This window comes from Bos indicus, chromosome 5 (genome assembly GCF_029378745.1).
Source record: "Bos indicus isolate NIAB-ARS_2022 breed Sahiwal x Tharparkar chromosome 5, NIAB-ARS_B.indTharparkar_mat_pri_1.0, whole genome shotgun sequence".
Taxonomy (NCBI): Eukaryota; Metazoa; Chordata; class Mammalia; order Artiodactyla; family Bovidae; genus Bos; species Bos indicus.
The window spans coordinates 116,228,196-116,364,687 of record NC_091764.1 but is presented as its reverse complement, the minus strand read 5'-3'; the positions used below and the strand labels follow the sequence as shown (position 1 = coordinate 116,364,687).

Sequence of the window (136,492 nt, the reverse complement as noted above, 5' to 3'; positions counted from 1 at the left end):
TATTGGCGCTTCAGTTTCAGTCCTTCCAATGAATATTCAGGGTTGATTTCTTTTATAATTGACTGTTTTGATCTCCTTGCTGTCCAAGGGACTCTCAGCTCAGCTCAGTACTGCCTGGTTTTGAGCAAATCCCTTCACCTCTCTGGGCCTTGGTTTGTTCATCTCATCAGCAAAATGGGTGCAATACAAGGGTTCTTCATCTGGGTCCACAGATTCCTGAGAGACCCTTGGAAAGGATAGAGGGGTCCCATAAAAGAGGATGGGAAAAGTTACCTCTTTATTTCCACCAACCTATAACTGAGGTGTAGCAGTTCCTCCACCAACACCTCCAGAGGCACCAGACTGACTCCCAGGAGAAGTCACAGTCCTGCAAAGGCCTGGGTGGTCAATGCCAAGCCCGCTCCCCCCTCCCCTCCCCTCCCCCACTCTGCTCCAGCCTCCTGGACCCCTCGAGCAGCCTCCCTCCTCAGGACCCACGCACTTGCTGTTTCCTCTGCCTGGGAAGGTTTTGGTCCTCAGGCCTCCAGATTATGTCAGCATCTTCTCGCTGAAGTCTTCCTGCAGTCGTGGACGCTGTGAGGCCTTGTCCAGACCCCTCTGCAGGAGTGGAGGACAGTCGTGGAGGCTGTGAGGCCTTGTCCAGACCCCTCTGCAGGGGTGGAGGACAGTCGTGGACGCTGTGAGGCCTTGTCCAGACCCCTCTGCAGGGGTGGAGGACAGTCGTGGACGCTGTGAGGCCTTGTCCAGACCCCTCTGCAGGAGTGGAGGACTGGTCCCCTGACTGCTGAGAGGCAGCCTTGGCTCTCAGCCCTTTGGAGGATTGTCTCTGCATCCCAGGTGGCTCAGTTGGTAAAGAATCTGCCTGCAATGCAGAAGATCCTGGTTCAATCCCTAGGTCGGGAAGATCCCCTGGAGAAGAAAATGGGAGCCCACTCTAGTACCGTTGTCGTGGTACATCTCATCGACAGAGGAGCCTGGCAAGCTACAGTCCGTGGGGTCACAAAGAGTCAGACATGTCTGAGCGACTAAACCACCTCCAGCACCATCTTCTGAAGAAAACCTCCTGTTTGAGGACGTGTGTCCTTCCAAGGCAGCCTCATCCAATGACCGATCAACACAGGGTACGAAAGTCAGATCTGAGACAATTCTGAAGGCTCATCTGTGTCCTCAGCTCCCTGGGGGTTGGCTGAGGCTTTTGGCCTGAATCTCAGTTCAACTTCTCCCAATGCCCAATCCTGCTTCTCCTCCTCCTCCTCCACTTGGGGATCCCAACTGCACTCCCCAGTAAATACCCGCACCCTAATCTCCAAATTGAACGTCCCAGGTGGCACGGGAGGTAAAGAACCTGCCTACCAATGCAGAAGACATAAGAGTAATGGATTCGATCCCTGGGTTGGGAAGATCCCCTGGAGGAAGGCATGGCAACCCACTCCAGTGTTCTTGCCTGGAGAATCCCCACAGACAGAGGAGCCTGGTGGGCTACAGTCCATGGAGTTGCAAAGAATGGCCCACAACTGAAGTGACTTAGCACACACACACAGCATCTACAAATCCGAGCCTGCTCCCCTGAGAGCTGAGTGACCCTGGTCACCCCACCTAAGATTGCAGACCCTCTCCACACTCACTGATGAGCCCTCCTTCCCGGGTTGCTGGCACCCATCACCATCCACAGGCCCAGATTCACTTGTCTGTTGTCTGTCCTCCCACCAGAATGCAGGCTCCATAAGCACAGGGTCTTATTTTGCCATTTCACCGCCCAGAACAGTGTCAGGCGCCATAACATCCACTCAGAATTCGTGGAATGAACGGTAGTGAGTAGCCACACCGTCCTTGACTTGTGGTCAACAAAATCCTCCACATCCTCTCTCTCTCCACGCTCTGTCGACTCTGACCTTCCAAGCTTGTATAATTGACCTCGGGGCCTGACTCCAGATCTGGACAATGTATCACGGCTAAATCCCATCCTGCTGATTCTCTGGGTCCTGGGTCTGGCTCTAATATGCTGAAGACCTGAGAAGCAATTATTTTTTAAAATTTTTATTGGAGTATAATCGCTTTATGCTGCTGTGCGAGTTTCTACTGTACAGCAAAGTACACCAGCCATACATGTACACATATCTCTCCCTCTTGGACTTCCTTCCCAATCAGGTCACCACAGTGCGTTAAGCAGAGCTCGCTACGCTCTCAAATTGGGATTTGGGTGTTGGAGAAGACCCTTGAGAGTCCCCTGGACTGCAAGGAGATCACATCAGTCCATCCTAAAGGAGATCAGCCCTGAGTATTCACTGGAAGGACTGATGCTGAACCTGAAGCTCCAATCCTTTGGCCACGTGATGCAAAGAACTGACTCATTGGAAAAGACCCTGATGCTGGGAAAGACTGAAGGCAAAAGGAGAAGTGGGCAGCAGAGGATGAGATGGATAAATAGCATCACTGACTCAATGGACATGAATTTGAGCAAACTCTGGGAGATAGTGAAGGGCAGCCTGACATGCTGCATCATGGGGTCACAAAGAGTCGGACGTGACTTAGCAAATGAACAGCAACAACAACCTGTGCTCTACAGTATGCTGAGAAGCATGCATTTTAGAACTTCATCCAGGTCATCATTAAAAATGCTGGTATAAAAAATAAAATGCTGCACAGAACAAAATAGCTCTCCTAGTCATCTTCTTGGTAACGTTCATGTCTGCTTGTGTTGATCTCGTCGTGTATTTATTTGCTGGTTTATTTCCGTCCCCGACGAGCCTGCACGTCTTGTTAACAGCTGTAGCCCGGGGCTTGGCACAGTGCCTGGCATGCTGTGGGCTTTTGAAAAACACGCATCAAATGAATGAACCGTGCTCCCCTTTACAGAATGCAAGCCGCTTGGGGCAGAAGTCACATCCCACCACCTTTGAATCTGCCAGGAAGAGGTCTTTCGGCCTTAATACATCAGTTGTGGGGCTGGAAGAGGAGCACAAGCGTGGCTGTGACTCGGGCGGTGTTGTGCTGGCCTCTTGGCCCCATCACCCCCAGAGGCGGGTGTCACGTTCGCACGCACAGGCCTGGCTGGCCAGGCTCTCTGACCCCAAGGGGGCACCTCTCAGGGAGCACTACAGGGACAGGCTGCCTGGTACTCCCTGCGGCTCCCAGAAATGCTGGTCCTTGGACTTCCAGTGCCATCCCCTGGATCTCTAAGGGAGCCCCGTGGAGTCAGCCACAGCTGTCTCTGTCGTCAACCAAGTCACTATGATCAGGAAGCACCGTGTGCCTGGACTGTCATTTTCCCCCTCGTGAGCTTTTCCCCAGCAGCTCTTCAGTTATCACACACACAAGACCTCAGTGGGTTCACCCACTTGCTCTCTCGATGTGCCCTGAGTATGTCTGAACACTGGGTGGACCAGCTCAGCTTATGAAACTCACGCCCCCTCCTTTATCAATCTCATGCAACAAATACCTGTCACATACTGTTTAGGGCTCCAGGAACAGAGCCAAAGAAAGCCAAGTCCCTGACTTTAAGGAACATACATTCTAGTGGCAGGGGATAAATATATGCATCAGGCAATATGTGCTGTGGGAAAAAAATAAAGCAGGAGAGGAGGGAGCAGGAACCATGGAGGAGGGGTGTTCCATTTTATTTAGGGGGCAGAAAGGGCCTTGTCTCAAAAGAAGGTAGCTTTTGAGATGAGTCCCTAAGGAGTTGACAGAGCTGGCCACGGTGATATTCAGAGAAAGAATGACTTAAGCTGAGGGAACAGCTGGTGCAAAGGCCCTGAGGCAGGAGTGTGCTTGGCACGCTCAGTGGATAGCAGGGAAGGGAGCAGGGTTGGAGTGGAATGAGAGGGGGTGGTGGGGGATCAGAAGGTAGAAGAGGAGATCAGAGGGACAGACAACAGGCCATGAGTTCAGCCGGGCCTCGGAAGACAAGCAGCTTCACTCTACTTGAGCTGGAAACCATTGGAGGGTTTGAAGGACAGTCTGACTTGCACTTGAACTTGGTTTCCGGGGCTGCGGTGTTGAGAATACGTGGGCGAGGACAAGGGGAGAAGCAGGGGTGTATCAGTGAGAAGGCTAATGCAGTTATCTACGCAGGAGATAGGGCTTAGCCAAGAAGATGGTAAGAAGGGGTCAGATTTTTTATATATGTTGAAGTCCAGCCAACAGGATTTGCTGATGGAATTGGATGTGGGATGAGAGAGAGAGAAAGTCTAAGGATGAAGCCACACGATTTGGCCTGAGCAGCTGGAAGGATGGGTCTGCCGTCGACAGAGTTGGAAAGGAGTTCAGAGGAACAAGTCTGGGATAGAGCTGTCTGGACATAGGCTTTCTGGACACAGGCTTTCTAACCATCTGTTAGCCGTCCAAGCGGAGCTATCAAGTCAGCATTTGAAGCCGAGCCTGGGGCTCAGGGCAGAGGTCAGGCTAGAGAGCTATATTAGAGATCTGTCCCCCACGTCCACTCTCTGAGGTTCTGCTAACCAGCCCTCTGGGCACTCTGTTGGGGGTCCGCCTGTGGGACTTGGGGGTCAACGCCTGGTTCCAGACCTTGAGAAAATCACTCCTATGCCCTAAGTCTCAGTTCCACAACCGGGAAATACAACTAGCAGTACTGCTGTTTAGTCACTGAGTTATGTCTGACTCTTTTGCAACCCCATGGACTGTAGCCCACCAGGCTCCTCTGTCCATGGGATTCTGCAGGCAAGAATACTGGAGTGAGTTGCCGTTCCCTTCTCCAGGGGTCAAACCGGTGTGTCCTATATTGGGAGGTGGATTCTTTACTACTGAGCCACCAGAGAAACCCCAAACTAGCAATAATACACTACAGATTCGTGAAAGTTTTAATCACTGAATATGCCTTGTCAGTACTGCTCTGGCCTCAACGAGCACAGCACATACAGATGCTATTTTGCTGGGTGTTTTTGTTGTTGCTGCAAGGCCACCACTCTTTGGACCAATGGTTAACTCTGGGCCATATCCCCCTGGCTACATCGAAAGGGACCAGGGTTGGGGCTGTGACCTCTGGACTGCCATTTGAAAGGATGACCTGGTTTAGTCAGACTCCCTGGGTGTGAATTTGAGTTGGGAATGAGGAAACTGGGGCCATCGGTGGTGGATCTGGAGCCAAAAGGCCCTTCTGGGTCACTTTCCACATGAGCAAGCCGAGGACAGCATGACCTTGAGTATGAGACTTCATGGGGGCTGGCTGGACTCTGCTTCCATCCCAGGGAGGCCTGGAAGGCCGTCAAGCCTATCCCCAATCCCCTGAGTTCCGACTGGACATCGGGTCAACAAAGGCGTATTTGTTGAGCCCAAGAGCCTCAGTGGGAACCTTACGGGGTGAGGAGTTCTCGGTCAGCTTGCTGTGGAGGGGATGGCTCCAGCTGCTTCTGTCTCCAGCGGGCTCTGGAATGTTCCGCCCCCAGCAATTGTGGACAATAGGGTTGAAGTCTTTTCGAGCCCTGTTAGAACAAGTGGGTTCGGAAGCTCTCTAGAACTTCTGGTAAAAAAGAGAAGACCCACTACATCACAGGCCTCCCATTCTCCCACCTCCCTACGCACGTCCACACACTGGGGCCACAGCCAGCACTAGCACTGACCCCGGAGGCGCCGGTCTCATCTTCCATCTGGCAGAAGAAACCAGGGAGGCAGACATCCCACCCACAGGATGAGCGAAACCAGCTTTGCTGGCTCTGGGCAGAGGGGTAACCAGTTTCCAGGATGCAGCAGTATCAACCTGGGGCTGACCCCTGGGCCCCGCGAGGTGGGGGTAAGCACAGAGGGGTAAGCCCCACCCTGAAACTACTTCCTCCTCAGAGCTCGGTCTTGCTCCCAACCAGGCTTATTCCACATTCTTTTCATCCATGTGTTAACATCATGCACACACTCTGGACGTGATCAAGAAGGTGCCTTGTTCGGAAAGTGTACCTAAAAGGCGCCTGCTTCATATCCCACTCCACCCTGCAGACCACCACCCGCCCACATGACCAGGCAAGAAGCAAGGGGACCTGTCATTGCCTCACTGTGCCAACACTGCAGACTGGCTGTCACAGCCTGTTATGCCCACAGCCTCCACGGCAGCCCCGTCTATGTGCCTGGAGAGACCAGAGACGCACGGGGAAGGAGCTGGTGCAGGCCATGCAGAAACGCCCCCTGCTGGTGGACATTGGTGTGGGCAGCCAGCACCCTCACTTCCCGCTGCCTCGTAGCAGGTGTGTTGAGGCCCCTCCTTTGGCCGTCTTGATGGGGCTTGGGTTGGGGGGGGCAGGTCATTGTGTTTCCTCCTGGACATTTCCATCTTTCCAAACAACCGCCCCACACCCTTTGCAGTCAACCTCCGTCCCCTGACCTCAGTAAACATATACTTCTGTTCATTCTAGAGTTTCACACATAGATATTGTATTTCTGTACTTTTGGGGGGTCTGGCATGTTTCTGACCATGGTTTCTGATTTATTCACTTTGTTGGGTATATCAGTGATTTGTTTCTTTTACTCAGAGAGTGGTACAGGTGTAATATTTGTTTATCTGATCGCCTGGTGATGACAGTTTTACTGACTGCTGCTGCTGCTGCTGCTAAGTCGCTTCAGTCGTGTCCAACTCTGTGCGACCCCATAGATGGCAGCCCACCAGGCTCCCCCGTCCCTGGGATTGTCCAGGCAATAATACTGGAGTGGGTTGCCATTTCCTTCTCCAATGCATGAAAGTGAAAATTCAAAGTGAAGTCGCTCAGTCGTGTCCGACTCTTCGAGACCCCATGGACTGCAGCCTACCAGGCTCCTCTGCCCACGGGATTTTCCAGGCAAGAGTACTAGAGTGGGGTGCCATTGCCTTCTCCGTGACTGACTGCAGTTTTTCGCTATTATGAATCATGATGCTATGAGCCCTACTGTAAAAGTCTTTTTGTGGACATGATTTTATTTCTCTTGCAATAGTTGGTCATAGGCTAAATGTATGGTTACTTTGTTAAATGTTGAATATGTGGTTAAATGTATTGTTAAATGTACATCAACTACGTGAAAACTGCCTCTTTTCCACCATTAACGAATTACAGTTCCAGTTGCTCTGCATCTTGACAATCACTTGGTATAATTTTTTAAATAATTTTAGCCATTCTAGTGCATATAGTGATGGTAACTCATGGGCTTTTGAAACATTGAGATACAGTTTACATACCATAATATTCACCCTTTTAAAGTATACAATTCAATGGTTTTTAATATATCCACAGAGTCATGCAACCTTCACAACTATCTAATTTCAGAACATTTTCATCACTCCAAAATCCTTTAGTTCCTGGAAGAATGCTAACCTGCTTTCTGTCTCCGTGGATTGCCTATTCTGAACGTTTCCTGTGGACCGAATGATAAAATGTGGCATTCTGTGTCTAGATTCTCTCAGTACACTGTCTTCAGTGTGGGTCTGCACGGTGGCAGTCAGGCTTCATTCCTCTTTATGGCCAAATAATACTCTGCTGTGTGTATACACGGACACATTTTGTTTACACATTCCTCGTCAATGGACATTTGTTTTTTTTTTTTCACTTTTTGGCTACTGTGAATAAAGCTGCTCTCAATATTCATGTACAAGGTTTTGTTTTTATTTTTATTCTATTTAATAGTTTTTGGCAATGCCTTGCAGCATGTGGGATCTTAGTTCCCTGACCTGGGGTCAAACCCACATCCCCTGCCCTGGGAGCACGGAGTGTTGGTCACTGGACTGCTGGGGAAGTACAGGTGTTTGATGGGGATGTTTTTACTTCTACTGGGCATACACCTAGGAGTGGGGCTGGTGGGTCACGCTGTAACTCTGCTCCACAAACTCAGCTTCCCTGACCCTGAGCTCTGCCTCCTCAGCTCAGCTCAGCTCAGTGAGTGCGCTCTGCTCGGTGGGGTTGGGAGGGTGTCGCCTCCCCCTGCGGGGTACGGCCACGCCTCTAGGAGGAAGTCCTGAGTGATTGTACAGCTCACTTTGTTCCCTTCCCTTGGCGATCTCAGTCTTGTGCAGTCTGTTGTCCAGCGTCTGAAAGCTGTGGTTTTATTTTGTCCAATTTTCTGTTGTCTGTTTGTCCAAATTTCTGTTTATAGCAGAAGAGATAGTCAATTACTCCATTGAGTCTGGAAGCAGAAGACCCATATTTAACATACCTCTATCTGATACCTTCAACATCTAGTTCTAAGAGGACTTCCCTGGTAATCTAGTGGTTAAGAATCCACCTTCTAATGCAGGGGATTTGAGTTCGATCCCTGGTCGGGGAAATAAGATCCCACATTGCCAAGGAGCCACGGAGGCCCCGTGCTGCAACTAGACAGAAGCCCCTGAGCCACGGGAGGAGCCCGCCTGCCGCAACTAAGACCCAACTCAGCCGGAAATAATTAAATATTTTAAAAAAATAATAAAGTTCTAGGGAGACTTAAATATGGGTGGTTGTTTCGGCTGACACTCACGGCACTCTGTTTAATTGTACGTTTTTTTCTGTTTGTGTGAGCTTGTCTTTGGTCAAGTTTAATCTGGGAAGGAATCAGAAGTCTAAACTGGGATTGCTTCTTCCAGAGCTTACTTGTCTTTGCTTCTACTAGGTACCATGGATGCAAAATTAATCCGAGAACACTTAAATTTTTTCTGCTGGGGATTTTTCTAACCTGTTAGAAAAATTAAAACTCTGGGGCTCTGTAAGAGTGAGCATATTGGGTGTGAATTCTCAAGAACCACCATCACCACCACCATCACCATCAAAACCACCACCATGGTCACTCTCTCAGCCACAGTGAAGACTCATTGCTTTCCAGTATTTTCTCCAAGGGTGTAGCCACCTTCCAAAGTCTCAGAGGTCTCAATTGTGATGCTCTGCCTTAATGAGAGTCTCTTTAATGAAACCATTAATCCCCAAAGCTCTAGGTTCCTGTTACCAGCCTTTGTCACCAGAGCAGCTCTAACTTCCATTTCTTGTTACTGGCCACTGTTCTGCTTTCAGTCTGCTGTTCCTTATTGTGTGTGAGCACATTTTTCATGGTTTCATTTACCCTCTTGTGAGCGCAGCAATGCATATAAAATGCTTGGTATAATTTATCGAGGATCTAGTTGAGTTGTAGTGGGTGGATTTTTTAGGATATTCAATCTGACATATTCATCATTCTTTGGAGGCAGAAATCCTCCACATCAGTGACTTCATCTGCAAAGAATGGAGACAATCTGATTTCTGAGGATTGTTGCAAGGAATGGAAATATGCGAAAGGAATGTATACTCAACACAGCACTTGGCACAGATGGAGACTGCCCGCGGCACCCGTTCTGGGGGTTTGTTGCTTGAACTGGGGCTCTCTCCGAGGACAGACGGCCTGACCACTGAAGCAGGGGTCTGCAGGAGCCAGGTTTGAATCCCCACCCTGCTCTTCTTATGCTCCGATATTATTTACCGCTCTAAACCTCAGTCTCTGTAAACTCAGGTAATAGACAGCTGCTTATCTCACAAGTCTGTTACAAAGCTCCAGTGACATCATGTCAGTCGACTGTGGTCTACAATGCTGCCTGGAGACGCCAGCGGTTATTAGCTGGTAGGACTGGAGGGAGAGCGATGGCTTTTGAAGGCGCAGTGCTCTGTGTCCATGAAACGGGACTGGCTGGCAATGTTACTGAGTCCCAGCTTGTACTGCTGGCTGCTCTATGGGCCAGTAAATCAAGAGACGAGTTGCTGGGGCAAGAAGTAGGGACTCGACTTGAAAAGCCAGTAGGCTGAGATCATGGTGGACTCCTGTCCCAAAGATCCAACTTGCCTGAGTTAGAAGTCAGGCAAAGAGTCAGATACGACCGAGCGACTGAACTGAACTGAACTGAACTTCTTTTCTACTAAAAGGGGAGGGGAGTAAAGTCAAACACTTGCTGGTTCTCATCAGCTTCCGGGGAGGTGGGGGGGGGGGGGAGTGTGAATTTCTTCCTCCTGCTATCATTTACAGGCCTGAGACAGGCCTGGGACCTGGGACTCTTTGCTGCCTTGCTTGCGTCTGGACACACCCCTCCTCTAGCAACAAAACGCAAAGAAAATACATAGACTAAAAATAACTGCGTGCTATGCAATTAAGGCAAATTCTGGACAAAAGAATACAAAGAGACCAAAAACCCAAGCGCTACTTTGAAAAGTCCAGAGCAAAAGCAAAGGGGTAGCAGAAAACAAGGTCTTGTGCGTACTCCCTGCACTAAACGTCAGCTAAGGGGGTAGACCCCCTGAGCCGCCCCTCCCGCCTCTCCCCTGGGCACACCCTGCGCCACCCTTCAGGGAGCGAGTCAGCAAGGGAACTGTTGTTTGTTCTTACCCCCCGCTGCTGCAGCAGGGCCCCCAATAAAGTCCCGCCTGAATTTCCTGTCTGGCCTCTGATCAAGTTCTATTGATTATAGAGGGCAACAAGAGCTTGGGTCGCTCGGTGGCAAAGACTCTGCCTGCCAGTGCAGGAGACTTCAGACACACGGGTTCGATCCCTGGGTTGGGAAGATCTCTGGAGTAGGAAATGGCAACCTGCTCCAGTATTCTTGCCTGGGAAATCCCACGGACAGAGGAGCCTGGTGGGCTACAATCATTGGGGTCGCAGAGTCAGACACAGCTGAGCAATTGAGCAGAGCACGGCAGCAAGGGGGCCAAGAACCCCCGCCAGTAACAGCTGGGCCTGGTCAGGAGGGTTTCTGTGAGCTAAACAAAGGTATTTTAGTTTCATGCTCCTTCCCTGGGAGGCAGGATTCCCAGAGATGGGCCATTATGTGTAATTTAAGCTCGTAGGCAGCATCCCTTTAGTGATTAACTTGGATAGAACACAAAGCTTCTTCCCTAGTTCAGTAGCAAAGAGTGGTAGGGAACACTCAGGGTAAGGAGAGGGATGGTGAACTAGTCTATCTGGGTCTCAAACCAGCTCCGCCCACAGCTAGCTGCTTGACCTCCGCCCTTCGGCTTCCTCATCTGTAAAAGGAGGGTAAATAGCGACCATGCGGTTGTTGTGATGAGCTGACGATCCATGGAACACACTTCCCTGAGTTCCTGCCCAGGCGCATAGTAGGTATTGGGTTCGCAGGAACAGCTCCCATATTGGGGGACATTTGGAAGCCAAAGGAACGTGGCCCACGCATGACTGGGCTGTCAGAGATGATGGAGGAGCATTTTACACTTCAGCTATGTGAACCAAGTGTGAACTTGGCCATGAGAGCTGCAATTTTCATATTTGGAAAACAGACAAAAGCAAGAGAAAAACACTCAGCAGAGGCAAGAAGATTCGCCAAAAGTTTTAAAAATAATTGCGTCGAATGATTTCACACCAGCCTCTCATGCTGAGGATATATGTTTTCCTGTAGAAAATGCTTATTAAAAACTGGATGAGAATCTTGGAAGAGCAGATGATACAAAAGGGCCAAGTTCTGCAGGCAATGGTGTGGGCAAGAACCAATGAAAACTCTTTCCATTTGGAACACAGTTTTTAGAGGGTACGAACCGATGGACAAGTTATACATATAACATCTGAGCAGGTAAGGAGGTACCGACATAAAAACATGCCTCCAAATTATTTCTTTGGTCAATCTATCCTTTAGCAAAGTCAGAAGTGGTGAGCCCTGAGTGGTGACAAGTAACAGCAACATAATTTTACTAGGTTTTCCTAAAGGAGGGCAGGCCAGAAGAAATAGGCTGGGGAAGACACTAGTAAAAACACCGAGAAGTAAAATAACAAGTTTCTGATGTGTGTTTGTGCAAAGACAGAAATTATTGAACACACTAACTGTGTGTGTGCAACTTCTGTTTCTGTTACCTCATTAGTGTGTGTACGCGTGCTAAGACACTTCAGTTGTGTCCGGCTTTTGCGACTCCATGGACTGTACCCTGCCAGGCTCCTCTGTCCATGGGATTTTCCAGGCAAGAATACTAGAGTGGGTTCCCAGGCCCTTCTCTAGGGGATCTTTCCGATCCAGGGATTGAACCTGCGTCTCTTATGTCTCCTGCATTGGCAGGCGGGTTCTTTACCTCATCAGTAAATGTGTTCTATTGGTGAAGTCTCTATTTGCCATTAAGATACTACACAGTGTTTAGGTAAAAAATAAAATGACACTAAGCTTGAAAAAAAAAACAGATACTGTGCAGTGTTTAGGGTCTTGATTGTTCAAAGATTCTTGCTATTACATCACCCCACAAATTGATTCTGGGACAAAGCAGGATCAGGGCAAGAGGACCCAGACAGGAGTAAAGGTGCAAGGACCTCCCTGACCACCCGTGGCTGAGATTCCATGCTTCCAAGGCAGGGGGCGCAGGTTCAATCCCTGGTCGGGGAACTGAGATTTCACACGTCCCAAAGCGTGGCCAATAAATAACAGTTCACGTCTATATTACTCAATCATGAAGCGCTGCATGTGCTTTTTCTCCATTGGGCCATCTGTAAAATAGGGATAGGAGGACAGACAAGGGAATTTGGCTCTGGGATTATATACCCTGTGCTCAGTCATATCCACCACTAGAGCATCATATAAAATAGCTCTACTGCCCTAAAAAGTCTCTGTGCTCCCCTTCCAGCCCCACCCCAAAATCCCTGGCATCCATTGAATATTATTATTATTATTATTGACTGTGTTGGGTCTTTGTTGCTGCGCCGAGCGTGGGCTACCTCTAGTTACAGCAAGTGGGGGCTACTCTTTGCTGCGGTGTGCAGGCTTCTCATCGCGGGGCTTCTCTTGTTGCAGAGCTCGGGCTCCAGGTGTGGGGGCTTTACTCATTGGCTTAGTTGTCCCACGGCATGTGGGATTTCAGCTTCCCAAGCAGGGATCAAACCTGCGTCCCCTGCATTGGCAGGTGGATTCTTAACCACTGAACCATCAGAGAAGCCTTCAGAGTCTGGTCTCTTCAGATTGGCCTCTTTCGCTCTGTGATAAGCATCTAAGGCTCCTTCATGTCTTCTTGGGGCTTCCCTTGTAGCTCAGTCAGTAAAGAATCTGCCTGCAATGCAGGAGACATGGGTTTGATCCGTTGGTCAGGAAGATCCTCTGGAGAGGGGAATGGTAACCCACTCCAGTGTTCTTGCCTGGAAAATCCCATGGACAGAGGAGCCTGGTGGGCTACAGTCCATGGGGTTGCAAGAGTTGGATACGACTGAGCAACTAGACCACCATCACCACTTTTCATGTCTTCTTACGGCTTGATAACTTAAGCAAAGAATAGTATCCCACTGTTTGGCTATACCACTGTCTTTCTGAATATTTGAAAATTTTCACAATAAGTTTTGGGAAAAAAATGAAAAAGCAAAAACACAAACCTCTTGAGTGTGTATGTCTATAGAATCGTAATGGGGCCACTCAGAGGAGCCATGGTGAGGGTCCCACCACGCCTGGACCCTGGCTGTGCTTTCGAAGGAGAGTCAGATTATTCCACCTCTCTTGTTTTCTCTCAGCAGGATGGCAATCGCAACACCCAGTGATGCGCGGGTGTTGCACGAACCTGCCCACCACCGGTGTGCAGTAGCCAATCAGTCACGGAGTTCATTCGCTTTCCTGTCTGGGGATGTACCGTACTGCTGATCACCAGCAGAGGGCGCACTTGAAGCAGGCAAGTGTCCAGTTTTCAAGCTTTGTCTTTGCGGAATACCTTCCGGAAGGATGTGAAATTCAGAGTCAAAACAAGCCTCTCCACTTCCGGCTCGTGATTCCACGAACGTAACTAGTATCACTGCGTGATCCCGAGGCCATAACTAGTATTACTGATGGCTGCAGCGTCCTCCTGGTGCTGTCTCCCTCCTAGCCTGTGCCCATCCCCCACCCCCCACTTCTGGGCCAGGACCTACTTCCATATCTGGGTCTCCCACTAACCTGTAAGAGATCCTAGCTTAGGGCCTGGCCCAGCATCCAGAACGTGAAGAACACGCAGTGTGCACTGAATGAACGGACATCACCTTCCATCACTATCTCCCTGCCCCAAAGCAGGAAGATGAACAATCCACAGAGGCTGTCACTCAACCAGTATTCTCCTTGAAGCATGGCTTGTTCAACCCGGACTACAACATTCTTAATAGGATTATCTTGGGAACCACTGGGGCCAGGGGGCCCTCTGTATTCCCCCTGTTAAAGGTTGAATTGTGTCCCTCCCTCGAAAGTTACGTTAGAGTCCTAACCTTTAGTACCTCAGAACATGACCTTATTTGGAAATAAGGTCATTGTAGATATAATTAGTTTGATGGTGGTTTAGTCGCTAAGTTGTGTCCCACTCTTTTGGCCCTATGGACTATAGCCTGCCAGGCTCCTCTGTCCATGGGATTTCCCAGGTAAGAATAACGCAGTGGGTTGCCATTTCCTTCTCTAATAATGTTTAGGCAAACTTATTATGATGGACCCTAATCAAATATGACTAGTGTCCTTATAACTGGGCTTTCCAGGTGGCTCAGTGGTAAAAGAACCCACCTGCCAATACAAGAGACACCAGATACTTGAGTTCGATGAGATGCCAGATACTTAAGTTCGATCCCTGCGACGGGGAGATCCCCTGGAGGAGGAAATGGCAACTCACTCCAGTATTCATGCCTGGGAAATCTCATGGACAGAGAAGCCTGGCAGGCTACAGTCCATGGGGTCACAAGAGTCCGACATGACTTTGCAACCAAGCACAACCATAACCTTAAAAATGAGGAGAATTTTAAAAAAAAAAAAAAATGAGAATTTGGACGCAGACTCAGCAGAATGAGAACGCCATGTGATGAGGAAGGCATGGATGTGGGTGATGCATCTACAAGCCAGGGATCACCAAAGACCGCTGGCAAACCCCCAAAGCTGGGAGAGAGGTCAGGAGCAGGTTCTCCTGCTGACCCGCAGAAGGAAGCAGCTCTGCCGACACCTTCCTCTTGGACTTCACACATTTCTGCTGTTTAAGGCGCCCCCTCCCCTAGTGTGTTGGGACTTTGTTACTGGCGGCCCCAGGAAACTATGCACCCTCAACCCGCTTCCCTAAAGGGGGTCCAGCTCCAACTGATCCATGTGGGAAAACCTAACAAACCTCAGCCAGTGAAGGTTTTTGGGCGTGGGAAGAACGAAGCTGTGTTTAGACACCGAGGGAACACGAGCTGAGCTGCTTGCACGGGTGTATCCGGCTCCATCTCAGCTAATGATGACGTGCCACCAAGCTCTGCCCTGATGGTTCAGATGGTAAATAATCTGCCTGCAACACGGGAGATCCAGTTTCGATCCCTGGATCAGCAAGATCCCCTGGAGAAGGAAATGGCAACCCACTCCAGTATTCTTGCCTGGAGAATCCCACGGACAGAGGATTCTGGCGGGCTATAGTCCATGGGGGTCACAAAGAGTTGGACATGACTGAAGTGTATAGAACAACAGCTGCCCCTTGTCACTGGCCATGAGTGTATCAAGAAGTGTCCACGGAGGAGGAGCTGTAATTGGGTGTGACCCAGTGATCCTGACCCCATTACTGATGGACAAACTCCCTTCTTAACCCACCCTCCCCCATGTAACTTGCCTCCCTTCACCTCCCCTCTGGCAAATTCCAAATCAGCATTCGAGTCTCCCTTTGGCAGACAGCTAGCTGTCCCCCAGTAGGTCTTCTTCCATCTTTTACACCGTTAGGGAATTACTGCCTGTCACGTGGTTAGGCAGCTCAGCTTCCCAACCTCCACTGCAGCCAGGCATGGTCACATGACCGCAATCTGACCAATAAGGTGTGAGCAGAGGTGAACCGTCCAGTTCTCGAGAGCCGTGGCCCAGAGGGTGTGCTGCAAGCGACCGCATATCCTCTTCCTTCCCGATTTCTCCTCCCGGCCACAGTGTGACGACGTCACGGGAGGTGGCAGGGCAGTGAGGCAGCACCAGTCAACTAGGGCTCTGACAAGAGGAGGAAATAAACTTCTGCCTTTTTGGCCATTCTGGTTTTGGGTCTCCTTATGGGAGCCAGGGGGCTTCCCAGGGGACTCGGTGGGTAAAGGATCCTCCTGCAGTGCAGGAGACACAGGTTCCATCCCTGGGTCGGGAAGATCCCCTGGAGGAGTGCATGGCAGCCGGCTCCAGTATCCTGGCCTGGAGAATCTCATGGACAGAGGAGCCTGGTGGCTACAGTCCACGGGGTTGCAATGAGTCAGATGCGACTGAAGTGACTGAGCACACACGCACGGGAGCCAGGAGACAGAAGTGCTTGAGAGCCAGATTCTGCGAGTTCGACCCCAGGTCCACCAATTTCCATCAGCGTGACCTCAGGGAAGTCATTTAAAGTGTCTGTAGCTCCGGCTCTTCACCTGTGAGTAATGAAAACACCCGCCCCTGGCTGTTGTGAGGGAGCAATTCGTTCATTCCACGTGAAGCAGGTAAAGTGATTCCCGTGGGGACTTCCTGGGCAGTCCAGGGGTGAAGACTCTGTGGGCCCAGTGCATGGGGCCGGGTTCCGACCCTGGCCAGGGAACTAGATGAGAGTTTGCACGCCGAAACTAAAGGCTCCTGTGTGCTGCAACAAAGCATCCCACGTGCTGCAGCTAAGGCCCGGTGCAGTCAAATAAAATAAAACATGACACTCTTAAATAAACAAAATGACACCTGTGAGTGTGGGAGATGCACCCCTTGAACCGAGAGTCTAACTCGCAGGCCTTCATCCCTGGGTCCACAGCACTCAGAGGTGCTCTGGAGCCAGTCGGAGCGGAGCTGAGTGGACACGAATCCTCCTCATAGAAATACAGGAAGAGGTTTAATCAAGCTTTGTCTACAATGGAAAAATTCAGTTCAAACGGTACTTCTGGACCAAAGGGTGCATTTTTTTTTTTAAACAGATATGACTCTTCAAGGTAACTGCGCTTTACACATAAACGGTTCAGAGGAAAGGAAGGTGAATTTTTCCTTATCGACTTCCTGTATTAAACTGTGTGAAATAGTCTTCAGTGGCATGATTGGTACAGAGTTCCTTCATATGTTTTTTCCTGATAATAAAACAAGGAGAAAAAGAAATCAGCAAATGCCTGACTTCCTAAATGTTTTACGTTTTATTGGTGTCTTATCCCCAGGAGACACAATTCATCCCAGCACTACCGCTCGAGGGGAAGAAGGGGCATTTCGTCACTGCTGATTGGTTAGCCTGGCGTTCTGCAGTCCATGGGGTCGCTAAGAGTTGGACACGACTGAGCAACTGAACTGAACTGGCTGGTTAGCCTAGGGACCTGTGTGTGTGAGATGTGGGGACATCTTAGAATTCCATGATTGTAAAGACACTTGCTCCTCCCATTTGACTTCTGTGAGATGATCTCTTAATTCTCCCCATTTAGGCCTCCAAAGATGGAACCATCAGTCAACAGACATCTGATTGGAAAAAATACTGGTGGGTCCCCTCTGAATTCAAGTCAGAGCTTGAAGAATAGAGAGATTAAAAAGTTAAATAATGTGTTTTTAGTGACAGGTTCACCTACTGATCTGCATTTGACACTTTCTGTAGTTGGAAGTCTGAACTACTCCGGGGGCCTGTCCTTGGGGAAGAAGAGACTGCTGCTTCTCGGCAGCTCAGGAACCCCTCCCTCTGCCTGGCGGGCCCTCCCTGTGGTGGGCAGCTGGCACTGTCGTCCCCTGTGTCTGGGCCACACGCCTCCTCCCGGAAGCCCACCCGGAGTCCTCCCCTGCGGCTCCCGGGCCCTCTGTGAACTCTGTCACCAGCGCCTGTGTCCGGGCCCGCTGGGCTTTGCCAGCGCCCAGGTGAGGACTGTCCAGGGACGGGTGTTTATGGAATGTGGGCACAGGGGAGCCTCAGTCCCTCCCTGGCCTGCGTGGGGACAGCTGGCTTCCTAGCTCTGAGCCCTTTCCCTGCTCCTCTTTACCGGGTGGCTGTGCCAGAGCTCCACTCACTGCTGCTACAGGGGTGGGGGGCGGCCTCTGGTAAAAGATACCCCTAGGTCCTGAGCCTGTGGGCGGGAAAGCTTCAGGGAAGGTGAGCCAGGGGTCCAGGAAAGGTCGGTGGTTGCTCCATGGGCCCTGCAGGACAGCAGCTCTCACCTCCCCTTTCCCCAGGCCTGGTGCCCTCGATGGTGCTCCCAGTTCCCAGCGCCCCCGCTCCCCCGCCCAGCACTCACTGCAGGAGCTGCTCCCTGGCCAGGCTGAGGTTGCTGCAGTCCAGGGCCCTGCGCAGGCCACGCTGCAGGCGCTGCTGCTGCTGCTCAAACAGCAAGGTGGCTCGAGCCTTCTGAATCCTCCGCCGGTCCCAGTCCATGTCTCGCTGGCGCTCTTCCTCCTGGAGCCTCTACGGAGAGGAGAGGGACTCACCACCGCCTGTCCCCCAGCAGGAGAGCCCCAGAGGGGACTTCCCTGGTGGTCCGGTGGCCAAGGCTCTGAGCCCCCAATGCAGGGGGCCCGGCTCCGATCCCTGGGCGGGGAATTAAGGTCCCATGTGCCGCACTGAGTTCACATGGTGTAATAAAGACCCTGCATGCCATGGCTAAGACCCAACGTAGCCAAATAAATAATATATATATTTTTAAAAATCCCTGGCTGTGCTCTAATTAAAAAAAAAAAAAAGAAGAAGAATTGGGAACGATAGGGGGGCATAGAAGCCCACACTAAGAAACAGAGTATTCTTAGCGTGATCTCAAGTTTCCAAATTATATCCTTGTATACAAGAGGAGCCCAGGGGACGGGACACCAGAAGGCACGTGGGGGGATGGGAGAGGGGTCTTCTGAGTGTGAGATTTCACGTGGGATGTTTTCTTCTGTTTGTGTTTCTCTAGCTTCTTATTTGGCACCCCACTCTAGTACTCTTGCCTGGAAAATCCCATGGATGGAGGAGCCTGGTAGGCTGCAGTCCATGGGGTCATGAAGAGTTGGACACAACTGAGTGACTTCCCTTTCACTTTTCACTTTCATGCATTGGAGAAAGAAATGGCAACCCACTCCAGTGTTCTTGCCTGGAGAATCCCAGGGACGGGGGAGCCTGGTGGGCTGCCGTCTATGGGATCACACAGAGTTGGACACGACTGAAGCGACTTAGCAGCAGCAGCAGTAGCAGCTTCTTAATTTTCTACAGAGACTGAAATCAGACCAAAAATGCTGCTTTCGGGACAGATGGCCGACCTTCCTTGCCAGGCAGTCGGGCTGAACTACCGTTGTGAAGGGCAGAGCCGGGCTTGGCGAAGGTGGCCATGTCCCATGCATCCTGATGCCAGCCTCAGGCTCCTCCCACTTTGGGCTAACTCCCCTGCCTCACCCCCTGGCTGCCGTCTGTTTCCCCTCTCAAGGTGAGGTGCCCAACCTGCTCCCCATCTCCTGGTCCAGGCCACTGTCCCTCCCTCTCCCCGTGCCCGTCTGCTGGGAAGCTCACACCAACCACAGCATCACATGGAGCGTGGCTGTCATCTGCAGACCCCGTGGGAGCCTCACCCATCCTCTGCAGGTCTGAGAACGTCTCCAAATCTCTTTCCTGTCGTGATTTCACGTCATTTCAACATACTCAGAGATGACCCTTTTCCTGATTCCCAGTGATTCTGCCTCTTCTCCAAAGATCCCCTTCCAATCTCTCAGCCATCCCCCCCAGGGGGCAAATGATGCCCATGGTTCTCGAACTCTGGCGGGTATCAGAAGCCCTGGCGGGGAGGGGGCACTTGCTGAGTGTTTCGGTTCAGTAGGCCTGGCGAGGGCCTGAGAATCTCCATCGCTCTCGAGTTACTAGGTGCGGCTGGTCCAGACGGCCTGCTTTGGGAACCCCTGCTCTCACCCTGTCGTTGCCAATACCATCCCCGTCCGGAGTCTCATCTTGGAGTCCCATCCACCGCAGTGAGGACCTGGCCCTCTTTCTCCACACCCTCGTTCCCACGAGGTTCCCCCACACTGTGACTGCCAGTCTGCAGACTCGACACCTCTCAATGGCCCCTTGAACTCCATGTGTCTTCCTCCTCGTTCAGCCCAGCGTCCACAGCTGACACCCCTTGGCAGACACCTGGGCACCCTGAGCCTCCCACCTGGTCCCATTTGCCAGGCAAGCTCTGACCATCATTGAGTTCCAGCTCTCCCATGATAGGCAAGCATGGCCCTACTCAAGGGTTGCTTCAAGTTCATGACCAGGACTCAAAGTGGGGGAGGGGGGGCTGGGGCTGCCCGGCCACTCGCCCCTTCCCCTTTCCAGATGACCTTGGAGCACTTTTGTTCCTGCAAAACTCCTACCCCTCACCCTCAGCTGCTGACCACTCTCCTATTTCGCCAGGAAATAGAGGCTCCAGAGAAGCCCCTCAAGGCAATACAGCCCTACCCACCCCTCACCCTGTGGCTGCAGTCAAGGCCGTGGTCCGTGCAGTTTCTGCCCCCACAGAGAGAATCCTCTCCCCAGGTGACTCCCTCCACCTTCAGACCTTTGTTTCAAGGTCATGAGTCCCATGATGACCCTCCTCACTCCCAGCCTTCTCAGCCCCCCTACCCCAGCCTCCTCCCCTGCCCAGCACCCAGCACCTGTGGGATCACTCCACTCTTGTCCTCCCCCACAAATGGAACATAGACTCCTTGAGGGCAGCTTCTGGGGCCCAGTGTGACAGCGGCTGTAACTAGATGCTCCAGGAAGGCGGGAGGGAGCACAGAGCCATGTCTGAGGGCTGGGGCGGGTGGAGAGGGGTGGTGGTGGAGAGAACGGTGGGAGGCTGAGGGCTTGGGGAGGGGGGCGGGGACAGGCACCAGCTTCTCCTGGACTTGCTGTCTCTGCACCAGGCGGATCTCCTCCAGCTGCTCCTGGCTCATGCCCTTCCAGCGGTCGGGCACCACGCGATGCGGCCCGAAGGAGCTGGCTGCCTGCTGCGGGTTCTCCGAGAGCAGGTCCCCACGCAGCATGTTGGAGATCTCGGCTAGGTTGTCCTCCTGTTCTTGTTTTCTCTCTTGAATTTTCTTTTCCGCTGACTCCAGGGCCTGCGCAGGGGAAGATATTAAGGATGATGCCCTGAAGGGGCTTCCCTGGTGGCTCAGACAGTAAAGAACCTACCTGCCATGCGGGAGACCAGGGTTCCATTCCTGGGTCAGGAAGATCCCCTGGAGGAGGGCATGGCAACCCACTCCAGGACTCTTGCCTGGAGAATCCCATGGACAGAAGAGCCTGGCGGGCTACAGTCCCTGGGGTTGCAAAGAGCCAGACACGATTGAGCAACTCAACACGTTGTCTGAGTCAGTCTGGTGGGACTGAGGCGCAGGCTGGGAAACCTTGCAGGGGCCCTTGAAGGAAGAATGTGCTAAACAGGGCTCCTGGGCGGGTGGGGGGAGACTTATCAGGTATGGACGTGGGAGGTCCCTGGACCCCTGGCTGCCTGGGCAATGCTGGGCGAGTGGGCTGGGCTCAGAGGATCACTACCAGTTGGTCACGTGCACAATCCTGGCAGGTCTGTCTGCAGCGATTTGCCAAAGCAGGGAGCGGCCGCCCCCCATTAGGCAGCCATCTCCCCTCGGCTTGGCCTCACCCACCCCCAGGACAGGGCTGTGAACCCTTCCCTGTGGTCCTGGTCACCCTGGGCTAGCGGCAGGCCACAAAGAACCGCCAAGCAAGTGATTTGCGGAAGTGGTGATTTCTAAAAGGTGTTCCTACTGCCCGGCAACCTCAGCCCCCGAGACAAATAAATTCCTGGTCAAATCCCTGCTTACATGAAGGCGATGGGTAGAAGGGACAGGCCCTGGCTGTGTGACCTTTAGCTAGACAGCTTGCCTCTCGGCTACAGTTATTCCTCCATCAAGTCAAGTCAAGGATGAAACCAGTTCTCTCTAATATTGGACAGATGGGGCACTTTGCTAGCCCTCACATAGCAGGGACTAACAAGGAGGCCAGCCTGACTATATTACATAAGTGCATGCTTTGTGATTGGACAGGTCTGGTTTGAATACCGGACTTCTAATATTTGGAAGTCCAGTGTTTACATCTGCCAAAGCAAATCAGATTAGTACTCAGCTGTCTCTAAGAAAGTCAATTCCTCCCTCTGAGCCTGTTTCTTGATCAATTGAGTTCATGGTGCCTCTCTGACAGGGCCGTTGAACACAGTGACTAATAAGATCAGATGATTGTTGCAGAGATTAAAAAAAAAACATATTCTGGGAGTCCACCAGTGGTGTAGTGGTGAGGATTCCTGGGCTTTCACTGCCATTGTCTGGGTTCAGTCAGGGAACTGAGATCCTGCAAGCCATGTGACATGGCCAAAAAAAAAAAATAACCATGGCTATCACTGATGCGCTGAGAATGCTGGGACACCCAGGGAGGTGGCTGTGTGTCTTCCCTCCCCTCCAGACAGGCCTGGGGTATACACCTGGTTCTTGTTGAATTCTTTCACAGTTGCACAAACCGCCTTCCTGGTGGCGGTTTCCAGATTCTGTAAGTGCTTGGCTGTCTCGTCAAACTGCAGCCTTGTCTTCAAGTAGACATCCTCTGAAAGGAAGAAAAATACAGTCAAAGTGTGTGTGCCTGCCCAGGGCTCCTTCCCAGATGTGCAGAGCGCCCTGTGCAGCGTTGTTTCTGGGTCCGCTTCTCATCACTCGCCCATCAGAAGAAGGGGGGTGCAATGGAAGGCTCATGGGAGACACAGATGAGTTAACTCAAGCCAAGCTCTTAGACAAGTGCCTGGCAGTGCTGGCAATCATCACTGTAGCCTGGTAATGTCTACAGACACGACTGAGCACACTTATCTGGGTACCAAAGGAGAAGGGCTTAGGGGGCAGCGTAGTAGGAGATAAGGTCAGACTGTGAAGGCCTTGCTGGTACTTGAAATAAATTTGGTTTTTATTGAGTAAGTGTGTTAGTCGCTCAGTCGAGTCTCTGTGACCCTATGGACTATAGCCCATCAGGCTCCTCTGTCCATGGAGTTCTCCAGGCAAGAATACTGGAGTGGGTTGCCATGCCTTCTCCAGGGGATCTTCCTGACCCAAGGATCAAACCTGGGTCTCCCAGATTGCAGGTGTATTCTTTACCAACTGAGACAATCATTAATGAGTAAAGTAAGAAGCTATTGGTTTTGAACAAAGGATCCCACTGAATTTTTTATTTTTGGCCATGCTGAGTCATATGGGATCTTAGTTCCCCGACCAGGGATTTAAGCCATGTCCTCTGCATTGGGAACATGGAATCGAAACCACTGGACCACCAGGGAAGTAGCAGCTTTATGTGTATATATATATATATATATTTGCCTTGGCACGTGGGATCTTCGCTGTGGCAAGCAGGCTCTAGAGCTCACAGGCTCAGCAGTTGCCACGCAGGCTTAGTTGTGCCATGGCATGCGGGATCTTAGTTTCCCTGCCAAGGATCAAACCTGCATCCCCTGCACTGGATGTCAGATTCTCAACCAGTGGACTACCAGGGGAGTCCCTCAGCAGTTTAACTTTTTAACAGGATCATTCTGGCTATTGGGCTGAGAAGAGAGTGTAGGGAGGCAAGGGCAGAAGCTGGGGGGCCAGTTAGAGGTTATTTCGGTGATCCGGTTGGGATGTGCTGGCCTTTGAGTCTACTGGTAGTGGTGGAGGTAGTGATGGTGGTCGGAACTCGGGATGACTTGCTGCAGGAGTGCGTGCGGCATCGGAGAGAAAGGAAGGAGTCAGGAGGGCTTGCTTTGGGCTGGAGCAACGGGAAGAACAGAGCTCCCATCGATGGAGGTGGACGGTCAGGTTCAGGGGATGATCCAAGTGTCTTACTGGACATGAACTGACCCAGGCTAGACCTATGTCTTTCCCACTGTCTTCCCAGCAGGCTGTGAGCACACTGAGGGTCAGACCAGTGCTGAGTTACCCTGGGCGCCAGGACCCCACGGGCGCCCTGACACACCACAAGCTCAGAAAGTGTTTCCTGCGTGATGGACGTGTGACTAAAGACGTCCAAATCCTGAAACACAGGTTCTGATGTCTCTTTGTTTGGCCATGTGGCTAAAGTAGCCTATTAGTGAGGCTTAAGAGACAAAAATGAAACAAGAAAAAAACAAAACTGGGGTTGATTTGTTACAGTACTGAGACCCACTTGTCTTCTGCTGTTACCTGCACATTTTTGGTTCTCCCGGCCAATCATCCGTTCCTTTTGCTGTTGCAGGGACCATTCCCTGTTTTGTTCCTCTTGGAATTTCTTCCTCAGATGGAAGTTTAAATCCTCCCCCATGAATTTCTGCATTCCTGATATTGTATTCCGAGCATCATAATCTGACTGCCGGGCCGGACGATCCTTCTTAAGGGCCAGGGGGTCAGAGAGGTCAAATTCACGGCGCGTTTCCGGCCTCTGAAAGCTCTGCTGGAAATCATTGATAGCTTTACAGAGATTTTTCCTATCTCTCCTTTCCCGGTTTTCTGATATGCATGCGATCTTGTCATTTTGTCTCATTTCAGCAGCTAAAAAAGATACAGCATACTCATTAGCAAAAGATTCAGAGGAAAGAAAGAAATTCGAATCTCCCCCCAAAAATAATTTTTAGTGATTCTAAGAGTCATCCAACTCTCCCAAAGGTTAACACAACCATTAAGGGTTAGAATTCTGAATATAAAAAAGCACCTACAAATCAACTTTAAAACAAACAACCTAACCACAAAGGGGCAAAGGAAGGGAAAAGGCACATCACTACAGAGCAACCTGAGTGATCAATAAGCGTGCGAAAAGAGCATCAACCATTCGAGATGGGAAACATCCAATGAATTGAAGAAACATTTTAAAACGCTGAAAATAGCAGGTATTAGGAAGGATGTGGAGAAACGTAGAGGTTTCTCATTTACTGCTTGTGAGAGTGTAACTTGGTACTTTTATAACCATGGAAAGCAACTTGCCAACATCCCCTGAAACTGAAAATGCGCACATCCTAGGACCTGTCAATGCCAGGTCCAGGTCCACCAGGAACATGAGCATTGAGACACAGTGCAGGAGAGTCACTAACATTGTTTGCAATTATTTAAAAAACAAAAAAATCTAAATCAGCCACCAGCAGAGGAATAAAGAAACTGTGGTTAAAATTCATAGAAGAAAATATCATAAAGCAATTAAAATGAATATTCTGTATGGAGATCACCTGTACGTTCCCAAAATAGGTTGTTGAATTTCTTAAATGTTGCAAAAGGATACATTCAATATATCTTTTATGTAAAAATGTAAAACACACACACAAATTTTATATTGTCATGGATAAACCTACATGAGGTGTACAAGCGCAGAAACACACATGGGAATGATCACACCTCCGAGGAGGGGAGAAGAGGAAAATGGGAAGATGGAGGAGAGCTTTAACTACTTCTGTGTAATATTTAATTCTCAAAAATCATTCTTAATATAAGATATCTAAAGCCAGGTTGGCAAAATGTTCACATCTGGTCTGGTGGTGGGTATATGTATGTCTGTCGCATCATTTCTGTAAGTTTGAATTACTTTTGTAAAAAATTTTATTGAAGTATAATTGATTTACATTGCTGTGTTAGTTTCTGCTGTACAGCAAAGTGATTCAGTTATACATATATATATATATTCTTTTTCATATTCTTTTCCATTATGGTTTATCACAGGTTTCAATTACTTTTACACTACAATTTTAAAAGAAAATATGAAAAGAAAATATGAAACACTATAAAGAAGAAAAGACCCTGATGCTGGGAAAGATTGAGAGCAGAAAGAGAGTGGGGTGGCAGAGGATGAGATGGTCGGATGGCATCATTGACTCAATGGACATGAATTTGAGCAGACTCTGGGAGATAGTGAAGGATGGGGAGGCCTAGCACATTGCAGTCCGGGGGTCACAGAGTCAGACACGACTGAGCGACTGAAACGAGCTGATGAAGAAGAAAGTAAACTTCATTCCTCATGCCATCTCTCCAAATTTACCACTGCTCACATTTTGGTATAGTTCCTTTGTGTCTTTTTCTAAACATATTTTTATATATTTTTAACTTATGTATATTTATATATTTAAACTTAATTGATGACCCATTGTACATATAATTTTGTATCCTTTTTTTCTATTAAAAAAATCCTTATGGTGCTTTAAAAGACATTGTTGGACATAACTGACATTTCTTAGTCAGTAGGTCCTCATCCTCAGAACACTACTTAATTTTCATAACTATTTGAGAATCTGACCCACAAGCCAGAACACTTTTACTTGAACCATGGCTGGTTCTGAGTCAGCTCTGGGCTGTGGGCTCAAGAGTGTGTGTTGTCTACTGTTACCAACTGTCCCTGGTAGAAGGTCTTGAGCTTTTGGCAGAGAATATGTGTATGTATGAGGTTTTTCATACCTAGTTTTTAAAGAAAACAGAGAAAAATATACATGTCCGCTCACAATATATATCCTACTCATAGAATTCAATAGCTAATTTTCAAGTGTGGAAGAATTGGTGCATTAAGTTAACTGAGCACAAGAAACTAGAGTGTGAAAACGACAAGGCTTTACATACATGAGGAATGTGACGTGGGTCTAAAGCCCTGAACCACTCAATGGCCACTCAGAGAATGCTCACCAAAGGCTTCATCTCTCGCTTTTTCAGTTGCTGCTTTTATGTTCTGGTCACAAACCTGAGCATCCCAGGCCGCGGTGTCACCCTGGGAAAGGAAAACAATGGGAGAGAATAAGAGCCAGACAATTTTATTCAGTTGATAACAATCGTACTTATCTTTTTATAAACCAAATCGTCTCATACCCGAATGCCCTTGTGTGCCTCTGTTGGTTCTTCAGCCTGTCTTAACTTTCCCTAGAGCTTCCTTCTCCCTTTGTTAGTCAGTAGGTCCTCATCCTCAGAACACTACTTAAGCATCACCTCCTCCAGGAAGCCCTCTCTGCTTTCCTCTCCCAGCCCTAGTTGCGTTGACTTCCCTGCATTATAATGTGACCATTTTAACGCCTGCCTTGTCCATTGGGCTATCAACTTCACAAGGTCAAGGATCGTCTTATCCCTCATCTCCAAGGCCTGGCTCAGGTTTGCCACAAAATAAGAACTCTCTCTACTGTCATTTGTCTGTTAAATGGACTGGAGGAAGTCCCTGGCAATGTAGAAAGTCTGGCTCAGAGAGAGGAGAACCGCATTCCAGTCTCTGGCCACTAACTCCAGGTAAGCTCGCTCCCCGCTGCAAGACTCAATTTGCCTGTCTGGCAAGTGACAGGGAGCAATTTTCGGTCTTGTTATGAGGCCTCCCTCATTCTCTGAAAACTCAATACGTGGAACAGTTCTTCCCGGCAAAGCTTGGAGCCGTCCGCAGCTGTGCCTGGATCAAAAGTTTCATTCCAACAGTTCATCATCTCTTGTTGCTCGCTGCTCGCCTCTCTTGTTTCCCCCGCCCCCTTGTCCCCCTCCCCTCCCCCACCATTCCCTCCTGGCTCCTCTCCCTTCCGATCCGGAGGGTCTCACCCCAATGATCCTGTTCCTGGCGTTGAAAATTCGTTTCTGCCTGACCAGCTCCGCATGTCTTCTTTTGGCCAGGACAAAGTCCTCCTTCAGGTCCTTGGGCTGTGCTACCTCCATGACTGCGAATTGCTAAGAAATTCTAAAAGGTTTCAAAAACATGCGAGATTAAAAGAAAATACAACAAAAATAAAACAAGCTTTAGCCCAGCGCGGCTGGCTCCCCAGGAGTCCGGGCAGGTGGGAAAGCCTGCCCAAGAGGCTTTCAATCGGCCTTCTCTCACTGCCCCAGAGGCATGGAGTCTCGGTTTCCTCGGAAACGTAAACAACTCCGGTTGCTAAGAAACAGCACAGCGCTCGTGTTCTCGCTTTCTTCTCGCGAGACCGCACGAGGCGCTTCCCGCGCTTTTCCCGCCAGCGTGTGAGAACGCAGCTGAGGCTCGGAGAGCGCAGCCATGAGTCGTTTGGAAGTGCTGTTTGTGGAGAACTTTAAGTCGTGGCGGGGCCGCCAGGTCATAGGCCCCTTCAAGAGGTTCACCTGCATCATCGGCCCCAACGGCTCCGGTAACTCGGGACCTAGAATGTCTTCTCCCGCCGCAGTCGGCCAAGCCGCTTCTTGCCTGAGGAAACATGAGGGAGGCCTCAAGGCCTGGACTCAGGCTCGACCCTCGCCACCCACCTCAGGGACGGGGTGGGATGCAGGATGGGGTGGGAAGCGACCCTCAGACTCCGTCCAGGGCGGGTTGGAAGTGGCAGGAGCCTCCTCTCGCCGTCCACCTGGCCAACCGTCACCCTCTGCCCCGGCTCCCCGACCGCACCCGCAGGGGCCTGACCCTCGCCCGCTGCCCGGCCCCCCGACACTCAGACCCACTGCCCCAGCTCCCCGACCCTCAGACCGCACCCCCAGGGGTCTGACCCTCGCCTCAGCTCCACGGCCCTCAGATGCACCCCCAGGAGCCTGACCCTCGCCCGCTTCCCCAGCTCCCTGACCCTTAGACCGCACCTCCAGGGGCCTCACCCTCACCCTCGCCCCAGCTCCCTGGCCCTCAGACAGTACCCCCGGGAGCCTGGTCCTCACCCGCTGCCCCAACTCCATGATCCTCAGACCCCACCCAGGCCAGACCCCCGCCCTGCAGCCCCAGCCCCAGGGTTCCACCCTGGACTCTCCTCTCCTTCACCGCTGCTCCTCTGCCCTGTGGGTTCCTCCTCTTGCCCTTAGTCGTGGTTGCTTTCCTCTATATCCCCTTCTCTTTCTCATCTAAAAAGACATAATGGGAGCGAGATCGGGAGGAAGACATTGGTTTCAAGGGGCTGGAACAAACATTTGGATCCAAGGAACCTTCGCAGGAATATTATGGAAATGACTGCAATAATTGAGCTTTCCCCAAATTCCTGGTACCCTTCTTTTTGTTTAATCCTCACAAATGCATATAATTCCCATTTTACAGTGGAGGAAACTGAGGTTCAGAGGGTCCAGATGACTTTCCAAGATTGCCCAGTAAGTGGCAGAGTCTGGCCTGGAATTGGGGCCTGGCCAGGTTCACCTTGGCTCCATGATTGGAAAGAGTGGGTTAATGACCCAAAGCAGGTGGGAGTAAGCTCTAAAACAATAGTGACCTTGAGATTTTTCCCAAATCTGGAGACTCCAATTTGGCTTTCTCAGTCCAGATTTCCTTTCTTAGCTCAGAAACCTTTTTTGAGTTGAAGGAGACCTGTTGACTCAGTAAATTAATTTATATGACAGATAGGAATAGGACACTTAAATGTGTGCTTTCTGGGCACACCAAATCTGGAATATAATTATTGTGGAAGTGTTGTAAAATTTCTGTTGCATTTTAAAAACAGCTGTTGTTTAAGGTTTTCTTTTGCACTTAGTATATGTGAAAGAATGTGCTTAGTTACTCAGTCGGCCTCTTTGCAACCCCGTGGACTGTAGCCCACCAGGCTCCTCTGTCCATGGGGATTCTCCAGGCAAGAAACTGGAGTGGGTTGCTATGCCCTCCTCCAGGGAATCTTCCTGACCCAGAGATTGAGCCCAGGTCTCCCACATTCCAGGCAGATACTTTACTGTCTGACCACCAGGGAAGCCCACATGAAAGAATACCTGAGCTTAGATGTATTCACACATTTGATTTCCTTGCCTCTTCTCTGTAATGTATTTCCTCATTTTCCCTTTACTCTATCAGAAAACATTGAAAAAATGATTACTGTAATCACTCCTGCATTGTTATCCTGACTCCACTCATTAATCAGGAAGTTACTGAGCCCACCACCAGGTGATTTTCACCTTTTAACTGATGATTATGTGAAGGGTTGCTCAATTCCGTTTTGCATTTCCAATGGTGTGATACTTGGAATGAGTGTTTGTACAAAGTCTTGAACTCCACTCAGTACACTTAAACTGAGCTCAAGTGTATTTTTATATGGTTAAGGGCCTTTTGTATTTCTCATTCTCTGAGTTGAACTGAACTGAACTGATTCTCTGAGTTGCCCTTTTATGTTCTTTGCCCATTTTTCTGGTGGCTTATCTTAGAAATCTTTCTAAAACATATCTGAAAAAGTCACTGCTATTCCTGAAATCCTTTGTAGCTTCCTGTAATCTTCAGCATCAAGTTTAGTTTCTCTCTTTTCATTCCTGACCTTGCAAGCTTTGTTCCACCTCTGTATATTCAGTTCAGTTCTGTTCAGTTTCTCAGTTGTGTCCTACTCTTTGTGACCCCATGGACTTCAGCACGCCATGCTTCCCTGTCCATCACCGACTCCGGAGCTTGCTCAAACTCATGCCCATTGAGTTGGTGATGCCATCAAACCATCTCATCCTCTGTCGTCCCCTTCTCCTCCTGCCTTCAGTCTTTCCCAGCATCAGGGTCTTTTCAAATGAGTCAGCTCTTTGGCATCAGGAGGCCAAAGTATTGGTGTTTCAGCTTCAGCATCAGTCCTTCCAATGAATATTCAGGACTGATTTCCTTTAGGATGGACTGGTTGGATCTTGTAGTCCAAGGAACTCTGTATCAGTACTTACCCTCTTCTTACTATAATGTGCTAAATTGCTTCAATCTGTCTGACTCTCTGCAGTCCTATGGACTGTAACCCGCCAGGCTCCTCTGTCCATGGGATTCTCCAGGCAAGAATACTGGAGTGGGTTGCCATGGGGGACCTTCCTAACCCAGGGATCAAACCAGAGTTTCTTATGTCTCCTGCATTGGCAGGCAGGTTCTTTACCACTAGTGCCACCTGGGAAGTCCATTCCTAATAGAGTGGTACCTTGCTTTCCCAGTTGTACCAGTGATCAAGCTGTTCTCTTTTCCTGTAACGGTTATGTCTACCTTCAGCATCACTTCCCCAAACTTCTACTTCCTCTTTAAAATTTAGCCCAGAAGTGTCTCCTGCAAAGCCTACTCAGAGTCTCCAGTAATTAGTGCTGCTCTTAAGTGTTTCATAGTTCTTTGTGTATTAATTTTAGCTTATAACTTATTGTAGTAAGTTATAATTTCCTGCTTTTAGTGGGAAGAGTATAGATTTTGGAATTAGACACCTAACCCCAAAATATGATTGTTTGAGCATCTGGTTTTTTATTTATGAAATGAGGTTCAATGAAAATTGATAATATTCCCCACTGTAAGCACCTTAGGGGAAAATCCTACATACTGTTTCTTTTTAGCCTCAGTAATTAGGAGAATGCCTGATTAATAGGTGTTCCATAAATGTTTATAGAATGAAGGAATGAATTTGAAGAGGCAAAAGAGTGAATGCTGAGTCCAGCTAAGAGTCTTCTCAAAGTAAGGAGGGGTTGAAAAAGTAGAAGAATGTTAAGGAAGAAGAATGGAAGAGATATGCAGAGTTGAAATCAGAAGGGACTTAGTAGCTGTTGGTAAGAGGGCTGCTGCTGCTGCTGCTAAGTCGCTTCAGTTGTGTTAGACTCTGTGCGACCCCATAGACAGCAGCCCAACCAGGCTTCCCAGTCCCTGGGATTCTCAAGGCAAGAACACTGGAGTGGGTTGCCATTTCCTTCTCCAATGCATGAAAGCGAAGAGTGAAAGTGAAGTCACTCAGTCGTGTCCGACTCTTAGCGACCCCAGGGACTGTAGCCCACCAGGCTGCTCCATCCGTGGGATTTTCCAGGCAAGAGTACTGGAGTGGGGTGCCATTGCCTTCTCCGTGGTAAGAGGGCAGATGAGTGCAAAAATTGGGGTTTTGAGATGGGAGAGTGATATTGTAATTTTTATATCTTTGAATACTTGGTTCATCATCAAGTGATGATAGTCTAAAATATTACTCTTCCAGAATTATTTTCCTGATGTTGATTTTGAGTTATTTATAGCAGAGGTTCCTGCTCTGACCATTACAAAGCTTAACTTGGTTGGTTCATTCATTCATTCATTTTTGTCAATAGGTGGTCTCCTGTATTGCAGTCAGATTCTTTACTAAATGACCGTCAGATTCTTTACTAAATGACCTACCAAGGAAGTCCCTACTTAATAAATGTTTCTTGATCCTATCAGAAGTTACCTCTCCCAGTTACCTTCTGTTTCATCCCTCAGTTTGTTTCCTCACCAATACTTACTATAATATATAATTCCTGTTTATTTATTGTTTGACCTCTTAGTAGATTATAACATTCATTAGACAAGGTTGTTATCTTGTTCGTTTACTGTATCCTTATGACCTAGGACACAAAAGAATTAACGTAATAAATGAGTTTGGATTCAGTTAAGTTTAGTCGCTTAGTCATGTCCGACTCTTAGCGACCCTGTGAACCTCAGCACACCAGCCCACCCTGTCCATCACCAACTCCCTGAGTTTACCCAAACTCACGTCCATTGAGTCGGTGATGCCATCCAACCATCTCATCCTCTGTCGTCCCCTTCTCCTCCCGCCCTCAATCTTTCCCAGGATCAGGGTCTTTTCAAATCAGTCAGCTCTTCACATCAGGTGGCCAAAGTATTGGAATTTCAGCTTCAACATCAGTCCTTCCAATGAACACCCAGGACTGATCTCCTTTAGGATGGACTGGTTGGATCTCCTTGAAATCCAAGGGACCCTGAAGAGTCTTCTCCAACACCACACTTAAAAAGCATCAATTCTTCAGTGCTCAGCTTTCTTTATAGTCCAACTCTCACATCTGTACGTGACTACTGGAAAAGCCATAGCCTTGACTAGACAGACCTTTGTTGACAAAGTAATGTCTCTGCTTTTTAATGTGCTGTCTAGGTTGGTCATAACTTTTCTTGCAAGGAGTAAGCATCTTTTAATTTCATGGCTGCACTCACTCTCTGCATTGATTTTGGAGCCCCCCAAAATTAAGTCAGCCACTGTTTCCATTGTTTCCCTATCTATTTGCCATGAAGTGATGGGACCAGATGCCATGATCTTAGTTTTCTGAATGTTGAGTTTTAAGCCAACTTTTTCACTCTCCTCTCTCACTTTCATCAAGAGGCTCTTTAGTTCTTCTTTGCTTTCTGCCATAAGCATGGTGTCATCTGCATATCTGAGGTTATTGCTATTTCTCCTGGCAGTGTTTCCAGCTTGTGCTTCATCCAGCCCAGCGTTTCTCATGATGTACTCTGCATAGAAAGAAGTTAAATAAGTAGGATGACAATATACAGCCTTGACATACTCCTTTTCCTATTTGGAACCAGTCTGTTGTTCCATGTCCAGTTCTAACTGTTGCTTCCTGACCTGGATACAGGTTTGTCACATCTCTTTCAGAATTTTCCAGTTTATTGTGATCCACACAGTCAAAGGCTTTGGCATAGTCAATAAAGCAGAAATAGATGTTTTTCTGGAACTCCCTTGCTTTTTTAATGGTCCAGTGGATGTTGGCTATTTGATCTCTGGTTCTTCTGCCTTTTCTAAACCCAGCTTGAACATCTGGAAGTTCATGGTTCACGTATTGCTGAAGTCTGGCTTGGAGAATTTTGAGCATTACTTACTAGCTTGTGATATGAGTGTAATTGTGTTGTAGTTTGAGCATTCTTTGGCATTGCCTTTCTTTGGGATTGGAATGAAAACTGACCTTTTCCAGTCCTGTGGCCACTGCTGAGTTTTCCAAATTTGCTGGCATATTGAGTGCATCACTTTCACAGCATCATCTTTTAGAATTTGAAAGAGCTCAACTGAAATTCCATCACCTCCACTAGCTTTGTTCGTAGTGATGCTTTCTAAGGCCCACTTGACTTCACATTCCAGGATGTCTGGCTCTAGGTGAGTGATCACATCATCGTGATTATCTTGGTCGTGAAGATCTTTTTTGTACAGTTCTTCTGTGTATCCTTGCCACCTTTTCTTAATATCTTCTGCTTCTGTTAGGTCCATACCATTTCTCTCCTTTACTGAGCCCATTTTTTCATGAAATGTTCCCTTGGTATCTCTGATTTTCTTGAAGAGATCTCTAGTCTTTCCCATTCTGTTGTTTTCCTCTCTTTCTTTGCGTTGATCACTGAGGAAGGCTTCCTTATCTCTCCTTGCTATTCTTTGGAACTCTGCATTCAAATGGGTATATCTTTCCTTTTCTCCTTTGCTTTTGGCTTCTCTACTTCTCACAGCTATTTGTAAGGCCTCCTCAGACAGCTATTTTGCTTTTTTGCATTTCTTTTCCATGGGGATGGTCTTGATCCCTGTTTCCTGTACAATGTCACAAACCTCCGTCCATAGTTCATCAGGCACTCTGTCTATTAGATCTAATCCCTAGAATCTATTTGTCACTTCCACTGTATAATGGTAAGGGATTTGATTTAGGTCATAGCTGAATGGTCTAGTGGTTTTCCCTACTTTCTTCAATTTAAGTTTGAATTTGGCAATAAGGAGTTCATGATCTGAGCCACAGTCAGCTCCTGGTCTTGTTTTCAGTGACTGTATAGAGCTTCTCCATCTTTGGCTGCAAAGAACATAATCAATCTGATTTCGGTGTTGACCATCTGGTGATGACCATGTGTAGAGTCTTCTCTTGTGTTGTTGGAAGAGGATGTTTGCTATGACCGGTGTGTTCTCTTGGCAGAAATCTGTTAGCCTTTGCCCTGCTTCATTCTGTACTCCAAGGCCAAATTTGTCATTACTCCAGGTGTTTCTTGACTTCCTGCTTTTGCATTCCAGTCCCCTATGATGAAAAGGACATCTTTTTTGGGTGTTAGTTCTAAAAGGTCTTGTAGGTCTTCATGGAACCGTTCAACTTCAGCTTCTTCAACATTACTGGTTGGGGCATAGACTTGGATTACTGTGATATTGAATGGTTTGCCTCGGAAAGAAACAGACATCATTCTGTCGTATTTGGGATTGCATCCAAGTACTGCATTTCGGACTCTTTTGTTGACTATGATGGCTACTGCATTTCTTCTGAGGGATTCCTGCCCATAGTAGTAGATATAATGGTCTTCCAGTTAAATTCACCCATTCCAGTCTATCTTAGTTCGCTGATTCCTCGAATGCCAATGTTCACTCTTGCCATCTCTTATTTGATCACTTCCAATTTGCCTTAATTCATAGACCTAACATTCCAGGTTCCTATGCAATATTGCTCTTTACAGCATCGGACCTTGCTTCTATCACCAGTCACATCCACAACTAGGTATTGTTTTTGCTTTGGTTCCTTCCCTTCATTCTTTCTGGAGTTATTTCTCCACTGATGTCCAGTAGCATATTGGACACCTACTGACCTGGGGAGTTCATCTTTCAGTGTCCTATCTTTTTGCCTTTTCATACTGTTCATGGGGTTCTCGAGGCAAGAATACTGAAGTGGTTTGCCATTCCCTTCTCCAGTGGACCACATGCTGTCACACCTCTCCACCATGACCCACCCATCTTGGGTGGCCCCACATGGCATGGCTTAGTTTCATTGAATTAGACAAGCTGTGGTCCATGTGATCAGATTGGCTAGCTGTCTGTGATTGTGGTTTCCATCTGTCTGCCCTCTGATGCCCTCTCTCAGTGCCTACCATCTTACTTGGGTTTCTCTTACCTTCGACCTGGGGTCTCTCTTCATGGCTGCTCCAGTGGAGTGTAGCCGCTGCTCCTTACCTTGGACGTGGGTGGGGAGGTATTTATTTTAAGCAGATTTTAAATAAGGATTGATAACACTAATTTCTGTTTAATTCTGTTATCATCAGACTTAATAACTTCAGTTAATGTTCTGTATATGTAACCTACATATGCTCAGGTGGTAAAGAATCCACCTGCAATGCAGGAAACCCCTGTTCAATTCCTGGGTGGGAAAGATCCCCTGCAGAAGGAATAGGCTACCCACTCCAGTATTCTTGGACTTCCCTTGTGGCTCAGATGATAAAGAATCCACCTGCAATGTAGGAGACCTGGGTTTGATACCTCGGTTGGGAAGATCCCCTGGAGGCGGGAAAGGCTACCCCTTCAGTATTCTGGCCTGGAGAATTCCATGGACTGAATAGTCCACAAGGTTGCAGAGTCAGACTTGACTGAACGACTTTCACTTTCTGTATATGTAACCGTCTTACAATAGCTTTCAATCTGCAGATTATCGATTAACCCCTCAAAAAGCCATGTTTCATACCTGTTAGTTAACTGAAAGTTAGCTAAATATATTTGCAGCATTTTTAACCATTTCTAGTTCTTTTAAAAAAGACAATGAACTTCTAAACTCAGCCATATTTCCAGTGATTTGCAGTATTCTTCTATGTTACTCTTTCTGCTTTTGGCACTAGAAATTTAAATTGCTTGTGGACATGAGGGGATGAATGTGAAAAAGAAAAAACATTAGACAGAGAGAGTTGTAGTTGAAATGACGCCGCACCTTGGAAGTTGTTCTGTACTATGTGCTCATGGTTGCAAAACAGTTTTCCATTTGAGTTGGGAGTCACCAAGATACCCCAGTTTTGGTGATTCACTGGGAGGACTCATAGGACTCAGCATATAGTTGTACCCAGGATGGTTACTCATAACAGTGAAAGGAAACAAAGAAACCTCCACAAAGGGAAAAGGCACATGAGGAGCTCTAGGAAACCAGTTGCAAGGTTCCGTGAATCCTCCCTCAGTGAAGTCTCGCAGGACAGGCTTAATTCTTCCAGCAACTAGTTGTGACAACATATATGAGATGTTAACCAAAAACTCATTAAAGACTCAACTCTGAGGATTTATATTAGGGAATGGTCACATAAGCACCTCCATTCCCCCAAATTCCAGACTCTGAGAAAGAAAGCACATGTTCAGCCTAGATCATATTGTTGATACAGTTTAGGCACAGTGATACATTCTTAACAGAAAGTGGTGGAGGGACTTCCCTGGCGGTCCAAGGGTTAAGACTCCATGCTGCTTCCACTGCAAGGGGCACTGGTTCACTTCCTGAGAGTGACTTAGCACGAGCACATCAGTTGTATTTCACTTTCCTTAGTAGCCTGCTTCCTTTGGCACTGGGCAAGACTTTTTATCATTAAAAATAAATAACTTTTTTCCTGTCTTTCCTTCTCCAGGGAAATCTAATGTAATGGATGCACTTAGTTTTGTAATGGGAGAAAAAATAGCTAATTTAAGAGTGAAAAATATTCAAGAACTCATTCATGGAGCACACATTGGAAAACCTGTTTCTTCTTCTGCAAGTGTGAAAATTGTATATTTGGAAGAAAGTGGAGAAGAGAAGACATTTGCAAGGACTATCCGAGGTATTTTTTTTCTTGGGATAGCAGATATCAGAAGCAAATAATAGAACCTATTTTGATTCTCCACTGGACTTTTCTTTAAGCAGACATATTTATTCAGATTCCCCTACTGTCAGATAGCGGTTTTTCTCCCTGGTTATTAGTTTAAAAATGAAAGAAGGAGTTTACCTCAAAGGTGGTGATATCATAAAAGTTCTTCCTGAGATTCTTTATGTATCTTTATCTAGTTTTCGTAGTGATGAAGTAACTATAAATGCATATTTTTGGTTTGTATAGAAAGTTTTTCCTACCACCAAAAAGCAAATCGCATGAAATATTTGACTTTTTATTTTGTTAGGATTTATTCACAAATCCTTGTATTTCCTGAGTAAATAAGATTCAGAGTTACATATATATATATATATATATTTCTATTTATGCTAGGATTTTACTGGGCTTCTGTAAATAGATGCCTCTTGGTTGTTTTTTAAAAGTCCTAGATGAGGTACCAGCATGGTTGGATGAAAGTTCTCTTCCGGTTGCAGACTTACCATTTGTGGATGGGACTTGGGAGCCTTGTAGGACCTTTTTATTTTATAAGCACCCTAATACTATTAATGAGGGCTCCACTATCATAATCTAATCACCTCCTAAAGGCCTCACCCTCTAACACCATCACTTTTGGGTTTAGGATTTCATCGCATGAATTCAGTGGAGACACAAACACTTAGACCATTAAATGATCTTATTTAAAATAGCAATGCCTCTCTCTCCTACACAGAGACTTCCATACCCCTTTCCTACCTCCATTTTACTCAGCACTTAACACTTTCCTACATGATATTTATTTTACTTACCTATCTCATTTTTGTCTGCCTCCATCACTAGGATATAAGCTTGAGATCAGACTTTTGTCTGTTATGTTCACTACTGTAGAATACTACTGGGCATGTAGTAGACACTCAGCATTTGTTGATTGATTAAATGCATTTTTTAACATGTATATTACTGCCATAACTGGCCATTTCAATAGTTGTTGATACATATCTGGTATTTATACTTCCCATAACAGCATTTGTTCTTTTATTTTAGGAGGATGCTCAGAATATAGTTTTAATGATAATCCTATGAGTCGTTCTGCTTATATCACAGAGCTGGAAAAGATAGGCATAATAGTCAAAGCACGGAACTGTTTAGTTTTTCAGGTAAGTAGCAATAGTATTTTGTTTTATTCATGATTTTGAAAATGTATCACTATATTTTATATGTTGGTGTGCTTAACTATTTTTGAAAGGGAACTGTGGAGTCAATTTCAATGAAAAAACCCAAAGAAAGAACCCAGTTTTTTGAGGAAATCAGCACTTCAGGAGAGCTTATAGGAGAATACGAGGAAAAGAAAAGAAAGTTACACAAAGCCGAAGAAGATGCACAATTTAATTTTAATAAGAAAAAAAATGTAGCTGCAGAGCGCAAACATGCAAAATTAGAGAAAGAAGAGGTAAGATGTCATGAGGTAGCCAATTAAGTGTTGCATACAAAACCTGTATTAGAATTGTAAGTATTGGTTTGGGGTTACTAAAATAATTCTTTTAGTAACTTAAATAAAGCCCATTATTCATCAAAGATAAACTTTTTGGTATATTTTCCAGTTTGGGTTTCTTTCTCCAAAATAGGCAGGACAACTTGAGCTGCAAAGGTGTCTGATTTTCCCAACTAAAATTAAACTTGAAGGATTTATATCTCATATGGCAGAGGGCCTCAGATTTTTGGATCTTATGCTTGTATACTTTAAAAATTATTGAGGACCCCAAAGAGTTATCTATCAATGTTTATTGTATTTGAAATTAAAACTGAGACATTTAAAAATTATATTTTGATGATTTATTTTTGTGAAAATAACAATAAACTCATTGTATGTTAACATAAGTAGCATATTTTTATGAAAAGTAAACTGAGTTTTATAAAACCAAATAATTAGAAGAGTGGTATTGTTTTACCTTGTATAATTTCATGAATATCTGACTTAATAGAAAACTGGTGAATTCTCATACCTGTTTTTGTGTTGAACCTGTGCTAAGACCTAGGAACTTTACCCTCCTTTGGCTCTTACACCATTGGTGCAAATGTCAACACAGTGAAAAAGACAAATGAAATCTGAGTATTATTAGGAAAACAGTTTTGATTTCAGGGGCTCCATGAAAGGGTGTTGGGGAACTCTAGGAGGCCGTGGTCACACTTTGTAAATGCTGTTCTGTGGTACCTCTTGGTGCCCTTCACAGTGCCTGCTGTAGCGCCTTGTAAACTGTTGCCTTTAGAGTATTCTTTTATCAAATGCAAAGTAGATTTTGTCATTGTTTTGCATAAAACCTCTTCTGGAGCAATGCTTTTCACTGCACTGAGAATTTAGTCTCCCTTCCCAGCCTGCTGATCTGCCTCTTGTTCACCTCTGAAACTTTAACTTCCTCTACTCTTCAGCCACATTGACCTTTATCATTTATTGAAAATACCACATTCCCTTTTGTCCTAGAGCTTTTGCTGTTTCCTCTGCCTAGATAATTGTGTGCCTGATTTTTACATGGCTCATACTCTCATTGAAGTTTTCATAAAAAAGCCATTTTCTCAGGCAGACATTTGCTGTCCACTTGCCCAATCTAAATTAGCATCCCTTCCCTGGTTCTATTGCATTACCCTATTTTGTTTCTTTTGTAGCATATTTTGCTGTATGAAATTATCTTGTGTATTATTTATTGCTTATTTATTCTCTGACTCTGCTTCCCTCCTTGCCCCACTAGGATAACTTGGTTGTAATCTAAGAAGAGCAGAGACTGTTTCTACCTTATTCCCTACCATATTTTACAGCACATAGAAGAGGGCTTGGCACACAATAGCCAGTTAATAAATATTTGAAAAAATAAATGAAAGATAGACGTGTTCCTTATTAGTGATATTTCTCTGCTTCTTCAGATTTTTATGTGTGTGTGTGTTCTTGGTTTTGTCAGTGGAAAGGGATGGTGGTGTAAGTGCAAGTCAAACTATAGTTTTTGTAATACACTAAAACAGCTTATAGCAGAGTAGAATTGCATAACTTTAAACATTATAAGGATAGTTAGAATAGTCCAACTTCATGATTATTTTTAACAACATCCTGGCAGATTGCTGTTTACCTGTTACTTGGAATATTTCATTGATTAAGAGCTTTCTTCATAAGGTAGAACATTCCTTTTTTCTTTACTAATGGTACAATTGGGCTTCCCTGGTGGCTCAGAGGTTAAAGCGTCTGCCTGGACTGTGGGAGACCCGGGTTCAATCGCTGGGTCAGGAAGATCCCCTGGAGAAGGAAATGGCAACCCACTCCATTACTCCTGCCTAGAGAATCCCATGGAGGGAGGAGCCTGGTAGGCTACAGTCCATGGGGTCACAAAGAGTCGGACACGACTGATCGACTTCACTTTCACTTTCAATGGTACAAATACTCAGGAAATTCTCCCATCTCACATATAATTTAGAACTTTAACAATCCTATTTGTTCTATTCATAGAAAAAATTACATTCTATAGAAGAAATTTTACCTGGAATCTTTGAATTGAAAATGGCTAGAAACTTTAAAAGTGATATTACTTCCTTTAGTTTACAAATGGGGAAGCTGGTGTCAGACTTGCTTGCCAAACTTCTGAGGTCAAGACAGAAGTGGGACAGGACTCAGTTAGTGGGTGCCCCAGATAGTTCTTTTGGAAAAGGAAATGGCAACCCACTCCAGTATTCTTGCCTGGAGAATCCCATGGACAGAGGAGCCTGGTGGGCTATAGTCCATGGGATTGTAAAGAGTTGGACATGACTGAGTGACTAACAAATGGTTCTTACCACCATACCACTGTGTGCATGAATATAAAATCCTTTAATGGTTTATTATAGAAGTATATGCAGAAGCCTTATCCAAATAATGGTACTTTGGGCAAGAATATCATTTGTTAATGACATAAATGAAAATTCATTAGAGATCATTTATTAGTACTCTAGTTGAGTTTATGAAAGGTCAATGTAAAATATACTCCCTCTTAACTGTTGTTGAATTTCACTGTTGTAGGCAGACCGTTACCAGAATCTCCTTGAAGAACTGAAAATTAACAAGATACAACTGCAGCTTTTCCGACTGTATCACAATGAGAAAAAAATTAATTTTTTATACACTGAGTTAGAGCGTGTGAATAAGAATTTGAGTGTCACAAGAGAGTCTCTTTCTCATCATGAAAACATAGTTAAAGCCAAGAAAAAGGAACATGGAATGTTGAGCAGACAACTACAACAAACACAAAAAGAATTAAAGTGAGTTTTCAAAATCATTATTAACAGTTGGATTTTATTTAGATTGATAGAAATATTGTGATGCTTTGAAAATTGATTTTTGAAATAGATTTTTTACTTTGGAATACTTTTAGATATACAAAAAATTATAAAGATAGTATAGAGAGTTCCCATATTCCCCACACTAAATTTCTCTCACTTATAGCAGGAGGAGGAGGGGTCTACAGAGGATGAGATGGTTGGATGGCATCACCAACTCAATGGAAGTGAGTTTGAGCAAACTCCCAGAGGTAGTGAAGGACAGGGAAGTCTGGCGTGCTGCAGTCCATGAGGTTGCAAAGAGTCAGACACGACTTAGCGACTGAACAACAAATAACATTTTACATTATTAGTATGCTACACTTGTCAGAATTAATTAACCCATATTTATTCATTATTATTAACTAAATTCCATACTTGGTTCATTTTTTAATGTTTGACTTAATGTTCTTTTTCTGATCCAGTATACCATATTATATTTAGTCATCATGTCTTCTTAAGGTCCTCTTGGTTGTGACAGTTTCAGACTTAAACCTTGTTATTGGTATCCTTTACAGTTTTAAGAAGCATTGGTGAAGCTTTTTGAGACTGTATCTCAATTAGTATTTCTCTGTTACTTTTCTCATAATTAGACCAGTTTATGGGTTTTGGGGAAGAAGACCACAGAGGTAAAATGCGATCATTATCATAGTACATCAGGAATGTCAGCATATCATATACAGGGAATTCCCTGGTGGTCTGGTGGTTAGGGCTCTCTGTTCTTGTTGCTGAGGGCCGGGGTTCAAACTCTGGTTGGGGAACTAAAATCCCACAAACCACATGGTGTGGCCAGTAAATAAATAGACTCTACCATAAATTTTAAAAATATATGTTATATTATTAAATCATCTATCTAATATAGTATCAGCCTGCCATCATTATTGATGGTTTTTGGGGGGCTTTTTGGCTGTGCCACATAGCATGTGGAATCTTAATTCCCTGACCAGGGATTGAACCTGTCCCTCCTGCAGTGGGAGCATGGAGTCTTAACCACTGGACTATAAGGGAAGTCCCACATGATATTCATTTGCTTAATTGTTCAATTCCAGTAATCATGCATGGCAGTACCAGAATTATTAAACCATGTCCTTGTGGGAAGCAAATTTATCAACTAGAGTACAAGGCTTGTGTATAATTATTTTTGCTTTTTATTTTATGGGCTCTGGTCATTTCCAGTATTATTTAGGTTAACACATTTCCCCTTATCCTCTTCAGTAAGGTGGTTTCATACATTTGTACTACAGTTAGATTCTTCTGTCACTTTCTATATTTTATCTGGGATCCCTCGCCTTCTAAGTGAATTTTTTTTTAAATGTGTACATTAAAGTTTGCTCTTGGAGCTGTAAATTTCTGTAGGTTTTGACAAATGCATGATGTCATGTGTCCATCACTGCAGAATCATACAGAGTAGTTTATCACTCTTTAAAAATTCCCCAGTGCTTCACCTATTTGATTTTGCCTCTTACTTGGCAATCATTGATCTGCTTACAGTCTCTGAAAGTCACTATTTAGCATTTCTTTTTAAATGTATAATTTGATCAGAAGAGCTTCTTGCTTTTATATAAGATTTTCCTTTAAAGCAAAGTTTATTTTTCTTTTTAGATCTCTTGAAGCACTGTTAAATCAGAAGAGGCCTCAATACATTAAAGCTAAAGAAAACACTTCTCACCACCTCAAGAAATTAGATATGGCTAAAAAATCAATAAAGGACAGTGAAAAACAATGTTCTAAACAGGAAGATGACATAAAAGCCTTGGAGACAGAGCTGGCTGATTTAGATGGTGCATGGAGAAGTTTTGAAAAGCAGATTGAGGAAGAAATGTTACATAAAGGACGAGACATTGAACTAGAAGCTGGTCAGGTGAAAAAGTTGGCATGTGGGAAATCATTTGTTTCTACTGTTTCAGCTTCTCCTTTTGATTAGAATTTAAAGGATGACTTCTCTTTCTGATTATTTTAAGAGATTGCCGCAGAATTTAAATTATGGGGATTTTGATTTTTCAGCCTATATGGAGAACCTAAATTTAATTTTTACACTAGGCTATTTTTCCTTTATAAAAGTAGATTACATCGTAACATTTGTGAGTTAACTAAAGTCATAGAAAATACTTCAGCAAGATTACATGGTTCATTTTATGGAATTATATTCATATGTTTTTAAGGTAATTAACATTCATGAGGAAAAAATAATTACCTTAAAACATAATTATATTCATATGTTCTTAAGGTAATTATTTTTTCCTCATGAATATTTTAAAAACTTAAAAGTCAGATTATATGTGGCTTTGAAGAGACATGATCACTTAATTGACAGGAGGGAAATTGGTTAAGATTGTTTAAAATGTTAAGTGATTAATGAATATCCAATTTAGTATATAAGATATAAGTCAATAATAGATATCCAGAAATTTATAATCCAAAGTTTTCAAACATTCTTTCAACTAAATTTCTATTATTTATTTCTTTCATTAATTTTATGATAACTTTATTTCACAATATATATGCTAAAATAATTGTGACTGTATAGATATAAAAATACATAATTTTCTCTGAACTCCTCTTATTTCTGGACCATTAATGAGTTTTAATGTGCTTTCTCTTACAGAATTTCTTACAGAGACCTTATAGAGTTGGTTTTGAATACCTTGTTGATCTATCTAAACAGTTTAAAATAAGATGTTCATTTTGTGTTCATGCTATCTTAGCTGGAGAAGATGGCTAATTATGATATAATTCAAGTAAAATATTTTTGATAAGTTTAATTATCTGCTAGTAAAGAATATCATAGAAAGAATTTCCTCTCACACTTCTTTAAATGAATTATCAATGTTTAAATGCTTTTTATATAGCTGGTTCAATATAAAGAACTTAAGGAACAGGTAAGAAAGAAAGTGGCTATAATGACCCAACAGTTGGAAAAGCTGCAGTGGGAACAGAGGTCTGATGAAGAAAGATGGGCATTTGAAAAGAGGAGACATGGAGAAGTTCAGGTACCTTGGTTTGTGTAATAAATGATTTAGAATTATTTTTCATGAAATTTTATTCCCTTTTTATATTTGTTTTTCAGTATATAAATGGTTTTACATCAGATATAAGGAATTAATTAAATTTTCTGGATTACCTGTTAGACTGCTTAGCACTATTTAGGTCCTCTTTCATAGTCTAAGATATAGACAGTGTAAGGACTTCCTTGGTGGGTCAGTGGTTAAGACTCTGCCTTCCAGTGTAGGGGATGTTGGTTCAATCCCTGGTTGAGGAACTAAGATTCCACATGCCGTGAGGCAACTAAGCCATGCACCAAATTTAAGAGAGAAACCCACGTGCCTCAGTGAAGACTGAGCACAGCCAAATAAGTAAAATAAAAGTGTAAAGAAACTGATAAAAATAACATATAAAAATAGTGTCTTCATGTAGTCAGTAAGCATTTTATGCATACTTGTATAATGATAGGCAGAAAACAAAGAGGAACTAAAGAGCTTTTTGACAGAGGTGAAAGAGGAGAATGAAAAAGCTGGCTTAAAACTCAGCATTCATAAAACTAAGATCATAGCATCCAGTCCCATCACTTCATGGCAAATAGAAGGGGAAAAGTGGAAACCGTGGCAGATTTTATTTTCTTGGGCTCCAAAATCACTGCAGATGGTGACTGCAGCCTTGAAATTAAAAGATGCTTACTCCTTGGAAGGAAAGCTATGACAAACCTAGACAGTGTATTAAAAATCAGAGACATCACTTTACTAGCAAAGGTCCATATAGTCAAAGCTATGGTTTTTCCAGTAGTCACATACAGATGTGAAATTTGGACCATAAAGAAGGCTGAGTTCCAAAGAATTGATGCTTTTGAACTGTGGTGTTGGAGAAGACTCTTGAGAGTCCCTTGGACAGCGAGGAGATCAAACCAGCCAATCCTAAAGGAAATCAACCCTAAATATTAATTACAAGGACTGATGCTGAAGCTCCACTACTTTGGCTACCTGATGTGAAGACCTTTCCTATTGGAAAAAACCCTGATGCTGAAAAAGACTGAGGGGAGGAGTAGAAGGGGGCGACAAAACATAAGATGGTCAGATGGCGTCACCGACTCAATGGACAGGAGTTTGAGCAAACTCTGGGAGATAGTGAAGGACAAGGAAGCCTGGTGTGCTGCAGTCCACGGGGTCACAAAGAGTCAGACATGACTTAGCAACTGAACAACAACATAATGATAGGCACAGGCAGATGCTGTTGTCTGTTCTTCCATTGAGGTTAGGAGGAGTATAACTAAAGGGAAAAAAAAACAAATAGTATAAGTGAAAGGTCATTTGGAAATACTAAGGACATAGCCCAAGAGGAGCTTCATAGTCTACATGAGAGGTAACCATCAAGACGGCATTATACTATTCTGCCTTAGAGTAAGAGAGACTTGGCTTCCATCCAGTCTTGTCCTGTCACTGACTGTGTTGATATAGCTGAATCATTTCACTTCTTTGAACTTTGATTTCTTCATTTGTACAATGTCTTTTTTTGGTCTTTTTGTCTGTCTTTTTTGTGGCTGAGTTATATTCCATTGTATATATAATATACCACATCTTTATACATTCATCTATCGATGGACATTTAGGTTGCTTCCTTATCTTGACTATTGTAAATAATACTGCAGTGAACATGGGAGTGCATATCTTTTCTAATTACTTTTTTCTTCACAAAAATATCTAGGATTGGTATTGCTGGGTCACATGATAGTTATATTTTTATTTTGTGAGGAATCTCCATACTGTTTTCCATAGTAGCTGCACCAATTTACGTTCCCACCAGTAGTGCATGAAAGTTCACTCTTCTCCATATCCTTGCCAATACTTGTCTTCTTGATAACAGCCATTCTGACAGGGGTGAGATGATATCTCATTGTGATTTTGACTTGCATTTCTCTGATGATATTGAGCATCTTTTCATGCACCTGCTATCTGTATGTCTTCCTTGGAAAAATGTCTATTCAGATAACCTGCCCATTTTTTAATTACTTCTTGTTTTTATGTTGAGTTGTATGAGTTCTTTGTACATTTTGGATGTTAACCGCTTAGCACATATACTGTTTGCAAACCTCTCCCATTCAGAGCTGCTGCTGCTGCTGCTGCTGCTAAGTCGCTTCAGTCGTGTCCGACTCTGTGCGACCCCACAGACAGCAGCGCACCAGGCTCTGCTGTCCCTGGGATTCTCCAGGCAAGAACACTGAAGTGGGTTGCCATTTCCTTCTCCAGTGTGTGAAAGTGAAAGTGAAGTCGCTCAGTCATGTCCAACTCTTCGAGACCCCATGGACTGCAGCCTACCAGGCTCCTCCGTCCATGGGATTTTCCAGGCAAGAGTACTGGAGTGGGGTGCCATTGCCTTCTCCGACCTCAGCTTAAATCACTATAAGCTTCCCTCTTAGGACTACTTTTGCGCATTCCATAGGTTTTGGATCATTGTATTTTGTCTCTAGGTGTTTTTAAAAAATTTTTTCTTTGATTTCTTCAGTGATCCATTGGTTGTTTAATAATAACTGTTTAGTCTCCACATATTTGTTTTCTGGCAGTTTTTTCCTTCTGTTTGATTTCTAGTCTCGGTTGTGGTCAGAAAACATGCTTGATATGGTTTTAGTTTTCTTAAATTTATTGTGACTTGCTTTGTGGCAACTCCTGGTTCTAGATCACTTAGTAAAGGAATAAGATTATTTATTGACTATGCCAAAGCCTTTGACTGTGTGGATTACAAAAAACTGGAAAATTCTGAAAGAGATGGAAATACCAGACCACCTGACCTGCCTCTTGAGAAACCTATATGCAGGTCAGGAAGCAACAGTTAGAACTGGACATGGAACAACAGACTGGTTCCAAGTAGGAAAAGGAGTATGTCAAGGCTGTATACACCCTGTTTATTTAACTTCTATGAAGAGTACATCATGAGAAACGCTGGGCTGGAGGAAACACAAGCTGGAATCAAGATTGCCGGGAAAAATGTCAATAACCTCAGATATGCAGATAACACCAGCCTTATGGCAGAAAGTGAAGAAGAATTAAAGAGCCTCTTGATGAAAGTGAAAGAGGAGAGTGAAAAATTTGGCTTAAAGCTCAACATTCAGAAAACTAAGGTCGTGGCATCTGGTCCCATCACTTCATGGCAAATAGATGGGGAAACAGTGGCTGACTTTATTTTTCTGGGCTCCAAAATCACTGCAGATGGTGACTGCAGCCATGAAATTAAAAGATGCTTACTCCTTGGAAGAAAAGTTATGACCAACCTAGACAGCATATTCAAAAGCAAAGACATTACTTTGTCAACAAAAGTCCGTCTAGTCAAGGCTATGGTTTTTCCAGTGGTCATGTATGGATGTGAGAGTTGGAGTATAAAGAAAGCTGAGCACCAAAGAATTGATGCTTTTGAAGTGTGGTGTTGGAGAAGACTTTTGAGAGTCCCTTGGACTGCAAGGAGATCCAACCAGTCCATCCTAAAGGAAATCAGTCCTGGGTGTTCATTGGAAGGACTGATGATAAAGCTGAAACTCCCAATACTTTGGCCACCTGATGCAAAGTGGTCACTCATTTGAAAAGCTGACTCATTTGAAAAGACCCTGAAACTGGGAAAGATTGAGGGCAGGAGGAGAAGGGGACAACAGAGGATGAGATGGTTGGATGGCATCACCGACTCAACGGACATGGGTTTGGGTGAACTCCGGGAGTTGGTGATAGACAGGGAGGCCTGGCGTGCTGCGGTTCATGGGGTCGCAAAGAGTCAGACACAACTGAGCAACTGAACTGAAAACACATTAATGTTGCTGTAATGCACGGGATGAATTAGACAGGGAAAATGCTAAAGATAAACAAATTAGAGACTACCACAGCCCTTGGACTTAGTGATAAAGTGAATGGAGCAATACTTGTGAAGTCCTCCTTCCACAAGCCTGTAGTTGCCTTTTAGATTCCTATACAGTTACAGTATTGAGCCGCTCTAGTGGAATTACTTGTCTGTTTCCCCACCAGACCTTAGTCCTTGAGAGCAGAGACTCTGTCTTGTTCATTATAGTATCTGTAGTTTCTAGCACATGGTAGGCTGTGAATAAATATTTACTGAATGAGTTAGTTTGAAAGAGAGAGAGGACTGTATATAAATATTTGAAAATAATCCCCTTGGGGTTTGAAGTTACCAGAGTAAACTTGCTGAAGATAGATACCTAGTAAATGATGGAGTGAGGATTTGAACCTTGATTCCTGAAACCTCAAAACTCTTTACCATACTGCCTTTTCAAAATAAAAATTTGCTCTCCTGAGAATTTTCATATGGTTATCTATATATTTCAAATTTAGAACAATATATGTTTATTTCAAATTTAGAACAACATATGCAATTAAAGGCTTCCCCAGTGGCTCAGCAATAAAGAATCTGCCTGCAGGGCAGGAGCTGCAGGAGAATGCGGGTTTGATCTCTGGGTCGGAAAGATCCCCTGGAAGAGGGCATGGCAGCCCACTTCAGTATTCCTGCCTAGAGAATCCTATGCACAGAGGACCCTGGTTGGCTAAGGTCCATAGGGTCACAAAAGAATTGGACATGACTGAAGTGACAGCATGCACAGACACATGCTATTACAAGTTCTAGGCATCTAGTGAAAAACTGTTTGTTTGGAGTTGCTATAATTGATTTCAGATTTCATTTCCTATTATAGGAAAATATAAAACAAATAAAGGAACAAATAGAAGATCATAAAAAGCGAATAGAGAAGTTGGAGGAGTATACAAAAACATGCATGTAGGTATAGTAAAAAAAATTGCTTGCAGCTTTCCTGTATCTCTGGGGTCTTGTATATTTGTGGTGAATGCTTCCCCTGTATCATAATGTTCTCACTCTCCCATTGTTTTTTTATTTCATGGTAGATAATTAAAAATTATAATTAACCACTTAAGGTTGAGATTTTGAAAATATAAATGTTTAACAGTGGTGAAACTTAAAACTCTCCTTTGGTATTGATATTTTATAACAAAAATATGTCATGAAAACTATCAGCACCTAAGTATTCTATCACTAAGAATTTCTTTTTAATTGATATTTACTTACTGTTAAGCTCATGATGATTGCTCTGGTTATAGTGAGTGAGCTATTCTTTTTTCTCAGAATCCAGAAATATGTATCTTTTGACTCAAGAATTATTTAAGTATCTTTTGCTCATGTTTGGTGTTAGGTTTATTATATTGTATTTTTCACCATTTGAAATAGATAGAGCACTATCCCATTCCCCTGCGATGCCAGGCTAGAGTGTATTGCAATTCCTAAATTTTGGTTTTTCTTTTTGCTGTATAATGTATTATTGTTATTGTCATATAGGAATTGCTTGAAAGAAAAAAAAGAGCAAGAGGAAAACTTAGTGAATGAAATAGAAAAAACAAAATCAAGAATGTCTGAAGTTAATGAAGAGTTGAATCTTATTAGAAGTGAATTGCAGAATGCTGGAATTGATACCCATGAAGGAAAACGTCAGCAAAAGAGAGCAGAGATTCTAGAACACCTTAAGAGACTTTACCCAGATTCAGTGGTAATTGAAATAAAAAGGCTAAGCTTTCTTATTTGTGATTAAAAATTTGAAATTATTAGGAAGTATTATTATTTCAGAAACCTATAAATTTTGTGTTTTATTATTTATACTTAAGGCATAATAGTAACTGGGGTAAAATGTGTATAATCCCCAGTAATGTCTATAGGTAAGTAATTATTGGGGAGAAACATTGATATGAACACATTACCCAGAGAGTCCAGATATCCCCAAAGGATATGTGTATATGAAATAGTCTGTTGCCCTGTAGACACATAGCCTTAAACCTCATTTTCTTCATGATTTCAGTTTTTTTTTTAAGTACTTTCTTCAGTGGACATTGTTGGCATACTTTTGAACAGTGAATTTTTATTCTCTAAATCTGACTGTCCATCCAGTATTACTAGCTTATTTCATTGGCCCCAATGCAGCAATATCTAACTTGTTATGTGAGGTATCCACTTCAGAGAATTATTTCTTTTGGTATTGGGGTCTGTCGTCTCACTCTTGTCACTAACACCAGGGTACACTGTGTGCTCCTTGTTTCACGACAGCCTTTTTTTTCAGCATCTGACACTGTTAACCACTTGCACTTTTTGAAACTCTCCTTGATACCACACTCTGTTGGTTTTCCTATTTCTCTGATCACCCATCTTCATTTAGTTTATAGCATCTTTTTTGCCTTTCTGACTCTTTAAGTGTTAGTTACTAGATAATGATAGAAGAATAAGGGTGGGTCACAGAATTCTTCCCCCAATACCAAGGAAAATCACAAAAACTAGTGAAAAACTAGTTCAACAACCAAAAGAGGAAAGGGGCTCATACATCATGCTCTACTAACCTTCAGAAAATAGTAATAGTCCAGGATTTCTTTTTAAAGATTAAAATATAGCATTGCTGATTCTTAATTCTGCACAAGGCAAACTGATAAATTGATTAATTCCTGAGAATTCTCACTTAATATCCCTAATCTAGCAAGAAGGAAACTTTGTTGTTTCCTTCTGAGTAGAAAACTAGCACTCAAATAGAATCAGAGAATATGGACTTCTGCTTCTCTTAGATGGAAGTGAAGGCTCTAGAGCTCTTCATTAAATTGAGAAGCCAGTTCAAAGCCCTCTCCCCCCAAATGGGATCTGTTCTCTTTCCCCCAAGAAGAAAAACCTTAGTATGGGATATTAATTGAAGAAAGAATAAAACTCAGTTATTCAAGTAAAATATGTGCATAGCTTTAGCACAGCTCTCATTTACCTTTGCTTTTCAAGCCCTTGGGCATCCCTGGTAGCTCAGCTGATAAAGAATCTTCCTGCAATGCAGGAGACCCTGATTCAATTCCTGGATCAGGAAGATCCCCTGGAGGAGGGTACGGTAACCCACTCCAGTTCAAGTCCTTGGGTGATGGGCAATCAGAAAATCTTTAGAATATAGAACAGAAAATACTTGGTCCATCATTTGTTGCTCAGAGGAGATAACCATCTCAGTTTTAGGTGAGAATCAAAAAAAGTTATCCATTACAGAAAGTAAAAGGTTTACACAGAGCTGCCCACATTAAATATAGGAAAGGTGAAGAGAAGCTGTATGGCAGCATAGGTACATATATTAAAAGAAAAAAAAGAATAAAAGGCATTTAGAAGTCAAAGAGCCTTGTGGAAGAAAGTTACAGAACAAAATCCCCCATAAGCTTTTTGTCCTGTAGACAATTTAATAAGAGCTTGAATTCACAAAATCAAGTTCAGATACCAGAATAAAATAAAAAACTGTAGTGCTAAGAAAACAAATCAGGAACAAACATTACTGAACTAATAAATTGCAAATAGCAAGAAATGGTCACATAGCTGAAAAGCAAACTACTGACCTAGAAGTCAGATTTTATTTAATCATAACTGAATTGAGAAGAAAAAACAAGATAATAAATATTAAAGACAATGATTATCCATCATAAAGAAATTGGTTTTTCTGAAGTAGAATCTAGCGAATGAAGAGTCTAAAGACGTAAAATTGAATCTGAAAGACGTCTAGGGAGCATTGATACAGGACGGCTGGCATTCTGATGTTTTCTAGACTTTTTGAACTTCAGTCTGATTCTTGACCCGTCCTCAGATCCTGAAAAACAGTTCTCTGTGGGAAGCCATCTCTGGCTTCTCAGGTCAACCTGGTCCCTTTTACATATTCTCAGAGCACTCTGTGCTTAGTCACAGTGTCTCTTTTAACTCTTACTTTGTACATGCATATAATTATTGATTATTTATTTTCTTCCCCTACTAACCTGAAAACTCTGTGAGGTTAGAGAGGATCTGTTTTGTTCAGGCATGTTTACCCAGTGTCTGGCTCAGCACCTGCATGCAGTAGATGCCTCACAGATTCTTATTTAATAAGTAACGTCATGAATGAATGCTGTTTCGTTACTAGGTTTGTAAAATATTTTAGTACCTTGGTATGACTGCTGCTGCTGCTGAGTCGCTTCAGTCGTGTCCGACTCTGTGCGACCCCTTAGATGGCAGCCCACCAGGCTCCCCTGTCCCTGGGATTCTCCAGGCAAGAACACTGGAGTGGGTTGCCATGCCCTCCTCTAGGGAATCTTCCCAATCCAGGGATCAAAACGAGGTCTCCCACATTGCAGGCGGATTCTTTACTGTCTGAGCCACCAGAAATTTATTTCCATTTTCCATTTGAGACTGTTAAATTATGATGTTTATAATTTTGTAAAACTAGTTTTGATCTGTGCTGCTTTGTTGCATTAAAAAATGAATTATACGTTTCTCACTAATGTGTTTGTTTTTCTCTCCTTTTTGAAACCTGCTAAGTTTGGAAGACTACTTGACCTGTGTCATCCTATTCATAAGAAATACCAGCTGGCTGTTACTAAACTTTTTGGTCGGTACATGGTTGCCATTGTTGTAGCCTCTGAAAAGGTAGCAAAAGATTGTATTCGATTTCTGAAGGAGGAAAGAGCTGAACCTGAGACGTTCCTTGCACTAGATTACCTTGATGTAAGAAATTTGTAATCCTTAGTATTTAATGGTGATAAAATTCTGTCTTTTAAAGTATGTCTTTATTGCCTGAGACTGTGGTAGTAATTTACAAAGTCATTGATTGGATGCCAGTTAGTCATTCAAATGGCTGGTGTTAATATACTGACAGGCAAAGAATAATATCTGGAGAAAGTGATGGCAACCGACTCCAGTACTCTTGCCTGGAAACTCCCATGGGCAGAGGAGCCTGGTAGGCTGCAGTTGATGGGGTCATGAAGAGCTGGACACGACTGAGCGACTTCACTTTCACTTTTCACTTTCATGCTCTGGAAAAGGAAATGGCAGCCCACTCCAGTGTTCTTGCCTGGAGAATCCCAGGGACTGCAGAGCCTGGTGGGCTGCCATCTATGGGGTCGCACAGAGTCAGACACGACTGAAGCGACTTAGCAGCAGAGGTAGCTGTCTTTCTTGCCTTCATATCATTTCTTCCTAATCTAGTTTTGCCATAATTTACCGTAATGATTTTGAGCACATTGCTCTAGCAGTGCACCACTAGCCAGCAATTTATTTTCTCCTATAGCATAGTATGTTGGAGAAGGATGAAACGTATGTTCTGTCAGTGAAATGCTAACCCAAAGTTTCAGTTGTAAGTGTGTGGTCCAGTAAATATGTGTCAGCTATTGGTGGAGCAAGCTAAATTTTGAGCTTTGAGGTATGTATTGAAAAGGTCTTAAGAGTATCTAAAATTTACATAATATTTATATCTGCACACATATTTTGGTTATAGGGTTTTTGTTTATGAAAATGAAATTATACTTTCTGGTTTTCAGTAACACATTGCAAATATCTTTTGATCTCTTTATCAAACCAACTTAAGTCATGTCAAAGGGGATCTACAAGCTTTCCTGATATTTAAGCCTAAAATGGTTTTCTGAGTTCCATATTACTATGCCACTCTTTAGAAAGTATATAAATAGGTATTTCCTCCCACTAGATTTTATGATTTTGAGAGCAGGAAGGGTTTCTCAGTCATTGCTTAATCCCAACTAGTTAGTGATAAAATTTAATCTGGAAATTATATCTTCTGGCATTTGATGAAATGTATTTTTAAAAAATATTAAATGAAGCCAGGGGTATTGTTCATCAGATTCTCATCTAACTTTTATTGTGTATAAGTGCATACTACTAACCACTTACTGTCATGTTTATATATGTTCTTTGAAAAAGAATGTACTGAGTATTTGGTTTATATTTTAATATACCTAATATATCAAGTATTTTTTAAACCTTTTAGATCAAACCAATCAATGAAAGATTAAGGGAGATTAAAGGCTGTAAAATGATGATTGATGTCATAAAGACTCAGTTTCCTCAGCTGAAGAAAGTAATTCAGTTTGTGTGTGGAAATGGCCTTGTCTGTGAGACTCTGGAAGAAGCAAGGCATATTGCCTTCGCTGGACCTGAAAGACGGAAAGTAAGAGATTTAAATTGCAGTTTTGGATAATTTAAAGCAGTATTTGTAAGACTAACATGTTACGTATACAAATATTTATATATGCTTTCATATGTTTTCCTATGTGAGGAAGACTAACAGAACCTAAGATGTTCATGGCTGCAGTAGTTTTTGTAATGTTAAGTATTCAAAAATTAATTTCTCTAATATTTCCCCAAATCAGAAATCATATTTTGGAAGTTAGATTTATTGTAGTGATATCCTAGAGCTGTTAATTTTTTAACTATATATACAATGGATCTCAGATTTTCCCTGTATTTACATATATAATACATACATTTCTGAATACCAGGAAAGAATTTAGGTGCTTAGTTTACATTCTCAGTTATTCTATAGTTTAATGAAGATACTAACTGTCCTTTTATACATTCAAGGTTTTAACACATTTGAAGTTATATAGAAATAGCACAATTGAAATGAGGTTACTAAATATTAGTCTCTCAAATAATTTAGGTTTTAAAAATATTATTTCCTCTCAATTGAAATAGAATTTGTATTTAATTAAACAGTGCAAATTATTCTAATTATCTGATATAGTCTTTTTTAAAAAACTACTTTGTGATAACATAGTACCTAAGGGCATTAACTATGGAGTAAGACCAGTTTCCTGATAGCTGGTAAAGAACCTGATAGCTGGTGAAGATACCCTGACAGTTGGTAAAGAATCTGCTTGCAATGCAGGAGACCCCAGTCAATTCCTGGGTCGGGAAGATCCACTGGAGAAGGGCTAGGTTACTCACTCCAGTATTCTTAGGCTTCCTTTTTGGCTCAGCTGGTGAAGAATTGACCTGCAGTGCAGGAGACCTGGGTTTGATCCCTGGGCTGGGAAGATTCCTGGGTCAGGAAGATCCCCTGGAGAAGGAAAAGGCTACCCACTCCAGTATTCTGGCCTAGAGAATTCCATGGACTGTATAGTCCAAGGGGTTGCAAAGTGTCGGACATGACTGACCTACTTGCAAAAAAAAAAGACCAGTGATACTATTTAGTAATTAATTATGTAAATTTAGGCAAGTTTCTAAACCTTTTAGTTTGTTCATCTAAAGTGGCAGAAATAATAGTACTTATTTCATAGTTATAGGATTAAATAAGTAATAACATGCAAAATGCTTTTATAGTGCCCAGGAAATAGCTCTCAAAAAAGTGATAGTCAATTTGTATTTACTAGTCAGTTTACACATTTGATGTGAAATGTCCAGAATTGCAAATTAACACATAGCAGGCTATACTTATAAAAGAGAGGAATTTCCTGTATTAAATGTATTGACTTGTCTTATGTGATTAACTTCTCATACACTTTAGTAGTTGTAGCTATAATAATCTTAATGTGATCTCTGTCATTGATTTCTCCATATTAAATTTAAGCAGGTGTAATAAGTGAGCTACTAAGATATCTTCCTTATTTGCTACCTCATTAACTATGCTGAAGTTGATTTTTGTATATTTGTAAAATTGATTTTTGAAGATTTGTGTGATGAATTTAAAGAAGTCACATGAAGATAAGACTGTGTTTAACTTTTCCTTCGTTCACCATATATTGATGGTTTATATCTTGTTCATAGTAATATGCCTTACCCCTTTAGGCTATATTTTGTTCTTTTTGTTACTTCAAAATTTTAATCAGCGTTATATATCATATTTTTATTTTGAAGTATGTTCCAGGGACTCTTCTTCCCATTATTATTATTCCACTTGAAGAATATTTTCTATGTTTTAGGATGCAAAAGACGTTTGGATAGATGTCATATTTTCACAGAAATCATCTGAGGTTTTTAATTTGTGCTTTTGGTTTTCCATGGACTTGATGTCTTTCCATTGTCTTGATAATGTGGTTTAAAATTTTCTTTGTTCAAACATTGCAAGTTACATCACAAAATTATATTTTTGTAAGTTTATAAACTACATACAGTATATGTAAACTATATAATAATGTAAATTACAGTGATTTTGCTAGCTGTAGTTTAGTCATTAAGATATTTATAACTCAGTCTTAAAATAGTTTAAAAATTTATGTAACAAAATTTTAAAATCTAGAGTCTCTTTCAGTACATGTGATTATTTCATCCATTTCCCTTAAGCAAAGAAACAACAATTATTTTGCTTCCTTTTCCCATAGACTGGATGGTTATTTCTCTAAATCATATGTAGAAATATCTGTTTATGCTTTGGGCTTCCCTAATAGCTCAGTTGGTAAAGAATCTGCCTGCAATGCAGGAGACCCCAGTTTGATTCCTGGGTTGGGAAGATCCACTGGAGAAGGGATAGGCTACCCACTCCAGTATTCTTGGACTTCCCTTGTGGCTCAGCTGGTAAAGAATCCACCTGCAGTGCGGGAGACCTGGGTTCAGTCCTGAGTCAGGAAAAACCCCTGGAGAAGGGAAAGGCTACCCACTCCAGGATTCTGGCCTAGAGAATACAGTCCATGGGGTCGCAAAGAGTCAGACACAACTGAGCGACTTTCACTTTCATTTATGTTTTACCCTTCTAATATGATGTAGCAAAAAAACAGACCCAGAAAAATGTTATTAACTACCTGGTAATCTGTGAAAACATCGTTTTTCCAAAAATTAAATATATTAAACTAGAGAGAATAAAAATGCAGGGTACAGTAGGTTGAAAAAACTGGGTATCATCTAGAATAAAATATAGTTGAATCTACACTTCATACCTTATATCAGTATATTCATGGATTAGAAATGTAAATGTTAAAAAATAAAACTGTAAAGGTATCAAGAGAAACTATGGGAAATTTTTTCTTAATCTCAGAGATAGTAAGGCCTTTCCAATATGACCAAAAATTAAAAAAGCCAACCCCAAGGCTAAAAAAAATGGGTGAAAAAGTTAGTCACTCAGTCATATCCAACTCTTTGTGACCCCATGGACTATAGCCTGCCAGGCTTCTGTGGTTTTTAGCCATTATTAATGGCTATGCATAAATTTACATAAACATTTCTGCATAGAAAAGACCATTATAAGCAAAATCAAAAGACATGGCAAACCAGAGAAAATATTTTCTACTCATAAAAAAGAAAATTTGCTACAAATCAATCAGGTAAAGAACAGAAATAAAGTTGAAAAATAGACAAGGGAGAGGAGCAAACTTAGGTTCATAAAAGGAAATATAATTGCTGTTAAATATGAAAACTCACCCTCACTTAAAATATGGGAAATTCCCATTAAAACTATACCAAAATACTGTTTTCACTTATCAAATTGATCAACATCAAAAAGTTTAATAACACTTTATGGGGAAAGAGACCCTTGGGTTCACTGCTCTGGGCATGTAAATTTGTGCCAACTCTTTGAAGGGCAAGTCTAGCAGTTGTACTTCTTCAGAACTTTACATACACATAAAATCATATGTGTATGAAATGATATATATATACAAGATTTAGTTATTGAACCATTGTGTGTAGCAAGAAATTTGGAAACAATTTGCCCAAGACTGTTCAGTAAAGTTATAATGCATTTATAAAATGGGACACTATATAACCTTAAATAGAGGGAATGAAGCTCTTTATGTACAACTGCCAGATAATCTCCAAGATTTCAGTTCAGTTGCTCAGTTGTGTCTGACTCTTTGTGACCTCATGGACTGCGGCACGCCAGGCCTCCCTGTCCATCACCACCTCCTGGAGTTTACTCAAACTCATGTCCATTGAGTCGGTGGTGCCATCCAACCATCTCATCCTCTGTTGTCCCCTTCTCCTCCTGCCTTCAATCTTTCCCAGCATCAGGGTCTTTTCAGATGAGTCAGTTCTTCGCATCAGGTGGCCAAAGTATTAGAGCTTCATCATCAGTCCTTTCAATGAATATTCAGGACTGATTTCCTTTAGGATGGACTGGTGCAATCTCCTTGCTGTCTAAGAGACTCTAAAGAGTGTTCTCCAACACCACAGTTAAAAAGCATCAATTCTTCAGTGATCAGTTTTCTTTATAGTCCAACTCTTAAATCTATACATGACTACTCCAAGATATAGTCAGTTTTTTAAAAAGTAGTAAGTAGACTAGTGTTTATTATGTTACCATTTGTGTAAAACATGAGGAAAGGAGATGTGTATTTGTTTATGCAAAAATATTTCTGGAAGAATACATAAGAAATTGACAGCATTGATCATCTCTGGGGAGGGTAACTGGGTCATAGGGGCTAGCAATACCAGGGAAATTTTTTACTCTGTGCCCTGTATCTTTTGGAGTTTGAACTATGTGAATATCTTACCCATTCAAAAATAAAAGGGAAATGTTAAAGTATATTATTTTCCATACCTGTGAAAGACAGCTTAAAAATATGTATAACCTGTATACCACAAAAGTTACAGAGGATCTGCTTCAGCAGCTTATAACACTGAAACACAGTTTCTTGAAACAGTTGAATTTGTTCAGTGGAATGATCGGATATACCTCAGAATGAATTTTTAATGCCAAAGAAATCCTCCTTTTCCTAAGCCAGGCTCTCTAGAACTTTTATTTAATGCTACTAATATTTAAAAATTCCCCCAACTGCTTATTTTATATGATATCCCCAAGGTATTTTTGGGGCATGCAAGCCCCCAAATATGCATAGGAGGACTGCACTGAGCAACGATTGTAAACTGTAATTTTTAGGCTAGAAATAGAAATTGTAGTCCTTCCAGAATAGCTTTGACTGTCAATCAAATGAAACAGGTTATTTGATACTAAATTTACTTTTTAAAGAAATAAATTATTTTAATAAACATAGAAACTATTTTTAAAAGCCCTATAATTCTATGAATTGCTGCCTATTTCATTTTTAGAATTAAAGGAGGTCTATAACATGGTGATTATTAAGAACATGGACATAGATGTTTGATCAACTTTTGATTTAGGGATTTTAGTCCCTGTCTTAAAGAGATGGGAACACCAGACCTCCTTACCTGTCTCCTGAAAAACCTGTATGCATGTCAAGAAGCAACAGTTAAAACCTTACGTGGAACAATTGACTGGTTCAGTTGTGGGAAAGGAGTATGTCAAGGTTGTATATTGTCACTCTGTTTATTTAGCTTTGTGCAGAGTACATCATGTGAGATGCCAGGCTGGATGCATCATAAGCTGGAATCAAGATTGCCAGAAGAAATATCAACCTCAGATTTGCAGATGATACCACTCTGATAGCAGAAAGTGAAGAGGAACTGAAGAGCCTCTTGATGAAAGTGAAAGAGAGTGAAAAAGCTGGCTTAAAACTCAGCATTCAAAAAATGGAGATCATGGCATCAGTCCCATCACTTCATGGCAAATAGAAGGGAAAAAGTAGAAGCAGTGACAGATTCTATTTTCCTGAGCTTCAAAATCACTGTGGACAGTGACTGCAGTTGTGAATTAAAAGACCCTTGCTCCTTGGAAGGAAAGCTATGACAAACCTAGACAGCATGTTAAAAAGCAGAGACTTCACTTGGCTGACAAAGGTCCATATAGTCTGGATTTGAGTGAAAGTGAAAGTTTCTCAGTCGTATCCAACTCTTTGCAACCCCATGGAATAGTCCATGGAATTCTCTAGGCCAGAATACTGGAGTGGGTAGCCTTTCCCTTCTCCAGGGAAACTTCCCAATGCAGGGATCAAATCCAGGTCTCCCACACTGCAGGCAGATTCTATACCAGCTGAGCCACCAGGTACGCTCAAGAATACTGGAGTGGGTAGCCTATCCCTTCTCTGGGGGATCTTCCTGACCCAGGAATCGAACTTGGGTCTCCTGCATTGTAGATGGATTCTTTACCAGCTGAGCTACCAAGGCATGGATGTGAAGAGTTGGACCATAAAGAAGACTGAGCACCGAAGAATTGATGCTTTCTAATTGTGCTCTAGAAGACTTTTGAGAGTCCCTTGGACATCAAGGAGATCAAACCAGTCAATCCTAAAGGAAATGGACCCTGAATATTCATTGGAAAGACTGATGCTGAAGTTGAAGCTCCAGTACTTGGGCTACATGATGTGAAGAGTTGACTCATTGGAGAAGACCCTGATCCTGGGAAAGATTGAAGGCAAAAGAAGAGGGCAGCAGAGGATGAGATGGTTAGATAGCATCACTGACTCTTTGGACATGAATTTGTGCAAACTCCTAGTGAAGGACAGAAAAGCACAGTGAAGGACAGAAAAGCCTGGTGTTCTGCAGTCCATGGGGTGGCAAAGAATTGGACATGACTTAGCAACTAAACAACAATAACAGATGGCTTTAGGCAAGCTTCTTAATATCTGTAAGCCCCAGTCTATAAGATGGAAATCATATTTACTCATGGGGTGCAAACATAGAATTGAATAGCATATATGCACTATGTCAAGCATAGTATGATAAATAGTTACAGTAATGACAGCAGCAGCCAACAAAGTAATAAAAAGAATCTCAGAAAATTGTGAGTACCCTCTGCTCTAAGAGGGGAAGTTGACTTGGCCAAGTGTGATGCCTGGAAAGAGAGAGCTGGCATGGAATAGCATATGTGTTATGACAGATTCTTAGTTCAAAGTTCTTGATACACTTCTCTCTCTTCTTGCCAAGCCAGCCCACAAATTTTTGTGTGTGTGTCACATTTGACTTTTACACATTCAAAAAACGAGTTAATAAATGTTCAGTTTGGAAAATAGAGCTCAAAAAGGAAAATTGGGACTTCCCTGGTGGTCCAGTGGTTAAGACTCCGCACTTCCAGTGCAGGGGACATGGGTTCAACCCCTGGTGGGGAAATGAGATCCCACATGCCATGTGGTGGACCACCCCCCCCAAAATAATGGAATGTGAAAACCATCCCTAACATGTTCTATAGAGTTGCCAGATCAAATATTTGGACATAAATTTAAAAGTTATTTGTTGTTTATCAGAAGTTCAGATTTAACTGGGCATCCTGTATTCCTCTTTGCTAAGTCTGGCAACCATACTCTTGAAAGATCTAGTGAGTGTTGTGGTATATGTGCCAGATATTTGATAGTCAGCTATATTACTCTTAGCCTTTGTAGGTATTGATATATGCATAATTGGGTCTTTACCATGAGATCAAGTATGTATTTACTACATTTTTTAATGATATCACTTCTATATTTTAATTTTAATCTAGAATTAATTTTAATATGTATTATTAGATGTAGATATTAGCTTTTCCCCCCAAATGGGTGATTATCTATCCCAATATATTTAATAATTTTTATTTTTCTTTTTGATTGAATTAATTGACTTCTCATAGTCTAAATTATTTATACTTTCTTTTTTCATCTAGTTTAATTTGTTATCTTTTATTTGTAGCTGGGGTGGAAAAGGTCAGTTTTCATTTCAGTCCCAAAGAAAGGCAATGCCAAAGAATGCCCAAACTACCGCACAATTGCATTCATCTCACACGCTAGCAAAGTAATGCTCAAAATTCTCCAAGCCAGGCTTCAGCAATATGTGAACTGTGAACTTCCAGATGTTCAAGCTGGTTTTAGAAAAGGCAGAGGAACCAGAGATCAAGTTGCCAACATCCACTGGATCATCGAGAAAGCAAGAGAGTTCCAGAAAAACATCTATTTCTGCTTTATTGACTATGCCAACGCCTTTGACTGTGTGGATCACAATAAACTGTGGAAAATTCTGAAAGAGATGGGAATATCAGACCACCTGACCTGCCTCTCAAGAAACCTATATGCAGGTCAAGAAGCAACAGTTAGAACTGGACATGGAACAACAGACTGGTTCCAAATAGGAAAAGGAGTATGTCAAGGTTGTATATTGTCACCCTGCTTATTTGACTTCTGTGCAGAGTACATCATGAGAAACACTGGGCTGGAAGAAGCACAAGCTAGAATCAAGATTGCCGGGAGAAATACCAATAACCTCAGATATGCAGAAGGAAAGTTATGACCAACCTAGATAGCATTTTCAAAAGCAGAGACATTACTTTGCCAACAAAGGTTAGTCTAGTCAAGGCTATGGTTTTTCCTGTGGTCATGTATGGATGTGAGAGTTGGACTGTGAAGAAGGCTGAGCGCCGAAGAGTTGATGCTTTTGAACTGTGGTGTTGGAGAAGACTCTTGAGAGTCCCTTGGACTGCAAGGAGATCCAACCAGTCCATTCTGAAGGAGATCAGCCCTGGGATTTCTTTGGAAGGAATGATGCTAAAGCTGAAACTCCAGTACTTTGGCCACGTCATGTGAAGAGTTGACTCATTGGAAAAGACTCTGATGCTGGGAGGGATTGGGGGCAGGAGGAGAAAGGGACAACAGAGGATGAGATGGCCGGATGGCATCACTGACTCGATGGACGTGAGTCTGGGTGAACTCCAGGAGTTGATGATGGACAGGGAGGCCTGGCATGCTGCGATTCATGGGGTCGCAAAGAGTCGGACACGACTGAGCGACTGATCTGATCTGATCTGAATGACAGAAAGTGAAGAGGAACTAAAAAGCCTCTTGATGAAAGTGAAACTGGAGAGTGAAAAAGTTGGCTTAAAGCTCAACATTCAGAAAATGAAGATCATGGCATCCGGTCCCATCATCACTTCATGGGAAATAGATGGGGAAACAGTGGAAACAGTGTCAGACTTTATTTTTTGGGGCTCCAAAATCACTGCAGATGGTGACTGCAGCCATGAAATTAAAGGCGCTTACTCCTTGGACGGAAAGTTATGACCAACCTAGACAGCATATTGAAAAGCAGAGACATTACTTTGCCAACAAAGGTCCGTCTAGTCAAGGCTATGGTTTTTCCAGTGGTCATGTATGTATGTGAGAGTTGGACTGTGAAGAAAGCTGAGCGCTGAAGAATTGATGCTTTTGAAGTGTGGTGTTGGAGAAGACTCTTGAGAGTCCCTTGGACTGCAAGGAGATCCAACCAGTCCATTCTGAAGGAGATCAGCCCTGGGATTTCTTTGGAAGGACTGATCCTAAAGCTGAAACTCCAGTACTTTGGCCACCTCATGTGAAGAGTTGACTCATTGGAAAGGACTCTGATGCTGGGAGGGATTGGGGGCAGGAGGAGAAGGGGACGCCAGAGGATGAGATGGCTGGATGGCATCACTGACTCGATGGACGTGAGTCTGAGTGAACTCCGGGAGTTGGTGATGGACAGGGAAGCCTAGCGTGCTGCGATTCATGGGATCGCAAAGAGTCGGACACGACTGAGCGACTAAACTAACTAACTATTTGTAGCTGTCTTATTGTATATTTATATTTAGTACAATAATCTTTATTTTAATCTATAAAAGAATTTCTTTTAGGAAATAGTCAAGATATACATTATCAATAGGTAAAATGTTAGCCCACAGTGTGAAATTATCATGTATAAAACTAAACTCGTGTTCTTTCTAAATCTTGATCTCAATTCTTAGTACCACTCTTCTAACCAAATGAAATTCTGGTTTTTACTCATGAATCTCCTTATAACCTCTGCAGTTCCCATACTTTTATAATTACACCACCTAGATATATCTCAAAATCCTTTTCCTTTTCTTTACCCTAGATATTGGCTGATTTCATACCATCACCTCTGGCTTCGGGTGGACCAGTCAATCCATTTTCCATATGGTTGCTAGAGTGGTCTGTTTAAAGTTCACATCTCACCATCTGTCTCGTTTGCTGTCAGACAGTGCTAATCTCCAACCCCTCCACACACCCCGTCAGTCCTCAGCTGTGTTTGATCCACATTCTTCCTGTGATGACATACAAAGAGCTCTGTGATCTGCCCTGTCTAGCAGCCTCACTCTTTGCTTTCTTTCCTGAAGTACAGACACAGTAGCTAGAGCTCTAGGAGTCATCTTGGACTACAGAATGACGTTGAAGGTTGTCAAATAAGAGACACTTGACACATCACTAGTGACATACAGTGTGGATGCAAAAGTAAACTTTATTGAGAACAGCTGAAAGGCAGAGGAGCAGTGGAGCCTATGTAGTTCGTCAGCTTTCATTCTGTATAGGTGTACTTTGCTAGGCAAAAATGGCATGAGCTAAAAGTGTTCCAAGAGAGGGAAGCTTTTATGGATAGGTCAGAGGAGTAAGGTGATCATGTAACAGTGGGCTTCCTAGTCAGGGAGACTTCTTTCTGGACCAGACACCACCTACAGGAGTTCAGTTTCCATGCCATTGCTGTTGGTGTCTGGTAGAGATCTAGTGTCTTTCCTGAGTTCAGACCTGATGAGAAAATTCGTTGCCAGGCTAACAGTTGGGAGGGAAGGGAGCCCCCACTGCCTTCCAGAACATAAAAGGCCTGTCTCCTCTGAGGGGTAATCCAAGAAAAATACTAAGGGTGGTAGAGTGGCATGAGAGGAGTGTGGGTTAACTGTGCAGCCAGCATATGCACACTGGAATGTTTACCTCTGTAATGGCAAAAGAGAGAGGGCTAAGTTTTCTGTTAAATATAATTAATCTAATTCTAACTCATACTTTTGATAAGACACAGTGAAAGCCTTCACCGCCTCTGGAAGCCTGTGAACCTTCCAGGCTGGGTTGGAACACCCCAGTTTTATGCTTCCAGATTACTGTGTTTCTCTTGTCTCATACTTTACATTGTAATGATATGTTTATATGTGTCTTTTCCTTACTAGTCTGACTCATAAGGGTGAGTGCCATATTGGACTCTTTTGGTCACTCCAGTCCCCAGTACAGAATGTCTCAAACACAGCAGGCACACAGAGTGTCTGAATCTAGGAATGAATGAGGCTCCTGTTGGCTTTTTTAAAAATTAGCTTATGTTAGGTGGCTTTAGTCCTCCACAGGCTGTCTCCTCCGCTTTGACTAATTAATTAGAAACATTTTAAAAACACTGAGAATTGCTTTCATTTGTTCCATAAAGCAAGACTATAAATTTCAAGCTGTTTTATACATTTGACTCAGTTAAAATTTGGGGTCCAATTTCATATTCATTTTAGAGTACATGGTATATTTGATATTCTAAAGTAACTAAGGCTCTTTTCAAAGAATGTCTTTGACATGTGATGTCAGAGTCTTTAAAATACAGTATTACATAATGTAAAGTATGAGATATTAAATACAAATACTCTTGGGTTTTTTTCTCCTCAATACTGAATATGTTTGGAACTAACATATAATTTTATTTTGAACTTTTTATATTGCTACTCATTTGTGCCTGAAATACAAAACAGAGTTTTGTACTTGAGTTTGTTGGCTGGTGTCCCTCATGAGCTAGTTGTCTTATAATAATAAGAGTTCAGTAAATAGTTTTTTTTAACTACGTATTCTTAGCTGTATAAGTTGGGTTATGTTATATTCTGTTTTTATCTTCTTCATGTACATTTCTCCAAGGTAAAATATTTTTAATTTTACAGACAGTAGCTCTTGATGGAACATTATTTTTAAAATCTGGAGTGATCTCTGGAGGGTCAAGTGACTTAAAATCCAAGGCTAGATGCTGGGATGAGAAAGAGTTAAAGAATTTAAGAGACAGGAGAACCCAACTAATCCAAGAATTAAAGGTAAATCCATGTTGTAAAAATTGTAGAATACTAAGTAGAGTAATTGTGTTTTTAATGTGTTTTTAAGCAAATTTCTTAGGTAATGAAAGTACCATGCCTTTAGTTTAAAGAAGTCAAATTCTGCAGAATGGAGTAAAGTAAAAAATAAAAATCTTTCCCTTGCCCATCCTTACATCTCAGTGGTATTTCTTAAACATACTTTGATACATATACTCCAGAAATTTTCTCGGTATATGCAAGTCTATGTATTAATTTTCCTGATTTGTTTTATAATAGACTTTTGCTATTGATTGTGTTTGCAACAGGCTTTTTACTTAGTATCACAACATGGACAATGTTTTCATTTAGCATATAGAGAGCTACTTTGTTTTTTGATGAGTCCTTCCTGCTACTTTATTATATAGATTTTAACCAGTGTTACTTTGGTTTTTGTTATTACAAATGAGGCAGCATTCAAATTCCTTTGGAAAGAGAAAGTAACACAGTGCCTGAGAGTATAAATCCTATGGCCACACTGCCTGAGTTTGATTCCTGACTCTCCCACTTACCAGCAGTATGATCTTGTGCAAGTTCCCTATCCCCTTCATACCTTGAACCTTTTAGAGTTACTTTAAAGATTAAATCAGCTATTCAAGATAAAATGCTAATGCCTGACAAAAGTGTAAGCACTATATAAATATTTGTTGTTAGTATACCTTTACTTACATCTCTAAGACGATTTCCTACATGTGGGATTTCTGGGTCTGAGGATGTGTGCGTTTAAAAAGTTGATAGATGCTGCTAAATTCCCATTGAAAGAAAACCTGTAGTAGAGAGTGTATGTCCCTAGATTGCAGCACTAGATACTGGCAAATATTTTAATCTTTGCCAACCTGGTAAAGAAAAACAGATAATCTAATTGTTTGAATATGCATTTCTTATAACTGAGGTTGAGCGTTTACTAATATATTTATCATTTGTTTATTTACTCATTAATTTTTCTTCTGTGAACTTATTAGGCTATTTGTCCTATTAGCTACTTTAAGAATTATTTGTATAATAAGCAAATTACTTCTTAGCATGTTTGTTGTAAATATACTTTCTATTCAGCTTTTTTTGTTGGCTATATTGAAGTATAATTTATATATAGAACAGTCACCAATTTTAAGTGTATGGTTCGGTAAGTTTTGACAAGTGTATGTATTCACCACCAAAATCCTGATATACAACATTTCCATACCCACCCCCACACAATTCCTTTGGGCTCGTTTGTAGTCAGTCCCTTCCCCTGGACTCCGTAGAAACTCTGGACCTGGCAGCTCAGTCTACTTTCTATCATTGTAGCTTTTTCTCACTTAGAATTTCATATAAATGGAATAATCATAAAATAGTAGTCTTCTGTTTTATGCTTTCTTCATTTAACCTAATGCTTTTGAAATTCATGTTGTGTGTATCAAAAGTTATTCCGTTTTACAATTCAGTAACTGACATTTAACTTTGTTTTGTCACACATGTATTTTTAATCTTTATGTAACCAAATTTATTAATCTTTTATAACTTCTGGATTTCAGTGTCATGCTCAGAAACACATTTTTCTTTCTGAAAATGACAAAAGAAATTCAATAATGCTTCCACCCAAAGTATCATTTATTTGAATATTATAATCCCACGCACAAATTTACTTGAAATGTAAACTTTAAGAGATACTAAATCAGGATAATGCTTTTTGATTATTTATTTTTCCTATTTAGCTTTCTTCTTTTGTTTATACAAATGATTGATTTTTGATTCAAGGAGGTGTTCTGGCAAAGTTACTCAGCTAATTTTAATCTTTTTCTATAAACATGACACCACAAACTATGCTTTGATCTAAGGTATACAAAAATTCAACTTTTAAAGATTTTACAAATTTAAGCCTAGGCACAGGGGAAGTTTCAGGAAGGTGGCAGGTTGAATGAATGTGGTTTCCTGTCCGTGTTTATACTAGGTTACCACCTGTGTGTCTCTCACCTGACCCTAGTGGGGAGTTGGGTGTGAATGAGATCTTGGGTTCTGGGAAAGGCCACCAGGAAAAGCTGAGGTAGGGCTTCTCTTTTGATCTTTGAAGAGAGCTGGGAGAAGAATCAGGCATAGGGGAATACTGAAAGAAAGGAAAGCAAGCTCAGTTGCGTCCGACTCTTTGCCACCCCATGGACTGTAACCTACCAGGCTACTCCATCCATGGCATTTTCCAGGCAAGAATAATAGAGTGGATTGCCATTTCCTTCTCCAGGGGATCTTCCCAACCCGGGGATCGAACCCGGGTTCTATCTGCATTTCAGGCAGACACTTTACCATCTGGAGCTACCAGGGAAGCCAGGGGAGTCCTGGAGGAAGGTTAAATATTTGTCCCATGTAAATATGCTTAGTCTTGACCCCCATAAGCTAAATATTAGTAGATTATGGCCCCCCCCATTCCTGAGTTTGTGGGAGAAGGAAATGGCAACCCACTCCAGTGTTCTTGTCTGGAGAATCCCAGGGACAGCGGAGCCTGGTGGGCTGCCGTCTGTGGGGTTGCACAGAGTCGCACACGACCGAAGCGACTTAGCAGCAGCAGTAGCAGGGAGACCAGAGAGACATCTTTTCCTCCATCTCTGAGTGGGGCACTGGCAATTTTCTGTTGCAGTTGCTGGCCTTTGGGTGTAGAGAAGATCTGTGGGGCATCTGCCACTAGGGGTGCTTCAACACGCATACCTGAACCTCAAATAGGCAAAAAAACGCATAAATGCATTTAAGGTATTCCAGGAGCCATCAACACTTGAACAAAAAACTAGAAGCATTAAAGAGATACGGAGTCTTCCCTGGTAGCTCAGACGGTAAAGAATCTGCCTGCAGTGTGGGAGGTCTGGGTTCGATCCCTGGGTAGGGAAGATTCCCTGGAGAAGGGAATGGTAACCCACTCCCATATTCTTGCCTGGAGAATCCCATGGACAGAGGAGCCTGGTGGCTACAGTCCATGGGGTCGCCAAGAGTCGGACACAACTGAGCGACTAACAGACTCAAGGAGATACAGTGTGATGTTGGCCCTCTCTGTAATGCCACGCACAAGAATATTTTCCCAGGAAAAGAAGTATGTGTTTCTAAACTATAGAATGCAATAGATGGATTGAAGGATAGGATCGTCATTGTTGAGATCCACATTAATAACCTGGAAGACAAGTGAAATAGTATCTCAGTGATGGGGAAGAATTGCAAAGATAAGAAAATAGTGAAGAAAAAAAAAGAAAAGAGAAAAATAGAAACTTAGGTAGACTCAGGAGTCTTGGTATGAGAAAAATAAAATTTCCAGAAATTGGAAAAGGAGCACAGAGAAGTAATTTTTTAAAAAAGAAAATGTCTCTTAAACTGAGGATCCACCTTAATTTACCAATTGAAAGGACACGCACAGTTCCATGTAGGATTAATGAGAAAAGGCAAACATTAACACAGATGTAGTTGTAATTCCCTAAGCCCTAGGTTATAGAGGCAGTGCTAAAATATGTCACCCCCGCTTCAGAAAGATTCCTTATACATTTAAAAAAATCAAGCTTGTATCAGACTATAAAAACTAGTTGAGACTAGAGTAAGAGCTGTAGGCAATTGAGGGAAAAGCACTACCTCCCAAGATACTTACAGTTCAGGAACCTGCAGATAAGCAGATGCAAAGATGATGTCATCCACATGCTCCACGTGAAAACATACCAGAGAAAGTGCTCTCAGCAGCACGTGTGTTAGAAGAGACCTAATTGTAATGAATGAACAGTGCTAACCTAACTCAGCAAAACCTGGGAAATAGAGATGGAGAGAGAAATGAATATGTCCCAGAGATCTTACCTGTGAGGAGATGAAGAATATTCTGAAGATTGTATCTTGGTGGGTGGAGGAAGTTGGGTGGGACTAGAGTGTTTAAAAGTACACTCAATTAACATGGGAACAAATAGCAAAAACAATGCAAGAAAAGAATAAAGGATAAAAAGTAAGATGGGGGAAATAAATTCTTGCTAATCAGTCATTACAGTAAACATGAGTAGATTTAAGTTTCCCATTAAAAGACCAAGATCAGACTTCCCTGGTGGTCCAGTGGCTAAGAATCTGCCTGCTGATGCAGGGGACACGGATTTGATCCCTGGTCCAGGAATTCCGATCCCACTTGCTGTGGAGCAACTCAGCCAGTGCACCACCGCTACTGAGCCCATGTGCTGCAACTGCTAAAGCCCTTGTGGCCTAGAGCCTGTGCTCCGCAGCAAGAGAAGCCACCTCAGTGAGAAGCCTGTGCCCCGCAACTGGTGAAAGCCTGCACACAGCAGCGAAGCCCCAGTGTAGCCAAAAATAAATACATAAATAAAATTTATATGTTAATAAATAAAAGACCAAGATCATCATAGCTTAAAAGGCAAAACTCAGCTAAATGTCATTTGTAAGAAATTGTCTTAAAATTGAATGTTGAAAATTACGGATGAGCACCTGGCAAATGCAGACAAAACAGGAGTGACAGTATCAGACAATGTGAACCTTAAGGTTAAAAATCTTCAACTATATAGTAAGCTTTCAATAAGCATTGAGTAAATTGAATAAAGAAGGATATTTAGTTCAGTTCAGTTGCTCAGTCATGTCCGACTCTTTGTGACCCCATGAGAAGGATGCTGCTAAGTCACTTCAGTCGTGTCCAACTCTGTGACCCCATAGACGGTAGCCTACCAGGCTCCCCCGTCCCTGGGATTCTCCAGGCAAGAACACTGGAGTGGGTTGCCATTTCCTTCTCTAATGCATGAAAGTGAAAAGTGAAAGTGAAGTCGCTCAGTCGTGTCCGACCCTCATCGATCCCATGGACTGAAGCCTACCAGGCTCCTTCATCCATGAGATCTTCCAGGCAAGAGTACTGGAGTGGGGTGCCATTGCCTTCTTCCATGAGAAGGATATTATGTATTAAAAAGTAAGATCTACATTTTAAACCTCTTTGCAGCACATACTACCTAAATATTTAAAACAAGATTAGTTAACAGAAATGAAATTATAATTAAGCATTTCACTGTATGTATGTCTTTCAAAACTGGACACATCTAAGTAGACAAAAACAATAACTTAGAGGAATTGGTAATTCAATCAGTAAGCTTAAATCCAGATTCTATTTCTAACACTAGCAATGTGGCTCTGAGTAAGTTACTTAAACGCTTTAATGCTTTAATTTTCTCATCAATAATAATGGATATAGTAATAGTACTATTTCATAGAATTGTTAAGAGGATTAAATAGGTTAATATAAACTATAAAACACATGCTCAATAAATTTGAGATATTATTTAAATTAGCTGTGAAACATTAAAAACTGATCATATGCTTATCCACAGTGGAAACCTCAGTAGTTTTTAAGAGATTTTTATAGATCCTTTTGGTCATAATTTAATGAAATAGAAATAGTGACCAAAATTTTTTTTGTCTACATAGAAATTAAGAAATGTACCTGTCAATAGTTTCGGGATCAAACAAGTAATCAAGAGGAAAATTACAAAATGTTTCAAAAATGGTGAACACAAAATCGGTGAGATACAGTAAAGCTATATCATGGACGGAGGAGCCTGGTAGGCTGCAGTCCATGGGGTCGCTATGAATCAGACATGACTGAGCGACTTCACTTTCACTTTTCACTTTCATGCATTGGAGAAGGAAATGGCAACCCACTCCAGTGTTCTTGCCTGGAGAATCCCAGGGACAGCGGAGCCTGGTGCGATTTGGTCTATGGGGTCGCAGAGTCAGATACGACTGAAGCAACTTAGCAAAGCTATATCAAGAGGAAAATATGTTATTAAAGAAGAAAAATGAAATGTAAGGGAATTTATTACTTTAAGAAATTGGAACCACAAAATAAGCAAAACAATAATGAAAAATTTTAAAGCTACAGTTAAATAGAAAAGGGTAAATCAATCTAAAAACTGGTTGTTTTGAAAGACTAATAAAATAGATAAACCCTGCAACTCTAATGAAGGGAAGAAAAGTAAGAAGTAATCATATACAGATTAGGAATGAGAAAATTAGAATAATTTTAAGAGAACCTTATAAGCAAATAATTTACATAGTTAAAAAATTGAAAATCTGTATGGATGATGTTCAGAAAAATATAAATTGCCAAGATTGATCAGGAAAAAAGTGGAACATTTGAAAAATTAGACAGTGGTAGGGAGTGGTGTAGTTGGCTGGCCCAATACCTAGCCACAACCTTTTCCTTCCTTGGTTGCATCTATTATAGAATCATAAAACTAAATTTGATTTCTGAAGTTTTCTTGTAGCTAGTGGTGGCCGTGTGACAGTTTTGGCAATATCAGTGGGAATGTTCGTATTGTCCTTTGCATTTTTCCCTTCCTGACTGGAATGCAGTCAAGAGGGCTGGAGGTGCAGCAGCAGTTTTGTACCAAGAGAGCAAGCTTGAGTATAAAAACCATTGTATTAAGAAGCCAACATTGTTTGTTAAAAGCCCAATATGGGCTTCCCTGTGGTAAAGAATCTGCCTGCAGTGTGGGAGCCACAGGTTTGATCTCTGGGTCTGGAAGATCCCCTAGAGAAGGAAATGGCAACTCACTCCAGCATTCTTGCCTGGGAAATCTGATGGACAGAGGAGCCTGGTGGGCTTACAGTCCACGAGCTTGCAAGAGTCTGACATAACTCAGCAATTAAACCACCACCCACCATACCCCAATATAAAAAGTAAAAAGCTGAAAATTAGATGCCGTTGTTGAGGAATTGCATCACTGTAGACTGCTTTTGTGTGAGAAAAATAAAGCCACGTTTTTTTAAGCCACTGTTAGTTGAATGATCTCCCATTGAAAACAGACTCCAGTAATGCAAAATAATGAGGCAGCTATGGAAAAGAGTGTGGCAACTCACAAGAAATTAAAAAATAGAATTGTCAAATGATCCAGCAATTCTCCATCTGAGTATATATACCCTACGGAATTGAAAGCAGGGTCTGGATAATACTAGTTAATAGTATTAGATAATAATAGTATTATTCATAACATAGTACCATGTTCATAACAGCATTATTCATAATAGCCAAAAAGTAGAAGCAGCCCAAGTGTTCACTAGATGAACAGATGAGCAGATTAGGGTCTATACATATCATGGAATATTATTCGGCCTTTAAAAGGGAGGAGACTAACACATGCTACAAACATGGGTGAGTTTTCAAGATGTTATGCTACATGAAACAGAACGGGAAAGTGAGAGTTGCTCAGTCGTGTCCAACTCTTTGTGACTCCATGGACTGTATAGTCCATGAAATTCTCTAGGCCAGAATACTGGAGTGGGTAGCCTTTCCCTTTTCCAGGGGATCCTCCCAACCCAAGGATTGAACCCAGGGCTCCTGCATTGCAGGTGAATTCTTTACTAGCTGAACCAAAAGGGAAGCCCAAGGATACTGGAGTGGGTAGCCTGTCCCTTCTCCAGTGGGTCTTCCTGACCCAGGAATCAAACTGGGTTCTCCTGCACTGCAGGCAAATTCTTTACCAGCTGAGCTACCAGGGAAGCACATGAAATAAGTAAATTGCAAAAAGACAAATATCGTATGAATCAATAGTCAAAATAGAGGCAGAAAAGTAGAGGACAGTTGCCAGGGCCTGGAGAGTAGAATGGAAGCTTGTTTCATGGGTATAGGTTCAGTTTTATAAGATAAAAAGAGGTCTGGAATTGAAACATGTATATTATCATACATGAAAAACAGATTGCCAGTCTAGGTTCGATGCATGAGACAGGGTGCTCAGGGCTGGTGCACTGGGATGACCCAGAGGGATGGGATGGGGAGGGAGGTGGGAGGGGGGTTCAGGATGGGGAACACATGTATACCCATGACTGATTCATGTCAATGTATGGCAAAAACCACTACAATATTGTAAAGTAATTAGCCTCCAAAAAAAAAAGAGATCTGGAAGTTGGTTGCACAACAATGTAAATGTACTTAAATACTGTTGAACTGTACACTTTAAAAATGACAAAGATGATTAATTGTATATATATTTTGTCACAATTGAAAAGATTAGGATCAGATGGGTTTACAGCTGAGTTCTAATATAATTCTCAGGTAAGCCATTCTAGATCATAGAAAAAGATGGGAACGTCTCATTTTATTTAATATAGGTAGTATAACTTTAGTATCAAATATTATAAAGATAACCACAAAAATAAAACTAAAGACCGACTTCCCTTGTGAGCATAATGTGTAATTTCTAAGTTAAATATCACCACTGAGTATTTAGCAATGTAGTGATAGAAAAATACATCTGTTGAATAGAATTTGTTCTAAGAATACATGGGTGTTTCAGTGTTGCCATCAGTCAATATAATCCATTACATTTACAAATTAAAGGCAGGAGAAAAGTCATGTGATCCTAATTAGATTTTATAAAGGTCAACTGCTGGTCCTAATTAAAGTCCTAAGTAAAAGAGTAATTTGTGGAAATTACTTTAAAAAAATAAATATCTGTTGCCCAGAACAACAGAAATAATTGATTAAATGCTGAAACATAAAAATTATTTTAGTTAAAATCAGGAAGTAAACAGATATCTCCTGTCACTGTTATTATTTAACATAGTCTTGGAAGTTATATTAATTATATTTAGGCACAAAATGAAATAATTTATATACATTTTTGAGAAGGAGAAAAACTAACCTTTTTCTGATAAGATTGTAGTTTAAAAACTACTAGATTAAATAAGGTAATGAGAGGGCTACATAAACAAAACTGTAGTTTTTCTCTATACTGTAAAAGAGCATCTAAAATGGGGAAAATACTCTACTCACAATAGAAATAAATGTAAGTATAAAGACATGTAACTATTAGAAAACTAAATCTTATTGAAGGACAAGACAACACCAAAGAAAAGACATACTATATTCTTGGGTTAGAAGTTCTCCAGTTAATATAATTTGAATGCAAGTTCAAGTAAAATATTAGCAAGGATTTTTTATTTGATAAAGTGATTCTCTAATTCTTAGAAATGAATTTCCTGAGACCAGTAAAAAAAACATGTAACAGAAGAGAGTGTGGTAACTTCTATTGGAAGTTCTACTGGACAGATTAATGGAGAAAGAATAGGAACTTCAGAAATGGGCCCGGTTATATTTGACAATTTAACATACAACTGGGATGATATTTTGGGCTTACCTGGTGGCTTAGACAGTAAAGAATCACCTACAATGTGGGAGACCTCAGTTCCATCCCTGGGTTGGGACGATCCCCTGGAGGAGGGCGTGGCATCCCACTCCAGTATTCTTGCCTGGAGAATCCCCATGGACAGAGGAGCCTGGTGGGCTGCAGTCCATGGGGTCGCAGAGTCAGATACGACAGAGTGACAAAGCACAGCACAAAATGATATTTTAGTTCGGCGAGGAAAGAAGAGATTAGTAAATGGTATTGGACTTCCCTTGTGGCTCAGCTGGTAAAGAATCCGCCTGCAATGTGGGAAACCTGGGTTGGGAAGATCCCCTGGAGACGGGAAAGGCTACCCACTCCAGGATTCTGGCCTGGAAAATTCCATTTACTGTATAGTCCATGGGGTCGAGAAGAGTCAGAAACAAGTGAGCAACTTTCACTTTCATTGGCACATCTAGGGAAAGTTAATTTTGTGCTCCATATTATGACATGTAAAAATAAATTATGGGTAGATTGAAAGCTTAAATTAAAAGTAGTATTTAAATGAGGATAAAAGCCATTATATAAAATTTTTTAAAGTTTTAAATGAAGACTGTTGGTTCTATACTATCAAAGATTTCTATAAATTGATTTGAAAAAGCCACGATAGAAACATATAGGCAAAGGAGGGGTTTAGGCAGTTCATAGAAGAAATCCATATGGCTAATAAACCTGAAAAAATGCTCAATATAGAATATAGTACTCAGGATTACTTCATGCATATCAATAAGAGTTGGGGAAAATATATATGCTAGTAGACTTATAAAGAAACACATACTCATATATCATTTATAAAAATATGAATGGTTAAAGCTTTGGAAGAGCAGTTAGTACCAGCTAGTATAATAAGAACATGAAGACCTTTGACCTATTGATCTCACGCTGGGGAATCTATTGCATAGAAATAAAAACAGCAGTATTTAAGGGTACACACAGAAGTGTGTTACTGCAGTGCTGCTTGTGATGGCAAAAACCTGGAAACAAAATGAATGCCCATCATTAAGAGAAGAGTGAAATAATTTTGTTACAGTCACACTAGAATAATATACAACCATTGAAAGAATTAATTTAGAGCTTTATCAGCTGACTTTTGTGAGTAACTGAATGAGTAAAGCAGGAGGTAGAAAAGTATGTCTAATGTGATTCTAAAATTGCAAAACAAGACTGACAAAAACATATAGGTGAGTATGCATGCACATGTTTTTATATACAGACTTGAAGTAAAAATATAGAAGAACATATATGAGGGATTTATTTGGTTGGGCAATAGGATAGGTGAAGAGAGAAGGAAATGGGTGAGGCAAGGATGCACTAAAGAAAGGCAGCAAAGACCACGTGGTCTCATTTACGCCATTTATGTGCCTTGGGCAGAACGTGCACTCCCCATTCTTCATTTTCGTGCCTGTTTCCTGTGACGACATGAGAGAGTTTTCTGAGGAGCCTGTATGGCGTCTTGGTTACTCCAGATGACTTATGCACTTAGTTGCCCCATCTTTTATCAGAAGAAGGGAAGGTAGAGTTGTGGATATGGTTACGTGTAAAAAGCAGTGACTTATGATCTATCAAAGTACTGTGAAAAGTGAAAGTGTTGTCTATTATAAAATGTTACTAGATCTCCCTTTCTTTTTAGGATTTAATGAAGATAGTGCGCAAGGAAGCAGATTTGAAACAAATACAGGCTCTAATACAAGGAACTACTACACGACTCAAATATGCACAAAGTGAACTAGAAATCATTAAAAAGAAGCACCTTGCTGCTTTTTACCGGGTAATATACATTTACATAAAATTTGATGGAAATTGGGACCAAGGCATAGAATTTCAGGAATTACATTTATAAAGCACCATGTAATTTTTATACTTTCCCTTGTGATTGAGGTATATTATAGTCCTTTAAGTTACTTTATTTTTATGACTTTATTTTAATGTTGTTATTCAGTTGTACGTGATTTACCTTATCTCACAGAGTCTCTTTTTTTTCTGAAAGATACCTATCATGTTTTTGGCTTTACTATATAAAGCTAAAATAGCCATGTTAAAAAGATATTTTTCTTTTTTATAATCAGGAACAATCTCAGCTACAAAGTGAACTACTAAATATTGAATCTCAATGTGCCATGTTGAGTGAAGGAATCAAAGAACGACAACAAAGAATTAAAGAATTTCAACGAAAGATAGATAAGGTTATGAGTGATATATTTATTACTAAATGGCATGTGGCTTGGTTCTAGACCAGATACCAAATTTAAGGCTTCTTCAATATGTGCTAAAGCAAAGTTTGATAAATGCTAAGTTTTATTGGTTTGCCAAATTAATTTCCTTATATGGTATTAATTTCCTTGTATTCCTTGTATTTTTTGAGACCCACTATTGCTCATCTCAGGGGCGATGACTACTAGTACATGGTTATTCTCTTCAGCTGTCCAGCCTCTCCTTGTCCATTGTAAAATTTGCAGTCATTTTCTTTCTTCCACTGCCTAAGAAGGAAAGAACTTTTCCCCTTGTCTCATCTTTTAAGGTTGTGTATTCACTCAGTAATTTTGTCTTGAACATTTATTATATGCCAGGCACAGCTGCTTGGCTCTAGGGTACCAAAGATATGATCATCTAGCCTCTGCTTATAAAGTAGCAGGAACTTTCTGGCTTAATTCATTCCACTGTTGCTTATCTTTAACCTTTAAAACACTGTTTGTCACACCATCACTCAGTAACTTTCACCCATTGCCTCTAGTTCTGCCTTTTACCACATGATTTGAAACTACCCTTATGTTGCCCCTTAATTATCCTTTTCCAGGTTAAATATCCCTAATTACTTATTTATTCATATTTACTATGAATAAATAAGACCAGTTCTGGTAACCAGCCTCTGTTGTCAGTGCCTAGAACAAAAAATAAATTGAAAATACTGTCTGACCAGTACAGAGTACCCTGGTTTGTCAAATTATTTGGCACACAGAAACATAATTTTACATGACTTGGATTATCTCCTTATACAAAGTATAGATTACTGTTACAGTAGTCATATCACTTTCATATTTAATTTACATTCAACTGAAGTCTGAAACTTCTTTATATGCTGCTGCTGCTGCTAAGTCGCTTCAGTCGTGTCCGACTCTGTGTGACCCCAGAGACAGCAGCCCACCAGGCTCCCCTGTCCCTGGGATTCTCCAGGCAAGAACACTGGAGTGGGTTGCCATTTCCTTCTCCAATGCATGAAAGTGAAAAGTGAAAGTGAAGTCGCTCGGTCGTGTCCGACTCCTAGCGACCCCAGGGACTGCAGCCCACCAGGCTCCTCCATCCATGGGATTCTCCAGGCAAGAGTACTGGAGTGGGGTGCCATTGCCTTCTCCGTTTTCACATGTCCTGTTGCTAAAACAGGTCTCTCTTATCCTATAATTGTGCATAAATGCCAGGCTTTAAAAATCTTTGCCACCCCATGGACTGTAGCCTGTCCTCTGTCCATTGAATTAATTCTCCAGACCAGAATACTGAAGTGGGTAGCTATTCCCTTCTCCAGGGGATCTTCCCAACCCAGGGACTGAACCCAGGTCTCGTGCATTGCAGGCAGATTCTTTGCCTTCTGAGTTACCAGGGAAACTCTTAAAAATATTAATGTTAAATGTTATTTTGTTGGATTTGGCTTATTCTAGTTTTTCCAAATTTTCTGAGTGTTAATTCTATGCTTTAGTCCTCTTGGTTTTATATTATTTAAGAATCTATGAAACGAATCGCCAGTCCAGGTTTGATGCAGGATACAGGATGCTTGGGGCTGGTGCACTGGGATGACCCAGAGGGATGGTATGGGGAGGGAGGTGGGATGGGGGTTCAGGATGGGGAACACGTGTACACCCGTGGCAGATTCATGTTGATGTATGGCAAAACCAATACAATATTGTAGAGTAATTAGCCTCCAATTAAAATAAATAAATTTATATTAAAAAAAGAATCTATAGTATTACTCATAAAGAATATTTTCTGTATTTATGTAGAATGTTATGTTTTGGTATGGCTAAAGTAAACATTCCAGTTTTGTATTAAACTCTTCATAAAGCCAAATCACTTAAAAGGCCACCGTGAACTTTCTTATTTTGTTGTAGAATAAGAACTCTGAAAATAGGTAAGTGTAGTTAATTAAAGAGAAAGCACCAACTTTACAGAGTAGTGATGCTTGTCGGAAATAGTCTGTCCTAATCCAGAAAATCTTGGTGGGAAAAACATAGATTTAAGGATTGTCTCTATATGTTTGTAAAATTGATTATTAAACCATTTGGTTTTAAAATAATTTAAAAGGTTGAAGATGATATTTTTCAACACTTCTGTGAAGAAATCGGTGTAGAAAATATTCGTGAATTTGAGAACAAGCATATTAAACAGCAACAGGAAGCTGATCAAAAAAGGTATTTTTATTAAAAGATGTTGGTAAGCAATTATTTATATATAAATGTAACTATTATTTAATAATTTAAAGGAATTATGCCTGTCAGTCAGTTCAGTCGCTCAGTTGTGTCTGACTCTGCGACCCCATGAATCGCAGCACGCCAGGCCTCCCTGTCCATCATCAACTCCCGGAGCTCACTCAAACTCAGGTCCATCGAGTCAGTGATGCCATCCAGCCATCTCATCCTCTGACATCCCCTTCTCCTCCTGCCCCCAATCCCTCCCAGCATCACAGTCTTTTCCAATGAGTCAACTCTTTGCATGAAGTGGCCAAAGTACTGGAGTTTCAGCTTTAGCATCAGTCCTTCCAAAGAACACCCAGGGCTGATCTCCTTCAGAATGGACTGGTTGCATCTCCTTGCAGTCCAAGGGACTCTCAAGAGTCTTCTCCAACACCACAGTTCAAAAGCATCAATTCTTTGGCGCTCAGCCTTCTTCACAGTCCAACTCTCACATCCATACATGACCACAGGAAAAACCATAGCCTTGACTAGACGAACCTTTGTTGGCAAAGTAATGTCTCTGCTTTTCAATATGCTATCTAGGTTGATCATAACTTTCCGTCCAAGGAGTAAGCGTCTTTTAATTTCATGGTTGCAGTTACCGCCTTTATTTCAGTTCATCAAGAAATAGCTAATAAACATTGCTATTTTTATAAAGAGGTCTAATTCTTTTATTCCACAATTTTTAAAGAGAAAAAGCACAAATATACACAGTAAGAGAATGGGGAAATAATTACACACACAGTGGTTATTAAAATGTACTTAGTTCTCTGTTAGTATCCATGTATGTAGATAAAGTTGTATAACCTTTCTATAAACAAACAGCTTCAGGCCACTTGCCGGAAAAGAAGAGGATATTCCCTTCTATTTCTAGCTTGCTGAAATTTCTTTTATTATGAGTGAGTGTTGAATTTTGTCAAATGCTTTTTCTGCTATCTGTTGGGATAATAATACTGTTGGAGTTTGGAGGGAGGTGGCTTATTAATATACTAAATTACAGTGATTGATTTTTAGAATATTAAACCAACTTAGCATATCTAAGATGAACCCCACTGGGTCATGTTGTATTATTCTTTTCAAATATTTTTGGATTGACTCATTAAAATTTTAGTGTGGATTTTTATATCTATATTCATGAGAGTATTGGTCTATAGTTTATTTTTCTTGCAAATACTCTTTTTTATATTTTTGTATCAGGTAATGCCAGACTCATAAAATGAGTCAGGAATTATTCTCTCCTCTGTTTTTCATGGAGAGTTTTTGTAGAATTTTATTATTTTTTTCCTAAAGTTTGGTAAATTTTGGTAAATTTTGCAAGTGCTACCCACTTTTCTTTATGAAAATATTTTTAAAGTTACAAATTCAGTTTCCTTATTGATATAAGGCCATTCAGGACATCTTTTTTCTTGAGTGAGCTTTGGTAGCTTGTGTATTGAAAATAACATTTGTGTATTTCATCTGAGTTATCAAATTTATTAATATAAAATTATTAACATTTCCCCTTTCATCCTTTTCAGTTTCGTAGGATCTGTACTGATGGCCCTTTCATTCCTGATATTGCTAATTTGTTTTCTTTTCTTCTTGATGTCTAGCTAGAGTTATATCAGTTTTATGGTCCTTTGTAAGACCAGCTCTTGGCTTCATTGATTTTTCTCTATGGTTTATCTGTTTCTATGTAGTTGACTTCTGTTCTTAACTTCTTTATTTCCTTGCTGCTACTTATTTTGGGTTTAATTTACTTCTCTTTTTTCTTACTTTTTAAGATAGAAGCTTGCTTTATGTATTTTACGCTTTTCTTCGTTTATAATATAAGCATTTAAGCTGTTTATTTTCCTTTAAGCACTGCTTAAGCTCCATCCCACTATTGCTGGTATGTTTTATTTCATTTTCATTCCATTTAAAATATTTGTTAATATTCTTTGTGGTTTCGTTCTGTGATCTATGGGGTGTTTAGAAGTATTGTTTAATTTAACAGAAATTGCTGTGATGGGGGAGGATTTAGATATGTTTCTGTTACTGATTTTTATTGTGATAAGAAATATATTTTGCATTATTTAAATCCTTTTAAGTTGATTGACACTTATTTGATAACATGGCATGTATTATATCTTAATAAATATTCTGTGTGCTCTTGAAACGAATATGCATTGTTCTATTGGGTAGAGTATTTTCTGAGTAACTTTTAAGTCAAGTTGATTGGTGTCTTTTATGTACTTACTAACTCTGTCTAATTGGTCTAGTGTTCCCTAAGAGAGGAGTTTTGAAATTTCCAAGTACTTTTGGATCTGTCATTCTCTCCTTCCAGTTTTCTCAGTTTATATTTCATGATGTTTAAAGTTTTGTGATTAGGTGCATTCATGTTTGGGATCATTATGTCTTTTTGAGGAATTAATCCCTTCTCCAGAAAGAATGAAGAGGCTGGGCCAAAGTGGAATCAACACTCAGCTGTGGATGTATCTGGTGGTAAAAGTAAAGTCCAGTGCTCTAAAGAACAATATTGTATAGGAACGTGGAGTATTAGATCGATCAATCAAGGTAAATTGGATGTGGTCAAGCAGGAGATGGCAAGAGTGAACACTGACATTTTAGGAATAAGTGAACTAAAATCAACAATAAAGGGTCAATTTAATTCAGATAACCATCTACTACTGTGGGCAAGAATCCCTTAGAAGAAATGGAGTAGCCCTCATAGTCAACAAAAGAGCCCAAAATGCAGTACTTGGGGCAACCTCAAAAGCAACAGAATGATCTCAGTTGTTTCCAAGGCAAACTACTCAACATCACAGTAATCCAAGTCTATGCCTCAACCAGTAATGCTGAAGAACCTGAAGTTGACTGGTTCTATGAAGATCTACAAGACTTTCTAGAGCTAACAACAGAAAAAGATGTCCTTTTCATCATAGGGGATTGGAATGCAAATGTAGGAAGTCAAGAGATAACTGGAGTAACAAGTAAGTTTGGCCTTGAAGTACAAAATGAAGCAGGACAAAGGCTAATAGAGTTTTGTCAAGAGAACACACTGGTCATAGCAAACGCCCGCTTCCAACAACACAAGATGACTACACATGGACATCACCAGATGGTCAATACTGAAATCAGATTAATTATATTTTTTGCAGCCAAAGGTGGAGAAGCTCTAGCTTAGCAGAAGCTCTAGCTTAGCAGAAGCAACCTGGAGTTGACTTCTGCTAAGCTCTAGCTTAGCAGAAGCTCTAGCTTAGCAGAAGCAACCTGGAGTTGACTCAAGCTCAGGTGATGAGCTCCTTATTGCAAAATTCAGGCTCATCCTTGAGCAAGTAGGGAAAACAACTATGCCATTCAGGTATGACCTAAATCAAATCCCTCATGATTGTATGGTGCAGATGACAAATGGATTCAAGAAATTAGATCTGATAGAGTGCCTGAAGAACTATGGATGGAATTTCATAACACTGTACCGGAGGCAGTGACCAAGACCATCCTAAAGAAAAAGAAATGCAAGAAGGCAAAGTAGTTGTCTCAGAAGGCTTTACAAATAGCTGAGAAAAGACGAGAGGTGAAAGCCTAGGGAAAGATATACCCAACTGAGTGCAGAATTCCAGAGAATAGAAAGGAGAGGTAAGAAAGCATTCTCAAGTGAACAGTGCAAAGAAATAGAGGAAAACAACAGAACGGGAAAGATGAGAGATTTCTTCAAGAAAACTGGAAATATCAGTGGAACATTTAATGCAAGGATGGGCACAATAAAGGACAGAAATGGTATGGACCTAACAGAAGCAGAAGAAATTAAGAAGAGATGGCAAGAAGAACTATACAAAAAAGATCTTCACGACCCAGATAATCACAATGGTGCAATCACTTACCGAGAGCCAGACATCCTGGAATGTGAAGTCAAGGGGCCTTAGGAAGCATTACTACCAACAAAGCTAGTAGAGGTGATAGAATTCCAGCTGAGCTATTTCAAATCCTTAAAGATGGTACTGTTAAAGTGCTGCACTCAATATGTCAAAAATTTAGAAAACTCAGCAGTGGCCCCAGAACTGGAAAAGGGTCAGTTTTCGTTCCAATCCCAGGGGAAGGCAATGCCAAAGAATGTACAAACTACCATACAGTTACAGTTACTTCACATGCTAGCAAGGTCATGCCCAAAATCCTTCAAACTAGGCTTCAGCAGTACATGAACCGAGAACTTGCAGATGTACAAGCTGGATTTAGAAAAGACAAACCAGAGATCAAATTGCCTACATTAGTTGGATCATAGAGAAAGCAAGGTAATTCCAGAAAAACATGTACTTCTGCTTCACTGACTATACTAAAGCCTTTGATTGTGTGGATCACAAAAAACTGGAAAATTCTTAAAGAGATGGGACTACCAGTTGACCACCTTACCTGTCTCCTAAGAAACCTGTATGCAGGACAAGAAGCAACAGTAAGAACTGGACATGGAACAACGGAGTGGTACCAAATTGGGAAAGGAGTGTGTCAAGGCTGTATATTGTCACTCTGCTTATTTAACTTACATGCAGAGTATATCATGCAAAATGCTGGGCTGGATGAATAACAAGCTAGAATCAAGAGTGCCAGAAGTAATATCAATGACAATATCAATGTGCAGATCATACCACTCTAATGGAAGAAAATGAAGAGGAACTAGAGAGCCTCTTGATGAAAGTGAAAACAGGAGAGTGAAAAAGCTGGCCTAGAATTCAGCATTCAAAAACTAAGATAATGCATCTGGTCTCATCACTTCCTGGAAAATAGAAAGGGAAAAACTTGAAACAGTCACAGGTTTTATTTTTGTGGGCTCCAAAAATCACTGTGAATGGTAACTGCAGCCATGAGATTAAAAGATGCATGCTCCTTGGAAGGAAAGCCATGACAAACCTAGGCAGCATATTAAAAAGCAGAGACATCACTTTGCTGACAAAGGTCCATAGACCGAAAGCTATGGTTTTTTCATTAGTCATGTATGGATGTGTGAGTTGGACCATAAAGAAGGAGAGCACCAAAGAACTGATGCTTTTGAATTGTGATGTTGGAGAAGACTCCTGAGTGTCTCTTGCACTGCAGGGAGATCAAACCTGAATATTCATTGGAAGGACTGATCCTGAAGCTCCAATGCTTTGGCCATCTGATGTGAAGAGCTGACTCATTGGAAAAAACTCATGTTGGGAAAGATTGAGGGCAGGAGAAGAGGGTGACAGAGGATGAGATGGTTAGATGGCACCACTGACTCAATGGACAGGAGTTTAAGCAAACTCTGGGAGATACTAAAGTACAGGGAAGCCTGGACGTGTACACCCCATAGTGTCGCAAAGAGTTGGACATGACTTAGCAACTGAACAACACATTAAATATTACTCTCTTTTCGTTATTACTGCTGTTGTTGCCTTTGTATTAGTAGTATTTAGCACAGTGTCGGATACAATTAGTGCTTTAAAGTGTTTCTTATATGAATGATTCTATTAGCAGGTCATGTGAGGGAGGGTAGATGGAGAAAGGATGAGCTACAGTTGATATTGGAATTCTTTTTTTTAAGATAGGAGTTCTATTGATTTATAGTTGATATACAGTATTATATAGTTACAGGTGTACAGTGTAGTGATTCATAGTTTTCAAAGACTGTACTCCATTTGTTATAAAATACTGATTATATTCCCTGTGTTATTCAGTATATCATTGTAGCTTATTGTATACCCACTAATTTGCACCTCTCAATCCCCTCCTGCTATGTTGCTCCTTTCTCCATCCCTCTCCTCATTGATAACCACTAGTTTATTCTCTGTGTCTGCTTCTTTTTTGTTATATTCACTAGTTTGTTGTATTTTTTTGGATTCCACGTATTAGTTATAGCATATAGTATTTGTCTTTGTCTGACTTACTTCACTTAGCATAATACCCTTCAAGTCCATCCACATTGCAAATGGCAAAATTTTGTTCTATTTTATAGCTGAATAGTATTCCACTGTATGTATATATATACACATACGCACACATATATATATATATCACATCTTTATCCATTCATTTGTTGATGAACATTTCATTTGCTTCCATATCTTGGAAATTCTAAATAATGCTGCTATGAACAGTGGGGTTCAGTTCACTTCAATCGCTCAGTCGTGTCCGACTCTTTGCGACCCCATGAATCGCAGCATGCCAGGCCTCCCTGTCCATCACCAACTCCTGAAGTTCACCCAAACTCACGTCCATCAAGTCGGTGATACCATCCAGCAATCTCATCCTCTGTCGTCCCCTTCTCCTCCTGCCCCCAATCCCTCCCAGCATCACAGTCTTTTCCAATGAGTCAACTCTTCCCATGAGGTGGCCAAAGTACTGGAGTTTCAGCTTTAGCATCAGTCCTTCCAAAGAACACCCAGGACTGATCTCCTTCAGAATGGACTGGTTGGATCTCCTTGCAGTCCAAGGGACTCTCAAGAGTCTTCTCCAACACCACAGTTCAAAAGCATCAATTCTTCGGCGCTCAGCTTTCTTCACACTCCAACTCTCACATCCGTACACGACCACAGGAAAAACCATAGCCTTGACTAGACGGACCTTTGTTGGCAAAGTAATGTCTCTGCTTTTTAATATGCTATCTAGGTTGATCATAACTTTCCGTCCAAGGAGTAAGCGTCTTTTAATTTCATGGCTGCAGTGGGGTGCATGTATCTTTTTTATTTAGAATGTAAATATTTTTTATTTACATTCAGTTTTTTTTATATGTACCCAGAAGTGAAAGTGCTGGGTCATAATGGTAGTTCTATTTTTAGTCTTCTTTTTTTATTTTTAGAAATCTCCATATTGTTTTCCGTAGTGGCTATACCAATTTACATCCCCACCAAGAGTGTACCAGGGTTCCCTTTTCTCTACATCCTTGCCAGCATTTGTTATTTGCGTTCTTTTTAACAATAGCCATTCTGACAGCTGTGAGGTGAATTTGATTTGTATTTCCCTGTTGATTAACAGTGTTGAGTATCTTTTCGTTTATCTGTTGGCCATCTGCATTTCCTCTTTGGAAATATGTCTATTCAGATCTTCTGCCCATTTTTTCATCAGTTTGGTTTTGAGTTGTTTGAGCTGATTGTATATTTTGTATATTAACACCTTAGCAGTTACATCACTTGCAAATATTTTCTTACATTTAATAGGTTGTCTTTTCCTTTTGTCAGTGGTTTCCTTTGCTGTACAAAAGCTTACAAGTTTAATTAGGTGCCATTTGTTTGTTTTTTGCTTTTATTTCCTTTGCTTTAGGAGACAGATTCAAAAAAATATGGCTACAATTTATGTCAAAGAATGTTCTGCCTATGTTTTCCTCTAGGAGTTTTATAGTTTCTGATCTTACATTCAGGCCTTTAATCCATTTTGAGTTTATTTTTGTATATGGTGTTAGAGGATGTTCTAATTTCCTTCTTTTACTTATAAAAGAAGTCCAGTTTTCCCAGCACCACTTACTGAAGAAACTGTCTTTTTGATACTGGACTTCTTTATGGGGAGTTTATGAATCTCGCATAGTAGGAAAGTACATCAGGAAAGAACATGTTCTTGAACTCCCAAGTTTGGAGTTTGTGAATGAACTACTATTTGAAAAGATTAATTGACTAAATAAAATAAACATATGAATTGTAACTTAAAGAAAAAGATAAGGAAACTATAGATTGTAAAGGATTTAAGAAACGCATTCATATGCAGTATATGAATCCTGATTCAAACAAACCATTTTTTTTAAACTAATGAGAATCAGGAAATTTGGCAAAGATAACACTTTGATATTAAGGTTGTTATCATTTCTACCTATAGAAGCTTATGGTTATGTATTTAAAGTCACTTCACTTTCAGAGAAACATTAAAATATTTATTGATGAAATTACATGATGTCTGAAATTTGCTTTAAATAGTGATGGGAAGGAGTAATAAGTGGGATTATAGGTAAAAGAAGATGGACCATGAATTACTTAATTAGAGTTGGGTAATAGCTGTATGGGAATCCATTGTAGTCTTTTTTTTATATTTGTGTTTGAAGTTTTCCATAATAAAAACAAAAAATTTTTTTAAAAATTAAAGGATGACCCAGAGGGATGGTATGGGGAGGGAGGAGGGAGGAGGGTTCAGGATGGGGAACACATGTATACCTGTGGCGGATTCATTTTGATATTTGGCAAAACTAATACAATATTGTAAAGTTTAAAAATAAAATAAAATTTAAAAAATAAATAAAAAGGAAAAAAAATTAAAGGACTCTGTTTACCACTTGTATTATACTAGATTAGAATTTGAGAAACAAAAAACTCGGCTTAATATTCAACTTGAATATAGTCGTAATCATCTGAAGAAGAAACTGAATAAGATTAACACATTAAAAGAAGCCATCGAGAAAGGTAGAGAAGACACTGATCACCTAAAGAAGGTAATGAATGATGCGTGACCAAAGTGTCATTGAAATGATGACTTTCTTTGATGAATAAGTGTTGAGTTCCTGAAAAGCTCTAATAGTGATAGAAGGTGGGGAAGGGGTACAGATTTGAGAAATACTTGATGTAAAATCCGCACAGCTTCATGACTTTCTAGATGTTGAGAGGATGGTTCTGAATTCTCATTTGGGTGATTGGTGGATAGGAGGAGAGATTAAGGAGAGAAAATTCTGGACCTGTGGAGCATGACTTCCCTTTGTGACATCTAAACAGCAATTTCCGACAGATAGTTAGTGAGTACATGGATAACAGGAGAAGTCTAGGCTGGTTTATTGGAGTAGATTGAATCCATTATGTAAATTCAGAGAGTAGGCAGCGAAGAGCGGGGGAGCAAGGATGGAGTTCTGGAAGGAGTGGTTGCCTTAGTTATGAAGACAGCCACGATCCCCAGCGTGTGAGGAGAAAGGAAGTGAGCAAAGTTAAAGTGAAAAGGCTAAAGTTAAAGCCAAGAAGGTAAAGTCTGGTAGGAAGAATGTTTTCACTGGACAGTGGAAACAGAAGTCAGATGACAGCAAGCTGGGAAATGAATCCAAAGTGAAAGAGAAAGGTAGGTAGTGATTACCTGGTAGTGTAAACAGGAGTGGGTCACATTCTACAGTGGAGGCTCTGGCAGCATGCAGGACAGGGTTTGTCTTGGAATGACTGGGATGGTTGTATTAATAATAAAATGACCTGTTGGCCTTATTAATATAAAAGATGGTAAGCCTGTAATGTGAATCATCTCCATACAGGTTGAAGAAAATTGTCTGAAAATTGTGGATGAACTCATGGAAAAACAGCAGCAACTTAAGGATGAATTTGTCACTCAGAATACCAACGTTGAGGAAGTCCAAGCTCAAATTGAAGAGGAACGAAAGAAGTTTTTGGCCATTGATAGGTGATTAAAAGTTTATCAAGAGTTTAAAAAATGTTTACCATCAATTTGAAATTTATTATAGAAGTTTTATTATTTGAATATGTACCTTTATGTGGCTTTTGGTCTCCTATTGCATCTGTCAAGCATTGCAACTTAGGGGAAAAACCAAGAGAGGTGGTTAGTTGTTTAGAGTGTATAGTACTTTTAAATGAGTAAAGAGAAACCTATACAAAGTGTTCAGTTCAGTTTAGTCGCTCAGTCATGTCTGACTCTTTGCAACCTCATGAACTGCAGCATGCCAGGCCTCCGTGTCGTCCATCACCAACTCCTGGAGCTTACTCAAACCCATGTCCACTGAGTCGGTGATGCCATCCAACCATCTCATCCTCTGTCATCCCCTTCTCCTCCCGCCTCTGGTCTTTCACAGCATCAAGGTCTTTTCCAATGAGTCAGTTCTTCGCATCAGGTGGCCAGAGTATTGGAGGTTCAGCTTCCTTACCATAAATCTCCTTGACACCAGTCCCTTCCTGTTAGGAAGGCCCTGCTAGTCTGTATGACAGCATAGCGAGTGAGGTGTCGAATCTGGAGCCATACTACATGGTTCCAGGCCCTAGGTCTGCTGCTTATATATGGTGCCTTCATTTTCTTATTAGTAAAGTGGGGATGGTAATAGTGCCTATGTCATAGAACAGTTGTAAGGATTAAATGAGTTCATATGGTTCTTAGAACAGTACCTGACATTCAGTGAGCGTGTATTTGCTGTGATGATGATCAGTAGCACTTTGAGTCCACTGGCCTGTTGAACCAATGACATCTGCTCTCCTGTGTGATTGACACAACCATAAGTGAACAGGTGCAGTGAGTTCTGTTTTTGCTCAAACTCTTGAATATTTCACAATGTTCAAAGTCTTAGTGTTTCAAAATGCTGCCAGAAAATTCTTTGTCTAAGATTTTTGAGTGGAATTTAGTTTGTTTATGCATGATTTTTTTGGCTCATACTTAATTTAAATAGAACCACATCTCTATCATCAGATTCTTGAAAACCATATAATTCTTAATTTATTTTCTTTTATTTTTAGTTTTCTGGGTCTTCTTTAAAGTCCCCCCTTTTGTTTCAGCTGGTAAGACTCCTAAGCCCTCATTAAGATAGAAGGCCTTGCATTAGTGGTGGTGATGGTAGTAATAAAGTTTAGACTATTAGGTGTGTAATGACTTAATTGGTAAGACATTTATCTTGCTAACAGACACTTTCTCTTGGTTTGAGGTTCTAAAATGTAGAACTTACATTGAGAGAGATACACCTTGAAAAATTGTACAGATTTAAAAATAAGGTAACTGGAAGAGCACTGTATTGTTGTTAGCCTGAGTAAAGTATATTATTGGAAATGTTCCCTTGGATTAAATAATTATATTCGTGGCCTTTGTCAGGAGTGTTAAAGTTTAAATTACAAGCATTCATGGACTAACTCTGCAACTTAACAGCACTTGAAAGAAAAAAGTTTTTTCATGTAAATTTATAAACATGTTTTTCTTCCTGATGGAACTTTATGTAATTAGTAAAATATAATCACTTTTTCATATCTGTGTATTTGCAGGGAAGTGGGAAAATGGCAAAAAGAAGTTGTGATCCTTCAGAGTTCTCTGGAACAGAATCGGTTAGAGAAGCATAACATGTTGCTTGACTGCAAAGTTCAAGACATTGAAATAGTTCTTTTGTTGGGGTCTCTGGATGACATCATTGAAGTGGAGGTACTCTAGCAAGTGATTTTAAAATATGTGCAGTTGTGTGGAACTTTATGTAGGCCTTTGTTTGCTTAGTGAAGTTGTAGCCATGCAGACTCTTAGTCTTATTCTAAAGCTTTATTAGCAGAAAAAACATCTCGTCTGGGAAGGGAAAAGGGCAAAATGATCCTCATTCCAGAAGACTGGGCACTTTGTATAGCTCTCTTATTTCTCTTGCTAATCCGTATCCTTTTAGCTCCATAGGACCAGTTTCTTACCTGTATATAGACACCCAAGAGGAATCGGAACTAAAGCCATGGGAGTTCAGGGGCATTCTGGAGAGATGGGGTAGCCACAGTCCGTTTCGGGCAGGGGCACATGCCTGACAGCATGAGCAGTGCTGTACTCTGGGAACACCGTCAGTGGTGTGTGGAGGGATCTCGTTCTGCATCTTCACCAACAACTTGAGGTCCTTTTCAGTAGAAACATGACTCACTGAGTGTCCAGGCGATGAGAGTGTGGGGAAGGTGATAATAGATACCCAGGGAGTCAAAAGGGGAGACTGAAGTCTCCCCATGGTGGACATTTTTCTGTTAGCTTCCTTTGCTTTCTCATCACATACATACTACACAGTACTCTTGAGGTCGGTGGGACACTTATGTACCCTTTGTTCTGCTGCTCATGTGAGGAAAGATATGACGACATAGTTCAAGAAGAGTATCTTACTATTAGCTAAGGCAGAGGATGGTGAACATAGTTAGTTCTTTTACCTTTCAAATTATCTTTTAAATCTTTAGTGACCTCTTCCCTGTAGTCCCCTTTCCACCTCCCTCCTCCCCTTTCTGCTTTGTCACCAGTCGGAAATCCATGCATTTCCCTCCAGTTTCTACTCCAGAAGAGGCGTTCAGTCCTTTGGTTTCTTCAGTATGAAGCAGCTGTGAAACAGTTTTTCTCTTGCTGATTTTGACTACTTCTCATAGCATAATTCTGGTGTTATATTACACTCAAAAGTCTTTTGCTGGGGAAGGGGAGAGATTCCCTGGCAGTCTCACTGCCAGGGCCCCCAGTTGGATCTCTGGTCAGAGAACCAATATACTGTAAGCTGCACAACTAAACCTAAAAAAGAGTCTTTTTTCTCTGTTTTAGCAGAGAGTACATCCCAGATGGAAGGAAAGGAGAAGCCACTTTACTGGCCACAAATGTCATGAGCCCCACTCAGATGGCTTTAAAGGGGGAATGGGAGGTCAGGGGATAGGACTGAAGTGGAGGCTGCCTCCCCTGTGACATGGTCCAGGAATTTGAACACTGTGGAGAACTTAATATGTATTGGCTTTATTTGTTCAGATCAGCTTTCCTCACATGGCTGCAGCTGTAACCACTAGCTTTGACCAGAGCGGGAAGACACCTCTCTCTTGCCCTCAGTTAGAAAAATCCTGAGGAAGAACTCTGACTGGTTCATTCTGGATCATGTGTCCACTCTTAAGGGTGCAGAAAGAGGGAAGGGAGGGTCTGTAACAGAAGAAGTGGATGGAAGCAGAAAAGCAGTACTCACAATAATATAGAGAGAAATGGAAAGTCTATTTAAAAGGCTGTAATTTTAGAAGAGGTTTGTCATTGAATAGTGTGGAAGCAGCAGCAGCTTTAGTGCCTGACATCTAAGTAAATGCTGCTGGTCAAGCATTCCTGCTGCTGCTTTGGTCCTATTGTTTTTTCAGTTAGTGAACTTTCAGAAGTATTCTCCAACATATGTGCCCACCATGAATGTGAAATTATTTACTTGTTTATTAGGGTGAATGACTTTCATATTCATAGTGGTTATTTCAAAGCAGGTATTAATACCTTAAGCTGGATTAATACTGAATCGTTATCTAGAAAATGATAGGTCTGCTCTACTTTGTGCTGGTCAAACCACATTGGAATATTGCATTTACTTTCTAAAGCATGATGTTTTCTGAGAGTAAAGTGTCCACGATAGTGAAAAGGCCCAGACTGTGTCATGCTGGGAAGAGAATTCTTGGGGAATATGGTTATTCCCCTCCAGTAGAAGAAGGTCTGCCACAGAGGACAGAACATACTTGTTCTTTCTAATCCTCAGGGGGACACTGGGGTTGGGGGTGGAGGACACAGAGTCAGATTTCTTCTACTAGGGAGCACTTCCTGCTAGAAGGAGGGAAGGCCTCTAGTGGTGAGTCCATGATTGAAGTTTTACAAGCACATCTAGTTGTTGGTGTTTAGTTGCTAAGTCATGTCCGACTCTTTTGCAGCCTCATGGACAGCAGCCATGTAATGAGGGTGCTGTACAAGGTCATCTAAAGTCCAAAACAGAAAAGGCATTGGGTATACATTGTCTCTTTCCAGAAGGCTGGACAAGGATCACCACATAGAATTAATTGTCTTATGCAGTTGTAGGAATCGTCTCACAACTATTGTAAGGTAAAACTGAGATTTCCCTTCCATGGGATGTGTTCAGACATGGGATGAGTTACCTACATCTGCCAGAATTCTCATAGGAAATTCTTATATTGTGGGAAAGACTGTACCAGATCACTGGTTCCCAAACCCTTCACATGCACGTGAAGCCCCTGGGGACCTTGTTTCCCAGGTGAGGCCTGCTCTCGCCGGCCCACGGATCACACTTCAAATAGCAAGGCATTAGGTGACTCACATAGAAACTTAATACAAAGTACAATGTTGAATCATAAATAGTAGTTGTGAGATTCAGGGGTTCAGTGTTACCCTTGTGTTCAAATTCCCCTTCCGTGTGAACCGTTTTAGTGTAAATATATAACATGTGGACTTAACTTCCAAAGGTAGTTTTATTGGTTTGTTTCAGGTGAGAACATCTGTAAAAGAGTGAGAAAGGGTTTTCGCTTAATTTGTAGGTCTTGCTTTTGGTGTCAGCATTACACCAAAAGCCGGCCTGCAGCTGAATAAGTGCTTCTTTATTTGTTCCTTCTTTCCTCCTCTTTCTTCGTTCAGAGTGACATATATTGAAACTGAAATACATGTTTCCAGCATTGCAGTAGGCACTGACACTACAGCAGTGAGTGTAACTACCCCAAATCCCTTCCTTCGCGTTCTTCTGGGGGAAAAAGTGGCAGACAGTAAAATATTCATGTGTTTGGTAGTGATATAGGCTAAAGAAGATACAAAGCAGGGAGGGAAATAAAGAGAACTTGAGGCAGAGGCCTTGGATGTCCTGAGAGAAGGCAGCTGGCTAGTAGACGAGGTAGAAGATGAAGAGATACAGACGTGTAGAGGAAGGGTGTCCAGGCAGAGGGCATTTCGCCAGCCCTAAGTGATGTGTACACGGTCTGTTCAAGGAGCCCAGGTTGGTTGGAGCAGGGAGACTAACACAGAGTGAAGTTAAAGGGGAAGCCGAGGCCTTGGAGGCCTGCATAAGGCTGTTTTATCTTCTCGGCCATCAACTGGAGGACTTGGGACAGACACATGAGTAGACAGCCCCATTTTCAGATAACAAGGAAAGGGCTTCGTGTGTTTTTCAGTTGGGAACTGAAGCAGAAGGTACCCAGGCAACAACTGATATATATGAAAAAGAAGCAGCTATTGAGGTGGACTACAGCTCTCTAAGAGAGGATTTGAAGGTAACTGAAAGATTTCTGTTGTTTATGACTAACTTATGGGAATACTGAATATATAAATCCTACAGAATAATTTTTAGATGACAGAGCATAGTTTGGGGGGTAAGTAGATTTCCTAATAGTTTTTAAAGAAATAGTATAAACAGGTTACATATAAAATGCTTAAAATATTTAAAGTGTTTATATCAGCATTTCTCCCTCTGTAGTCTGTAGAATACCAATACCATGAAAGATCTTGTTGAAGAAGAAAAGTTTCTGCCAGTATTTTGAAAGGCTGTTCCCTCCTCTTGAAGATTCACAATGAATAAAAAAAGTCATTGAGAAAAGTCCTGAAACACACAAAAGTAGCCAACACACTTCAGGATCCTGAATTACCCTGTCGGCGTCTCAGTGCAGTACCTCAGGAAGTGACAAGCTCTTCATAGCAGCAGAGCACAGACCAGAAATCGAGTTTCATGGTCTGTTTAATTTAATAGCTCTGACTCTGTTTCTGTTACCCCTGTAGCCATATGTTGCTTTGTGTTTTGATTTTGTCCTGAAGCTGCTGCTTTTATGAGGACAAAATGACTCTGGCCTTTCTTGCCTTCCAGCCAACACAACCACAACCCTCAGAGAAGAGAGAGCACCTATTGTAGTGGTGCTGTTCTTAAGGTTGAAGAAAAGCTTTTCCACAGAGGTCCAGCGGTTGTCCTGTCATCACAGTGTCCTGAATCGGGTCACATGTTCACTCCTGGCCAGTCACTGTTGGAGTGGGATGGACTTAGCTTAGGCCAAGCAGGATTCATGGGCCCTATGAGGGAGACATGGCCAACTTGGGCTTTGTTAGAAAGGAAGAAATGGAGAATGGATGTCAAGTAGCAATAACTACCACGTCTTTTTATTTCATATTTTTAATATTAATATATTTTGTTAGATTTATTGAGTTCTTTTATTGTTAATTGTGGCGCTTTGGGAAATCAGAAAATAACCTCTTATCTATTTTATAGTCTATTTAGTGCTTTCATATTTAATAAGTCCTTCCCTACAACATTACTAACTATTTATAAATATTCTCTTCCTGTTAATGATTTTTTCTTTTCTTAGTTAATTTATCTGAAATTTATTTTTATATATAGTATGAGGTAAGAATCTTTCTTAGAAGGTACATAAATTAACCAATTTACTCGGCATCTTCTAAAAAATTCTTTCCTCCAATGAATTAAAACACACCTTTATCAGATGTTAAATAACGCCTCTACGGGGTCAAGAAAGTTTTCCTGGAAGGTAATGCCTGCCGCACTTTTCCCTTCTCTCCTCACTCAAGTTAGTTCTGCTCATGGTTTAGGTTCTAGTTTAAATGTTACCTCCAACTGAGCTATTTAAAATCCTAAAAGATGATGTTAAAGTGCTGCACTCAATATGTTAGCAAATTTGGAAAGCTCAGCAATGGTCACAGGATTGGAAAAGGTCAGATTTCATTCCAATGCCAGAGGAAGGCAATGCCAAAGAATGTACAAACTACCATACAATTGTGCTCATTTCACCTGCTAGCAAAGTAACACTCAAAATCCTTCAGGCTAGGCTTCAGAAGCATGGGAAGATATTAAGAAGAGGTGGCAAGAATACACAGAACAACTATACAAAGAAGATCTTCACGACCCAGATAATCACGATGGTGTGATCACTCACCTAGAGCCAGACACCCTGGAATGTGAAGTCAATGGGCCTTAGGAAGCATCACTACGAACAAAGCCGGTGGAAGTGATGGCATTCCAGTTGAGCTATTTCAAATCGTAAAAGATGATGCTGTGAGAGTGCTGCATTCAATATGCCAGAAAATTTGGAAAACTCAGCAGTGGCCACAGGACTTGAGGAGGTCAGTTTTTATTCCAATCCCAAAGAAAGGCAATGCCAAAGAATGCTCAAACTACCACACAGTTGTACTCATCTCACACGCTAGCAAAGTAATGCTCAAAATTCTCCAAGCAAGGCTTCAACAGTATGTGAACTGTGAACTTCCAGATGTTCAAGCTGAATTTAGAAAAGGCAGAGGAACCAGAGATCAAATTGCCAACATCTGCTGGATAATGAAAAAAGCAAGGGAGTTCCAGAAAAACATCTATTTCTGCTTTATTGACTATGCCAAAGCCTTTGACTGTGTGGATCACAATAAACTGTAGAAAATTCTTAAAGAGATGGAAATACCAGACCACCTGACCTACCTTTTGAGAAATCTGTATGCAGGTCAGAAAGCAACAGTTAGAACTGGACATGGAACAGCAGACTGGTTCCAAATAGGGGAAGGAGTACGTCAAGGCTGTATATTGTCACCCTGCTTATTTAACTTCTGTGCAGAGTACATAATCTGAAATGCTGGCTGGATGAAGCACAAGCTGGAGTCACGATTGCCGGGAGAAATATCAATAACCTCAGATATGCAGATGACATCACCCTTATGGCAGAAAGCAGAAGAACTAAAGAGCCTCTTGACGAAAGTGAGAGAGGAGAGTGCAAAAGTTGGCTTAAAACTCAACAGAAAACTAAGATGGCATCTGGTCCCATCACTTCATGACAAATAGATGGGGAAACAGTGGAAACAGTGAGAGACTTTATTTTGGGGGACTCCAAAATCACTGCAGATGGTGATTGCAGCCATGAAATTAAAAGATGCTTACTCCTTGGAAGAAAAGTTATGACCAACCTAGACAGCATATTAAGAAGCAGAGACATTACTTTGCCAACAAAGGTCCATCTAGTCAAGGCTGTCGTTTTTCCAGTAGTCATGTATGGATGTGAGAGTTGAACTATAAAGAAAGCTGAGCATTGAAGAATTGATGCTTTTGAAGTGTGGTGTTGGAGAAGACTCTTGAGAGTCCCTTGGACTGCAAGGAGATCCAACCAGTCCATCCTAAAGGAAATCAGTCCTGAATATTCATTGGAAGGACTGATGCTAAAGCTGAAACTCCAGTACTTTGGCCACCTGATGTGAAAAACTGAGTCATTGGAAAAGACCCTGATGCTGGGAAGGATTGAAGCCGGGAGGAGAAGGGGAAGACAGAGGATGAGATGGTTGGATGGCATCACCAACTCAATGGACATGAGTGTGAGTAAACTCCAGGAGTTGGCGATAGACAGGGAGGCCTGGCGTGCTGCTGTCTGTGGGGTTGCAAAGAGTCGGACATGACTGAGCAACTGAACTGACTGACTGATTAGATCATAGGAAAGGCAAAGGAATTCCAGAAAAACACCTACTTCTGATTCATTGAGTATGATAAAGCCTTTGACTGTGTGGATCACAACAAACTGTGAAACAATCTTAAAGAGATGGAAATACCAGACCACCTTACTTTTCTCCTGAGAAACCTGTATGCAGGACAAGAAGCAACAGGTAGAACCAGTCATGGAACAATGGACTGGTTCGAAATTGGGAAAGGAGTACGTCAAGGCTGTATATTGCTACTCTGCTTATTTAACTTCTATGCAGAGTACATCATGTGAAATGCCAGGCTGGTGAATCACAAGCTGAAATAAAGATTGCTAGGAGAAATATTAAGCTCAGATATGCAGATGATACCACTCTTACAGCAGAAAGTGAAGACAAACTCAAGAGCCTCTTGATGAAGGTTAAAGAGGAGAGGGAAAAAGCAGGCATAAAACTCAACTTTCAGAAAACAAAGATCATGGCATCTGGACCCATCACTTCATGGCAAATAAAAGGTGGAAAAGTGGAACAGTGACAGATTTTCTTTTCTTGGGCTCCAAAATCACTGTGAATGGTGACTGAAGCCATGAAATTAAAAGACACTTGCTCCTTGAAAAAAAAAGCTATAAAAAACTTAGAATATTAAAAAACAGAGACAACACTTTGCCAACAAAGGTTTGTATAGTCAAAGCTATGGTTTTTCCAGTAGTGATGTATGGATTTGCAAGTTGGACCATAAAAAAGGCTGAACACCGAAGAATTGATGCTTTCAAATTGTGTTGCTGAAGAACATTCTTGAATAGTCCTTTGGACTGCAAGGAGATCAAACCAATCAATCTAAAGGAAATCAACCCAGAATATTCGCTGGAAGAATTGATACTAAAACTCCAATACTTTGGCAGCAGATGCCAAGAGTTGACTCATTAGAAAAGACCCTGATGCTGGGAAAGATTAAGGGCAGGAGGAAAAGGGGGCAGCAGAGGAGGAGATGGTTGGATGGCATCCTGGACTCAATGGACATGAGTTTGAGCAAACTCTAGGAAATAGTGAAAGACAGGGAAGCCTGGCATGCTGCAGTTCACGGGGTCACGGAGAGTTGGACATGACTTAGTGACTGAACAACAACAACCAGACGGGCTGGATCTCTTCTGCCCATAGTACTCACGCTCACCTGGTGGAGGGCTTCACACTGTTGTCAACACCAGTTTGCATGTCTGCCTTCCCTGTCAGCTCTTTAAGGGCAAGGACAGAGTAGTTTTCATCACTGAATCCTCATACATAGTAGATGATCAGTATTTTTTAATGAACGAGTGTATGTCCATTGACAGATGAATGGATACAGAAATTGTGGTACATATATACAATGGAGTATTAACTCTGCTATTAAAAAGAACACATTTGAGTCAGTCCTAATGAGTTGGATGAAGCTAGAGCCTGTTATACAGAGTGAAATAAGTTGAAGAAAAAGACAAATATTTATATTAATTCCTACATATGAAATCTATAAACATGGTACTGATGAATCTATTTGTAGGGCAGCAGTGGAGATGAAGACATAGAGAAAAGACTTGTGGACACAGTGGGGAAAGGAGAAGGTGGGATGACTTGAGAGAGTAGCATGGAAACATACATATTACCATATGTAAAATAGGTAGCCAGTAAGAATTTGCTTTTGTGACACTGTGCTCTGTGACAACCTAGAGGGGTAGGATGGGGAGAGAGATGGGAGGGAGGGTTCAAGAGAGAGGGGACATATGAATACCTGTGGCTGACTCATGTTGATTTATGGCAGAAACCAACACAGTATTATAAAGCAATTATCTTCCAATTTAAAAAAAAATTTTAAAAGAAGCAATAACATGAATTGTTTACTTTTTTAGCCAGATTAAGAAATACGAAGGTGAAGCGTGTTCCAAGAGGGCAGCACCCATGACGCCTGAGCTATGAAAAGGCACAGCCAACCCAGGAAGCCACAGTAGTGCCCCAAACTGCACTGCAGGCTCAGAGAGGGCTGCCAGGGCTGGCAGGGCTGGATGCAGAGCGAGAGAAATAGGGGCCATACCCTGAAGGGCCCGGTGCCTACTTACTGCAGCAGTTTGGGTCTAAGTGGCATGCTAATCATTGCTGTTCTTTGCCAATAATAGGCTCTACAATCTGATAAAGAAATTGAGGCCCAGCTTAGACTCCTCCTACAACAAGTAGCATCCCAAGAAGATATCCTGTTGAAGACAGCAGCCCCAAACCTAAGAGCCGTGGAGAACCTGAAGACTGTCAGAGACAAGTTTCAGGAGTCCATAGACGGTGAAATTAAACTTTAGTTGATAGCAAGATCATATTCGTTGGTATTAGGGGTTTTGATTTCTGTAACATTTACCAATAATCCCCCCTAAACTGTACCTTTGTTTTGATTATATATATATATTTTTTTTCTCTGTTATCTTATAGTAATGTACTTTTAATACTGAATTATTAACTTCTTCCTTTTTGAAAAGAGTTTTGCTTTAATTTAAAAACAGGTGTATTGGTTATTTTTGAACAGTGTCTTATTTCATAGCAGCACAAGAGGCATATTAGATAACTCTGTTGGAATTTGTTGTTATTATTTAAAAATCAGCCCTACCCAGAAAAGGAGCTCATCAATTTTAATAGTCATTTTCTTGGACTTAATAGTAGCTGAGATGTTTTGAAGGTAGATTTAATTCAAGATGGCCAAACTCAAAATCTAGCTTAAAAAATGTTTTATGCTTTAAAGTTAAAATAAGAAAAGCCCTTGGTGATCTTCAAAATAAAGAACATTGATTCTCTCTTAGCTTTTGAGGCCAGCAGAAAGGAAGCCAGAATATGTAGGCAAGAGTTTGAACAGGTGAAAAAAAGGAGATACGATCTTTTCAACCAGTGTTTTGAGCACATCTCAGTCTCAATTGATCAAATCTACAAGAAGCTCTGCAGAAACAACAGTGCCCAAGTATGTATTTCTCACCCTCAAATATGAGTAGGAACTTGTGTTACTTGATATTGTTTTCTTTAATGGTGATAAATCACCATCACTCTCTCTTGAGTAACCCACTTAACTGGGTAAAGTCAGCTCGTGAAAATTGGTTATCACAGTGACCTGTGTTCTAGGTCTAGTCAGCCTGGCAAGTCAAAATCTCTGGTCCTGCTTCTTTATCTGCACAATGCGTGGGTTAGATCATCTGGTTTCCAAGTTCTCTTTCAGTTCTGGAATTCTGTGATCTGTACTGATTTGACTTTGTAGAGCTGTCAGTGGTCTCTGCAGTAGAGTTAGGGTAATGTAGGGGAAAAAGGTTGATGTGGGGTCTGTGGAGAGGGAAGGAACTAGAGGCAGGGTTCAAGTCTAGACGCGCCCCTTGTCGTATTGGTCTTTCCATTCCGTGATCAGTATCCACAGCAAATACTGTGCAGTTGGACATGGACAAAAGATGTAGACCAGGTCATATATATGTGAGTTTCCCTCTTTCTCTCGGTATTCTTTTATGACTGAAGTAATCTTGAATCACATACTTAGAATTTCAACCAAGAATAACTTGGTGATGGTGGTGGTGGTGTTTTTAATTAATTAATTTAATTTTAATTGGAGGCTAATTACTTTACAATATTGCAGTGGTTTTTGCCATACATTGACATGAATCAGCCACGGGTGTACATGTGTCCCCATCCTGAACGCCCCTTCCACCTCCCTCCCCATCCCATCCCTCAGGGTTGTCCCAGTGCACCGGCTTTGAGTGCCCTGTTTCATGCCTCGAACTTGGACTGGTGATCTATCTCACATATGATAATATACATGTTTTAATGCTATTCTCTAAGATCATCCCACCCTCGCCTTCTCCCACAGAGTCCAAAAGTCTATTCTTTACATCTGTGCCTCTTTTGCTGTCTCACATATAGGGTCATCGATGCCATCTTTCTAAATTTCATATACATTCGTGACTTCCCTGGTGCCTCAGATGGTGAAGCGTCTTGCTTACAATGCAGGAGACCTCAGTTCGATCCCTGGGTTGGGAAGATACTCTGGAAACGGAAATGGCAACCCACTCCAGTACTCTTGCCTGAAAAATCCCATGGATGGAGGAGCCTGGTGGGCTACAGTCCATGGGGTCACAGAGAATCCAACACGACTGAGCGACTTCACTTTCTCTTTCATACTCTATTGGTGTTTTTCTTTCTGGCTTACTTCACTCTGTATAATAGGCTCCAGTTTCATCCACCTCATTAGAATTGATTCATGTGTTCTTTTTAATAGCTGAGTAATAATTTTCCATTGTGTATATGTACCACAGCTTTCTTATCCATTTGTCTGGTGATGGACATCTAGGTTGCTTCCATGTCTTGGCTGTTGTACACAGTGCTGTGATAAACATTAGAGCACATGTGTCTCTTTCAATTCTGGTTTCCTTGGTGCGTATGCCCAGCAGTGGGATTGCTGGGTCGTATGGCAGTTCTCTTTCCGGTTTTTTAAGGAATCTCCACACTGTTCTCCATAGTGGCTGTACTAGTTTGCATTCCCACCAACAGTGTAAGAGGGTTCCCTTTTCCCTACACCCTTTCCAGCATTTATTGTTTGTAGACTTTTTGATAACAGCCATTCTGACCGGCATGAGATGGTACCTCATTGTGGTTTTGATTTGCATTTCTCTGATAATGAGTGATGTTGAGCATCTTTTCATGTGTTTGTTAGCCATCTGTATGTCTTCTTTGGAGAAATGTCTGTTTAGTTCTTTGGCCCATTTTTTGATTGGGTTGTTTATTTTTCTGGTATTGAGCTGCATGAGCTGTTTATATATTTTTGAGATTAATTCTTTGTGAGTTGCTTCGTTTGCTATTCTTTTCTCCCATTCTGAAGGCTGTCTTTTCACCTTGCTTATAGTTTCCTTCATTGTGCAAAAGCTTTTAAGTTTAATTAGGTCCCATTTGTTTATTTTTGCTTTTATTTCCACTACTCTGGGAGGTGGGTCATAGAGGATCCTGCTGTGATTTATGTCAGAGAGTGTTTTGCCTATGTTTTCCTCTAGGAGTTTTATAGTTTCTGGTCTTAGATCTTTAATCCAAAAATTAACTTATTTTTTATAAAGTAAGACTAGAAGAAACCTATTAACTCCTTGAGGGCAGGATTCATCTCTGTTCCTATAGAACTTGACCCATAACAGGTATTCAGTAAAGATTTGATGAAAGGACCAGTGGAAGAATTGAATGAAGACTGTTTTAGTTTGACTGCAGCATATGCTTCTGCACTATGAACAGCAGACTGATGGGAAGATCTGATCTTTTATGTGTTAGAATGTTTTCCCTGTATTCCCTACCCAGTAAACTTTGTTATCTCTGATTATAAGTAGAGCTGAATACATTATTTACAAGTATTGGTATATTTTTCCATCAAACGGAGAAAAATAAAAACCAGTAGTATTTTGCAGTTCCAAATTGAACTTTACCAATAGCTTTTTTGATATTGCTAAATAAATAACATGTGTTTCAGGCATTTCTTAGCCCAGAGAACCCAGAAGAGCCTTACTTGGAGGGAATTAGCTATAACTGTGTGGCCCCAGGCAAACGGTTCATGCCGATGGATAACTTGTCCGGGGGAGAGAAGTGCGTGGCAGCCCTGGCACTCCTGTTTGCTGTGCACAGGTATGGTCACAGTGAGCCCTCTGACTGTGCATCAGGGCAGAGGCCAAATGGCCCTTCCTACAGAAGATCTACTTACTACTTGTCTTTATGCAGCGTACGTCATACAAAGCTATTTTTTTCAGCCAGACAATTCAGGTTATGCTATGGGCCTGTAATAATTTAGACAGCAAATTTAAGAGAGAATTCAGTCTTTGACAGATTTTTATTCAATTTGTTATTATCAAAAGCTACTAATGTCCAGCTTAATCGAAAAGAAAGGAGAAAAGGGGGTAGCAAATGGCCAGATTTGAATTTAAGATTGCCAAAAAACAATTCCAACAACAAATCCAAACAAAATAAAAACAGCTAACTTTTATGTTATTTTCCTAGTCCACATTCAGAGATGTGCTATTTAGTAAGGGATGTTAAGCAAAGTATTTCTTCTGGAAAAAAGTTTAACCTCCTCATTTCCACTGATGATGGTGACACTTGTGTTTGTAAAATAAATCACAGGAAAGATGTTAGCTAAAAGTAAAGCAATTAACTTTTCAACATCCAAAGCACTAGATGAAGAACTGTGGTATGGATAATAGAGCCTCTCTGTTTTCATGATCAGAAAGATCAACCCAAGTTTTACAGCTGTTTGTTACTGGTCCCAAGAAGGAAAAAGAATTGGTGATGATAGGAAAGCAAAAGAAGATGCCACTAATGCAGGAAGACTTTGAGAAATGGAGGAGGCAGGGACTGTAACAGGAGTGAATCTGAGCAGAACACGACTCTTCCTGGGTGTCACCCCATCCATTTATTCAACAGATATTTGTTAAATATTTACTGTGTCGAGTGGTGTTAATGGGCATAGGAGAGACCGCAGTGAAGAAAACAAAGACCCTGCCTCAAAGAGACTTAATTTTAGCTGGGGAAGACAGATGATAAATAAGGTGTATTAGGAAACTAATTCTCTAATATAGAGACTATTAGAAAATGACAGATGCTGTAGAGACGAGGCAATGGCAGTAGTAACAGGGAAGGGTTTGCAATATTAAAGTCTTCTGGGGAGGACTTTTTGAAAGGGTAATATTTGAGCAAAGATTTGAAGAAATTAAGGGATCAAGTCACATGGGTGGAGTGTTCTAGAGGAGCGTTCTAAGGGAAGAATATTCTAGACATGAGTGCAGAGCAAAGTGCTGAGGCCAGAGTGAGCCTGGTGCCTGTAGAGAACAGACTGTCTGCAGCAGCAGCAGGCGCAGGTTAGGGAGCTGTGGTAGCAATCAGGGCGGAAGATGGTGGCGGTTCAGACCAGTGTGGGAGCAGACACAGCGTGGGGTAGGAGGGAGCCTAATCAACTAGAGGGATAAGAGCTGCCATTAACTGAACTGGAGAGGAGCACAGGACGGGGGTGGGTTTGAGGGTAGGTGAAAAGTTTGATTTTGCTTGAGTTTGAGCAGATACCCACGTGGAGCTGAGTAAGCCACTGGACCAGTGAGGCAAGGGTTTGAGAAGTCAGAACTGTCAGTAGAAGTGTGAGAGCATTCCATCTATGAATGATACTCAAAACCTTGAGAGCAGATGACATCATCAAAGAAGCTAGTTAGATAGAAGAGGGCTCTGATCACTGAGCCCCAAAGACACCACAGTGTCAAGAAGTTAAGAGATTGTGGAGGAGCTGACAGAAGAGATTGGGGCCTGGAGCAATGGGTGGGGCGGGGAGTTGATCATGGTGTCCTTGACGTCAGAGGAAGTCAGGGAGGACTGCCCTGGTTCCATCCACCTTCCTTTGAAGGGATGTGGACTGGGAATTGAGCACTGTATTTATTGACAGAGGCCATTGGTGACCTAGACAAAGGCAGACGAAAGGACATGTTTTATTTATTCTGAATATTCTTAGTCCTGTCCTCCAAGTCTTGTAAAACAAAGTTGTAACTGACTTGATTGTAATTTTTTTCTAGTTTTCGGCCTGCTCCATTCTTTGTTTTAGATGAAGTAGATGCAGCCCTGGACAATACTAACATTGGCAAAGTAAGTTCCTTTCTGATTTAACTTCCAGTGCAGTGTTTACAGTTCAAGGATCAGGATGCAGTCAGAAGGCAATTTACCCTGAGCAAACATAGTTTGATAGTTGCTGTATAAAGGCAAAATCTAAGTTAAAAATCTAAAAACAAGATGATCCAGGGTAGTAGTTTTCACTCAGGGTTTAGGGGACTCAGGATCACTGTGCTGGATCCACAGCACTGCTGCTGAGTGACTTGCTTTTCCCCAAATCTGGGTATTGGGACCTAGAGGGTCCTTAAAAGTAGACCACATGGCAAATAGGACCAAATTAGTTGTCTAATAAAGTCCAAAATAACATACCTAAATAAAATCCCAAAGGAATTAAAGTTCAAAATTTTGGTCCCCTTCATTTATTAAAATGTCTCCAATCAGTGCATTTGCACATAATCCTAATCCTGTTTTCAGTATTTGAGACCATGAGGGAACGAAGGACATAACTGAAAATCAGCCTTAAAGATCAGTACATAGACGGACAGAGCCGCCTGTGACAGACTCTCAGACGTCTCAGCCATCTTGACTAAATTTCGGACTTGACTGGAAGGTGACCACAGGATGGAGGCAAACGTTGGCGGCCCCATCCTGCAGAGACCCTGGGCCGTGGTCCTATTGCCAGAGCCATCCATTTCTGAAAGGAGACGAATTAAACTTCTGGTTTTGATTCTAGGTTCATCAGCCTTCCGGAAATGACTGGACTTTGCATTTATAGCTGTTTATAAGGAGGCTGCTCTGGTCATTGGAGAAGGAAATGGCAACCCACTCCAGTATTCTTGCCTAGAGAATCCTGTGGACGGAGGAGCCTGGCGAGCTGCTGTCCATAGGGTCGCACAGAGTTGGACACGACTGAAGCGACTTAGCATGCATACATGCATTGGAGAAGGAAATGGCAACCCACTCCAGTGTTCTTGCCTGGAGAATCCCAGGGACAGAGGAGCCTGGTGGGCTGCCATCCATGGGGTCGCACAGAGTTGGACACGACTGAAGCGACTTAAGAGCAGCAGCAGCAGCAGCTCTGGTCATGCTGACAGAGAAGGTCTCTAGTAATTTGTTAAGTTGGCATTCTGGGTTATACTTTAGTCTTACAAACTTGGTTACTGAGTCCAACCCTGAGAGGTGTATTGAGTCTTGGGCACCACCCTGAGTCTGTGCAGTTGATCTCCCTTGATCTCTCTCTGTTGAGCCTCTTGTGTGATCCTGGGAGACGCAGGGGCTTTCTAGGAGCTGCAGCCCGGGGTAACTTCTGCTGGGAACAGTGTCATCTTCCAGCATTTCCCAGGCTGTATTCACCTAACCCAGCTCTCTATAGGGCCTTGCTGTTTGAACATGTCACGGCATACATAAGAATAGCACATTGATGCCACACCCACAAAAGTTAGGAACTAGATCCAGAGTCCCCTGAAGCTTGTAGAGAACAGGCCAGAGCCACGTCTGTGACCTGTGAGAGATGTCGGGGTGACTGGGAAAAGGAAACACAGGAATAAAAAGAGAGTCTTGATTCATCTCTCTGGAATGCCAGCCAATCTGCGTCAGCTAATTGGACTCCAAGGCCTGACTTGTTTGGGAGAATTTTTTAGCGCTTTGTATCCCGTATCCTGTGTGGGGGCAGGGGTGGCTCTATCACTGGACTTCGGACACTCGCCTTCTCTGAAGGGGAACTGAAGTGCATTCCGTTGTTGTTCAGTCAGTCGGTTGTGTCTGACTCTTTTGTGACCTCATGGACTGTAGCCTACCAGGCTCCTCTGTTCTTGGGATTTTCCAAACAAGAATACTGGAATTAGATTGCCATTTCCTTCTCTAGGATCTTCCCGAACCAGGGATCAAACCCACATCTCCTGCATTAGCAGGCAGATTTTTTACTGCTAAGTCACCAGGGAAGCCCAAGGTATCCATATCTTCTAGCAAAATTTAGATGTTTGTATTAGTGGAATCTTCAAGAACTAGGTCTTACTACTCTTTTCTATTGTAATATGTTCTATCCTAGGTACTAAAAGCCTCTTAATTTCCAGTTTCCCTTTGAGATTACGTTCCTGGCACCCCACTGCTGAATTGAGTATGAGCATGATGCAATATGAGCAACTGTGAAGCAGCTTCCAGTCCCGCTTGTGGTCAGGGTACCCAGCCTCTATCACATGTGACTCCTAGCAAAATGCATGCCTTACATTTTTGTATCCTGTCTCCTCTTCCATTCTGTCAACACCCCAAGACTTTTTAAAGACCTGTCTCACAGTGGCTACCATTGCCTCTAATGGGGGAGGTCCTTCCATGAATTCAGCCTCTTAGCCTGAAGCATTTTCTCCCTCTCATCATTCACCTCAACTGCTGACTCATTCCTCAACTGAAGCTGCCATTCCTGCTTCCAAAATATGTCCTTCACTTCTTGGGTGCAGTCAGGAGAAGACATACTGTAAACTTGCAGAGAAATCCAGGGTGTTGGCAAGTAACTTGTTAAACTGTAATTTGAGTCCCAATTGTTCTTCATAATTTTCCAAGTTCTGAGTAGAGTCTGTCCACCAAGACCCATTTCTATGCAGTCTATCTTGTTCTTATTCTCATTCCTTAGAATTAAGTCTTTGAGTTCCCCTCTAACCAAATGAGTTGATTATGGATTATGTATATATAATTGCCATATTTTTCTCATCTCGAGGCTTTGATGGCAATATAGGAAGTTGGAAGTTTAAATACCACCCTTTACCCTAGAAATATCTGAGTGGTAGTTTTACCTTATTGTCAAGATTGATTGCCTATTCACATCATGGTATCTTAAGTTAGAGTTTTATTCTTAAAAATATTCTTCCAAGTTTTCAATTGTAGATTTAATGAGCCTTATATATATTTTTTACTAATCTCTTGTTTTACAGTCTGAACTATTTCCATTTCTGTAGTGGATTTATTGAGTTTACAGAAAGAGAAGTAAGTGCCTTGTCACCTAAAATGGGCAGATTCAGAGCTGCAGAATCCGTCCTCAAAGCCCCCAGAGAGGAGGCCTCACTTACTGATGAAACGTGCTTTCTGCTTCCTCCCAGGTGTCAAGTTATATTAAAGAGCAGACTCAGGAACAGTTTCAGATGATAATCATTTCCCTGAAAGAGGAGTTCTATTCCAAAGCTGATGCACTGATAGGCATCTATCCAGAGGTAAAGATAAGTAAAAACAGATAAAGTCACCTTATAGTGTGTCCTGACACCACAAGTTCCTAGTATAGACACTGTTTGATTTCTGCACTTTATTAATATAGGCCTAAATATTTTTTAGTCAAATGAGACTTAATAGTAACTACTTAGATATTTTTCTATGGCAGCACACAGAAATTTAAGTTATATTTTAAGTGAAAAAGCAAATAGAAAACTGCACAACAGTGAGTATAATTTTGTTTTTAAAACAGTAGTGCACATTAACTTACACAGGGTAAACTGTTGATACCCTCCTCCATATTTCTATAATGTTTGAATGTTTTAGCAACAACAAACGCACTGTTGTAGAGCTAACAAGGAGCCATTTATCTTCCAAAGCTACTAAAAGAAAAAACAAAGAATTTGACAGAGTTCCAAGTTGTATAGTAATTTTTGTAATTCAGTTTCTTAAGCCATTGAAAGTACTTAGCTGAGCTAATGGAGCAGAGCAACTCATTTAGATCATTCAGTTCTTGGACAATGAGGTTTTACTTCCTGAGTTTTCCTTTAAGATAAAAATTAAAGCAACGGTACTGCAATAAAAATTAAATTTTTTAAAAACTGAAAAAAAAAAAGTTTAAAAATAGATTTCCCTTCCTGTGCCTAATTAATATCAGGGGGTCACTGGAAGAGAACTGGAAGTTCTCACTGCCAGTGTAGAGGAGCGGCGAACTATTCAGGGCTGAGCCCAGGTCTCAGCTGGGCCCTATCAGTCACACCAGACAGGTCACTAATGTGTATTGTGCATACAAGTGGGCACACCTAGCAGTGAGTAACTCAGAGCGGGCAAGAACTTGGACTTGTAGCCCACCCTAGGCTGAAATAAGCAGAAGGGGCTTGGGGCTTCTGGGAAGGGAAGGCAAGCAACGGGACAGGGACCCGAGAAAGCACAGTAAACAAGGATTGTCCAGTCGGATTTGCTCTGCTGATTCGAGCGCCTTCTCCACTGAGGAAGAGTTCAGAGTGGAAAGGATGTCCCCTTGCACATAGATGTCAGTTTCCTTTACAGAAGGGAAACTTGTGCTCAGCTTTTAGAGCTTCTCCTGTATCTGCTGATTCTCAGTAGCCTCTGGCTCAAAACAATCCACATGCAAAAGAGGCATATTTTTGGGTGGCACATTCTGGTACCCTTCAGTTCCGTTCAGTTCAGTCGCTCAGTTGTGTCCGACTCTGCGACCCCATGAATCACAGCACACCAGGCCTCCCTGTCCATCACCAGCTCCCGGAGTTCACCCAAACTATGGTACCCTTACCAAAAACAAAACATAAAGCTGATGGAAATGGAGAAGTAACAGCTTCTCGGATGGTTATAAAGAGGTTCCTTTAAAATGCAAATCCAGACTCACTAATGGCTCTTTACATTAATAGCTGTTACTCTCTACTGGAACTGACTTTTAACTGTCTTTTCTCCGTTTCAGTACGACGACTGCATGTTCAGCCGAGTTTTGACCCTAGATCTTTCTCAGTATCCAGATACTGAAGGCAGAGAAAGCAGCAGGAGACAGCGCAAGCCCCACTAAGACCTAGAGTGCCCTCGAGCCGGGAGCAGTCACAGTGCTCAGGCCAGTCTGTTTAGTTCAGGCCCAGACTGCTTCTGGAGCAAAAGCCAGGCGGCCTGTGTGCCATTTGTGGAAGAGCTTGACTGTTACAGGCAAAGATGCTGCAGCTCACCACTGAGGAGTGTCCAGGCCCCACTCCAGGAGGTAATGTGTCCCATGAGAGTCAGCTTTGATTGAGTTTAACAAAGAAACCACTACAGTTTAAACTTGCATTCTGAAAGCCGGTCAGAAAATTTTGAATACTGTATCATCTTTACTCTGATCTTGCCTTGTATGTTTAAGTGATCTTTAAGGGAAACTCATGGTTTTTAAATAGTTACAGTGTGTTGAATCTGTTTCATGTAAAGTTATTTCAGAGGAACTTTAGTCAATATTGAAAATGCCAATAAAAAACTCTTAATTTCAAATGTCTGCAATTTGCAATTTTAGGAACACAAAAAAAATTTTAAATGAAATTGAATTATGTCTGCTTCCGTGCTGTTTAAATTTCTCTGACTATAATTTCTGTTAAGGAAACACTGAAGAACACAGGCTTTCCCAGTTAACACTGACTTCACAGGGAAGCAGTCATCCTTATCTGTGGGCATCATGTGTATTAAAATCCAAGCATGCTCAAATCCCTTACACAGATTGCTGCAATAATATTTTAATATAACCTATGCACATCGTGTCATACACTTCACATCATCTCTACTATTTATAATGCTTCAGATCAGATCAGCCGCTCAGTCGTGTCCAACTCTTTGCGACCCCATGAATCGCAGCATGCCAGGCCTCCCTGTCCCTCACCAACTCCCGGAGTTCACTCAAACTCATGTCCATCAAGTCAGTGATGCCATCCAGCCATCTCATCTTCTGTCGTCCCCTTCTCCTCCTGCCCCCAATCCCTCCCAGCATCAGAGTCTTTTCCAATGAGTCAACTCTTCGCATGAGGCGGCCAGAGTACTGGAGTTTCAGCTTTAGCATCATTCCTTCCAAAGAAATCTCAGGGCTGATCTCCTTCAGAATGGACTGGTTGGATCTCTTTGCAGTCCAAAGAACTCTCAAGAGTCTTCTCCAACACCACAGTTCAAAAGCATCAATTCTTTGACGCTCAGCCTTCTTCACAGTCCAACTCTCACATCCATACATGACCACAGGAAAAACCATAGCCTTGACTAGATGAACCTTTGTTGGCAAACTAATGTCTCTGCTTTTGAATATGCTATCTAGGTTGGTCATAACTTTCCTTCCAAGGAGTAAGTGTCTTTTAATTTCATGGCTGCAGTCACCATCTGCAGTGATTTTGGAGCCCCCAAAAATAAAGTCTGACACTGTTTCCACTGTTTCCCCATCTATTTCCCATGAGGTGGTGGGACCAGATGCCATAATCTTCATTTTCTGAATGTTGAGCTTTAAGCCAACTTTTTCACTCTCCAGTTTCACTTTCATCAAGAGGCTTTTGAGTTCCTCTTCACTTTCTGCTGTAAGGGTGGTGTCATCTGCGTATCTGAGGTTATTGATATTTCTCCCGGCAATCTTGATTCCAGCTTGTGTTTCTTCCAGTCCAGCGTTTCTCATGATGTACTCTGCATAGAAGTTAAATAAGCAGGGTGACAATATACAGCCTTGACGAACACAATGTAAATACTATGTAACTAGTTGCTTGTGTGCCACAAACTCAAGTACTGGTTTTTGGAACTTTGCAGCATCTTCTTTTCCCAACCGTTTTCCCTTTTTTTGGCCGTATGGTATGGCTTGTGGGACCTTAGTCTCCTGACCAGGGACTGAACCTGGTCCCTGCCGTGGGAGCACAGTCTTAAGCACTGGGCCACCAGGAAATTCCCTTTCCTATTTTCAATCCAGGTTTGGCTGAGTCCACAGATATGCAGCCCAAGGATACAGCGGACCCTCTCTGCACTGTCAGGGATAGGAAAGTTGCAGTTTTCAATAACAGTACTTTATTTCCATTTAAAAATGGAATTAAACAATTCTAAGGTACTGGTGGCCGGTGGTCTTGTATTTAAGGCTGCTTTGGGCCCAAGCGCCATTTAATCAAGGAGTGGCCTCCTAAAGTAATGGAATCACTTTTGAACATTATTTCAGGTAAACAAAATGCACTCTGTGCCTAAAAAGTAAAGTCACAAAACACTTGCTTTCTGTTCTCCATCAGCTGGTCCCCAAGAACTGGAGCTAGCAGGTGCCACTGTACTTGTCCTCTGTTCCTTTTTCAGTGGTGGTGGTATCACCTAGACCACCGCCTTCTCCCTTGAAAGACAGCACCGTAACACTGAACTGCCCCTTTGGTGCCACATGAGCTCAGTGTAGACCCTGGTCTCTGCCTGGGCTATTCTCCCATAACGTGGCTCATGGAGTGTCACTGACCCTTCAGAGTACATCACTGTTCTGCTGTAACACAGTATACCCGTACTCCTGAAACCCTCATGCCACGCAGAAGTACACAGTGAGAACCTCAGGGTGATGGGAAACAGCGCCCCCCCCCCCCCAAATAAAGAGACAGGAGCTTAATAAATAGCTGGGTTTACACACACTTAATAGTTAATACAAAATGTAAAAACGTTTCTAGCTTGAGGCAGCAAACAAAGCCATACTTCGTTACTCCCTGACCCACTCTTTCTCAGAGATGAAATTATAAGTGAGTTATACTTGTGTGCAGGTGTGCTAAGTCGCTTTAGCCGTGTCTCCTTGGCCCAGTGGACTGCAGCCCGCCAGGCTCCTCTGTCCATGGGATTCTCCAGGTGAGAATACTGGAGGGGGTGCCATGCCCTCTTCCAGGGGATCGTCCCGACCCAGGGAGTAAACCAGAGTCTCCTGCAACTCTGCATCGCTGGTGGACTTTTTACCACTGAGCCATCAGGGAAGCCCAAGTTATGCTTAGATTGCTTCTGATATATCCATCATGCAGGGATAAATTTTCATTTTAAAGTAAGAATCACAGAAGAACTGACTATAGATACATTGATTCATTATAATAAGGCGGCCTGATTCTCAGTGTGGCGCTCAAAGCTTATCCTGAGCCGGCTCTCCCTTCTCCAGTTTTATATCCTGTTTCATGTCATTTCTATGCTTTAATATTGCTGTGTGCTCAATGGCTAAGTCATGTCCAACTCTTTTTGACCCCATAGACTAGCCCACCAGGCTTCTCTGTCCATGGGATTCTCCAGGCAAGAACACTGGAGTGGGTAGCCACTTCCTTCTCCAGGAGGTCTCCCCGACCCAGGGATCGAATCTGCAGCTCCTGCACTGGCAGGTCATTACCACTGAGCCACCAGGGCAGCCCCACATTGCTGTACTCTGTGTCTGACCAACTTTCATATATGTTGCCCTGGTTGCATTCTGTAAATGCATCAATTTTTTAAAAGCCAACTTAAGATGTTTGCGTTTCAAAAAACATTTAAATATTCCAAGTAATCAATTTCACAATTGAGTGACAATTCAAGGTAAAAATTCTCATTAAATACATGATACCACCTTGTGTCATAACTAAAGAGAAGACAAGCAAACGGAGTTGAAGATAAAATTTTATTTCTGACCAGAGTAACATAAAAGATTTGTTTTCCATGCTTCAAAAAAGAAGAAAAAAAAGGTCTTAAGGAGCTCTCTGGCTTCTCTCTCACTCCCTACACATCCCAAGTTCCTGTTTCCTGTTCTTCCCTTTCTCTAAACCTGTGGGGAGCTCTAACATGGGAGCCTCGACACAGAAGCCACGCAGGGCCAGTGCCAGGGTCACAGAGCAGCTCAGTGGGCACAAGTACACAGCCTGCCAAATGGCACGCTGCCCGCCCCGCGTGAGCCCTGACGTTTATAGCGTTCTGACAAGTCTCTGTCAAGTCTTCACTGTGCAAATCCGTGAATATGGGCCGTGGGGGGAGGAGTTTAAAGAGAGAAGAGCAGAAAGGGACCTTACCCCATAGAATAAAGGCTAGGAGAGCTTGGTATTTAAGTTTAAAACTTGGTCTTGTGCTCGACTTAGGATTGGTCAGTTATCTGTAACATGACGCACCTGGACGATGTCCTGTGCTTTTGAAGAGGGCTTCTGCCTCTTGGAGACTTCACTTCTTAGTAGTAAGTAGATTTGCCCTTCTTTAAAAAACAAAGTAACTAAGATTACAGAACTCCAAAGAAGCCCCACAGAGGTAGGTGCTCTTTAAACACCACGCTCACTCATTGACTCAGCGCCTCCAGTATCCATTCATTCTTCAGTAGTTAACAATATAACATCTAATTTTTTTTTCTACAGTAACATGTTTCCACACAAAAATTATAAAATTTAAGTGTCTAGTGTCTTGTTTTCTCTTTGGCAACTACTGTTGCCTGGACAGTCTACTCTCCCCCTTGTATTAGAGGAAAAAGACCGCCTGACAAAGGCGCATCACACGGGAGCTGGGAACACCAGGTACGTCCCTGCCCACCGCTCTGGTCCCCGAGGCAGCGGTCTCCTCAGTCCTCACACAGGACGCCTGCTGTGTGCGCGCGCCACCTCGCGAGCACTTCAGCACAGCGGACTCCCTCCCCCAGCTTCCGCGGGCACATACCCGCATGGCTCTCGGGGTATTCGATGGTTTAGGATCGAGAGAGCCTGTGTGGAGTTCTCTAACATTCGTCCTCGTTGGGGATGGCACTGTGGTTACAGAAGGCTGGTTTTCAAGTTGCAGCTTTTATTGGTTTTAAAAGATTTCAAGACCCTCCAGCGTCATCTGTTTCAACAAAAAGGAATACCACATTAAAGTTGATCTTAAAAAAGTCTTTGCAATGGGATTTCTGTTTCAGAAACTTTACAATTTTCTTATGTGCTAAAGACTTTGAAAATACCTCCAAAACGGAAACAGTGGCTACTGTCTAAAAATGGCTTTCTGACTTATAAATACCATCAGAGGACAAAATCAGTTACGACATTAGTTTTGCAAAGCTCTGTGGAAATTTCAACCCAGGAATAGGAAGGCCACTCCCCTTCTTAGTGGGCTAGAGGAGGGGCAATTTCCACATATCCAGCGGGAGCCTGCGGACTAGCAGGTCAGCGTGTGTGCATGACGGGGCTGCCTGCAGCTCTGAGAGGATGAACCTGGGTCTCACCCACACGCAGCGGGACAAAGCTTTCTGTAAGGAAGACTAGACCGCGTTCTCGACTCGGACAGAGCCGTCTAGCAAGGAGGCTGCTGGTGTGGGCGTGGCATCCCCAAGGAGCCCACCGGCTGGCTTGCCCAGCGCTCTTGAGCAAAGCCCACCAGCCAGTGTGCTCTGCTGCCCAACGGGCACACACACCACCACTCAGAGGTCGGCCCGGCAGGGGGAGAGCTGTGCACGTGCAGCAGCAGCTTCCCCACGACTGATGTGAACAGTCACCCAGGCCACTCTCGTACACACCAGCAGGTGACTGAGGAGCCCCAGACATGGGGAAACAGCAGCAGCAAAGTGTGCAGGGAAAGACTGTCCTGGAGGGCTGGACACTAAGGGGGCATAATCAGGAGAGTGGCCACCCCTGAGTGCTGAGGGGTGACTAAAAAAGGGAGGAGAGTGGGGTGGGCAGGCTCTTGGCAATGTTTCATTTGAGCAGGAGGTGACTACACGGGTGGATTCATTCACTTTGTGAAAACTCCCTGGGCTGACCGTACCCTTCGTGTACTTCCCTCGGGTTTTTCTTTAGAAACACGCTAACTTAGAAGATGTTTAAAGTGGGTCTCCCTGGGCAGCTGGAACAATATACACATCGCCCCTTCCCCCCCAGAGCCAAGGGACGCACCGCACGGTGACTGCCAACACCTCCAAGCAAGGCCGACCTGCAGTGGCCCAGAAAGGAGAGGCCGCCTACCTGTATCTGACTGTCTGAGTTTCTTCAAAACTTCAATTCCGTTTTCTTCTAACTTTCTCTTTGCACAGTCCTGGCATGCATTCCCTGAAAGATGAAAACTTTTATTAAAAAGCTTATCTAAGAGTGGTTATCATTGAAAAGAACATGAATAACAAATACTGGCAAGGATGTAGAGAAACGGGAACCTCGTACACAGCTGGTGGGAATCAAGCTAGTGCAGCCACTGTGGAAAACTATCACGCTTTCTCAAAAACGAAAAACAGGATTGCCATTCAATCCAGCAGTCTCCCTCCTGGGTAAATACCCAAAACAACCACCCAAAACTCTTAATGAGAAAAGATGCACGCACCGTAGTGTTCACCGCAGCAGGATGTCAGCTGCCACGACACGGAAGCAAGTGAATGTCAACATATGAAGATAAGAGAATGGTGTGTGTGTGTGCACACGTATATATAAAATGGAATGCTGCTCAGCCATAAAAAAGAAAACTGCTATTTGCAGCAACATGGATGGGCTTCGAGGGCATTATGCTAAGTAAAGTAAGTCAGACAAGTATTGTAGAAAATCACATGGAATTTAGAAAATATAACTAGTAATACAACCGCAAATCAGATTCACAGATACAAAGGAAAAAGCAGTGGTTACTAGTGGGGAGTGGGGAGGGAAGGACAGTACAGGAGCAGAGGATTAAGGGCACAAACTGTTAGGTGTAAAGTAAGCTCTAGGGATGTATGTACGACACCAGATACAGCCAGTATTTTAAAACTATAAATGGAGTTAAACTTAAAAAATGTGAATTCACTATATTGTACGCCTGTAACTTATGTAATATTGTACCACAACTATACTTCAACTGAAGATTTTTATTTAAAAACCACTTATCTATTCTAGAATTCACCCTCCAAGGACCCAGTTTGTAAATCTGATTTTAGTGAAGCACTGACCAACTAATCCCTGTGGTTAGATACAGATGTTTATCAAGCTACTGCTTTTTTCAAGAGAAGTATGGTTCTGGGAATCAAGAGAAAGCAACTAAAACAAATGGGTCCTTTCACACAGAAATAAGTTAGAAACGGAAAGCTGAGTGTAACTGTTTAATAATTCCTAAACCAAAGCCGTCCAGCACTAACCAGTTTCCATGTGTGGCCCTGCTGAGACGGGCAAGGAGCCCACGGCTGCAAGGCCCCTGCTCCACTGACCGGAGAGAAGCCCCTTCTAACCCCACTGACTGACCAAGGTGGGGCAGCCTGGCACAAAATTCACCCGGGGTGAACGCCGGGGCACACCGAGTTCAGTCACAGACTGTCAATTCATAAACGGGCAGAGCTGAGCCCTGTAAGAAGCGCATTCACATTTCCAACAAGTAGTAAATAAATAGAAAAATCTACATGAACACTCAGAACCGTTGCAATTAAAATGTCTGAAGAGGATGAGTCAAAAATTTAATACATCGCGGACCAAATGGCATGATACATATAGACTCTCCAGTCCCGGGGCCTCTGGCTCTCGGACAGGACAGTACTCCTGGCGCCAGCAGGTGGCCCCAGTCTGACAGAGCTGACCGCAGGTGCAGGGCTGTCTTTTTAACCCCTTCATGGTGGCAGGGTCCCTCATGAAGGGGCTGCTATTCGTCCTCTCGGAGCGGGGCTGTCCTGACACAACACGGGCTAAGTATTTAATGTGAGAAACACTTCTCTGATTATTTTATAAGTGAGGATAAGAATGTATAAAGAAAAACCAGGCTGGTGAAAATCAAGATCTGCTTTACCCAACAACGTGGTGCTGTCCACTCGATCGGCATCTGGAGAAGAAAGGAAAACAGTGAGCAGAAGCCGCTTGACAGCTCTCCCTCCTCAGGCCATGGTGGAGCTGGGCGAGGCTGGCTCTGACGCCAGGGGCCCTGCCAGCCTGAGGTGCGCTCACCACGTGGGGCAGCTGGGGCTGACTCCTGACCCTCCTCTCCACCCAGGGCCGACGTGAGGGCTGAACCCACGATGTGCGACGCCCCCGCGCCAGCCGGGCACCATCACAGCTGCCCCCTCCCGGCTGTCACCAGTCCACCTCTCGCACCCAACGGGAGAAACACCTCAAGGCTGTACCCACACACGTGCTTAAAGACACAGTCACAGATTCTAAGTCCAAACGACCTTCAGCCCCCGGCGCCTGTCAAAGCCACTCAGCTGCTAGGGTCTGGGAAAGGGGCCTGAATGGGGACAGGAGTCCCCTGCCAAGAAAGACACACGCGGGAGGGAGCCCCAGGCAAGGTGCTTGGAGGTAGCGGGGGCGGGGAGGCAGAAGCCACTGCCAGCCCCACCTGCGTCGGCAGGCGGGCCTGTGTGGGGCGCCCCGAGGGCACGTCCGACTCTGCTGTCCGTCCAGGGCCCCAGTCCAGCTTCAAAACACCTGGGCAGCTGAGTTGCCTCTCTGAGCTTCTCCGCAGCTCTAAAATCATCTACTTAGTAGCAGTGGATTCGTTGTTTAGGTGCTCAGTCCTGTCTGACTCTGCAACCCAAGCGACTGTACCCTGCAAGATTCCTCTGTCCATGGGATTTCCCAGGCAAGAGTACTGGAGTGGCTTGCCATTTCCTTCTCCAGGAGATCTTCCTGACCCAGGGATCACACCCACACTCCCGCACTGGCACGTAGATTCTCTACCATGGAGTCACCAGGGAAGCCCAGGAGCAGCGGATACTGTGACTAAAAATGAAATAAGGTCAAGGACATATAAGTCACGGCAACGTGCGACATGGCAAGTGTCAGCTCCCGGCTCTTCTCAGTAAAGACCGCCACCCTAGTGACACTGTCATTAATGGAAATTCAACTTAAATTGGCCCGTTTTGCTAATTACTATCAATTCCAAAAAGGCCTAGTGGGAAGAAACTAAGCTGCCAGATCATCCGTGCATCGTGTTCGCGTGATCTTCGAGTTCTCTCGAGTTCATAGCTGGTCATGCCCAGGCAGCTCTGTGGTTAACCCGCTTCCACCACCTGTGGGGGACCGTCTGATCTCCTATTAGAAGCACATGCGAGCCCACACAGACCTCTCCAGGTCTGCTGTCATCCATGTTTTATGATACAAACTCCAAGCGAGCTGCCCTGATGGCAAGAAGACCAGCTGAACCAGCGCTCACGTATCGTGACAACTCCTGGGAGATGATCGGCTCCCCAGAGGAGGGCCGAGGAGAATTACTTAAAAGGGGTGCTGCCTTCAGCAGAACAGGGAAAAGACGTTATTTGAAAAAAGAAAGAAAGTCTTCGTGGAACTGTTCTGTGCTGCAGCGGCTGTAACTGTTTAACGTGCAGCGTGACGGGATTAAGGTGTGAGACAGCTGCAGGTTGTCAGGGGCACAGCTGGCGGAGCTGGGGGGCAGCTGTCTTTCTCGGTTAAGGTAATCTGAAGCAGGGCATGTCATCTGAAACAGGAATAGACGTGTACAACTATACGCACGCTTTAACTAAAAAACTCAATGTACAGACTATGACTACCATGCCAATAACCCCAGTCTTCTGTTTTTAAGTACACAGAAACAGTTTTTTAAAGATAGAAGACTGGTGAATCTAATGGCAGGTAAAATTACTTCTCAATTTTATTTATTTTGTGGCATGTAATTTATGTCTATAAAAAGGGGGAAAATGGAAGAATCCTATTGGTTTTATACATTGAAAAGTGAAAAAGCAAACAAACAAACCAGACAAGCCGTACCTGGACTTCGCTGTTTGCAGATCTGAGTGGCGAGGTCTTGCACGTACCCTGGAAAGTAGTCGAAGCAGTCCCCGTAGGACACGACCTTGATGCCGTGCAGAAGCATGTCTGCCTGATGCTTGAAGAAATGGTCCTCGCTCTCCTTGAGCACCAGCATGTAGTGCTCCAGGTCCACCTTGTTCGGCACCGAGTACAGGAAGAGGGCCTGGAAGATCTGGTCGCGCAGCGTCTCCCCGCAGCCCACGAACAGGAAGGACTTGGTGCGGTACAGGTTCTGGAGAACTTCCTGCGAAAGCACCGACGGGAGACTGGGCTTGCCGACCGTGAGCAAGCCCTCCCGGTGCCAAGCCACCTGTGTGCGACGCTGAATCGCCGCTGCTCCCTGGTGGGCCTTGCCCGAGAGAGAGCCGCAGAGGAGCAAAGTGAGGGAGGCAGGGGGAAGGGAGGGGGCCTCGTCCTGGGAGCCAGGGTGTCGGCCAGGCCCCTCGGTGGCGGTGTGCTGCCCACTCCGCCCACCCCACCCCTGCAGCCAGCGCAGCCTCTCAGTTCAAATCCTCTAGAATCACACGCAGTTTAGAATGTTCAAAACATACGATAAGGAGATGGAATTTTTTTTTCAGTTATGTGCACACACCTAATCCCTGGAACTGACCTGTCTCAACGAATGGAGGATGGGAACTCCGAGGGGAGGGCCTGGTTTGTGGAGTGAGGGCAGGGGAGCTCGGGGCGGGGGGGCAGTGATGGTCCCCCGAGGGTGGGCACAGAGGGTCAGGCAGGAGCACAGGCAGGTTGGCACATCACCGACCCAGACACCCAGAGAGGCTCCGTGTCGGCCAGGACTGCCCCTGCCCGCCCACGGCCATGCCAAGGCAGCAGAGGGGCCCAGCCCAACACTTGTCACCACCCTGTGCCCGGGGACAGCAGCCAGACTGTGAGCTCCAGAGCGAGTCACTGAGGACCCCCTTGGCTTCTAAGTGCATAAAAAGTGAGTTCACAGAAAGACACGAGGCAGTTTCGCCACCCCTCGTTTTGTCTATGACATCAAAAAAGCCTTGCAGAGAATGAAATTCGAAAACGAGGTTTGGAAAGAGACTGCTAAGTAGGGAAAGGAAAGGAGGTGCATGGATGGACAGAGAAGAGGAGCAGGAAGGGGCGGCGGGAGGAGAGTGCAGCGACGGTGGCGGGCCTGCAAGTCGCCCTCAGGAAATGGAGCCATGTCCCGGGGCAAGAGGCTCGCTCGAGTTCATGGAGCCTCTGTTCAAGGTGCCCGAGGGGCGGGAGGCCTGGACCCTGCTCAGCCCACCCACGGCTGGCGGCCCCCACACAGCCCCAGGGGCGCAAGCAGGGCCACGTCAGGGAGGGCGTACCATGACCTCTGGGTCTTGAGTGACGTCTTTATATCCCGAAGGATCCAACACCATCCCGCAGGGGTCGGTGTACAAGCCGTGGATGTGAAGGACCCCATACCTGACGTTCCCCCGTGCCCACTGCAGGACCTGGGAAGCACAAGCGGACACAGCAAACAGAGACTGAGAGGAGCACCTGGAGAGACTCGTGGTTTCTCAAACCCACCTTGACGTGTAAGTGAGAGAGATGCTTTGATGTATTAGTATCTCTTTAAACCTAAGAGAAATTCAGCTGTTAGGGCTCATTTTGTCTCGTTCTGCTGTATTAAAAAGAACTAATCCATTTAGAGACCAAGACGGTTACACAGAAAATACCTTTAACATTTTATATAATAACAAACGGCTAAGACTGATGACTTCAGGGAGATTATGAAAGCTTTCTGTTCTAAATCACATGTTATATTTTCATTACTGTTAGGCATACACTGATTTTACTCCCTGAAATATATATACATACAGAACAAATAAGTCATCAAGGAGCTCTCTCCTGGCTTCATGTCAAGATACAGAAGGAAGGTCCTAGAGAAGCTGCACGTCGTGTACATGCCTTTTATCTTCACACCGGGGACGTGCCCGTCAGTGCGTGAAACTGACCCCTGCAGACCAACCGACACTAGCGGGCAGAGGCACCAGAGCGGGCTCCCTGCCACCTGCAGCTCATTTCTAGAAGCTCCAGGGACCGCAGTGAGCAGCCCCACGGACGGGAGCGCATGGCTCAGACGTGGGGACGGGAGCACGTGGCTCAGACGTGGGGACGGGAGTGCGTGGCTCAGACGTGGGGACGGGAGCGTGTGGCTCAGACGTGGGGACGGGAGCGTGTGGCTCAGACGTGGAGCGGGCCACTAACGATTCGGGGGAGGGTGCAAACCGGAGCCCCAGCACGAGGCGTCAGCCCGGCGGCCCTTGGGGGCCCTGTGTGAGGAGTGGGGCTGGGACCGACCCCGCGACCCTTGCAGTGAGGGAGGAGCAGGCAGGGATGGTGTAAACCCACAGGCACACACACGCACACCGGAAACACAGCTGATACGATGAATCAACCTCAGTAATAACAGAAATAAAAGCATAAAATGGGCGCCCGTATCCAATGGGAGAAATGCACGGAGTTGGGTTTTTAGCAGCGCCACAGGCTAGCAAGATCAGGAAGATGGATGACCCTCTCACAGCTGTGCTGTGTAAGCGGGGAACCCTTCTGCAGAACACTCAGGTAATTTGTATCGTCTGTCTTTAACACAACCATACTCTGACCCTAACATTTTTCCAGGAACTTATAAGAAAGGGTAAGAGTTTCCAGTGTAGCATTGCTTATAATTGTGGCAATACGCTCACAATAATGATAACCTCATCTCGTAATGAAATTCCATGTAAAACCACGCTTCTGAACAGTACGGGAGTAAAGGAAAAACCGCACGCACAGACTTGATGCGCATCGCCACGGCAGCACACGACTCACTCGGGCGCCCCGCCCCGCACCTTGGTCTTGTCCTTCAGGTCCAGCGACTCCATGGGCTTGCTCTGCTGCTGCCCGAAGATCTCCAGCAGGTTGTCGTAGTTGGTGGTGAGGACCATGGTGCCCCGCTCCATCAGGCTCAGGATGGACTGCAGCACCAGCGGGTTCTGGATGTGCCGCTCCAGGTCATCGAAGACCTCCATCAGGCAGTCCTGGAAGAAGTTGGGCTTGGCGTCGCCCGTGCGCTGCAGAGAGGAGGACCGGGGTTACAAGACGTTGTCTCTCCACCACCACCGAGCCCCCAGGCATGAGAGAATAGTCTAGGTGCCAGAGAGACATCTGATGCCTTCAAACTGTGGAGCTGGAGAAGCCTCTTGAGAGTTCCTTGGACTGCAAGGAGATCCAACCAGTCCATCCTAAAGGAGATCAACCTTGAATATTCATTGGAAGGACTGATGCTGAAGCTGAAACTCCAATACTCTGGCCACCTGATGTGAAGAGCTGACTCACTGAAAAAGACGCTGATGCTGGGAAAGATTGAAGGTGGGAAGAGAAGGGGACGACAGAGGATGAGATGGTTGGATGGCATCACCAACTTGATGGACATGAGTTTGAACAAACTCCGGGAGTTGGTGATGGACAGGGAGGCCTGGCGTGCTACAGTCCATGGGGTAGCAAAGAGAACAATAAGAAAAACAGTAGTCTTTTTTACAGAAGAAAGAAAACTGCTGACCTCATAGAGTTTATTAAAACTCTGGAGGAGGGAGACTGTGCCAATATGCTAGTGACATGTCAACAGCAATCAATGCTATCAAAGCAAAGCAGAGAAGAGGGGCTCAGCCCTGTGGGGGAGAGGGTGGCCAGGTCAAAGAGCATCGGGAGGCCCACTGATACAGGACTTTGACCCCAGAGCCGAGGAAGAGGTGGCTCTGGAGAGGGCACGCCCAGCAGGGATGAGCCCGAGCGAGGGCGCCTGGCACAGGTGGGGTCAGACGGGTGACCCGGAACGACACCCTGTGGGCCCCACAGACTTCAGGGAGGCCTGGGCTCTCCCTCCTCGGGAGCCACAGGGGCCCAGGCTGGCGGCGGGCATCTGGTGAGGGACAGTGTATCACGCTGCCGGTGCTGCAGAGCCCCCAGGACCAGGAGCGGGACAGGCCCGGGATGCAGCGCGCAGGTCGGGGGGCCGTGAGCAGAGCTGCTTGGTGGAGCCACCGGGCAGGACGGGGAGGCGTGCAGACCCCTGAAGAACAGTTTGGGGTGCTGGGCGAGGAGGCCCGCATGACCTCAGGGCGCCCCAGCCAGCCCGGGCCTGCGGCATGCATGCACGAGCATCCACAGGACCCACCGCCCTCCAGACTGTGCCGGTCCCCCAGCTCGAGCTCCCGCTGCCAGACGCTCTGATCCCCGCCCCCGTTTCCACAGGCCTGCCCTCAGGGAGCCCCACTCCTCCACGCTCCTGTGTGAGTGTTCCCCTCCTTCTCCCCTGAGAAGCGGCTTCCACGTCCCTGGCACCTCACTTCTGATCGGTGAAGACCTGGCGGACCCCGCTCACTGCCGTGTCTCTCAGCTGCACGTGTCGCAGCGCACGTGGGTTCACGCCCAGCGACCTTTCCTGCACCACAGTGTCTGCACGCCTCCGTCACCTCCTCCGGGGACCTCCACACCCCGAACCATAGCAGGATCAACAGCCGGCCTCTTTCCAGAAGTCCTCCACCTGCCTGACTCAGCACCCTGGCTCCCAGGAGGCTTCGCCCCACCAGGACCCGCCACCACTAACCCCATCTCTCACTCCCCCACTGGCCTACCCCACGGCGCAGCTCAGACTCCACAGGGTGTCATGACCTGAAGTTACTCCTGAAAACGCCTGCAACTTCCCGGCCCCTCCCGGCTCCACTGGAATCCCCAGGCAGAACTCCACCCCCAGGAAAACCGACTCCCCACTCATTCCACGTCCCTGCTCCCAACCAGCTGATCACGGGAGAACACCACCTCTCTGACTGGCCTTACTTTAACTCTTTATGGAAGTGCTCAAAAATCACAAAGGAGTAGAAAGGAGAAAACCCCAAACACTCATCTCCCTTAATGAACCTTGCATCAGACCTGCCCCTCTCTGAGGGGACGCCCTCGCCCGAGGCCCCAGGCCCGCCCACAGCCCCCCGGCCCTGCCCCGGCCCAGCAGCCCTGCCCCTCTCCCTGCCGAGGGGCCCCGGGACGGCAGACTACTTTGGGCTCTGCGGGTGAGGAGCTCTGCGGCCGGTACTCGGCTGTCCGGAAGCATGAACGCAGCCCTAGACAATACATAAATGGACGCAGAAGCTGCTTTACTCAAACCAGCAGGAGCCACCTGCCCATGATGTGAGCTGCCCCGCGTTTATCACCGCACCCACACCTGGCACCATCACCCAGCTGAAGCACTTCCCAGACTCTGGTAAAGCCACCTACGGCCACAGGGCAAATTCTGGCTGATGCCGCGACGTGACTGGCCTGTGGCACGTCAGACCCCGCGAGGAAGGACGCGCGGCCCTCCTCCCCTCCCCTCCGCCGGAACGCTGACGTCACTTAGGCGGGAGTCGGGCAGCCAGCCTTGGGCACGAGGTGGAGGCCGCACGGGCGGGCAGCAGGGCAGCCTGTGCCCGTCCCAGGTTTTCACGTGAGAACGTAAATGCCATCGCAGTCAAGCCGCGCACTTTCTCTGGGTACTAGCTTTTCTCCTCTGTGAATCTTCCTGTATCTGTCCGCCCCAAAGGAGACGACGGCTACACTTCTTCAGACGTGGGAGAAACGCCCCTCGGACACCGGGCCCCGGCCACGTCCTCCACTCTGAGGGCAGCCTGTTCGGGATGACCCGGCCGCGCCCTGTGGGAGCTCCCCTCTTTCTGCACCAGCCCGACTGGCTCCGGGCACCACTCAGCGAGCGCGCGCCCCTACGCCAACCTCCCTTCCTTGCTGGGTCCTTTCCTGAGGAGACAAAGATGCTCTGTCCTCTCAGTGACACTCTGGGGACGCACCTGTCATGTGAGGAGTCGAGGCTGGCCTGCTTAGGCCCAAGGAGAGCTGGCGGCCACGCCCCATACTGCACCAGGACGAGGTCACTGGGCCGGTCCCCAGAGCAGCCCGCTGACCTCCCTGGGACGAGCTCCCTCACCAGGCTCTATCTGACGTGGACTGTCTTCAGGGCCACACGGTGCCTGGGACCCCCATTTAAAGGGACGCTATTCTGATGAACTGAAGGACTACTGGCTCGTGAGCCCAACTTGTGGAGACATTTAAGCCCCGGACTCCCGGTTTACCAGCCTGGCCCTGAGCCAAGCTGCCCCAGAGAGTCCGGAAGCACTGACCTGGAAAGCACTTACCGGGGACATCTTCCGGATGAGGTCATGGGCGACCACCAGCAGGTCCCCGTCCTTGGTCACCTTTCTGCGGAACTCGGCCACGTCTCCGGGGTGCAGCACCTCCAGCTGCTCGGCGGCCTCGATCACGGCCTCGATGCAGCTCCTCCAGGAACACAGGGCAGGGATCCCCGGGGCAACCGCTGCGCTGACGCCAGTCCCAATGACCAGGAGCAGCTCCTGGGGCTGTTTCCGGATGAGGCTTTTTAAAAACTTTCTGCTTAAAAACAAGGGAGGGGAAGAATGAAAGCCAGCAGGAAGCACAGCTACCGCAAGGGCGACACTGGAGCCCACGAGCATCCGTGAGGGGGCGGGTCCAACATAGCCCGCGCTGGACACACGCCTCGCGCCGCCACACTAACCACAGGACGAGCCTGTGCGCTGCTCTTCATGTTCATCTCCCTTTCTGTGCGTCCCTCTCCCTGGCTCCATCCTCATTCCGTGAGGGACATGGGGACTGTCTTGTCCATCTCGAGTCCCCGGGATGTTGATGAGAGTGATGCGTGTGTGTAAAACAAAGAAGCTCAGCAATTTAAATTCCTTTAAGACTGCCAAGAGCTTGTAAATACAAACTGTGATGATAAACGATCCCTGGTTACAGGGACAGGAAAGAAAATCCCTGGCAAAATGCAGGTCCTCCATGACCCACTCCCCCGCAAGCACTTCCTCCTGCATTACTTCACGGAGGCACCACCTGCCCATTTATCATCAGAGATTTCTTTCCTGCAAAGCACGACACCTCCAGCCTAGAGGTGAGCCTCTGATGCCCTGCTGCTTGGTGCGGCGGCCAGGTGACAGCGGCCCCTCGGGCAGGAGGAGAGCTGTCTCCTGGGACGCTTCTTACGTTGATGCAAAGGCCCCTGAGGCCATCTCCCGACCCAGTGTTACTGGCCCCCGCGGTAAGCCGCTAAGTACTAAGTAACACACGAGGAGATTTGCGGTGGGGGCTGTACACCGGTGTGAAGGTGCAGTCGACGTCATTTACCTTGATTTTTGTTCACTTCTATTTGTTGTCTTTTCCACTGAATCCATCTGTGAGTCCTAAAGAGATTCAGAGGCAACTTCTACTTCCCAGATGAAAGTCCTTTCATCAGTACCCTGGAAGAGAGATGAGGCTGGAATTAAAATCAAAGGTCCCAGAGCTCTCTCTAAATCAGAATTACTGAAAACCATCACATACAAAATTGGAGAAGGCAATGGCACCCCACTCCAGTACTCTTGCCTGGAAAATCCCATGGATGGAGGAGCCTGGTAGGCTACAGTCCATGGGGTTGCTAGGAGTCAGACACGACTGAGCGACTTCACTTTCACTTTTCACTTTCATGCACTGGAGAAGGAAATTGCAACCCACTCCAGTGTTCTTGCCTGGAGAATCCCAGGGACGGGGGAGCCTGGCAGGCTGCCGTCTATGGGGTCGCACAGAGTCGGACAGGACTGAAGCGACTTAGCAGCAGCAGCAGCATCACATACAAAAACACAATCCAAAACGGTTCCTAAGCCCCCACTCCTAATCCTGTGACTTATGAGGCCAGGCGCCCCGAAGCCCAACTCTGGAGGGAGAAGACAGGAAAGGGAGCGCAGGAGAAGGAGGCGGCACAACGGCCAAGGGCCGGGGCTTTGCATTGTTCCTTCACCACTCTGCTCTAGGACCACTTCTGGGGACACGGACACCAGGGGCTTATCACAGGAGGGAAGACACGCCAGAGGACAACAAAGCAAGCCACACAGGTCCCCAGGATGACCCTCGCTCTCGGAGGCACCGAGAGGTTTACTGAGACATTCCAGGACACGCCAACAAGTCTTCCAAGACACCAGGTCTCCGCCTGGACACACTGAAACCCAGTCCAAAGGAATAGTCTGAGTCCAAGGTCAACTCTTAATTTACATAAAACAGGACTCTCAAACCAGCTAGGTCTCTATCACCAATCTCCGTATTCTACCACCTTTCCAGAATCATATTGCCTCCACCAATTCTATACCTAATATTTACTGTAAAGAAGGAAATACACAGAAAAATAAAGATTAAAACACCCATAATGCTACTACCTACAAGCACTGACTGTTAGCATTTGTATAGTTCCCTCTAGATTTTTTACTTTAACATGTTTACATCGTTCGAGACCATAGGTCATATCTTACTTTTTCATGCATTTTAATAAAAGCATTTCTTTATGTTACTCAAAACTATTCATAAAGAGAAAAAACTAAAGGGAAAAAAATAAGAAAAAAAAACTGTTCATAAATACAAGTGTTACAGCAACATGCGTGAATTTCTATCCTACTGCGAGGCCATCAGGCACTTCATCCACCACCCCCCCTCCCCGTTCCCCGCCAAGGCAGGACATCACTGGAGCTCTATGACAACCACCTTTGCACACAAAGCTTTTATCTACTTTGAAATGATTTATTTAGGAGAGATTTCTGACAAGCAGAATTGCTGAGCTGCAGCATATGAACCCTGTAACATATCTCAGCACATGCTGCCAAAATGCTCTCCAGAAAAGTGGTCAGCAGAACGCCTAAGCGCCTGCTGGGCAAAGCCCAACTAGCACTAACCGAAAACCACCTTTCCACATGTGTAATCTTTTCTCCTCCCTCCTCATTCAGAACTGGGTCACTGAAAATGATTTTCAAGGAAACAAGGCTTAACTAGTCTAGGAGCATCGTTAGACTTTAAAGAGGATCATAAGAATATCCCCTGAAATGGACACAGGCCTGTGTAGGGTCCTGTGGGCATCCCTCCCCGCCGACCCCCAGCCCGGGGGAGAGGGCGCCATGGGCCTTCCCTAGATGCTGGGGCGGGCCTGCCGGCGAGCTCAGCACTGCCCCCTGGCGCCCGCCCCCGTGCCCAGGTGCTGCTGGGCCCTAACTCCTCCCGAGTCGTCGGAGGTCAGCTCGGTCCGTTTTTGTTTTCGCCACTAGATATTTTCTCAGGAAAGGAGAAATACTGAGCTTTCCTACTGTGCCTGATAATCCCGAGTATAGGTGACCTTGGGCCCCAGCCTGGCGATTTCAGTGACTGGCCTAGCTCTTCACCAATCCTCAGTGTAAACAGCTACACAACAGGAAACGTTGCTAACAGACCAAGTTCTGCAAGCTCGGGAACCTCTCAGAGGAAAAGTACTCTGGACTTAAACTCGAGTCAGAGAGCTCGGGCACCGCAAAGGCTTTCCAACCTCCTCCCTCAGGAGGGAGCTCAGGGTCCTTTCCGCTCCATCCTATGAGAGGAGTCAATATAAGACGCTCACCGGCTGATGAACCTACGCCACTTCGCCACCTGGGATGGAGTCTTTTATCTCACCCTGCTCTACACGACAGTTTAGAATATTGTCTAATATTCTAGACAGTGCCCAGACTCCAGAAGTCACATGCCCTAAACTCTCGCCACTGTGAAGAGCTTTAGAAATCTCTCTCATTCTTTCGATTATTGTTCAGCTGCTTTTGATGCTCCTTTATATGTATGCTCATAGATACAAACTGAAAACCTAAATACTACATGTACACTTCTGCAAAAGAGTGTGAACAAATTACACTTTTGTGGACTGGATTTAACTCCAAAATGAAGTGATTTCCAATTTTCCTAGAGAACAAACCATCGCTGCGGGCACTGAGTGCTTCTGTAACAGGCGAGGGCTGGTGCTCCTGGGTGGCCGGCTGCTGGCTTAGGTGCTCAGACCTCGCCCTCCTCCTAGAGGAGGAGGTGATGCAGGCCTGGAACCAGCTCCCCAGCACGTCCAGGCAGATGAGCCTCCAGACGCGAACGCTGACGGCTACCTTTAAGGATCACACCCACTAACACAGGAAGTACCCGATCACATTAAATCTCAACACAATAACTATGCAGTGATGAACTGCATAGCTGCCCATATTTAGACATTCACAGTTCATTGTAACACTGCATGTTTAAAGACATTACCTCATTTCCTGTTCTTTCAGCAGCAGGATTATCAGAGCCAAACCCCACAGTGACTAGAAAGTACCCCAGTCTCGCCTTGTTTCTAAACCCAGGGCCAAGCAGGAGATCTCTGCAGCACTGAGTACCCGGATCCTAGAAGTCTCCACAGGACGGTGAGCCTCTGGCACTCCACCCCCAACCCCAGCACCATTCTCTAAACCCATCAGCTTCCAGGCGACGACGGTAACAAAAGCCTCCGAGACCTTTCAGAAGCCGCGTCTCTCGGTTCCCCTGGTGACCGTGTCGTCACCGCAGTTTGCAGGCCCAAAGCCCAGTCATCACAGCAACCCACTCCTTTTTACAAGGACCTAACAGCGTTTTCTGAGAGCAAAATCTGGCCCCAACACAGATCTGTATAAGCAGTTCCTGTCCTTTTTAGCCAAAGTCATGAATAGAATTTTGAATAGGATATTTTCTGCTTAAATTTGAGATTACGAGCATTTTATGAATGAACTTCAGAGTAGTCAGAGACTGCCTTACTCGTTGAATGCCTATGTTCCACCCTAAATAAATGATCATCTGAGTCTAACGCAAAACGCAACAAACTACACACACCACACCAGTTCCTTAGAGCTAGCAGAGCAAACCCCGCTTCCCAGCCCCTAACTCCACGTGCCGGAGGGTTAACCCTCGCCTCACTGCGCCCCCGGTCCCCCGGCCCTGGTACAGTCAGCCCCTCGCACTGACGCCAGGTTGGTCATATGACTTCTTTGGCCGACGGGATGTCGGCAAACAAGCAAGCAGGTATGTGACAAGCACACTGACGCCGGAGCCTGCTCTCCTGGAGTGGAACTCAGCCTCGTGCAACCCGGTCTAGCCTCCAGGACAGCTACCAGTGGAGAGCACCACCAGCTGGGCCAGCCAGAGTCCAGCTGAACCTGGCCCAGGGGCTGAGCCCTCAAACACTCATTCCCGCACACCCCACTCCATACATCACCAGAAAGAGGAGAGGGACGGGCAGAAGACAAGAGTACCAAGATAAAGAGAGAAACGAAAAAAAAGCATGAATCAGTGAGTGAACGAGTCACAGTTTTGAGGGGAAGGGAGAAAATGCTTGTCAAGAACAGTATTTTATTACAAGTTGTTGTTTTAGTCGATCAGTCGTGTCCGACTCTGGGACCCCACGGACTGCAGCCCACCAGGCTCCTCTATCTATGGGATTCTCCAGCCACGAATAGTGGGGTGGGTTGCCATTCCATTCTCCAGGGGATCTTCCTGACCCAGGGACAGAACTGTGTCTCCTACACTGGCAGGCAGATTCTTTACCACTGAGTCCCCAGGGAAGCCCTTTATTACAAGTAGCATAATAAAAAACTTAAAATCACTTTCTATGACAAATTACACCTTCGCTCAAGTGCAAACCATGTAACAGAAGTTTCAAATCTGTGGGATCCTGAAAAATATCCTTAGCAAAAGTCAATTTCTTTCTATAAATGAATTATCACATGGCTCTTGAGCAGTAAGAGCGGAGATAAGCGGGCATGTGGTAAACATGTACTCAGAATACATTCCTCTTACACAGCAAGGGACGGAACATCGCAAATATTCATGAAAATTTCTAAATGTTGGCTTTCAACTCTTGTTCCCAATCCATAGGGCGATGGAATAAGATGCCCCCAGAATTTGTGGGAAAAAGTCACGCCCCTTTGACTACTAACAACTTGATTCAGATGAAGGCCTGAACAGGCAGCGCAGCAAGCTCTTATGCTCAACATCCCCGCTTGCTCCTGTTATCCAAGGAACCCACGCTGAGGAGTGACTTCGACGCCTGCTGTCCTCAGGGGACAGGAGACCTGGAAATGACAGCTGAGGCCCTGTGTGGTTCCTAAAGACTGGAATGTCCTTACAGGAGGCCAAACCCGGTGACTACACCCAGGCGGGTCTGCAGGCCTCCAGCCACCAAGCAAGCCCTTCCTGTCAGCAGCTGGCAGACCACCTGCCTCACCTGGCTGTTAGCATCCCCAGGCCCTTCAGTCTAATGTGACTCCCACAGACTGCCTTTTTCGCAGCAATCTGGTTCCCCCAGCTGACCTGGGAGGGGGCCACAGAAGCAGAAGTCACTGGGCAACAAGAGGAAGTTTTCAAGTACTAATGGATTATCTGGAATCTGCCTGACAGGTTATTCCTGGCGAGTTTGATTGGCCTAATTAGGTTCACCTGAACTGAAAATGAGCTGCAAAAGGACAGAAACCAAGCTTCCAGAACCGCAAAGGAGAGGCCTGCCCTGAAACCACAACGCCCAGGGCCACAGTGGAGAAAACAGGGTCTGGAGACCAGAAGCACCACCACTCTCTGAACCTGTTTCCAAATCTGTCGAAAGGGAATGCCATCATCCCCATCACTGACTGGCTTCTCCTGAAGATTTTAAGCGAGCCAAGGACCCGAAAGGCACTTAACCTGAAGACGTTTATCTACCACTGTCGCCACACAGGCAGCCAGCTTCTCTCCCTCAGCATTAGCAGGCTTTCACTTTAACACTACTTCCCCACAACTACATACTCATCTAACCTGGACTCTGGTGAAACTTGACCGCTTGACCTAGCCATTTCTAGTGAGAGGTCTCCAGGATGAGCTGTTTTCCCCCCAAGTTTCAGGAAATACAAAACCTCAATTTGAAAACACGCTACTTAACCAAACGCTTTTTATTCAGTCGACACAAACTGCAGCGGAAAAAAAATTCTTATTCTGTAGTGATTGAAACGTGTCCGTTTGCTTCTTGAAAGCAACTCCAGAGTAGCCTGGGCTCATCTGCTCAAACCAAGAAAACAACAAAACCCACCGCTAACGAAAAATGTACAGGTCACCGTTTAGTTCAAAAAGCAGCACTAATTATTGACACCTTCTACACCTGTTAGATCTGAGGGCAAACACTAAGCGCTTACAAGCACGATCTCATTCAAAGCTCCCCATGACCCTGTGACGTGGCTCTTATTACCTCTCACCTGGCCAAGGCTGACGGTAAATCCTTTCAAGAGGCCAACCACCAGGATAAATGCAGTCGTCCCAGCTTTCTCCAAACATCAGTGCGGCTCAGACGGCAAACAAATACACCTGCCCTTTTACTAGGAAAACACTAGCTGCCAACAGCTGAAGTGTTCGCCAACAGTCTGTCCATCGGATATGACACGCTGTACAACTCAAAGACACATGTTACTCAATAATCAGCCAATAATGGTAAAAACGTACCGGTACAGAGGCTAAAGGCGTGCTGAACCACCAGCATTTACCCATCCCAAGAGGGATAAAAGATGTTCTATTAATAGAAAGTAAACCTCCAGTGAAATCTAAAATTATAGAACTGCAGAGCTGGAGGAGTCTTAAAGGTTCTGGGATGTCAAATACCCTACTTTACAAATGTGAAAATTGAGTCTGAGAGACAGTGTCTTGGTAAAGGTCCCCCAGGAAGTCAGGGGACAAGCTATACTCACTCCTGGCCCAAGCCCCATAATCCTGCCACTATCCCAGGCTCCACCTGGTCCACTGTGACCCCCAGAAGTTCATATAAGGCACTAATCTGTAGCTCTTTTTACCATCAAACCTTTACAAATATCAGGGCTTCCTTGGTGGCTCAGACGGTAAAGAAATCTGCCTGTAATGCAGGAGATTCTAGTCGGATCCCTGGGTCAGGAAGATCCTCCAGAGAAGGAAATGGCAACCCACTCCAGTGTTCTTGCCTGGAGACTCCCATGGACAGAGGAGCCTGGCGGGCTGCAAAGAGTTGGACACAACTGAACAACAAATATTTCCACTTTACAAATTTCAAACCACACAGCGTGGCTGGTCTACAGGTTCACCTGTTTCCTTGCTCCATTCATTCTCCAGGAATGCTGAAGGAAACAGCCACCATCAGGAAAATTGAGAGGCAGCAAGAAGCGGCCTCGGGGAAAACAACCAGCTCACAAGAGTTCTGTTGGGTCCCTGCCTGTGGCTTATCACGCAATTGTCTGTGTTAACTTTAGCAGAGACAGATAAGGAGGGCTCAGCCAGGAAACAAAGCCACCTCTGGAGAGGACATCACTCTCCAGGGAGAGAGACCTTGAGGCTCTTTGCAGGAGGAAGTAGGATCCAGCACGCAGAGTCCAGTCCTGACAACTGAGTGTACCGGCTGAACGACTTCAAATAGGGGTCAGTTACTCCGCCCCTCTGAGCTGTGTATTTCCTTTATCTTATATCTCAGGGTTGCTGGAACATGAAAAAAGCTAACATTTAAACTAGCAAAGCCTACGACAGTGTGATTCCCCTACACCCCATGCAGGCAGTGGGTATTCTTCCTGGGTTTTTTCAATTAAAATTAAATAACAGTTAAATTCAGTTCCTCAGTGACACTAGTCTCATTTTAAGTTCTTAAACTCCACGCAACTCCATGTGTCGAGTTTACTGGAGGGCACGAACACAGAACATCTTTATCATCACAGAGACTTCTATTATCATACTGGGAGAGTCTCCCTGCCCCTCACGCAAGTCCAGACCTCCACAAACAAAAGTCATGTGCCTTTCTCTTTTAAATCGCTCTCTAATCCACACCCTCTGCCACACCTTGCGGTCCTCTCAACTTGTCTAGACTTCTGACAGCTACCCTGCTTCCGGTTTCAGCCCCTGCAGTCCCAGTCTCCAAAGTGACATTTCTGACACAACACATCTGAACTCTCAGGACCCCCAAGCCCAGCTAATAAACCAAATCCGCAATCTGGTTCCATTCCTGAGACCCAGCCTCTCCTCCCTGCCCCCCCATCCACTGTGCCCCATGTCCATCTCCTGCGTGGAGGCTGGACTCACCCTAACAAACAGACAGTCACCCTGATGAAGTCCTAGGTGACCTATAGGCAGAAGGACCAAACCTCCTCTAAAAAGACTAACAAGTTCCCAACGCCAGTCCCCAGGCAGAAAACTGGGGGCTGAAACGGCAAAGAGCAGGACCGGTCTTTGGGTCTAGACCTGATGAAGCCAGCCATGCGTGAGGTCCTCGCCGGCAACACCCTGGTCCAGGTCACCTCCCACCTTTCCCGTGGTCTTGCTCCCTCCAACCAATTCTCCAGCACCAGACCCAGCGACTGTTCAAAAACACAAAATCTATCTTCACTCTGCTCCTCAAACCCCTCGATGGCTCCCTACTCCTTTCCAGTACCAAATCCTCTCTGCTGTGCTGAGTTGCCTCAATCATGTGTGACTGTGACCCCATGGACTGTAGCCTGCCAGGCTCCTCTTTCCAAGGAATTCTGCAGGCAAGAACACTGGAGTTGGTTGCCATTCCCTTCTCCAGGGGATCCTCCTGACCAAAGGACTGAAGCTGGGTCTCCTGCCTTGCAGGCAGATTTACCACTGAGCCACCGGGGAAGCCCCCAGATCCTCCTGCTTTGGTCCTGACCCCCTTGGCCCACCTCTTTCCTGCCCCTCCCCATCGCACTCTAAGCTTCACACCTCCCTCACTCCTCTTGCACTGATCAACGCCCACTTTCCTTCAGCTTTGAGCTGGTCTACAACGCACTCAGGGGGACAGTGAAAGCAGTAATTCAGGAAAGGGCCAAGGGCATGGGGCCTCAGGAAACAAAGCTGGATTCTTCCCACTTCAGATTCTAACTGCTTGAGGACCTTGTTCATTAAGGTCTTATTCCTCCAGTCAGAGGCTTCCCTGGGGGCACAGTGGCAAAGAACCCACCTGCCAAGCAAGAGACTCAGGCTCGACCCCTGGGTGGGGAAAATCCCCTGGAGAAGGGAATGCCACCCACTCAGGTTACTCTTGCCTGGGAAATCCTACAGACAGAGGAGCCTGGTGGGCTAGTCCAGGGGGCTGCCAAGAGTCAGAATCGACTTAGCAACTAAACCACCACCACCTTTATCTTGATCCACCCCAAGCCCCTCACCTACTTAGATCTGCCTCCCTCCACAACACATCTGTTTTCTAGGTGCTTCTGTGGGGCCATATGAGCCTCAGCAAAGAGCATTAAAAGTTAAACACTGTCCTGCTTTGGCCTCAGTGCAACAGTCAACACAGTGCAAGCGCTACAGCCCCTGCCCAGCCACAAAGGGTCATCGGATGACTCATTATACACCTCTACTTCTTTTATATTAAGAATTACAAAAACCCGGGAACTCTTTCACAGATGCCCGATGGGTCCACAGACCGCAGGTTTGAGAAGCCCAGACTCCAGACCTGCGTGGACAGGGTGCCAAAAGGGACTGAACCTCAAGGGCAGGTGGTGGAGGGTGGGGACGGCAGTCTAGGAATACGGGGCGGGGGGGGGGGGAGCCTAGGGAGAGACGGCATGGGGGGTGGGGGGTGGGGTAGCTTCACGGCCCAGGGGGGTTCTGAAGAGGCCTGGGGAAGGGAAAGTCAGGGACAGTCGCTGGGGTCCTGAAGGAACCTGGGGAGGTTTCTGGAACTGAGGATCCTCGGGGGTCCCGGGACCCTGAAGCGGCGGCAGGGCCTCAGGGAGTCTCGGAGTCTGGATGGGTAGAGTCCTGAAGGATTTCGGGCGAGGACTCTGAAAAGTGTAGGACAAGAGGTGACCGGCAACCCCCAACAGGGTCTCGGGGGCCAGGGGCCTCTGGAGGGGCCGGGGCGGATCCCGGGGGGTCTTCGGGGCTGGAGTTCCTGAGAGAAGGGTTGGGGGTGGGTCTTGGGCACCGAGGTTCGTCGGGGTCCTTCAGGCGGCCGTGGATCCCGAGAGTGGCCGGGGGGTCTGGAGGGGCAGAGACGGGTCCTGAGGGTCTCGAGGGGGCCTCTCTCCACTCGGCACCCCCGGGCCGCCCCCCGCCAGTCAGCTCACCCCACGGCGCCTCCTCCGGCTCAGCGGGTCCAAGTCTCAGGGGGCTCCGGGCGGCCTCGCGCTGGGGTCGCCTGGCTGAAGGCGGTCTGCGGGGAGGGCGACAGCGCGCGCGCCGGAGCCGGAGCCGAAGTCGAAGTCGGAATGGGAGGCGGAGCTGGAGAAATCAACGCCGCGCCGCCCTCAGGCGCGACTCCAACCGAGGCCGGCCGCAGCGCGGCCGCAAAACCTTCCCCCGCGCGCCCGCCCCCGCCGCGCGAAGGTTCCGCCCCGAAACCAACGGCCCGGGAGCCGCAGGCCCCGCCCCCTGGAGGCCCCGCCCCCACCTTTGGCTCAGGCGCGGTCGAGTGCGCCAGGAGCGCGGTTCAGTTCAGTTCGCTTAGTCGTATCCAACCCTTCTCGACCTCATGGACTGCAGCACGCCAGGCCTCCCTGTCCACCGCCAACTCCCGGAGTTTACTCAAACTCATGTCCATTGAGTCGGTGATGCCATCCAACCATCTCATCCTCTGTCGTCTCCCCTTCTCCTCCCG

General features: G+C 43.9%; 3 protein-coding genes across 11 annotated transcripts; 1 reads left to right on the top strand and 2 right to left on the bottom strand.

The window, feature by feature from the left end:
* Window positions 1-16,648: 16,648 nt before the first annotated feature.
* Window positions 16,649-27,572, bottom strand: RIBC2 (RIB43A domain with coiled-coils 2). 2 transcript variants are annotated; one of them, XM_019961960.2, is made up of 7 exons: window positions 27,269-27,571; window positions 26,384-26,465; window positions 23,933-24,277; window positions 22,219-22,337; window positions 20,615-20,842; window positions 18,034-18,200; window positions 16,649-16,896 (listed from the first exon to the last, which is right to left on the bottom strand). In XM_019961960.2, exons 1-7 carry the CDS (start codon window positions 27,380-27,382, stop codon window positions 16,818-16,820), a joined length of 1,134 nt encoding a protein of 377 aa, XP_019817519.2. In that variant the 5' UTR covers window positions 27,383-27,571; the 3' UTR covers window positions 16,649-16,817. The 2 variants fall into 2 exon arrangements, with proteins under 2 accessions (XP_019817519.2, XP_070646671.1); XM_070790570.1 differs by lacking the exon at window positions 16,649-16,896 and adding an exon at window positions 16,977-17,133 and having other exon boundaries at window positions 27,269-27,572.
* A 100-nt stretch (window positions 27,573-27,672) lies between these two features.
* On the top strand, window positions 27,673-109,891 carry SMC1B (structural maintenance of chromosomes 1B). The gene is made up of 25 exons (XM_019960169.2): window positions 27,673-27,825; window positions 36,696-36,884; window positions 37,953-38,065; window positions 38,155-38,358; window positions 40,945-41,183; window positions 42,843-43,101; window positions 44,090-44,230; window positions 48,916-48,998; window positions 49,572-49,779; window positions 52,578-52,763; window positions 54,040-54,219; window positions 65,512-65,658; window positions 76,468-76,605; window positions 76,904-77,020; window positions 79,128-79,234; window positions 87,521-87,662; window positions 88,458-88,603; window positions 90,178-90,331; window positions 93,811-93,909; window positions 99,232-99,388; window positions 99,898-100,052; window positions 102,579-102,730; window positions 104,656-104,725; window positions 107,779-107,889; window positions 109,344-109,891. Exons 1-25 carry the CDS (start codon window positions 27,717-27,719, stop codon window positions 109,443-109,445), a joined length of 3,708 nt encoding a protein of 1,235 aa, XP_019815728.2. The 5' UTR covers window positions 27,673-27,716; the 3' UTR covers window positions 109,446-109,891.
* A 223-nt stretch (window positions 109,892-110,114) lies between these two features.
* Window positions 110,115-136,175, bottom strand: FAM118A (family with sequence similarity 118 member A). Of its 8 annotated transcripts, XR_011566899.1 has the most exons (10): window positions 135,963-136,174; window positions 126,226-126,338; window positions 125,205-125,460; window positions 121,872-122,093; window positions 120,363-120,491; window positions 118,996-119,281; window positions 117,062-117,094; window positions 115,294-115,377; window positions 114,020-114,181; window positions 110,115-111,052 (listed from the first exon to the last, which is right to left on the bottom strand). XR_011566899.1 is itself a non-coding variant. In XM_070790574.1 (9 exons), exons 2-8 carry the CDS (start codon window positions 126,270-126,272, stop codon window positions 115,326-115,328), a joined length of 978 nt encoding a protein of 325 aa, XP_070646675.1. In that variant the 5' UTR covers window positions 126,273-126,338; window positions 135,963-136,175; the 3' UTR covers window positions 112,993-114,181; window positions 115,294-115,325. The 8 variants fall into 8 exon arrangements, 7 of the variants coding, with proteins under 7 accessions (XP_070646675.1, XP_070646673.1, XP_070646674.1 ...); XM_070790574.1 differs by lacking the exon at window positions 110,115-111,052 and having other exon boundaries at window positions 112,993-114,181; window positions 119,043-119,281; window positions 135,963-136,175; XM_070790572.1 differs by lacking the exon at window positions 110,115-111,052 and having other exon boundaries at window positions 112,993-114,181.
* Between the last annotated feature and the right edge of the window lie 317 nt (window positions 136,176-136,492).

Excerpts from the sequence above, each read along its gene's own strand:
- RIBC2 (XM_019961960.2), bottom strand. The coding sequence starts at position 27,382 with ATGGAGGTAGCACAGCCCAAGGACCTGAAGGAGGACTTTGTCCTGGCC. Across the intron at positions 26,466-27,268 it reads CCAGGAACAGGATCATTGGG|GGTGACACCGCGGCCTGGGA; the intron begins GTGAGACCCTCC and ends TTCCTTTCCCAG. Across the intron at positions 24,278-26,383 it reads AGCGAGAGATGAAGCCTTTG|CTGCTGAAATGAGACAAAAT; the intron begins GTGAGCATTCTC and ends TATCTTTTTTAG.
- SMC1B (XM_019960169.2), top strand. The coding sequence starts at position 27,717 with ATGAGTCGTTTGGAAGTGCTGTTTGTGGAGAACTTTAAGTCGTGGCGG. Across the intron at positions 41,184-42,842 it reads CAAACACAAAAAGAATTAAA|ATCTCTTGAAGCACTGTTAA; the intron begins GTGAGTTTTCAA and ends TTTTCTTTTTAG. Across the intron at positions 77,021-79,127 it reads TTCAACGAAAGATAGATAAG|GTTGAAGATGATATTTTTCA; the intron begins GTTATGAGTGAT and ends ATAATTTAAAAG.
- FAM118A (XM_070790572.1), bottom strand. The coding sequence starts at position 126,272 with ATGGATTCAGTGGAAAAGACAACAAATAGAAGTGAACAAAAATCAAG. Across the intron at positions 122,094-125,204 it reads TCATCCGGAAGATGTCCCCG|CGCACGGGCGACGCCAAGCC; the intron begins GTAAGTGCTTTC and ends TCCTCTCTGCAG. Across the intron at positions 117,095-118,995 it reads CTGCAAACAGCGAAGTCCAG|ATGCCGATCGAGTGGACAGC; the intron begins GTACGGCTTGTC and ends TTTCTTCTCCAG.